This window comes from Stegostoma tigrinum, chromosome 31 (genome assembly GCF_030684315.1).
Source record: "Stegostoma tigrinum isolate sSteTig4 chromosome 31, sSteTig4.hap1, whole genome shotgun sequence".
Taxonomy (NCBI): domain Eukaryota; kingdom Metazoa; phylum Chordata; class Chondrichthyes; order Orectolobiformes; family Stegostomatidae; genus Stegostoma; species Stegostoma tigrinum.
Genome location: NC_081384.1, coordinates 18,091,918 through 18,214,934, shown reverse-complemented (window position 1 = coordinate 18,214,934; position 123,017 = coordinate 18,091,918). Strand labels below are relative to the sequence as shown.

Below are 123,017 nucleotides of genomic sequence, written 5' to 3'. Positions count from 1 at the left end.
CTTAAAAGTATCAACTAAGTTATTTCTCTGTTCAAGGAATAAGAGTGTACAGGTGTCCAGAATCTAGCATGGTTGGGATTGTGCCAGATTTCAGAGTTTCCCAGGTTTTGGATTACCAGTTTAAATCACACATTTTTGAAAGAAACTAATCAGCCAGAAGAAACAACCATTTTGGTCAGTTTATCCTTAAACACTTTTAACACTCGTCCCTAACCCAACTATTAGCAGTCATTTTGATCTTACTGTTTGTACAGGTTTGAGATAAATGCACTTTTACAAGTAAAAATCAATAATAGGAACAAGGAATGAAAGAAATTCATTCCTGAAGGGTCCTGACCCAAAACGTAAGCTTTCCTGCTCCTCTGATGCTGCCTGGCCTGCTATGTTCCTCCAGCTCCACACTGTGTTATCTTAGACTCCAACATCAACAGTTCTTACTATCTCTGGAGTGAGTTGCCCATCCTTAGTTGCCTTTGAGAAGGTGGTGAAAAAGCTGCCTTGAAATGTTAACTCTGTTTCTCATGCTGCAGATGCTGCCAGATCCATTGTGTTTTGCCCACACTTGCTGTTTATTTATTTCAGATTTTCAGGATCTGTACGGTTTTATTTTGTTTTAGGATAAATTGTAAAATACATTTTAAACATTGGGTGGTACACACAAAAAACAAATGGTCAATTTATGGTCATTCCTGTTTCTAAATTGCTGGATTTGGAGTATTGTACATGCAATACCATTTCTTCTTCTGTACTTCTCATGAGGACTTTTGTGCCAAATGCTGAGTAGCCAAACACAATAAAGTGCCCTATTGCAAACCAAAAGTTTACTGCTGAAATGTCAAACAAGACAAAGAAATAATCCAGAGATAGTGGGAACTGCCGATGCTGGAGAATCTGAGATAACAAGGGCCTCCTTCTGAAGAAGGGCCCAGACCCGAAACATCAGCTTTCCTGCTCCTCTGATGCTACTTGGCCCGCTGTGTCCATCCAGCTCTACACCTTGTTATCAAAGAAATAATCCATTCTGTATTTCTGATAATTACCTTATCAAGTGCGAAAGATATGAGTTTAAGAAAACATTGCTTACCATGGATAGGTTTGAAGGGCCATTTTTCCTGCCTGTCATTTTTGTATATTTGTTTCCAGTTTCTCATCAATGCATTTGTAAGACACTGAAGATGGGGTAAAAGAGAAAAAAAAATGCATTTACATAATGTGATGAATGGTATGATTGTGTTTCCAGGCTTAGCCCAGGAAATGAGCATGGAAGAAAGGTTCAAAGTACTTTAAAAAGAACAGTAATAGAGCCACACAGAATACAAGCTCATTTCTAATCCTGTGCCATTGTCAATTTAAGCAAATGTCCACTGATGTTATAGAAATGCTGTCTTTCTTACCCAAATCCCCTGCTGTGTGATGGAAGCAGCAACTGAGCAAGTAATTAGCATGTAATTTGTTATTGCAACCAATTGAGAGCTCTATCCCCACCACCTGAGAGAGTTGTCCTGCTGATTGTTGCTGGGATAGTTGGGGAAGTTGGTAAGAAAAGGAGTCCTTCCCATTCAATGAAATTTATTAGGCCATGTCATTCCTGTAATCAACCCTCAGGGCATGCTGAGGCTTTTAAACATATATAAATGTCTTCTCCACATTGCCTGTCAACTGAGCATTTCTTTTTTCACTTCAGGCTCACTACATTAAGTCTATGAAACAATTTCACAAAATGTATTGAACAATTTCACAAAATGACTGCAGATGTTTCTTGACAAATTTTCTGACCCAAGACTTTCACTGTGCGGAGGGGCAAGCTCCCGGAGGTCCCTGGGTTTGTTATTGGAGTCATTGGTTTTCTTGTTGCATGTAAATTGGATTTTGGAAACCATTTCAAAATCTGTGAATGGTACAAAACTTGGTAAAAATAAATAGTGAGTAGGATAAAGGAGGACTTACGTAGGCTTGGGCTGGTGATGTTCAATGATGTCACATTTCAGTACGAGGCCATTCAGCCCATCATATGTGTGTGAGCTCTTCATTTTAATGCTGCATCCCGGATTTATTCTCCTGATCTTTTCGAAGTACACATTGTTTTGAAAGTCCACTAGAATTTGCTTCCACCAACTGTGAATAAGTGTACAGTGAGACACTCTGGGAGGAATGATGTGGCAGAAGCCACAGAATCTAAATGGTTCAGTCTTGAAGTGGTGTCGGAGCAGAAGGACCCAGGGATTAATATTCACAAACCTTCAAAGGTGCTATGGCAATGTGATAAGACATTGAAGGAAATGCACTGGCTTTGTAAATAGAGACATTAATTTCAAAAATAATGAATTCATGCCAAATATTAATAAAAACTGAGTCCCAGATGAATTTTTAAATGGAGTGCTGGCTATTGTACTTTAAGAAGGAAGTCAAGGGCTTGAAATTGCACAAGAGAAACTCCACCAGGATTATATCAGACATATGGGTCTTCAGATTTTGGAAACAATGGAGAAACTGTGATTGATCTTCTCAAAGAAGGTGAGGAGACATATTTAAAATTGCAGGGTTTTTATGAAGATAAGGAAAAACTAATTTCCTGGCAAATGTTTTGACAACACAAAGTCAGAGGTAATTAAAAGGTATTTAGCCACAGTCTGTATCTCTATCCATTAGAGAGAGATGATTGGTTTTATGTAGCTTGAGAAGTACCAATCTGAAAGGTAGGGGAGGCAAGACAAGGAGACCGATCTTTCATGATGCACCACAGCCAGTTGAACCCACAGCATTGGCATTCTTCTGCATTACGCTGTAGACATCTAGCCAAACAAGCCAAAATTTAAAACAATCAGCAAAAGAACTGGAAGGGAAATGCTTTCACACAGGCTGCTAAAATCTGGAACATATCTGAATGGTTGGTGAAAGCAAATTCCAATGGACTTTCAAAACAACGTGTACTTCAAAAGAATAAATCTGGGATGCAGCATCAAAATGAATAGGTCTTACAGACATGATGGTTGAATGGCCTCCTACTGAACGGTGATTCTCTTAAGCTGAGATACACTACATATTTAAACCCAGGCAGCCAGGAGGACAAGCCATTTTAAAGTAATCAGGTTCACATGGCCTGAAAGTAAGATAAATACCTTTCTTGTGCTGACAATTGATTTTTCAGTTACGTGGCTAATTGGTCAGTGAAGACTTGAGCAAAGTAAAGACAGGCCTTTAGGAAAATACAGAATGCACAGTGAATCTGATCAAATGGAATACCAGATACCTCCTGCAAATTGCTGTTTTCATTTTAACTGGAAACAATCACATCAGAACTTACTCAATAATTCATGAGCAATCAGAAAGACACAGAGAGACTTAGTCTAGGATCATATGAACATTGAATTGATGCAGCCTGATCAGCATTAAGTCACTGTAACCTTTTAGTCCCTTAGGCCTCGTATCAGAAAGCAAAATCAGTTATGAATAGATCTTCATATATACCAACTATAATATTCCCAGGCTGAATGGTTTCTAATATTCTTGTCTGCTGGACTCACTGGCTTCGTTCTACACAATTTTTATTTCACCCTGACTTCCTCTATCTGTACCACATGCCATATTAAACATTGGAGACTTATTTATTGATCTTTGAATCATACACAACAGTGGTCCATTTATCTTTGCTGGATCTTTGAAACATTATTTGGCGGCACGGTGGCTCAGTGGTTAGCACTGCAGCCTCACAGCGCCAGGGACCCGGGCTCGATTCCAGCCTCGGGTAACTGTCTGTGTGCAGTTTGTACATTCTCCCCGTGTCTGTGTGGGTTTCCTCCGGGTGCTCCGGTTTCCTTCCACAGTCCAAAGATGTGTATGCTAGTTGGATCGGCCAAGCTAAATTGCCCATAGTGTTCGGGGTTGTGTGGGTTATAGGGGGATGGGTCTGGGTGGGAAGCTTCAAGGGGAAGTGTGGACTTGTTGGGCCAAAGGGCCTGTTTCCACATTGTAGGTACTCTAATTATTCATTATCAAGGGCTAACAGAAACAATGTGGTTAGATGGAATCAAAATACATTTATTACTAAAATAAAAGAAAGAATTGCAGATGCTGGAAATCAGAGACCATAATAGAAATTGCTGGAGAAACTCAACAGGTCTGGCAGCATCTGAGGGGAGAAAACAGATTTAACGCTTCAAGTCCATCACTGGATGTCTTCCCTTTCAATTTTAGAAAATGCAGCAAGACAACAACAATATTCACTATTTACTAGAATGATAACCAGGAATGAAGACTTCTAAATTGAAGAAAAGATTAGAGAGGTTGGGCTTATACTCCTAGGAGCAGAGAAAAACAAGAGTTGACATTATTGAGATGTTCAAAATTATGACATTCTGTTTCCACTAATTGACATGTCGGCAACTCAGGAATACAATTTCAAGATTGTCACCCAGTGAGCTAGGAGTGAGATGAAAAGTAACTTCTTTACTTAAGAGTTGTTCGGATTTGGAAAGTGTTGCCTAGAGAATGGTGAAGACAGATTCTGTAGGTGTAGATTCTCTTTCAAAAGAGAGCTGGATATATATGTAAGAGTGATGAACTTAGAAGGCTGTGGAGATAGAGTTGGAGAGTGAGACTAGCTGGGGACCTCCTTCAGGTACTAGTACAGGCATGATGGGTTGAATGGTCTCTGACTAACAGAGGACAGGTTATTATTGAGCAAGTGCTGCTTGATAGCATCTAGATGACACTTTCTATCACCTTGTTAATGACAGAGGGCACAGATAGGTTAGATTTGTCCTGCTTTTCACGGACAGGACCTATCTCTGAAATTGTGCACATTTCTGGGTACATGCCAGTATTGAGATGTACTTGAACAGTTTTGCTAGGAATTCAGCTAGTTCTGCAGCACAAGTTTTCAGTACTCTTGTCAGAATGTGGCCAGGATTTTTAGCCTCTGCAGTATCCAGATCCTTCAGTCACTTCCTGCTATCTGTGCATCCACTGCTCTTGTTGGCAGTGTTTCCATTACATAAAGTGTCCTTCATTAACTCTGTTCCCTACACACCCCCACCCCACTACATTCCCTGTCCAAACCCTGAAAGCTGTGTCCCATCCTATTTGCAGTGTTAATGTTATTTTGTATACCTTACCTAGACTGGCCATAACCTTGCATACTTCTACCACATCTCCCCTCAACCTTCATTTTCATAAGGGGAACAACCCAAGTTTTCCAATCTAACTTTATAGCTAAAATCCCCATTTCTTCCTAGTACCATCTGGTGAATTTCCACTGCATCCTTCATAAAATGTGGGAATAAGATCCTTGCATTATACTCAAGGTTGGGTCCTAAAGAGGGCTTTACAGAGCCTCCTCATGACTGCTTCACTTCTGCAATCCATCCACTTATGGAGCCCAAATAACATCACAACAATGATCACGTCAAATGACTGAGAGGAATTGATGTAGTCCCACCATCTCCCTCCTGGTGGCAGTGATGGACTATTAGAAATCAGATGAATGCAAATCTAATTCCTTTACCAATATTTAGCCCACAGTGTATTTTCAGTTTTTTCTTACTGTAGAGGAAGTGCTCATATACAGGTTAAATTCAAAAAAATTAAACACCTCTTGGATTTTGTCCATCGCCAATGATTAATGGAACGAATTAACTGAAGTACAAAGTATACACAAAGAAGAGTACATGCACTGCTTAGGTCATGGTACGATAATTATTGCTGAAGAATCAACCTAACCACTACCACCCACTGGCCAGAGAGTAGGGTGCCAACACCGCAGATGCATTCACTGGGGACAATTAGAGAGTTTTATAAAAGAATAGCAAAACCCTTAAAGGGGAGGCCAGTGCATAGTGATAGGGTCATTGGACTAGTAATGCTGTGCTCATGGTCTGGGGACATGGTTTCTTTTGTATCCAGAAGTATCCCTATACACAACTCAATGGTTTCTCCCTCATCATCAAATCACCCAGGGTATTTTTTTTCATCTATTCACCATCACCTGTAAATCACCTGTGATTCCAATTGAATAATTTCTGTGCTGAGCCCATTAAAGGCAATGAAAATCATCAAAGGTGAGGAAGTAGGAAGAGGGGTGAGGGAGAGGACCATGGCATCTGATGACATTTGAATTCAACAAAATCTGGAATAAGAGCTTACAATTGTTGTAAAAGCTCCACTAAAATTTTATTTAACCTATTTTTACAATCGACCTTTTCAGAGGTGTTATTACACACCTCTGGAGCAGATGGGACTTGAATCTAGGCCTCCCAGTCCAGAGGCAGGGACATTACCACTGCAACATGAGGATCCTAATGCCCTCATTATCTGGCCTGGCCTACGTGTGTGTCCAGACCCACCACAATATGATTGGTTCTTAACTGCTGATTAATTCAATAGCAACTACGGATGGATATCAATTGTCTTTGTCCCATACAGTTTTCTAATGAAGTACAAAAGACAGCCAGCCAGCCGGCAATTGGGCTGGGGAGTTGTGGGCTGAGGTGGGGAAGGGGGCATGGGGGGTGTTGGGGGGAATGCTACAAAAAAAGGTCACATCATTGCACTGTAACTACCTTTTCATGTCCCTGCAAGAAACAACAATAAGTAAGGTGCTAACTTAAACATTGATTTTGAGGAACCTCACTTCTACATGAACAAATATTTGCAGATAGTAGGTTTTGATTCCTAAAGCACTTCCAGTGTTGAACCACCTAACACCTGGGTTTGGGACATTCGATTTTCAAAGTTAAATACTAGAGGCATGGAATAATAAAGACAATTGATTGTTTAGCAGATAAATTTAAAATCCATCTCTAAAGAAGTTCAGTTGCCAAATCAATCTTATACTAGCTCTCTCATCTGAGTGGGCTATTGGATAGATTGGTTAGTTAGAGAGTTGTTATCTGTATCTTAATTGAATGTTCAATTGGCAGTGCACTGCAGACAAAAACATGTTCTCACCTGGCCCTTTGGTGGCACCATTTGTACAAAACAACACCATTTTCATTCTTCATCTTGAATTATCTGGAGTCAAAAGCTCAAACTTTAAAAAATAACTTTTTAAGACAGAGACTGGTAAGATTTTTTCTTTATTTAAATTTAAACATTTTTAAGTTGTACGATGGTGATCAATAGAAAAACATATCTGTATTATAATACTTGTGATTTTAAACAAAAGTTACTTGAAATTCTCATAATTTTACTCCTATTTGGCATGAAATTCTTTTACATGTTCCACAAAACTACAATGTACAAAATAAAAGATACAAGCAAAACTATCAATCCAAATTGAGAATGCAACTTTGGCCATTTTTATTCCATGCAAGAGCAGCAAATTAAATTCCTTTTGAGCAATGGAAATATTTAAGCTCGAGGAAGTACATTTTCCATTACACATTTACTGAAACGTAACAGAACATAAACACAAGTGACAGCCATGAAGTAGGTTCATTGGGTACATGGAAGTGCCTCCCTTGCATATGTTTTTAAAATTAGTGTAGGAACTACACCATCTCTGAAGGGTTCTTCGTTTAAAGTTTGGTTCTATTTTGTGCAGAGGTGATCTCCAAATTGAAAAGCATGGTACAAAGCTCAAACCAGTCTCCTATCTACAAATATTCAATATTAATCAGAGCCTAAATGGTGTCCTCTCCTTTCCCTCTATGCTTTTCCCCAGAAACTAAATTCAAACAATGCAACCTAACACAGTTGCAAGTCTTTCAATGGGAGTCAAAAGAAATCTATGCAGCATTCCAAACCCATGAACCATAATAACAACATCCATTAAAAAAAATTGTGCTCTAATGTAGCCTTAGTAATTGCTCTACGCCTCAGTTGTTGGCTACTTCCAATTTCCCACTGAATACTCCCACCTCATGAAGCAGTTAGCTCCTATCCTTGGCAAACAATAATATACAAAGTCTGTTTATCTGCAGAAGGTAAAGTACAAAGCAGAATGAGGCTGAGTAGAAAATGGCAAGGAGAGACAAGACAAAACCTAACTTCCACGTAAAGGAAAAACATAAACCCTAACTAAAACTCAAAACAGATTAGATACAACCTGCTCGTGCAGTGAAAGCTGGAGTACATTTCAGTTCAGTAAATTCATTTTCATTTCTGATAGTCATTCTTTGTATTGCAAAAATATATCATTTATATAAGGGGAAAAATAGTCACATCTTTATTTATAGACTGTTCCACTTTGATGTAGAAACAAAAATTTTATACATGCACAAGCTTAAGTATTTCAACAAATATGCTTTGAAGTTTACATTATTCAATTATTTAAGACATTTAAATTGAATATTGTAAGGAAAGAACCATTGTTTTGAGGAAAGCTCTGCAGGAACCTGGTCTACATCCATTCATCAACAATAGGAGATGCCAACATTTGTAGTTGGAATCTAAAGTTCCCAAGGACAAAGCATTGTTTGTGTGCTTTACTCATTTAATCTTTGCAGTTACTTCCTATAGAATGAAAACTGGAAAAAGGTTATTGAGCTTCACTGTTCAATAACACTTTGTCACAACATCTCCTATCATTGAGCAGTCAAGTGCTACTAGTGCTTGTCATTTGTTTAATATCCTTTAACAAAGGTCAGAGCAAAAAGGAATAGAAAAGTGCCCAAAACCCTAAATTCCACCAAACAGCTATTCAGAGATAACATTTTACTCTGGTCTTGAGCTACCAGTTACTGTAACTCAAGCCTTATGCAGTCGGTTGCTATATTAAACTAAATCAACCAAAGAAAGTCTGGCAGCCTGTAAGGTCAATCTTAAAAATCTGCAGTCAGTCTCTGTGGGCTCATAAAGTTGCTGCCCCAGCAATAACTATGCAGCATGAAGTCAGTGTGTGTGCGCGCATCACTATTCTTAGTCATGAGATCATTTAGTTCATACATGCACGCTAGCCAAAATGTCATGGTCAATCTACAAGTGTTTCTATGGTGCGGCCAGTTTATAGGGAAACCACACATTATAAATATTAATCATAGCAAGCAGTAGAGTTAGTCCTGTCAGTCCAAGACCCAGAGTACAAAAATAAAATAGCTTTTAGGACGAGGCAAACTAATTATTACTAGATAATAATTAATGATTGGCAATTCTCAGAACACAAGCTAGTGTTTATAATAATTTTTCAGCATATTAAAAATCAAACTTAACAAAAGTCTTTTTGAGGAAAAAAGAATCAGAAGGACTGTCTAATTTATTTGCAAAACTTAATACCACCACTTTTTGCTTGGCAAAATAATTTATGCTTAGGTGCCAAAAGTGGAAAGTCTTCATTGAAGAACCTAAAAATCAAAAAATACCGAGGAATTCAAAAAAGGTTAAAACCAAAAACAAGACTAAATATACATCTTGGAGTATAGGTATCTCCCCAGTGTATTTACAATTTACATCCACATATTCGATCAGTAAAATGTGCAATGTTTTTAAAAAACATTTTCAAGTGGAAATGTGTCCTCTTCAGTTGGCTGGTAGCTGTCGGCATGCCATTTCAGATTCTCCTCCTTCTGGTATTTCAAGTCACAAATAGTCAATTCCTATAACACACTAACCAACATTTTAATCATAAATTAGAAGATTTGCTTTAATTTTCCTTTACTTTGCTAGGTTTAAAATGATTTTTTTTGTTAAAATTTGACAGGAAAGTCCCACCACATTCCTTTGTGTATTCCAGCCCAAACAAAGACAGCAGCACAATATAAAACAGCCAGTCATTGAATATTCATGAAAACTCAATGAAAATTATACAACTATGCCATTCTAAAGAGGGAACACTTGGTGGTGTGACTGAGCAACCAGTTTAACTACATTCAAATAAAAGTTAAAATGCTGTAATTTTGCAGCCACTAAAAGGGATGCTGAGATGTGAAACGCAAACTTGAAACTTGTTAACTTTATACTAGATTTAGAAAGAACTCTTGGTGCAATGATCAGCTGTAGACTCCTGACCATCAATAAACAACATCCTCCTACTGCAACCACCTATAATATTGTGTTCAGCACAATGTAACAGTTAGCTGATGAAGGAGGGGCCTTTACATTTGGTATTATGGTTTGGAGATAATGTACTGAAACAGTTGGCAAAACCAGAAGAAAAATTCTACAATTTATTTTCAACACCTCATTACAAAAGAAAAACCTCTGGGCGCTAACCAGTCAACTACTACTACACACCCGAACCCACTAGCTCCAATGCTACCCTGCCATTCCCACCCTCCCCATTAAGTCTCTGTGCCCTCCTTGGCTTTGAATGGTTATATTTGGAAGAATAATCTGTTTTGTTATGGTGTTAGAGAGAGAGAGGCAAAAATGATATTCCAATAGATTAATGCTGGAAATTGTAAGTCCCTCATCCGACATTTTAATGGCCAGGAAAATTTGATTCTTGATTTGGAGATACTAAATTGAAGATTTTTGTTTCATAGTTGCCTCACTACAGATATATGTCCCAAGAATGTTGTTTAAAAAATTTACAAAATTCCACCTTTATCTTCCCCTTCCCCACCCTTTAAACTTGCTGTGCAACATGCACATTATCAATAGTTGAAAGAATATCTGCTTCACCCTCTAAAAATCAATTCCACTCCATTTACAAATATTCAGGCTTTTTCTCATCACTGACATAGTATGGATTCTCTTGACCCTGGCAAAGATAGGTGTACCGGGACTGTTGCTTCCCTTTAAAGGTCTTCAGGTCATCATTTTTATCGGGCTGGAATACAAACAGACAAGATACCAATTTCAATTAGGAGTACTGACTGAATGTGTACTTTACAATAATGTTCAAATATATCTTGATACCTTTTTGCTTTTAATGCAAATGCACAGGCTGCTGAGTGAGGAATGAGTGACATTATTTCTTGTAGTTTAAAGATAGAATCTTCTAAAGGAATGTATTTTAGAAACAGGAGCAGGTCACTGAGTCCCTCAACTGAATCATGGCTGATCTATATCTTAAATTCCATTTAACGCTTGGTTCCATAACCCTCAATGCCCTTAACTAACAGAAGTCTATTAATAGACTTTCTGAGTTCCCACCTACGGAACTGGATCATCCCCAATGGACTACAGTTTACATTGAAGCCTTCCCAATTTGACCCCAACTGTGACGACTGCTACATTCAGAACATTGATATCCTACAGAAGCGTTTCTCCCTGCGACTCCTGAAGTACACACTCGCTGCAATGCGCCGGCATCTCCAGATAATACAATTAAGCCTACCCCAGCTCAGAGCCTCCCCCTCCCAGACCTGCAAAGGACCTCTCCTGTTCTTTATTCTTCGTAGGATCCACAAACTGAACTCTCAATTCCACTCTCCTTTATTGGGCACTAAAAACAGAAAGTACTTTAAACTTGCTGGTGCCTGCCACCCTACTCAGGGTCTTCCCCAACACATGCCCACCGCCATTGGCCATGTGGCCACCTTCGGAGCACCCACAGATAACATCACGTTCGCTGCCACCCGGTACGCCACTTCCGGGCCAGCCAACACCAACGATACCGCTGCTGATGTCGCCGCCTGCATTTCTGAGGTGAACACAGACACCGAGGGTGCCACTGCCACCAACATTCAAGATTTACCAGCCTACGTTGCTCTGCCCTCCACCGACGTTGCTCCACCCACCACCTCCACAGCCCGCAGCTCCAGAGGAGACAGCCACACTGAGCCCTGCCGAGTCTTCACCATCCCCCCAGAACTCCCCCTTACTGAGGACGAATGGTCAGTCCCCAGTAAAGGACTCACCTTTGTCCCTCTCCACCCAAACATCGATGAATACAACTCACGTTTGGACACTGAACAGTTTTTCCGTCACCTCCGCCTCTGCGCTTGCTTCTTTAACCGTGATTCTAACCCTCCCTCTACTGACTCCTTCTCCTGGACACCACCCCAAGGCCTCCGACCCTCCCTCAACCTTTTCATCTCTAACTGCCGTCAAGACATCGATCGCCTCAACCTCTCCACCCCTCTCACCCACTCCAACCTCTCCCCCATGGAACGTGCAGCCCTCCGCTCCCATCCCAACCTCGCCATAAAACCCGCAGACAAGGGAGGCGCAGTTGTAGTATGACGCACTGACCTCTACATCACCAAGACCAGATGCCAGGTCTCCGACACCTCCTCCTGCCACCTCCTTGATTATGATTCCACCCCCGAACACCAAACCAACATCTCTCAAACAATAGACAATAGGTGCTGGAGTAGGCCACTCGGCCCCTGGAGCCAGCACCACCATTCATTATGATCATGGCTGATCATCCACAATCAGTATCCTGTTCCTGCCTTATACCCATAACCCTTGATTCCACTATCTTTAAGAGCTCTATCTTTCTCTTTCTTGAAAGTATCCAGAGAGTTGGTCTCCACTGCCTTCTGGGGCAGAGCATTCCATACATCCACCATTCTGTGGGTGAAGAAGTTTTTCCTCAACTCTGTTCTAAATGGCCTACCCTTTATTTTTAAACTGCGTTCTCTGGTTCTGGACTTACCCATCAGCGGAAATATGCTTCCTGCCTCCAGAGAGTCCAATCCCTTAATAATCTTATACGCCTCAATCATATCCCCTCTCATCCTTCTAAACTCAAGTGTATACAAGTCCAGTCACTCCAATCTTTCAACGTATGATAGTCCCGTCATTCCGGGAATTGACCTCGTCCACAACCATCCACAACCTCATCACTTCAGATGACCTCACACCCACAGCCTCTAACCTCATAAGTCCCCAACCCCGCACTACCCACTTCTGTCTCCTTCCCAAAATCCATAAACATGACTGCTCTGGTCGACCCATTGTCTCCACCTGCTCCTGCCCCACCAAACTTATCTCCACCTATCTCGACTCCATTTTCTCCCCCTTGGTCCAGGAACTCCCTAGCTACGTCCATGGCACCACCCACACCCTCCACCTCCTCCAGAACTTCCAATTCACCGGTCCCCAACACCTCATTGTCACCAAGATGTCCAGTCCCTATACACCTGCATTCCCCATACAGATGGCCTGAAGGCCCTCTGCTTCTTCCTGTCCCACAGGCCCGACCAGTCCCCCTCCTCTGACACCCTCATCTGCTTACCCGAACCCGTCCTCACCTCAACAACTTCTCTTTCAATTCCTTCCACTTCCTACAGACAAAGGGGGTGGCCATGGGTACCCGCATGGGCCCAAGCTATGCCTGCCTCTTTGTAGGATACGTGGAACAATCCCTCTTCCAAAGCTACAATGCCCTAAACCCCACCTCTTCCTCTGTTACATTGATGACTGTATCAGCGCCACCTCGTGCTCCCACGAGGAGCTCAAACAGTTCATCCACTTCACCAACACCTTCCACCCCAACCTTAAGTTCACCTGGGCCATTGCTGATACCTCTCTCTCGTTCGTGGATCTCTCTGTCTCCATCTCTGGTATCCACCTGGAAACCGATATCCATTTTGAGCCCACCCACTCCCACAGCTACCTAGAATACACCTTCTCCCTCCTGCCTTCCTGCAAAAAGGCCATCCCCTTTTCCCAACTCCTTTGTGTCCACTGCATCTCTCCTGAGATGAGGCATTCCACTCCCATACATCCCAGGAGTCCTTGTTTTTCAAGGACCGCAACTTCACCTTCACAGTGGTCGAAAATGCCCTTGACCATGTCTCCTGCATTTCTCGCAACTCATTCCTCACACCGCCTCCCTGCAATAACTGCCAAAACAGAATCCCCATCGTCCTCACGTACCTCCCCACCAAACTCCAAATCCAACGCATCATTCTCCGACACTTATGCCATCTGCAATCTGATCCCAGCACTAAAGACACTTTTCACTCTCCAACCTTATCTGCTTTCTGGAGGGACCACTCTCTCTGTGACTCCCTTGTCCAATCCACACTCCCCTCCAGCCTCACCACCCCGGGCACTTTTCCTGCAATCGCAGGAAGTGTTAGACCTGCCCCTACACCTCCTCCCTCACCCCCATCCCAGGCCCCAAGAAGACCTTCCACATTAGACGGATGTTCACCTGCACATCTGCTAATGTGGTATACTGTATCCGCTGTTCCCATTGTGGCTTGCTCTACATTGGGGAAACCAAGTGGAGGTTTGGGGGCCACTCTGCAGTATACCTATGCTCAGTTCACAACAACTACAGCTCCCAGTCGTGAACCATTTCAACTCCCCCTCCCATTCCTTGGACGACATGTCCATCCTGGGCCTCCTGCTTTGCCACAATGATGTCACCCGAAAGCTGCAGGAACAGCATCTCATATTTCACTTGGGAACCCTGCAGCTCAAGGGCATCAATGAGGACTTCACAAGCTTCAAAAACTCCCTTCCCCCAACCACATCCCAAAACCAGCCCAGCTCGTCCCCCTAAACTGTCCTTCCTCCCACCAATCCCCTCCTCCCACCTCAAGCCCCACCCCCATCTCCTACACACAAACCTCATCCCGCCTCCTTGGCTTGTCCGTCCTCCCTGGACCGACCTATCCCCTCCCTAACTGCCCGCCTATGTTCCCCTTTGCTGGCTCCAACCTCGCCTCTTTGACCTGTCTGTCTCCTCTCCACCAATTTTCTCCTTTATCCATCTTCTATCTGCCTTCACCCCCCTCCCTATTTATTTCAGAATCCCCATCCGCACCCCGCCCCCCCCCCCCCCCCCCCGATTTCTGAAGAAGGGTCTCAACCCAAAAGGTCAGCCTCCCTGCTCCTCTGATACTGCTTGTCCTGCTGTGTTCATCCAGCTCTACACCTCGTTATCGCAGATTCTCCAGCTCCTACTGTCCCCAGAAGTCTATTAGTCCTAGGTTTTGCATTTCCAATTGTTCTGGCTACAGCAGATTTTTTTTCAGGGAGAGGATTTCACACTTCCACTACTCTATGCGTAGAGGAGTGCTTCTTGACATTCCTCCTGGGTGGAAAAGTTCTTACGTTTTAAAGTCATACCCCTTTGCTCTGGGCTCCACCATGTTTCTTCATTGTGTCAAGATTGAAATGTCTAAATAAAACCTGTTCTGATAAAATATTCCTTTCTGTTCCAGAACTAGTGTGATAGAATGGGTGGACAAGAAACCCCTGCAACTAATCAGATTTGACTCCAGCTTTTAATGAGTTACAGTTCATCATTTACGCAAAGAGGTTGGCCAGTTACCATAAGCAATGCATGCATGAAGAGAAATTGAAGAGGTGGGAGCAGGCACTGTACTGACTCCCAAAACTGTCTAGGCACAATACTTTGTGGCGAAGAGGAAATTAACATCTTAAATCTTATTGGTATCATTATGAAGAAACAAGCAAAGTAAAATAAAACATTTTGTACAGTGTTAAACACAGCTGCTGAGCACAAGCCATCCACAGTAAGGTCATTCTAGTCATTAAATGCATCACCTGATGTTCAACAAATTTCCTCATCGTGCAATAATTTTTGACAAATGGTACCTCAGCTGAATTCATGAGTACATTGAAAAGAAGTTTAAAAACAGTTTTAAAGTATTCTGACAGAAAAGATCTTAAGTTGAAGTTAGAAAGTCATTGTAACCCAGTACAAAGTCTGTCATTGTGTGAAACAGCCATTCCACTATTATAATGTACATTTTAATTGCAATAGATTTGAGACTGTGGTTCTGGAAGAGTTAAAAGGATAGCAAAACTTTAGAAAAATTACGACATTTTTGACACTTGAAGTAAATGCTCGAACATTAAGCAGCAACACTCACGTGAAGGGCACTGAGAGAAGTAATTGCTTTCATTGTGAAAGTTTCAAGGAAAGAAAAGACAGCCATTATCCCAAGATGGCTCAATAGTGAACAGATTTCAGATAAACAAATCTCAATAGTAAGACTTTGTGCAATTATTTGTGATTATTCACCTATGCTGTAACACCCATTTATTGTTTCTGACTCCCAAGGCAACTGATTTGAGAAGAGATTTTTTAAAATTCATAGAACATAGAACATAGAACAGTACAGCACAGAACAGGCCCTTCAGCCCACAATGTTGTGCCGACCATTGATCCTCATGTATGCACCCTCAAATTTCTGTGACCATATGCATGTCCAGCAGTCTCTTAAATGACCCCAATGACCTTGCTTCCACAACTGCTGCTGGCAACGCATTCCATGCTCTCACAACTCTCTGCGTAAAGAACCTGCCTCTGACATCCCCTCTATACTTTCCACCAACCAGCTTAAAACTATGACCCCTCGTGGTAGCCATTTCTGCCCTGGGAAATAGTCTCTGGCTATCAACTCTATCTATGCCTCTCATTATCTTGTATACCTCAATTAGGTCCCCTCTCCTCCTCCTTTTCTCCAATGAAAAGAGACCGAGCTCAGTCAACCTCTCTTCATAAGATAAGCCCTCCAGTCCAGGCAGCATGCTGGTAAACCTCCTCTGAACCCTCTCCAAAGCATCCACATCTTTCCTATAATAGGGCGCCCAGAACTGGACGCAGTATTCCAAGTGCGGTCTAACCAAAGTTTTATAGAGCTGCAACAAGATCTCACGACTCTTAAACTCAATCCCCCTGTTAATGAAAGCCAAAACACCATATGCTTTCTTAACAACCCTGTCCACTTGGGTGGCCATTTTAAGGGATCTATGTATCTGCACACCAAGATCCCTCTGTTCCTCCACGCTGCCAAGAATCCTATCCTTAATCCTGTACTCAGCTTTCAAATTCGACCTTCCAAAATGCATCACCTCGCATTTATCCAGGTTGAACTCCATCTGCCACCTCTCAGCCCATCTCTGCATCCTGTCAATGTCCCGCTGCAGTCTACAACAGCCCTCTACACTGTCAACGACACCTCCGACCTTTGTGTCGTCTGCAAACTTGCTGACCCATCCTTCAATTCCCTCGTCCAAGTCATTAATAAAAATTACAAACAGTAGAGGCCCAAGGACAGAGCCCTGTGGAACTCCACTCACCACTGACTTCCAGGCAGAATATTTTCCTTCTACTACCACTCGCTGTCTTCTGTTGGCCAGCCAATTCTGTATCCAAGCAGCTAAGTTCCCCTGTATCCCATTCCTCCTGACCTTCTGAATGAGCCTACCATGGGGAACCTTATCAAATGCCTTACTGAAGTCCATATACACCACATCCACAGCTCGACCCTCATCAATTCAGCACTTAGTCTCTAGTATTTTCCTTGCAGTGGAGTTCCCAGCAGCAGCACAGGTCAAAACAACTTGTGGTGACTCTCAGCTGCTCATCTGCAAAAAGCCCTTCATTATTGAAATGGCTTCTCTGGAACTAAATATGACAAATTTCCCAATGAAGCTAAGACTTTCAGTCTTTTCATTAAGCAGTTTTGAGGCAGACTTGTCTCCATTCCATCGTTAATAAAATGTGAGGCTGGATGAACACAGCAGGCCCAGCAGCATCTCAGGAGCACAAAAGCTGGCGTTTCGGGCCTAGAAGCTCTGATGAAGGGTCTAGGCCCGAAACGTCAGCTTTTGTGCTCCTGAGATGCTGCTGGGCCTGCTGTGTTCATCCAGCCTCACATTTTATTATCTTGGATTCTCCAGATCTGCAGTTCCCATTATCACTGATTCATTCCATCGTTCATGTGTTTGAGAAGTAACTTTCAGTTTTAGGAATTAAAGTGTTAAATGCAAGATGAATGGAGACGTGGAATTAAAAACTAATAACCATTCCAAAAGAAATACAATTGAAACAAGCCTGAGTTAATAACAACTAAAAGGTCAGCTGTGTTAATCTTGCATTGTCAGAGTTGGTTTAAGAACTTGGATAAAAGTACAGGCTAGCAATGGAGTCAGAATGTCAACCTTTGTCTTAATAAGATATTTAAATTGTTTGTGCAGTCCCCAGATGAGAAACTGCTAGAGGCAGTTGGTCAATGGGGAATTTCTTGTTGGGACCAGTACTTCTCAGAAAGCGGATCATAAATTCCATTAAAGATAGAAATTATTCACATTGGTCACACAGGGTTGTCCTGAAGTTAAGATAATTAGCTTATATTTCTGTCATGAACTTCCTAAAGCCTGCCACATTGCCGTGGAGATGGTATTTGAGGGTAACAGGTCCTTTTTCCAAATGTTATCCAACTAAAAAGTAAAAAGGTTGGTTAGCTCAATTGGGTGAAAGGCTGGCTTTTGATGCCAATGGCACAGGTTCAATTCCTGCACTGGCAGAAGGACTCTTGTGAAACTTATCCCTTGCCCAAGGTGTGAGGACCCTCAGATTAAACACACCAGTTGTCTCTCTCTCTCTCTAAAGAGAGAGCAGTCAGTGGTCTGGTAAGGATACAGTGACTTTATCTTCACCTTTTATCCAGGTTTCCTCAGAAAGAAGCTGCAGATCTGCGCAGATTGCTAATCACTTGGAGTTGATGACTGGGGAAAATAAAGCCAGAGGATTTGTCTAATTTGGAGCTAAGTAAGAAATCTCCAGTGAAAGGTCTTGTTAAAGCCGAAAGCAGACAGTGCTTTAAAGAAATTGTGGGAGGGCAGGCTTAGAAGGAACAGGGTTTCCAAAGTCTGGGTGAAAAGCAGTGGAATCCTTGCAGAATAAGAGCTCTAGAAGTCTCCAAGTGCCTAAGTACGAAACTAAGGAAAAATCAAATGTGAATTCCAGTTGAAAAAAACCCCAAAGAATAGCAGATTCTAGAAATCAGAAAGTTCACAGTCCACTGATAGTCAGGTTTCAATAAATTAGGAGTCTCTAATGGATCTTGATGTGATGCTTGGTTTCAGTTTCATAATTGCAAAATGTCCTCTACTAATACCCTGTGAAGTTGACTTACAGCAAAAAAAAGGTGAGAGAAAAGCCGAAAGAAAAAGCACAAGGGCAGGCCGTGAAATTGAATGAGTAAATCTGGTCATTTATGGAATTGCCTCTAGGTCAAAGTCACCATGAGAGCTACTATTTTCAGCACACATGAATGGGATAGTTAAAATGACATTTGGGACACTTGCTTTCAACACTGGAAGAGCACAGTATATAAGAACAAAGAGATATGCTAGACTTGTACACAGCATTGCTTTTCCACAGCTGGACTACTGAGTGCCGTTCTGGTCACCTCACTACAGAAAGGATATGATAGCAGTAAGAGGGGGTATGGAGGAGGTTCACCAGAATGTTGCTTGAGATGGAGAGATTTTGCAATAAGGAGTGACTAGATAAACTAGATTATTTTCTTGAGATCAGAGAAGGCTGTGTGGACCAAGATTGAGGTGTATAAGATAATTAGGGATCTGGGGACAGGATGACTAGGGGGCAGTGTTCCCTTCAGTTGAGGGGTCAATCACATGGGGACATAGTTTTAGGGTAAGGGGCAGGAGCATCAGAGGGGATTTGAGGAAAGAAAATCTTTTTTGTAGCGTGGAGCGAATCTGGAATGCACTAACTGCGAAGGTAGTGGAGTCCAAAAACGTTACAACGTTAAAAGAAAATTTGGCTGGGCAATTGAAATATCATAACATTGAAGGATATTGGACAAGTGCAGGAAATTGGGGTTAATGCACTTTTAGACTAGATTAGATCCCATACAGTGTGGAAACAGGCCCTTCAGCCCAACAAGTCCACACCTCCCCTTGAAGCATCCCACCCAGACCCATACCCACACACCCCTGAACACTATGGGCAATTTAGCATGGCCAATCCACCTAGCCTGTACATCTTTGGACTGTGGGAGGAAACCGGAGCACCCGGAGGAAACCCACGCAGACACAGGGAGAATGTGCAAACTCCACACAGACAGTCGCCTGAGGCTAGAATTGAACTCGGGTCCCTGGTGCTGTGAGGCTGCAGTGCTAGCCACTGAGCCACCCAATAAAGTGGTAGTTACTGTTGGTGCAGACTCGATGGACTGAAGGGTCTTTACTGTGCTGTATGACTCCATGACTTGTCATAAAAAAATAAAAATTGCTGTAACAACTCAGCAGTTCGAGGGGAACAGCTGCTCCCTAGTCATCCTGTCCCCAGATCCCTCATTATCTGATTCACCTCAATCATGATCCACGCAGCCTTCTCTGATCTAAAGAAAGTAATCTAGCTTATCTAGTCACTCCTTATTACAGCATCTGAGGAGAGAACTCAAGAGTCAATGCTTCGGGTCTAGTGACCCGTCTACAGGATTGTGATTGGCTGTGGCATACAGAGTTGGTTCCTCAAGAAGTGAATGAGCCTTCTCGATTTTGAAAGATAGGGGAATTCTTAGGGGAAAGTAAAAGTGGATTCATAGTATACTTATTATAAGTTAGTGTTAAGTTTGTTGTATCTGCTTTTTTAAAGTATTTACTTAAACAGTAAATTTATTCAGTGAAACTACGGAATCTTGTAGCATCATTCTTTCAGTTAATGACAAATTTATTTTAAACATTAACAGTCCCTTACAGGATCTGAACAATATGTACTAATAGCCCTAAAAAGGAGCAGATGGACATTCTAAGTTCATTCCCAGGGTTAGAGAATTAGAGCCATTCAGTTGTTACTGAAGTGGTTGCCATTAATATACCTTCAGAATTGGGCCAGTGTGAAATGCAAGTGACATCATTAATCAGACAGGATATCTACCCATTTCAAAGTCTTTTAAAGGGGAAATACCATTTAGAATAACTGAACATTATTTGGTAACAAGTCTTTGCAGCTTTACAGATCCATTTATATCTGACGCTTGCCAATAGGATGGCCATGCACCAAACCAAATGACCTTTCACCCTTTACAATGGCTAGTTTGCTGCTAAATAGTAACAGTATAAAATACATTTCACAGGCAATTTGACAGTCGTTCAGGAAATGGAACACCAAGTTCTGATCATGTACTGGTTCTACAATTTTATGAAGCAGTTTTGTTCCATGAAAAAGCACAGAGGTTTAGACTAGGACCAGTTAAATTTATGATGTCCAGAGATTCTTTTGCATTCAGTGTGCTTTACTTATGAAATGGACTTTCAGGTAGACCACTGTGGAGACAAAAAGTCTAGAAGCTTGATAGGGGGTACATTAAAAACTCTCTAGCTGCGTGTGGTTACATGGGCTAATTGGCCTTCTGTACCTATAATTATAATCAGTAAAAACATTCCCACACTGAAGTTACTATTCCAGTTCCAAAGTACAAGAGCGTTTGTGAAAAATTGGGCAGCATTTTTTGAGATAAATATAACATTCAGAAGACTATTTTGAATGAAGAACTTTAGATACTGTTGTGTTTTTGTGTCAGACTAATTACGTCAATTTGGCCAGTAAGCTTCACAAAATTTCAGGATGAACCAGAAGTGTTTCCAATTCTAAAACAAAAGTTTGAAACCACTTCATTGAATGACACATATATCTGGAGAAGGATGTAGACCATCAAAGACAGAGTGTGCAGAGGAAAATCAGAGACAAAACCAGATATCATCATTTGCCAAAAATATCCACTTTCCAGTTCTCAGCTGAGTGGACCTTTGTTAATTGTATTAACGCTGGACAGCAATGGCTTTACGAAACCAGCAAGGATAAAACTGAATCAAAATAAAGGCCCAACGTGTATCCATTTTTTATTTCCCCACCCTCCACTGTCTAGTTTTAAGTGCACTTACTGCTCTCCCAGCATCCCGATGGATATCGTTTAAACTGCTGGTGCTTCCATTCTCTTGCATTTCAAGCTGATTGCCATCCCAGTGCATAGTAGCACGAGGAATCTTTGGCATCTCAGATTTGGGCCACATGACGTAGTCGTGAGAACCAGATGAGGAACTGCACGAACCACTCTTTGACCTGTAGATAAAAGTCAACATTGCTTTAGCTACACTTCCAATCTTAACATTTGACAATATAATTTTTGTAACTCTATAACGGGATTACATTCTGCACTTAGAGGTATGCAAATCTTACACTACTCAAATCATACTTTAAACCCACGCATCTATCCACTGATGTGAACTTTGTGTGTGTGTGTGTGTGTGTGTGTGTGTGTGTGTGTGTGTGTGTGTGTGTGTGTGTATGCATGCGTGTGCATGTGTATGTATGTGTGCATATATATAGTTTATGTGTGTGTGTATGTGTGTATGTGTGAATGTGTGTGTGTGTCTGTGTGTGCATGTGTTTGCGTATGTGTGTATAAGTGTGTGTGTATGTGTCTGGATGGGTGTGAGTGTGCACGCATGCACGTGCATGCGTGTGTCTAGGTGTGTGTGTGTGCACGCACTCATGTGTATTCTCTTCCTTCCTAGCTACCTTCAGTGAGCCCAAATTGAACCGAAGCTTTAGAGATAGTATAAATTGCTGCACGGTGTTTATTTTCCTCCTTGCAGTAAAGTTGGTTAATAACTGATTGAGGATGTTGCTTCAAAATGATCTTTGAGTAGTTTTGATTAACCAAGGAGTATTTGTACTGAGATATGACTAGCCAAAATATCACACTTCCTTAGTGCAGAGAAGAAAGCAGCAGTATTTCAAAAATTTTTAGCACCACTTATCAGAAAATGGTGTGCACCAGATTGACGCCTTCACTGTCTTGACTAAGAAGAGTATAAGAAACTAGCTGTGAAGACTCATTCCTCAGAGACAAATTGCTAGAGCCACTAGTAGAGAAACTTAAATCATTCTGTGTCATTAAGCCACCAATTTGTAAAACAAGGAATCACTCTGCTCTTTGATTCACAGTTGAACCTGGATCTCAGTTCTACTTTTCCACCTGATCTGCACATCTCTAAGTTCCTGTACAGTCAAAGAGTGGCACAGAAAATAAGTATTTTAGTTGTGCATAAGGTTAAGAGAATTGCAAGTTACTGACAATGGAGAGGGTTTATACATGATGCAAACGATAGGAAAATGACAATGTGCATTCAATGTAAAGCAAATTCACGTCTCAGGGCTTTGTCGGTGAAGGACAAGTGAAAGTTTTAATTTTCTAACCTGGAAGTCAGGGAAATTCTTTGTTTGCTAACATTTATCAACATACTGATGCTGCTGAAAGAACCATGGAAATCCAGCCATGGAGGCACTGCACTGTTTCTCCAACATTTATTCCTACCAGGGCATTTTGGCTAAAGTATAGGCTATTAAACATAAAATTATGTACAACTGTATGATAGGCAACCCAGTCACAGAAAATAGCACTGTAACTGCTGGGTATTATTAAAGGAGGGCGGGTACTGTTATGCGCAGTTTCCAGGGAAGGTTCTTTCATTTGTTACGGTCCTAGACAGGATACCCTAAACCATCAAACTCGCAAAGAGAAGGTTTATTCTTCCATAAGCCACCCTCACCCAGCAACTTGATGGATGCAATAGGTTAATTTGAAAATAGATCCCTTCCTTTGTGGACTGCCTTTGGATGAAAGTTATTGGTAGTATTGACATTGGTAATTGAACAAGTAATTTGAAGATTTTCAGGTTTGCAGCCTGGTTGAGATTCTGATGTTCTCATTCCTTTTGACTGAGACTGAAGTCCAGCATTCAGCATTAGGGAGAGTTTTTCTGTTGTCCTGCTTTCTTTCATCTGGCTTGCTGGCACATTGGCTTCTGGCACCCAGAGTAGACAGTCCCTTCTCCTGCAACAAAGGGGTAACTAGGGGCTTGTTCTTCGGCAGTGATTTTCACAGCACAATGACAGTAGGACCCAGGCCGGTGCATAAAGGGTACCATTGCCCACTGGCACATGTGACACATTCAGTCTCAGTAGAACACTGACCTCTTAACTGCTGACTTTGTGTATTCTTTAAAGAGAAAATTAAAAATTGGGACATGGTCCAGAGGAGCTGGCTTGCTGTGGGGCAGGGGCTTCTTAGCCTCTTGTTATTTTTGTAGTCACGGAAGATCACAGTCCAGTCAGTTCTGACCTGGCCCTTCTCCTTTGAAAGGCTGTTGTTTGAAGTTCTTCTCACCTCTTTAGGTGTGACATTCTTTGTATCTCTCTCTTTTCTTTATTCACACAGGCAGTCACTTAATATATGTCTATAGCCATTTTTGACTGTATCTTTTACATTTTAGAAGTACATGTTAAAAAGATCCATAGAACTTTAGGGTTTTGACTAGTTATCATAATAGTATCCAAAAGGCTTTGGGGTGGGTAGTGGGATTTCACAGCTGAAAGGGAGGATGTTTACTAGATCGTCAGCTTGATATTCATTCAAAACTAGCTGTGAAGGTATATTCTTCAAAATGTAATAACACAGTTGACAGATCATTAATGCAACAAAATTCTAAAGCAACATTTCCATCAGCGTCATGAAGTTACCAATTTGGAAGACTGGTCAGTTGTGTTTTTTTCACCATTGGGAATAAGGACCATTATTTTTTCAGAGCCCAACCCTTCATTAAACAGCGCAGGATAGAAATAACTCTGCTTTTCATGTCACATCCTTACCTGAGACAGGTTGCAATTAGGGCCAACAACAAGAGGAGGAGGATACCACCCAGTACACAGGAGATCACCACAACTGCCAGTAAATATGCTGGAGAAACAGAAAACATGCAAAAATATTCAATGCAAAATCTTACTGTTTTGACACATTAAAATGGGATACATGCCCATTATCAGGCGTACCCAGAGAGAATCAGATTTTATAGTGATCAGAAAAACATTAAACTAAACATGTAACTTCAGAGAAAAATGTACATTATTCCATTTCAAATCATGTAGAGATAGACTTATAATTTACAAGATGATTATTTGTAATGGAGTGCTTGTGGAAAATTTTGGCTGTCTTTCCTCTCCCTTAACAGATTCGTTCAAGCTCTCAGCCAGACTGATATTGTAGGTTACGGAGGCGAAGCACATCACTGCAGGTCATGCATATGTTCCCATTTTTGTATATATATCTCCTCTTTATCACTACTATAGACTGGACAGATTAGGCAGCATCTGCTATATGTCCTCAACACTGATTTGCTTGTTTTTCTGCAGTCTCTTGATCCTCAGGGCTCATGTTCCAGAAGTGATTTTATTCGGACTCTGCCAATAGCCAATTTCCATAGTGAAAACCCAAAAAGTAACTAACATCCATTTTCTTCTAGATAATCAGAATAGTCCTTGGACATTAAGACAGAGTCCCCAGACATGGTTCAATAGCTGCGGTAGACACAACAGAGGGTAAGTGTGCGACTGACCAGGAGAGTGAATGCCACAGAGAGTGACAGCACGGTAGAGAGAGACAGCGTGCACGATAGAGAGAGAGAGGGCACATGACAACTTCTGTCCCTGTTATAATCTGGAGGTGAACAAAATCTGAAATTTGTTGTCACGCTGATAACTCCTGACCTCCAAAACTGGTCCTGATTGCACAAACTAATCAGCAGTCTTATCTCTCTGTGAAGCTTGCTCTGCATACACACCCTGTAACTCTGTGAACATAACTCTCAATGAGTTCCAGGAACTTGTTTTTAAGAATGCAGCAATTCTTTCTTAGTGTAAAGCAGAATCCCTTCTCTATTTTGGTCCAAAATCCAAAGTAAAGAGAGAATTTTAATTTAAATTTACAGTGCTAATTAAATTAAAGCATAATTTCACTTTTACACATGACCAGCTAAATACCAGAATCAGGAATTTGCTGTTTAAGTTATGCAGAAGCTTCACTGAGTGACTTTGCAAACACATTCTATGGTGTGCACACTGCTCACAATGTGGTCTCCTCTACAATGCGTACCTGTTTGCCACCAAGTACACAGTCCAGGTAGTTAACATGATATCAAAATATTCTATAGTTTATTAGCAAAATATCTATTCCTTGGATTCCTGCTGCATGAGTTTATGTTCTATACCATGATGCGACTCAAATATAATAGGATAAGCTCTGAAAAGAACTTCAATTGCCCCAGAAATCTGATAGTTGTTATCAACAGACCATTCTAAAATAATGCTTGTTAAGAAAATTTGTCACGGCAGGAATCAAGGTGACAGAGCCCACTCATATTTTATATTTAATGGAATCGGGGGGCACTACTTAGGTCTGAGTATATTACCCATTCACAATTGTCCTCAAGTAGGTGCTGGTGAGCAGCATTCTTGAACCATGACAGTCCATAGAATGTACAGACAATCACAATGCTGTAGGTGACGGAAATCCTGCACCAGTGAGAGGACAGCAATTTAGCACCAAGTCACGATGGGGTATGAATTGGATGAAAATGAGTAGGCAGTGATGTTCCCTATGCATCTGTTGTCCTCTAAGTGGCAGCAGTTTGGATGGTGCTGTCTCTGCAGCTTTGGTGAGTTGCATCAGAGATCTTGTAGCTATCACTTGTCTGAGTGACGGAGAGAGTGAAGGTATTAAGTGGGATTCCAATCAAGAAAGTTTTTTTTTAACTGGACAGTGCTGAGCTTCCCAAGTATTGTTGGAACTGCGCCCATCCAGACAAGTAGAGTGTCGCACTTCCTGACTTGTGCCATGTAGATGGTGGACAGGATTGGAGGAGTCAGCAGGCTAGTTAGTTGGCTCTGAATTTCCAGCCTCAGACCTCTAGCATTTGGGCGACTGGTCCATTTGAGGCAGGCCCAAGTCAAGATGTCCAAGAAATATCTACAGGTTTTCCTTCAAAATCTGGGCCAGTGTTTCTGCTGGACTGAAACTTGATTCGGCTTCGCAAAATATGGTCATAAATCAAAAGGGGCATTACGACTCACAAGCTGGTAACTTTCCTTTCATTACAGCACAGCCCAGCAACTGGTTTCAACTTGTCTGGCTTTGACCCACACATTGACTAATGGTGTTTAGGTCAATATAACAACTTTAACAGTGGACAAAACAGGATGTCACATTACCAAAAACACTGCTGCCCTGCTAACCAACAGTAAGAAAGATACCTGGAGAAATCTAAATGCTCAGGTAATTCCTTTTAAAAGTAGGATATTCAGTGGTTAGTCTTCAGCAATTCTGCTGCCCTTTGTGGGAGGTAATGCTAACCATTCGGAATGCTCATGGTAACAGGACAACGGAAAGGAGGAAGCAGAGAGTTAGGTGGAGTGTAGTCCTCACGGTGGGACCAAGGAAATGGGAAATGCCAACCACAGTTAAGGAAGGCTGCTGGTTTGAAGCATATCTACAACATCATTGGTGGGCTAAATTTCAGAATTATAAGCATGGTATGCCTGTGATAGCTATGCTTGCAGAAAGGTGGGTCATAGGAATGTCAGCGTTAACAACTGCTTTCTGTCAAGCTGTGTGTTTATTTCACTCAATTTGACTGTCTGTAGGGACAGCCTGTGGTCAAAGAGCTAAACTCAAAAAAGTGTTTGACATGAGGGCTCAAACAGTTCTCAGACTTAACCACATCATCCTTCAGTAGTGAAAAAAAGGCACTGGCACCTGTTGATTTTACTTAAAATAGCTACAGTGTTACATGAAACCAGAAAGAGACGTTTACTGAAACCACAGAGTGTGCTTTCTGTCACTGTGCCAGCCCACTTTCAGGTCGTTGTGCTCCAAAGGCAACAGTCCGATTTCACACAGTACAGTACAGGCTAGCAATGAGAGACCTGCCCATCGTGTGAAACCCACAAGCAACAAATCTCACCTCATTAATATGTTCTTGGATCATTTCACCAAACATCTATTTTCAACCAATCACTTTCATTACCTGACTACAAGAATATCTGAATCTCACAGTAATTTATCAATACAATAGTTGGCAAAAATATAAATGAGGGGCACTTACGTTTATCACAGTTAAATCCCCCATAACCAAATGGACACCTAGAAATAACAAAGATTTTGTTGTCTCAGAAATAGACAATAGATCAAAATTGAAAATCACTCCCAGCCCTTCCAATGCTCATTTCACACAGACAAGCAAGAAAAAACATTGATGTTACTGTCCTGATTATTTCTACTGGGAACCTACTGTGAAGTTGGTACATTGAATCCTTGTAGTTAGTAACAATTCAAGTTTAAATTCAAAAGCCAGGGATCTTTGATCAGAAGTACACATGTTATGTAACACCAACTATGCAGTAGCATTTAATTTACAATGGTAACGATTTGAACTATCGACAGCAATGCATAGCATAATAAATTCACAATATGTCTTTCTGGATTTCCAGTCAATGGACCCAAAATTTCCCATTTCAGATTTGTAAAAATCATTAGAAAATAATTATTTTACTATTATTTTAGTATTTATATAATACAAGTCTGTATAAAAAACAATTGCATAGCTGAAATAGCTATTAGTTTGCGTCTCCCTTGTATGTTTTTCAGAGTCTAGATTCACAGCTGGGCTATGCTGCACCTGGAGTCAGATTCCAATCAAACTGATTACTTTGATCCTTTTCAAATACACAGCTCTGGATCTTTACCCACATAAAAGATGCAAAAGAGAATGCATGAGCTGTCTTTAACTTTGACACTATCAGTCCTTTACTGAAGACAACAGCTTCCTGTTGGTACACAGAAGCAAGTTTACACAATACCAAAGCATGGCTAAGAGCTACATTATCTTCCAGGATTGAAAACCTGGTAATTGTAAGGATTCAAATTATTGACAACAATGCATAGTGTAAGAAATTCAAACGGTGGTCTCATTGCACTCCCACTGACCCCAACACCTGACTTCTTACTTTTGCTACCAAAGTGGATATCATCACATTTATCCACATCATACTTGATCTGCCATGCACTTGCCCACTGTCTCAGCTTGTCCAACTCACAGTGAAGCATCTCTGCATTCTCCTGACAGCTCACATTCCCACCCAGCTGCGTGTTATCTGCAAACTTGAAGATACTAGATTTAATTCCCTCATCTAAATCATTCGTACCAGCATCGGTAAAAGGGTTTTGATTTACTTATGTAAATGTGGGAAGCTGATGTCATCACTTGCTCTTTGGGTATACACTTTAAAAGACCGCAGTGCACAGACAGAGGCTGGTTCCTGACTGAAAAATGGAAAAGCCATCAAGTAGCACAAAGAAAGTTCTTAACAAAACTGGCAGTTAATAACAAAGTAAAAATGTCAATCCATCGCAGATCTTTCAAGTCCACAAAACTGTCCTGAACTAGCATCAATTGGATTACCTCAGCTGTGTGATTTAGGAGCATCTAAGGTGTACTTAACGAAGAGGAGGACTGAGGCAAGGGTATAATATTTCTTGAAATCAGAACAAAGGTCGAAAGGGAAATAATGTAACAGACACAGGCAGAGGTGGCTGCTGGAGCACTTACTTCACACATGTTCCATTTTCAAGCTTAAATCCACTGAGACATGCTGTTTTGAAAAGAAAAGTAAATAAATCGACTGTTGTTATACATTTCAATTGGTGCCATGTTTACACCAGCAGTATTATATTTATGAACAAAAACAGTGCAAACCATATATACCTTTTAAAACCTGGTTATAGACTTCCCCAGTCATCAGGCATATCCTTCCTGCATTTATCCTGTCTAGTCTTGTTAGAATTTTCTGAGATACCCCCTTCATTCTTCTAAACCCCAGAGAATACAGTCATAACTGATCCAATCTGTCTCCTCATAAGTAGGTCCTACCATACAAGACTGATTCCTGGAAGACTTTTGTTACACTCCTTCCATAGCCAGAAGATTCTCCCCCAGATCAAAACTGCGTGCAATATTCTAGATGTGGTCTCACCAAGGCTCTGTAAAATTGCAGCAAAGCATTACTGCTCCTGTACTCAAATCCTCTCACAATAAAGGCCAACATACCTTTTCCCTTCTTCAACACCTGCTTACTTTCAGTGACTGCTGTATTGCACTCCATCTTCCTCTTTATCCCAATCCAGCGTCATTCAGATAATAATCCACCTCCTTGCTTTTGCTACTAAAGTGGATAACACCATATTTAATCTGCTATGGACTTGCCCATTTACTTAACTTGTCCAAATCACAGTAAAGCATCTGTGCGTTTTCCTCATTGTTCACATTCCCACTCTGAATAGCTGAGATCCAAGCATTGACCCTACTAGTACTGCCTACCACTTGGCTCAGTGGTCAGCGCTACTGTTCACAGCGCCAGGGACTCAGGCTTGATTCCAGTCTCGGGCGACTATCTGTGTGGAGTTTGCACATCCTCCCCATGTCTGTGTGGGTTGCTCCAGGTGCTCTAGTTTTCTTCCACAGTCCAAAGATATGCAGGTTAGGTGGACTGGCCATGCTAAATTTCTCATTGTGTCCAGGGATGTGCAAGCTAGGTGGGTTAGCCAAGGAAAGTGTAAGATTATAGGGATATGATAGGGCGTGTGGGTCTGGGTGGGATGCACTTCAGAACTTAGGTGTGGACTCAATGGGCTGAATGGCCTGCTTCCACATTGCAGGGAGTCTATGACCTGTTTGCTCCTACCCTTAGTTTCCTGTCTGTCAACCAGTTCTCTATGTCAGTACTCCCCCAATGCCACACGCTTTAGTTTTATATGCTAATGTCTTACGTGAGACTTTATCAAAACTCTTTTGAAAGTCCAATTAAAACACATCCACTAGTTGCCCTTTATCAACACGACCAGCTACATTGATTTGTCAAGCATGGTTTCCTTTTTGTAAATCCATGCTGACTCTATCCAATCATATCACTGCTTTTTAGCTACTCTGCTCTTAATTCCTTGATAATGGATCTCATAGCATTTTCCCACTACTGATGTCAGAACAACTGATCTATAATTCCCTATTTATCTCTACCTCCTTGTTTTTATAATAATGAGTTTACATTAGCTACCTTCCAATCTGTCGGAAAGATTATGACTAAAGCATCCAGTATTTCTTGGGCCATTTCAAGTACTCTGGGATGTAGATTAATCAGTAGGTTGGTGAAATTTGGACTCTATGCTTGTATGAAGGACAAATTCAGCTTGTGCTACAACGTCTTATGTCTTATCCTAATGTACATTATGTGAATTTTTTTTGGAAATGAAGAGTTCAATGGTAGTTTTAGTGGAAAAGTATGCAGATGCCTCATGTGATACAGAGATTAGGGCTGGTTTCAGAATGACATTGGCAGGTATAACATTAACCAACAGATGGCCACAGATGTGTGAAAGTGAAGAGCAACAAACTGGTTGGTTTGAGGCAACAAATCCTGCAGCAGAACATAATTCTACTCTTTGAAGTTCACAATGAATGACAATCAAATCACTGGATTCATACAACATGGAAGTTAGGGAATTTTTCACATGGACAGAGATGAGTTACTTTGCCTTTCAGATCTTAATCCATTTCAAGCGCCCAGTTGGGGTTGACTGTTCTGCAAGACCAGGCGTGCGAATGTGTAAAGCCTTACTTAGAAGGGTCCTCGCCACTGAATGACTGAACTTGAAATTTTTGATTGCATTTTCACCAGCAACTTTAAAAACAGATCACTTGGCCTCACAAACAGAACAGCCAACTCTGAAACGACAGATTTGGCCTCAAAATTCGAAAGAATTTGTTGTACAGAAAGTGTTACAAACAATTAGGAAACTGACCAGTACCATTTTAAATTTTGGCTGCACTCATCATTTGTCATGATGGCATAACCTCAACCCGTTCTGTATCGTCCTTCAGTAATGGAACTGATGGATATCTTTGTACCCATCCAATTCAGCCTTTGTACACATCAGTGATTTCAGCTGCCTACACCCCAAATGCCAGATCTGCCCTAAACATCTTGGCCCTTTTCTGCTTTGTAAAGTGAGCCAACCTCTTCAATCCTGCATTTGACATTTCATTCCAGTGTGTGCTCACGCGCTGCAGTCTCAAATTAGGTTTGCCATTGCTCTTGTGTCTGGGTTATTTTACAGTGTTAACTGCATTATACAAATGCAAGTTGTTGTAAATGTATTGAAAAGCACATTCTCTGGACAGTTGTTACCTACCTTTGCAGCTTCGATCAGAAGCATCAAACTTGAAGTAGCCTGGCAGACATTTGCAGATAGCAATCCCATTGTTTGCATTGCATTGTGAGGTGGTGTTATCGCAAGGGTTCAGGCTGCATATGCTTTGGCCTTTTTACAACAAACAGTCGGGGTTTGGGGAGAAAAAGAGAAAAACAAGAAAAGGAAACATCATTTACAAGAAATTTGCTCCTGTTATTTTCAATATCATTTAGAATTTGGTAAAGGTCTGCTTTTGCTGCAGCTCAACTTCTGCCTTTGTTCCTAACATTCCCTCTAGCAAACAAAAACCTTAAGAGGATTTGCCCCTCAACAGCCATGACATTAGTTCAACAGATTCCAATGGAACACATATTACCACATTCGATTTATTTCCAATCCTTTAAAATAAGTAAAAGCATTGGTCAACGTGACAATTCATCACATCAGCAAAGGCAAACATCTCTCTATAACTAAAACAGAAGTTAATTTTAAAAAAGAGACATTTCCCCCTCTAAAGCAGTCTGATGGCTAATCAAGCTGCCAACAGGCATTCCTCTTAGCTTAGCCTGTTCAGCCACAGAATTGAAGTGGAAAACATTAGCTTGCAAGTTCTGACAATTGCTTTGGTGCCAATAGCACTGTGGTGGTTTTGTACAGAGGCGACACTGAGGGAGACATTAGATATTTAGTGGTAATGGATGACCTTTTAAAGTTACTTTATTGAGAGGTGAGATCATTCAATACCCCCAACTCGTATTTTGAACCCTAGACAACAATACAACTGCATATACTGTATCAAGCAAATGTAAAACATGTGTTACAAATAACTTCAGAATAAAAAGGTCTTAAATATAAAACAAAGAACTACAAATACTGGAGATCTAAAACAAACAGAAAGAGTTTGCTGGAGCAACTCAGCAGAGAAAGCAGAGTTAACAGTCTTAAATATGTCCCTGCCTCCCGTACAAACTCCAAAATATTTTAGACTTTGAATTAAGAAAGAAAATTCCATTTCTTCATTACAAAAGTTTCATATTTTAAAAAATGCTTCAGTTCATTGTTTAAAAATGGACCCACTACCTTTCCTATCACATAATTGGTAAAGTTCATTTCATACCACGACCTAATGAAAAAGCTGATATAAAGTTATGGACCATCTCACTTCCTGTGCGAGTAATTGCTGAGGATTACTTCCCATTACAAAGCCTTTGCACTATGCAGGCTATGAATGGCAAGTGAAGTAACCTGAGTGCAGTGATTATTAAATACATGACTGAAGGCCAAACTTTGCTCAAAGACTATAGACAGCAACTACCTGCTGAGTCTTAAAATAACAAAATTTATCAAATGGGGCTGTGAAGGGTTGTGGATACAGTATTTTCAGAAGTTACTGCAACTTCCACAATCTTTCGCAGGCTCCAAGGAAGCATATGAGATTAAATGTTTCTGAGTCATTTTACCCTCCTGAAATAAGAGCATGATGGACAACAGAACAGTGCGGCAAACACCATCAAAATGATAGCTTTGGAACTGCAAGCAGACAGCCACCCCTGAGAAAACATAATACTGTAATATTTATGGCTGGTGTTCCTGATCTCTTGCTCTGTAATTTGACACCTCCAACCAGTAGTCTGAGTGGTCTTATCCTTCTTTCTGCACCTGTGCAATCTGTCTGTCTTTGCTTCCAGCATTCTGGCTCACGAGGCTGTTTCTGTAGATTGCAGCCAATTTGTCACTCTCTTTGTCTCACTGCATTGTGTTAGTCAGTTGTCTTTCAACCTCCATTGAAAACCTCCATTGAAAACCAAACACAATGGATTGTAACCCATTCCAAACCTTTTTGCAGTTTACACTTTTTCCTAGATATTTCATTTTTTTTAATGCTCAATGATTTTAAATGCTGAGCACTCCAACGTGCTCAAAAGGAATCCTGTTTCAATGAATGCCACAAAGTTATGTTTATCAAGTTGCAATCTGTTACATTAATTCTCCTCTCAAACAATTTGCATTTTGAGCCACCTGGGCTTTTATTCTGCAGATTAGCGAGTTTGCATATCTGCTGGTAGTTTGTGGCCTGAAATGATTTTGCCTTACCTGTGAATGACTGCTGTCAGACTGTATGTGGCTTTTTGCAAGCTGTTATTTACGCTACTGTACATAAAACAGTTCTGCGTGAGTACATGTCTCATTAGAGCCATTGAGTCATACAATCATACAGCATGGAAACAGACCTTTCGGTCCAACTTGTCTATACCGATCAGATATCCTAAACTGATCCAGCTACATTTGCCAGTATTTGGCCTATATCCCTCTAAGATCTTCTTATTCATACACCCATCCAGGAGCCTTTTAAATTTTGTAACTGTATCAGCCTCCACCACTTTCTCTGGCAGCTCATTGCATACACGTACCACTTGACATGAAAAAGTTGCTCTTTAGGTCCCTTTTAAATCATTCCCTTCTCTCACCTTAAACCTATTCCATTCTGTTTTGGACTCCCGTACCCTGGGAAAATGACCTTGGCTGTTCACCCTATCAGTATCTCTCAGAGCTTATAAACTTCTATAAAGTCACCCCTCAGCCTCTGACAATTCAGGGAAAATAAACCAAGCCTATTCAGCCTCTGTCTATACCACAAGCCCTCCAATCCCAGCTACATCCTTATAAAACTTTTCTGAACCCTTTCGAGTTCAACAACATTTTTTCTATAGCAAGGAGACCAGAATTGAACGCAGTATTCCAAAAGTGGCCTAACAAATGTCCTGTGCAGACTATTTCAGAACTGGATAATAAAATGTGAGGCTGGATGAACACAGCAGGCCAAGCAGCATCTCAGGAGCACAAAAGCTTTTGTGCTCCTGAGATGCTGCTTGGCCTGCTGTGTTCATCCAGCCTCACATTTTATTATCTTGGATTCTCCAGCATCTGCAGTTCCCATTATCTCTGATACCATTTCAGAACTGGAGTTCAGTTCTGAAGAAGGATCATTGGACTTGTACTTTCAATCTGCTTGCTCTGTACAGATGTAGTTAGGCCTGCTAGTTTCTCCAACAGTTTCTGTTTTAGTTTCAGATCTTCAGCATCCATAGTTCTTTGTTTTACTGCCATCTCTCTATCAGTTCCTCATTATCCTACAGAAAAGACCCAACCTTCCACAATAAATTTAACAACTGCAGGTGCTGGAGATCTGTAATGGGCACATATTGCTGGTGAAACTCAGCAGGTCTGACAGCATCTGTGGGAAGAAAACAAGAGCTAATGTTTTGAGTCCCATGACTCTTCATGATATTTTGATGAAGATTCACTGGACAAAATTATTAAATCTGTTTTTGTCCCACGGATGCTGCCAGACCTACTGATTTTCACTCGCAATTTTTGCTTTTGACCCCTTCTTCTCCTTCTTGGCCAAGTTTAACATAAATTCCTATCAATTACAATCAGAAAAAATATCAAAGTGGTAGTTAAATTGTAAGCACAGAACATTGTTGAAGATTTAAGTTTACTCTGATCGCTCCCCTTTCCTCTAAAATTAAAAATCTTGCAATTAGACATATTTTAAGCTATTCAAGCCTGTAAATATATTGTTTAAGTAAAAAGGTGCTACATAAGTATAAGTTGCTTTGTGACTGGATATCAATGACAACTGATCCACGGTTTCTAAGGTTTTGGAGTAGATCTGTAGCTCGGGTTGTAGGTGTTGAGGTTGGTTGACTCGCCGAGCTGGTTTGCTGTTCTGCAGATATTTCATTACCATGCCGGGTAACGTCATCAGTGCAGCCTCTGATAAAGCATCGGTGTGTTTTCCTTCCTGGCTTTTAAACTCTGGGGTCTGTTGCAATGGATTGCCTCACTTCCGGGTTTCCTATGTAGTGGAATGTATATGGGCTCAAGTTCAATGTGTTTATTAATAGCCTGCTTCGTGGAGTCCCATGCTTCTAGGAATTCTTGTGCAATTCTCTGCCTAGCCTGTCCCAGGATCTTGGTATTATCCCAGTCGAAGCAGTGGTTCTCCTTGTCCATGTGGATTGAGATGAGTGAGTAGTGGCCATGACTTTTTGTAGCCAGTTGGCGTTCATGTACTCTTGTTGTTAGTTTCCTTCCTGTCTATCCGATGTAGTGTTTCTCGCAGTCTCTTCAGGGCATCTTGTAGATGACACTGGTCCTGTCCATGGCGGGGAATGGGTCTTTCATTTGGGTGAGCACTTGTCGTAGAGTTAATGTGGGCTTGTGTGCCACTTTGATGCCCAGCGGTTGTAGAAGTACATTCCACTACGGAGGAACCCCGGAAGTGAGGCAATCCATCGCAATGGACCCCAGAGTTTAAAAACCAGGCGGGAAAACACACCAACGCTTCATCAGAGGCTGCACCGAGGATGCTTTCAAGCACGGTAACGAAACGTATGCGGAATAACAAACCAGCTCAGCAAGCCAAACAACCTCAATGATCCACTGTTATTCCCAGTGTTCCACTCAACAAAATAACATTTCCAAATCAGTTGGAACAAAACAAGCAAGGAAGTATAGTATTGATTTGGCTTCCCTCCCATTTTCCACCTTTCATAAATAGTACTTTGTCCAAAATAGAGTTAGGATATAGACAGCAGCTCCCATTCCAGAAACAGTTTATTTTTATAATTCTTGCCCTTCTTTTCAAATCCCTACAAGGCCTTGCCCTCTATAACCTTGGTCTGCTTGGCTGGTTTATAACATTTCTGCACCACTCCAATTCTGGCCTCTTGTGCATCACCGATTTGAATTGCTATATCATTGGCAGCTGTGCTTACAGCTGCCCGAACAGCAGCTTGAATTCCTCCCCAAACATCTCCTTTGAGGCAGCCTTGCAACTTATCTCTTCAACCAAGTTTTTGACCATTTGTCCTACTGTCTGCATGTCATCCAAAGGCTCCTGTAAAGTGACTTGCAACATGTTACTACATTTAAAGGTGCCATTGTTGCACTGGCACTCGGCTCTGTAAATATTTCAAACACCTGTTTCACTGTCACTTACATTGATTTTCTTCCACATTGCAGTTCAGGCAGAAGACAACAGCTGCAACAAAGCTGTTCCAGCTCCTGATATTCCAAGCAGATAAACAAGCATTTGTTTGTCATGGATTGAATTGATGAACATAGCTCAGGTCAAAACAAATTTCAGCTTTTACATGGAGATAGTAAGAACTGCTGATGCTGGAGTCAGAGATGCCACAGCGTGGAGCTGGAGGAGCGCACAGCAGGCTAGGCAGCATCAGCAGAGCAGGAAGGTTCTTCAGAAAAGGGTCCGAACATGAAATGTCAACTTTCCTGCTCCTCTGGTGCTACCTGGCCTGCTGTGTCCCTCCAGCTCCACACTGTGTTTTTTAGCCACAAGAATGCAATTTACCTGAGGAAATGCAGTTTTGGGCAACACAGGCACATACCCATAGGGTCATGGTCAGGACACAAGTTTCCAAACATTGAGAAGTGTAGCTGATAAACTATACAATAGTATAGAAGTAGCTGATGGCAGATATTACAAAAACAACTTGAATACAGAGGGGAGAAAATAAGCAGAATGATGTGTATATTCTCTCCCAAAACTGCCACCACCCAAGGCTTTTAAATATGTTTATGGTGGGGGTAAGGTGGGAGGATGAGGCAAGGGTATGAGAAGAATGAGACCAATCCAACTTGCATTTCAGAATACAAAGCCCACTGCCAAATATACAATCACATTCATTGCTCTCAAGCAGGTAACTCTGGTCATGAAAGCAACCCATATACATCAGCTCCTTCTAAATCCTTCATAATCCTGCTATAAGATCAGGTTGTAATGGTGCAACTGTACTAATCATTTGCTGAGCCACACACAATCTATGTACTGTGTGCAGTTCTGGTCACCTCATTACACAAAGGTGGTAATGGCACTAGACAGGGTTACACAGAGGAGGCTCACCCAGACGTTGTCAGTACCAGAAAAATGCAGTTATAAAGGAAGATTGCACAGGCCAGGACTGTTTTTCTTGGAGCAGAGGAGGCCGAAGGGAGAACCGATTTAAAGGTACAATTGAGCAGGCAGGCTAGAATGATGGGTAGGTCCAAGCTACAATAGTAGAGGTAACATAGTGTGGATCAGGAGGAACGCAGCAGGCCAGGCTGCAACAGAGGGGCAGGAAAGTTGACCCAAAACATCAACTTTCTTACTCCTCTGATGCTGTCTGGCCTGCTGTGCTCCTCCAGCTCCAAACTGTGTTATCTCTGACTCCAGCATCTGCAGTTCTTACTATCTCTACAACAGCAAAGGTATATATTTCAAATACAATTAGAAAGATTAGAGGAGAGATGAGGGTGATAGGGGCCTGTAATTCACTGCTCAAAAGGGTAACAGAGGCAGAAATCTGATCCAGACATCCATTTTTAATTGGGTCACGTTGCCTCAAGTGCCAAAAACGGTAGACCTATGGGTCTATTGCCAAAAAGTGAGATTAGGCTGGATGGCTGACTTTTTGGCTGGCATGACACAATGGGCTAAGTGGCCTCTTTCTATGCTGTAAACATGGCAGCCATTGTCAAGACATTTCATGGAAGCACTATAACAGAATGCATTCTGTTTTATTCAATGGCCGCTCCACATCAACATTCACTTACCAGTAAAAGAGTCTGAAGGTGATATTAGTTTACAGGATGTACAAGTTTTGATACCCTCTTGGATGTGTGTGGTGACAGATTTCTCTGTTGCATTGGAAGAAAGTGCAAAAATATTGTCTAAGAAGGCAATAACACTTCCTTTTCTGAAAAGACAAAGAACAGCAAATAAGAATGAGCATATACACATACAAAAGGCTTCACAGTTAGTCAACTCATTGTTTACAGCATTTACTTGGCCACAGATTAAGGTGACAATCTATATTCCGCATTTATAATTACTTTTAGAAATGCAAATCTGACAAATTAAATGTTCAAATGAAAGGTTGTCAAACCTCTCGTGGTAGGATGGTGCAGGACCACCTAATATATTTCTATCAAAGCCCTTGTCATGTGCACCTTAATGGTCAAAGGTACGAAGGTGAATGTCATAAAAACAGAACATGACCTTCATTTTGCTGGGAAATTATAAAAAAGAAGCTGAGAAATCTTGTCCGAGAGTCATTAGAAATTTAAACGACTTCTGTGGACCTCAGACATTTTGCTTTGAAACGAAGAGTTAATTAATATTAATTTTTGTTTGGAACATTCCAGGAATGCTGAGTTGCCCTGGAAATATGTTGCCTTAATGTCGGGTTTACCTGTGCGTTTTGCTTTGAAACAAGCAGTTCAACTTTGAGAAGTCAGAAGATTTGGTCTTTGAGCTGGAAGCAGCTAACTTCATGTGAAGGCCCAAAGTTCAGAGGCAAAGGGAAAGGATTTGTCAAGAGTCACGCAGCAGTTGTGGGTCAGAAGAATACAGACAGTAGAAATCAGATAGGTTTATAATTATGTGTAAGTTCACATGTCGTGATAATGAAAGAAGTCTAGATTTCAGCTGGAAGATCTGGTGTTATTCCCAATAAAATGGACAATTTTTAAGAACCTGACAAATAGCTAAGGACTTTCTGGGAGATTTATAGTGGAAAAGGAAGGTTCAGCTGAAGCTTTTAGCCCTGAGTCTTTATGGCTGTATTTCATTGTGCTTTCAAAAGGAAAGTACAAGTAAATATCTAATGTGGTGTTTATTTGGGCATTTGACATTAAAACAAATTAGCTTTACTTATATTTTGTAATCTATGGAATATTGTAACTTAATTGTCCAAGTAATGTGTATTTCAAATTTATCTTTTTCAGAAAGTAAGACTGGTCCCTAAAGGGATCACAACTATGGCTTCAGCTTGCTAATTAACTCAATTCTATTTCCAAATTCAACCAGAATTTTCAAAATTTACATTTTATATTTTCAGGGTACACCTACTTCAATCTCTTCCGGAAGTGCATACTTTCATCATGTGAATGCAAAAATCAAGGTTTGCTCTGAAGTTACTACAAGTGTCAGAGATGATGGAAAATACTTCAGAAGTACAGCCACTGGAATGTAACTGCACTTGAGCCTGGTACATGGCGTCACATAGTCATAGAAACAGACCCTTCAGTCCATCCAGACCACACCAAGCATAATCCCAAACTATAGAACATAGAACATAGAAAAGTACAGCACAGTACACGCCCTTTGGCCCATGATGTTGTGCCGTGGAATAATTCTAATCCAAGAATAAAATAACCTACATTCCTCTCAATTCATGCTGTCCATGTGCATGTCCAGCAGTCGCTTAAATGTTACGAATGACTCCGCTTCCACAACTACCACTGGCAAAGCATTCCATGCACTCACAACTCTCTGGGTGAAAAACGTCCCTCTGACATCTCCTCTATACCTTCCTCCTAACGCCTTAAAACTATGACCCCTCGTGGCAGTCAATCCTGCCCTGGGGAAAAGTCTCTGGCTATCAACACTATCCATGCCTCTCATTACCTTGTACACCTCGATCAGGTCACCTCTCTTCCTCCTTCTCTCCAGAGAGAAAAGTCCGAGCTCAGTCAACCTCTCCTTGTTAGACAAGCCCTCCAGTCCAGGCAGCATCCTGGTAAACCTCCTTTGCACCCTCTCCAAAGCCTCCACATCTCTCCTATAATAGGGCGACCAGAACTGGACACAATATTCCAAGTGTGGTCTCACCAGGGTTTTGTAGAGCTGCAGCATAACCTCGCGGCTCTTAAACTCGATCCCCCTGTTAATGAAAGCCAAAACACCATATGCTTTCTTAACAACCTTATCCACCTGGGTGGCAACTTTGAGGGAGCTATGCACTTGAACACCAAGATCCCGCTGTTCCTCCACACTGCCGAGAATCCTGCCTTTAATCCTATATTCAGCATTTAAGTTCGACCTTCCAAAATGCCTCCCCTCGCATTTATCCAGGTTGAACTCCATCTGCCATTTCTCAGCCCAGCTCTGTATACTGTCAATGTCTCACTGAAGCCTGCAATAGCCCTCGATACTATCAACGGCACCTCCAACCGTTGTGTCATCAGCAAACATACTAACCCACCCCTCAACCTCCTCATCCATGTCATTTATAAAAGCTACAAAGAGCAGAGGCCCAAGAACAAAGCCCTGTGGGACACTGACCTCCAGTCAGAATACTTACCATCTACAACCACTCTCTGCCTCCTGATAGCCAACCAATTCTGAATCCAGACAGCCAAATCACCCTGTATCCCATATCTCCTGACTTTATGAATGAGCCTGCCATGGGGAACCTTATCAAATGCCTTGCTGAAGTCCATGTACAACACATCCACTGCTCGACCCTCATCAACCTGTCTCGTGATCTCCTCAAAGAACTCAATAAGATTTGTGAGGCATGGCCCGCCCCTCACAAAGCCATGCTGACTCCCTTTAATCACGCTATGCTTTTTCAAATAGTCATAAATCCTATCCCTCAGAATTCTTTCCAAAACCTTGCTGACCACAGACGTAAGACTGACTGGTCTGTAATTTCCAGGGATTTCCCTATTTCCTTTCTTGAAAAGAGGAACAACATTTGCCTCTCTCCAATCTTCCAGTACGACTCCCATGGAGAGCGAGGAAGCAAAGATCTTCGCCAGCGGCTTAGCAACCTCCTTTCTCGCTTCCCGGAGCAACCTAGGATAAATCTGGTCTGGCCCTGGGGACTTATCAATCTTAATGTTCACTAAAATTTCCAGCACATCAATTTCCTCAATCTCGATCTGTTCAAGCCTGTTTTCCTGGTCCTCAAAGTTCTCATTCACAACAAGGTCCCTTTCCTTAGTGAAAACTGAACAAAAAACTCATTTAGGGCTTCCCCTATCTGCTCAGACTCCATGCACAAGTTCCCTACGCTATCCCTGATCAGCTCTACCTTCTCCCTGATCATTCTGCCTGCCTGCTCCCGGCCATATCCTTCTAAACCTTACCTATTCCTATTCCTTACCTATTCCTTACCTATTTATCCAAAAGTCTTTTAAATGTCATAATTGTGTCCATTTCCTCAGGAAGTTCATGCCGCATGTGAACCATCCTCTGTGTAACTCATGCCTTTTTAAACATCTCTCTCCTTTTACCTTCAAAATGTGCTCCCTAGTCTTGAAAACCCCATCCTAGGGAAAAGACACCCACCATGAATCCCGAGATAGTGGGAACTGCCGACGCTGGAGAATCTGAGATAACAAGATGTACACCTGGAGGAACACAGCAGGCCAAGCAGCATCAGAGGACCGGGAAAGCTGACGTTTCGGGTCTAGACCCTTCTTCACCATTAACCCTATCTGTGCCCCTCATGATTTTATAAACTTCAACATAATCGAATATTTGCCTTGACAGAAAAAATAGAGAATTGCATGAAGGGAAATTACATGAATCACTGCATCAACATGAAATAGTATCTTTTGTTCTGGAGAGAAATGAGATGTAGTCGTAACCAAGAGCATTGGGTGCCATGACAGAAAAGGGGAATTTCAGTTACAGTCCATTCTCTAACTCAGTCCGTGTTTAGATGCAACAGATCCAAACTCAGTAATTCAAGCCGGACCTGGTTGTTCAGATTAGGAAATAACTTCTTAGCTGCTTGTGCAGGACGGTGATTGGAAGGTTTCTTTTCTCAGTTTAAAACGTGCTGGCATTCCTGATTACCATAGCTTGCATTTATATTGCTTGACAGCTTTTATTTGTTCTATGTTTTATTTCATAATATTTATTTGGAAGCCAGGTTTTATATTTATATTGCGGGCTCTCAAGTCTCTCCAAGCTCCAGTGCTAACGATCGAAGGTTGGATAAATTCCCATGTTATATATCTTCCACCAATGAACACACTCCCCAGTTCTAGCCAGTTTTACCTTCATTTGCCCTCAAGTGGCATAAGTCATTAACAATCGTGAAATTTTGAAACAATGTTGTGGTCCAACCTAGGTTTTGTTGCAACTCCACCATAGCAAGTGGAAAAAATTCCACTGAAAATAAAACATTGCTAAATTGTCCACATTAGAACTAAAAAGGCTATTTGAAATAAATAGACCATTCAGCTGAAGATAATGGATATTGACATTTCTGTGTACAAGCAGGCTTGTCTGTAACAAGTAGCTTTGACTTTAAGAATTTATTTTATTTTGCTAGTGTACACAATCTGAAGTAAATGGAAAGGAAAGGCACTGGTTTAACAGCCTGACTTTCTGAAGCCTGAAAAACAGTTTTGACTACCACCTACATATAATGTCAAGTGAACAATTTTTCCATTCACAAATGACATGAGCCTCATTTTAAACTTCAGCACATTCTCAAGAATTTTCCATGGATTTGACTTATGCACCAGCACCAATCTAAGCCACTTGGTAGGCTGCAGGCATATGATGCAGTGTGTGTGCACCAGGGTGGTGGGCTTCACATTGAAACGATACAAAGACATCGCAAACCTTTGCAAATTCACACACTGTCTAAAAGAACCAGGCGAAACTGTGTTGATTTGGAGTCTTTTTGTATCAGCAAGTCAGCAGTATTATGTCATGGGGCGGCACGGTGGCTGAGTAGTTAACACTGCTGCTTCACCACACCAGGGACTCAGTTTTGATTCCAGCCTCAGGCTAGTCAGTGAGGCATTTGCATATGGGTTTCCTCTGGATACTCCATTTTCCTCCCCCAGTCCAAAGATATGTGTAGGTTAGGTGGGTTGGCCATGGTGAATTGTCCCATAGCATGCAGGGGAGGTGGATTAGCCATGGGAAATGTACGGTTACAAGGATAGAGTGGCTGACTGGGTCTGGATGAAATACTCATCAGAAGGTTGATGTGGACTGAATAGCCTGCTTCTACACTGTAGGGATTCTGGAATTCTATGGTTATATCCAAGTCAATAAAATGATTGCAACATTCTTGAGATTGAATGCAACAGCTTATCACAAACTACACATTAGAATGAAGTCTAAGGCTAACACTTCCCCTAGTTCTCTCATGAGCATTAGCACCATTATTATCATCCATGTAAGCATGTAACTTTACAACATGCATCCACTCAACAATTACTGTCTACCAATTCAAAGTCAACAGCAAAATCCTGGAAAACATGATTCATCTTGATATTGAGGCTAAACACAGACAGCCTCCGAACAATTCATCTACCTGACCCATCAAGCACTGATTGCCCAGACCTGGCAGAGTTTGCAAATTCCACTTTATCAACCACCTCAGAACCCAACAAGCCAGAGTGGAAGCAAATCATCTTCAATTCTGGCAGACTGACTAAGAGATGTCCCCAGTTCTTTTCATTGTTCAACTATGCCTGCGTTTTATGGTTTAAAATATTATTCATAACATTTCTTAGAACAATCTAAGGACTACAGATGCACTGAAAATGACTTGAAACGAATAAACTGAACGAAGGGATTAAAGAAACAAAGAAATCAGAAACATATTACTTTGTATGGTCAGAGTCTCAAATCCCAGATTCCACAACTGACGGATTCTGGAGAACATACAACATCTTATAACTGCAGAAGCATTCTGATTTAATTGGCAAGATTCCTCAGCCGTTTGTTGGAATGTTAATTGCTTATGATGACCTTCTTTTCGTTTTATCGTATTGTGTGTTTCTTCCTTACGTTAGCAGTAGTATCAAAGGGCAAATTGTTCAGCTTATTATTTAGTGACTGAGAGATAACTCACACTTACCGGGCCATTACATAGTTAAACAGGCATTTTCAAACTGAAGACAGGATTTAGCACATGACCAGGAGTTACCCGGCAATTAAATACAGATACTTACCCAAGCTTCCGAACAACAGATTTGTAGAAGGAACTGTCGTCTTTAAAAAGACCCTCCATCTAACAACAGTAGCAAGAAGGGAAGAAATCAAAAAGAAGTTTGAGGAATCATGTCAATATGCATGTCTCAGTTTTTAAGCAATGGCACTTTGACACCTTATTGAAATAAGTTTCACAGTAGTTGCTAAAATGTTTTGAGGGTTACAATGTTGATCAATTATTACTACAGTTAGCAGCAGTGGTGGGAGATGAGAAAGTACGTATGCCATTCGAAAATGAGAAGCAAGTACCACTGAACCATATGGTTAAGCATAACTCTGTACAAAATTACTTGAGGAAAGAAAATAAAGTCAACTAGAACACAAAGGATCCCCTTCTGCAGCCAAAGGATACATGGTCATACACTGTGCCGACAGAATTTCTAACAAAAAGGTGCAGATTACAGGCACCAATTCTCCACGTTTTCTCCCATTCAATGCATCATGACAACAAAGGTTTTTTTTAATACGATAAAGACTGTTGTTCAGTGGATCAATGACAAAATCAGCATGATATCAGCCCCCTCCCCTTAATGGAGCTTAACTAAATTAGGACAGGCTAGCTAGCAGCATCATTTAAACACAGTGGCAGATACAATTTACATGCTTTCACAATTGGCACTATTTGCTCAGGACTTCAGGACAAACCTCACAAGTTTTCAATTATTATAAGTTGTCCAGCAAGTCATGCCGAACAGACTGAAAATTTGGAGTTCTTCCACAACTGTAGAAAAAGATCCTAACATGAGATTTAACGTGGAATATTTCCACCCCATTAGGAGAACAATTGCCCAAAACCAGAGGTTTTGTCAGATATTATTTCAGAATTGCTGCGTTGTGCAGGAGATTAGTATGTTAGTTATGACTAAGTAGATTGCTGGATTGTAACTAACCTCTTTCACTATTTCTTTCGCTGTGTCAGAAAATGCCTTTGTGTTTGTTTCTTTCATGGCATCCATAAAAGTGATATTTGTTAAGTGCAAGATTCCTGGGAAGATTCTCGCTAGAAAGAGAGAGAGAGACAGACAAAACATTGCATATTGACCATGGGCAATTAGTATAAGTATTCAATCACACCAAAGAAGCCGTAAGGCAAACAGATGCCTTCCTGTCATCTGGTCTGATTCCATGAGGAAGAAAGAGATTATGGGCTGTGAATTCCTGTTATTGTCATTTTCAGTTTGTCAGCCAACATAATCCAAAAAAAAACTCACTCACAGAATGGAGTAGGAAAATATTTTACAAATAGATACTGGCTATTAAAAGTGTACAACTATAACTAAGAGAAAAGAACTGTCACAATTAACAACAGTGAAAGTTACTACAGAAGTAAAGAAGCATCTAGAGGTCTTAAAGGTTTGATGACAAAATGGGGTATAATGGAAATGCAAATATGTTATTTGCAATACTGTCTGTGAAAAGGGTTTCTCAGTCAATATGGAAAACAGAAGTTATTTTATACAAAAATGTGTGTTCCTATAGCACTTTTGTCTCCTAAGATTAATCTGAATGGCACTGCATCCACTAATGACATCTGCAATGTAGGCAAATGCAGCAAACAAACTGTTTTGGTGGTGTTAGTTGGAGGAAGGTGGTTAGGCAGCAAACCAGGATTTCATTGCTGTTTAAAATAACTGCGACAGAAAGGGACGGTTGCTGTTCAGGTTGGGTAAAGATTGAATCCTAAGGACAGCACCTTTGACAACGTTGCAATCCAATAGTGCATGAGAGTGTCATCCTTCAATCAAGATCGTCATGGACTCTGAACTCTCAAAATGTCAGACTGAAAGTGGGCATTCTTCTACTGAACTAGAGTTATTGAAGATATTACAAAGGTAACTATTTAACTTCCAGTATTAATTACAATAAAATTACTATCAACACAAGGTTGCCTTTCTCCACAAGGTCAACCCAGTTTGACAAGTGGATAAAAGAAAGTATTTAATGCACACAATAAACACTATGCCAGATTATGAAAAAGAGACTTCGCAGACATTTCACTTATTTAATCCACTTTCTCTAGATACTAGGCACTCCTCCATGTCTAGAGGTGGAGAAAGTTGCTGGGGGTGCCATACCTGTACTTTTGTTTACCTACCCCCAACTTTAATCAGTCTCTACTAGTGCAGCAAGGAAAAACATATATACACGCAAACCCAAGGAAACACCAGCAAAGGCAGATTGGCTTAAAGCAGTTACCTCAGTGAAAGACTTTAGCTCATTAGAACATAGAACATAACAGCACATTACAGGCCCTTCGGCCCTTGATGTTGTGCCGACCTGTCATACCAATCTGAAGCCCATAAATCTATTGATCTGTATGTTGAGGATAGCTGGTGGTCCAAAATGAGGGCAAGTGTAATTATTTCTTAGTTAAAACTGTTGACTCTATATCCATCATGCAGGCTATTACAGATGAACTTGGAGCAGTTGCTATCCAATGGTAAGCATGGAAAATATTCTTGTGTGTCTTCAAAATTACCTCCATGTTAATAAAGACGTCAACAATGATTGTGGTAGTAAGTCATGCACAATCATTCAAACTGCTATTCCACAATATAAAAACACATTTAATCTACTCCTAATAAGTGAAATCTTAAGCTGCTTTTAGATTAGAGTGCTGCGGTCACTAGTATTACTATTTTATTAGTATTGAGGAATCTTGGCAAATTTCCTCTTTACTGGAGGAAATGCTAGACCAGCATATCAGGAGTTAAACACCACTATATTGGGTCTTATGTTAATAAAAAGTAGTATATGTGAATCAAGAGTTTGATGTAAATATTATCATCAAACAATAGGATTGACAATTTTCTTTTTACCTGGCACACAGCTATTTTCTTTCTCAATGAGTCCAGGGGAGCATTGACACTTATACGATTGAAATAGATTCACACAAGTACTGCTCGGAGGGCAGACTGCATTTTTGCAATGATCTGGAAATAAAATAGTACATGCTGAAATTGTTAGTTATTTGTTTCATTACAGACCTACCGCAAAGTAACATCACATATGATTTTAAATTTACTGAACACAATGAAACAAAATTTTGGATTAGAAGTAACTTTACTTATTTCTTACAATGTTTAAAAAATGTAATTCTAGCATTAGTCATGATCACCAGTGGAGATTAACAATAGGATTTAGATTTACCGAAGTTTCAAGTCACCCCATTGTCAGCTACACAACCTGAGCATACAATGGATGCACACATTTTGTAAGGAATCGCCCTGTTATGCTTCATCAGTCATTTAAATCAAACTGCGGACTTGGCTAAAAAAACAATCTGTATTGTGACCAATGCATGATGATATGACAGTCTGACAACTGTTACACCAACTCCAGCTCAGACCCCTTCACTGCTGATCACATGAATAATTCTGATTCCTATGAAATTTTGAAAAGACACTTCATCTTCGTTATTCTATCAAAATTAAAAATTCATCTTCTGTATCCTTGACCAGCTGAAGTCTGAGTTGAATACAGCGTGAACATTGCTCTTTATCCAAGACCTGGGACAACACAGAAAATTGGACATAAACTTGCACAAGAGCATGGCTCTTCTGTGTAATATTTTGTAGGAAAACATTTGACCTGGTCAACATCTTGATAAGCTAGAAGCTACAATTAAGGAAACTTCCATTTGTACATTAAATACAGGTCAAATGATAAGGTGTATGGAATAACTGTGAATGCAGAAAATTTTAAAATTGCAAAATAATTATGGGTGTGGTAGACTATTCAGTTATTCTTCAAATATAGAGGGTCTTCCAAAGGTTCCTCTTTCTTTTCTTAAATGGTTCCAGAGTTTTGCACCATTACTTTAGCCATTTATTCCACATTCTTATCATCTAAAAAATTTACTGATAACAGCTGTTGTTCACTAAGTGTTCACACAAACTGCCTTGGAGCACAAAGTTAAATTACTTTACTGAGCAAGGTGGAAAACTGAGGTGTTCAAATCTGTAAATAAATGAGGTGCTTATTTAGACAACAGACACTCTTTCACAACAGTGACAACACAAGCACTAATGGAAAATTCCACTTTCCATCAGACTCCAAGATGGGTTTATAAAACCAAAATGCCAATACCTCCTTCATTGGCATCGACCTCAGATTTTCTTCATATTTAGAAAGGCAATTCACAGAGTTAAGCAAACATTGATCTTAAAAACAAGAAACGCTTTTCCTTCTGGATTTAATGCCAGTCGTGCTCTTCCCATCAAGTTCATTTTTCCCAAACTTGAAATTGGATGAGAATACTTTGGAAGGTTTCTCATCCAAAAAGGTTTAACATTCGGGTTTCATTGGGCAAAAATGCTGCTGTTGATTGCTCACTCCTGTTGCCAGTGAAGTTTTTATTACAACATAAGATATTTACTATACACTCAGGAGGAATGTAGGTCATTCCAGCTGACAAGGTTCAAGGTTAACTTTGAGAGCGCCAGCTCCTGGCAGTAGGAACTTATATCAACAATCAACTTTTCCCATTAAAAAATTAGTCCATCTTGCCTAGATTTACTTGACAGGTCCTTGACAATGCTGTTCTCACCGTTGTGACAGAGTGTGCAATCCCAATAGCCATCTATTGCTAACATTGATGAGGTTTAGTTAAATTCTAACCCCAAACTGATTAGCCATCTTTTCAGCAAAAGGGAACAAAGCAGTTTATTACACTGACAGCAGCAGCCAATGCAAAAAAGTTTACACTTTACCTGCAGGCTGTGGAGTCATGGTCTTTGGAGGCTGTGTTGTGGACCAAGTAGAATTGGAAAGTTCTGTACTCTGAGTCATTGTCACACTTGTGGTATTCATTGGCATTGTAGCATTTATTGACACGGTAGCAGTTGCTGGCACTGTAGCATTTGTGCTGGCTTCACTGTTTGCAGATGTGTTGGCTGACGTAATATTCATTGGAACCCAAGTAGATCTTTCAGTTGTGGAAAAGACTGATGGCGTAGTAACATTAATTTTCCCACTTGTGGTTGGTATGCTGGTTGATGCATTATGAGGTATGGTAGCATTGGTTATGTGTTCTGGGGTTGAAGTTTGGGTGGTATTTACTGTTGTGTTTGTTGGCATCTCAGTTGTGGCTACCGTTTGAAGAGTGGAAACCCCTGATGTTGGAACTGTCATGTTAACTGGGGAATGCGTGATATCAAGTGTTGCATTTGAGGAAGAGGTTTGCACTTCAGTTGGTTTTGTTTCTTCGTCAGTTGAAGATGATTTTGCACTGGTCACTGAAATATGTGGGGCACTTGCTGAAAGACTTGTATTAGAAACTGCAGAAATGGCTGTCACGACAGTTACTTCAGAGGCAGAAATAGGTGCTGAGGTAGTGCTCTTGTCAACTGTACTTGGTTTTGAAGTGAATATGTGTTCAGTTGTCTGCGGTTCCGCTGCTGTATTCGAACTAGACGATGAGCTGGACATAACAGGAGTCAATTCTGTGGGACTTGTCTCTCCTGAAAGAAATCATATCTTAAATTATAATTAGATATTTTACCATTTTGAATTTGGACATCTCCGTCATGAGGAAAAACAGTTATGTTGGAGAGAATTAGAAAAGAAAGACTTGGAGACAGGAAGAGCTGCCGATGCTGGAGTCAGAGTCAATACAGTGAGGAGATGGAGGAACACAGTAGGTTGGTGAGGGGTCCCAATCCGAAACTTTGACTTTGATGCTCCTCTGATGCTACTAGACTTGCTGTGTTCCTCCAGCTCCACATTGAAAAGAAAGACTTGTACTGATATAGTATTTTTCATGACCACCATTCATCTCAAGATGCTTCAGAGCCAATGAAAAGCTTTTTGAAATAAGTCACTGTTAAGTGCAGTTAACGTTGGTACAGCAAAGTGTTTTATTTTGAGGGATGCATACGTGCCTTTAAGATCATCAGTGCCCAATGGATTTGTAACACGGTTGGCACTGCAATAGTCTGAAGCAAGTCAGTAGGAACAGTACAGTACTGGGGCCTCTACAGCAGCGTGGTTCACTGGTTACCACTGCTGCCTCATAACACCAGGGACTGGGGTTCAATTCCACCCTCGGACAACTGTTTTTGTAAAGTTTGCACATTCTCCTTGTGTCTGAGTGAGTTTCCTCTAGTTTCCCCTCACAGTCCAAAGATGTGCAGGGTGGGTGGATTGGCTATGGAAAAATGCAGGATTACATTGAAGGGGTGGGCTGCTCTTCAGAGGGTTGGTGTGGACTCAACAGGCTGAATGGCTTATTTCCACACTGTAGGAATTATATGCTAGTGAGTTTTGAGAAGATTTGTAGCTCAGGTTGAGGCTCTGGATGTAAATTTGCTCGCTGAGCTGGAACGTTCTGGGTAACATCATCAGTGAGCCTCCGGTGAATTATTGATGGTCTTGGAGGTTAAACAAAACAATAAACAAAACAAATTAGAGGAAACCCTCAAGACCATCAATAATACCCTTTTACTGGCATAACATTCACAAAAGAGGAGGAAAACAACAACAAACTGCCATTCCTAGATGTCACAGTAGAGCGAACAGTCAATGGGGAACTTCAAACCAGCGTCTACAGGAAAACAACACATACGGACCAAATACTGAACTACAGGAGCAACCATCCCAACACCCACAAACGAAGCTGCACTAGAACATTATTCCAACGAGCCACCACACACTGCAGCACAGAGGAACTACGCAGAGCAGAGGAAAATCACCTATACAGTGTATTCAAAAAGAATGGGTACCCAATGAACACAGTCCGCCGATTTCTCAGCAACAAACCCAAACAAACAAACAAAACGGGCTCAGAAACCATAACCACTCTCCCCTACATCAAAGACATTTCCGAAATGACTGCCAGATGACTCGGACCTCTTGGCATCAGGGTAGTCCACAAACCCACTAACACACTAAAACAGCAGCTAATGAACTTAAAAGACCCTATACAGACAACAAATAAAACGAACGTCATCTACAAAATACCTTGCAAGAACTGTGACAAACACTACATTGGACAAACAGACAGAAAGCTAGCCACCAGGATACATGAACATCAACTAGCCTCAAAACGACATGACCCACTATCACTCGTATCCTTACACACAGATGAGGAAGGACACCACTTTGATTGGGACAACACATCCATCCTAAGACAAGCCAAATAGAGACACGTGTGAGAATTCCTAAAAGCATGGCATTCCAACCAGAACTCCATCAACAAACACATTGATTTGGAGCCCATCTACCACCCGATGAGAAAAAGAGCAGGAAATGACATCACCAACACCGGAAATGACATCACCAACCCAAGGAAACTGAAACAGATAAATAGAAAGCGGAACATAACACCAGCGCTTCACCGGAGGCTCACTGATGATGTTACCTAGAATGGTGACGAAACGTCTGAAAATGAACCTTCCAGCTCAGCGAGCAAACTCACATACAGGGATTATATGGTTTGTGCCGCACATTTAGTTGTTACTTTGTGTTAAGAAACATTTGCCTAGATTTTGCCCAGCAAACAACCAGCGTACTACAATATCTGTATCTTGAGAAACCAACACATACAATGTGCAAGATAATAAAATGTGAGGCTGGATGAACACAGCAGGCCAAGCAGCATCTCAGGAGCACAAAAGCTGACGTTTCGGGCCTAGACCCTTCATCAGAGTGCCTCTCTGATGAAGGGTCTAGGCCCGAAACGTCAGCTTTTGTGCTCCTGAGATGCTGCTTGGCCTGCTGTGTTCATCCAGCCTCACATTTTATTAACATACAATGTGCATGTGTGTATTTTAATCATGGAAATTCAAATGTTGTTGTCAGTGATTTCTTGTTCCACCCTACCACTGGTACACTTTTGAAAAGCTGTAAAGTCTTTAAATATTCTACTGCTACTGTTAAAAGCCTCTGAAAAAGTCATACCCTGTTCAGAAGATCTAATTGGGGTGTTCTTTTGGTACAATGATAGTGTCCTTATCTCTGAGTCAGGAGACCTGTGCTCAAGTCCCACCTGCTTCAGAAATGAGTTGCAACAAAACAGCAAATATATTAAAATAAGTTAACTGAGTTTTTATTCATTATATCCTAACAATGATGAACATCATCCCTGACACTGAAATATCAGTTTTATTTTGGTTTGGTGTTGATTTTTACTCCATGAGAAAATGTAAATGGTTAAAATAAGATGAAATATCAATCTTAAAATGTTTATGAGCCATCTCCGGATTGTTACCTGTAGAATTTAAAAGAGGGTCAGATGATCAAACCATCTTTCTTCCTGTTCACGGAGAATTCATGCTCGTTGGTATTTAACCCTACTTGATGAATCCATTGGTGCTGGGTTTCCCAGGAATCCCCTTGACTTGGCACCAAATTCAAATTAACATCAGGACATCTCTGCTGCTGTAATAATTAGATTGTTCGGGGCAGCTTTCTTTGAAATTAGCACTTAAGTATTGTTGCTTTGCTATTGACCCCAAGTACTACCATACTTAAGTTTAATGATCTACAAAATTTGACTTGAAAAGAAACAGAAGCTATAAGAATATTTTTGTTCACCATACCCTTGATGCATCTTAAATGTAATTTGTACCTTACTTCTTCAACTAACAAGAATTATATTGAAACAACATATTCCAAGACGTGTGGTTAAAAAGACACACTTCAATATTAAGGCATTTAGCTTCATTTTAATAAAGTCATAACTGGTAAAATTTCAAATCTTTTGAAGGTATCAATTTATTTATTTGTCTCTTCATAAGTGTTCCCTACCCAGTTACTCAGTTTTTTTCTGCAATATATGCATTAATTTTTACACAAATCTCATTATTGTGCAATCCTAGAAGAATTTATTCTTGGCTGCCACCTCTTAACCAGCAGAGAGTTTGGCATCAACCTCCACAGACAAGGGACAGTGTCTACATAAATTGATGACACCCTAAGACATACCTCTACCAGCTTGTCCAGCAGTCTGTTTTGAGAAACTGATCACAATGAACCAGAATGTCTTACAAATAAGCATGGGTAAGATTGCAGTATTTGCCTTCAGCTTCTGCCACCAACTTGCAGCAATGTCAATCATTTTGGTTTCCTCATAAGTGACCTTCATGGGATGGACTAGATTATTTGCAACTTTGTTGTTTACACCAGTCCTAAGCTGAGCTTCTAGAGCAATATCTTCTCTGTCTATTATTGCCTGATCAGGTGATGCAGTTTGTTACAGTGGACTCTGCATAATGTTTCATTTGCATTGTAGTTTGCTTGTTCCTGCCATATCTGGACATCTGCTTTACTGAAGACCAAGGTTAAAAACATTTCTAACTTGAGTTCAAAACGAAACAGGTTTATGCGAAGAATCCCTTTTGAAAGTGTTGCTTACACTTAGATGACAATTTAATTGATTAATTCTTATTTTGTTGTGTCAAAGTATTGTTAGTTCTTCTACATTTGTCTTGCTGTAAATTGAATGAACTAACCGATGTACAAGGTGAAGAAATGATTTGAATGACTTTGTTGGTAAATTTGGCAGTACTTGAACATTTAAGAGTGGTAGCGTCAAGAGATTAGATTGCTTTGTTCGCTCCTGGTTATACTTACAGCATTTCTTTTATGCAACAAAACTTTATGACTTTGCCCACGAGGCAATACCTACTGCGTATGGTGCATTTACATCTATCTCTACTAACTGTATTTAAAGCTGAAGTTTTTCTTAAACAGAGAAAAGGTGACAAAACTCAAGCAAGCATAACTTAAGTTCTCAAAAGCAGCCACATTTGTGCTTATAAGAAGAATCTTAATGAAAATACATTAGTGCTGTATTTCACCATTCTAGCTATCACATTACAGTATTCCTATAAAAGCTTGCTGAGCTAGTGTGCAAGAAGCTTAGACAAATACAATGACAAAGGTGATAGTTACACGGAAGTATTTAAGTTTTGCCATTGTTTCAGGAATGTGTCCTTGCTTCAAGATCTGGGTACATGTTTCACAGTGCGTTTGGATTAACCGTTTAGTAATTGCGGATGTGAAGGTTACCTAATGCCTCCATAGATGCTTTCTTCAGTTTTTAAACAAAGAAATGATGCATTATAAACCTGTACAAAATGAATGCAACACATTACACAAATAATGAAGCAAACAGTTAAATATTTACAGCTGAAAGTCTTCTATCCAACAAAGAAGATAAAGATTATAAATAAGGTTAGTTAAAGTTTCACAGAATCTTTTCAATGCACATTTTCCTTCTGCTTTGTTAACTTGCCTTCTGAAGATTTGTAAGCATATTTAATATTATAGGAAGATATTTTCTAACTGCCTAATTGCTATTTATACATGCTCAATTTCTCCCTTCTATTTAGAAAGACATGGCTAGCTGGGCACCTAGATTTTGAATATTCAAATATCTCAGTTCCAAAATCAGGATAGGCCAGTTGGCATTTAACTAAACCAAATCATACAGAATAATTTTAAGCTTGAATTATACCACTCTCAAATTTGCAACTGATTAAACTTGTGCAATGGACAGGCTTAGAAACAAAATTTCGGATCTGAGTCAATTTACTTAAATTCCAAATTCATTATTATCAAATGTTTAAGAGACACAGCAACCATCATACAAACTGTTCGCACAGTGGGGCACTGAATTTAAAAAGCAGTATTATCAAGGATTGTGATCAGAGATAACGGGAACTGCAGATGCTGGAGAATCCAAGATAACAAAGTGTGGAGCTGGATGAACACAGGAGGCCAAGCAGCATTTTAGGAGCACAAAAGCTGATGTTTCGGGCCTAGAAGGGTCTAGGCCCGAAACGTCAGCTTTTGTGCTCCTAAGATGCTGCTTGGCCTGCTGTGTTCATCCAGCCCCACACTTTGTTATCAAGGATTAGCTTCCTTGAAATGTCTATGTAAAGGCTAATACCACAAGGTTTTTTGGGGGGCTTCAGGATGTATAAGAAAGAAAGAGTATTTTCGTGGCAATATTTTTACAAGACAATACAGTAAATAGCCGTACTTTATACAAAAGTAAAAAGATAAAACAAAAAAAAGTGACTGTGTTACAAAAATCCATTTGACGTAATGGTTTCAATTGATGCTGTGCAAACAGTTTCACTGATGCTGAGTAAGTGCAACTTAGAACTCAAACAACTGAAACAATGGCAATACTACATAAAGAAATCCATTTGATTTTTAAAGACAGGGTACAATGGTAACAGAGATTATCTCTCCACTTTGGGAGCCCAACATTCTTCCAGCCAGGATTGACCTGTGTTTACAAACAAATTTGTAAAGGATGATGTTTCAGTGGCTCTTAGTTAACACAAATGGAAGGAACAAGCAAACACATTCAAATACATAGAGCTGTGTCTAAAGAGGTCATAAAAGCTAAGGCATGGAAAATTTTACATTGAAATCACCAGCCACCATCCAAACGAGCAAGACTAGACAGACAAGCATTTTTATCTTCTTCTGGTTTTAAGTTTCTTGAATGCCAAGTTTTGTCATGGATTCTTGCAGTGTGTTGTCAATTGTAGCTCAGTGCTATCACCCTCACTTTGGAGTCAGATGTCTGTGGGTTCCTGCTAGACTGTCAGATGCTGACTTTCAGATGAAATGTTCAAATGAAGTCCTTTCAAGGGGCATCAATGTTGCCACAGCACTATTTCCAAGACAATCTAAGGAGCTATCCCTGGAGATCTGTTAATATTTATTCTTCAATATACACCACACACGGATTATGTGATCATCATTGTTTGTGGGGAGCACATAATGAACTCACAAACATTTAAGTGCCCTCAACTCTTAAAAGGGAGGCATTGGTGTGGTAATGATTTCATTGGATTAGTTACCCAGATACCTTGGGTAAATGATGGAGATTGCAGCAGATCAGGCAGCATCCATGTAGAGAATGCCAGCTAATATTTCAAATCTAGATGACTCTTCAGAGCTCGGGTAAATGTTCTGGGAACACAGGCTCGATTCCCAAAATGGCAAATGGTGAAAGAAAGAAAGAAAGCTTACCTAATGATAACCATGAAACCACTGTCAATTGCCATTTTAAAAAAAACTAGTTCATTAATATCCTTTAGGAAAGAACATCTGCCATCCTATATGTGACGCCAATCCCGGCAGTAATGTAGTTGGCTCTTAACTGCTCTCTGAGTTATTAGGGATAGGCTGTCCCAAAAACAGACCACTCACAATCCATTTATGAATTTTTACAGATCAGTTTTAGCAAACCTGTGGTTGTTCCAGCTGTATTTGATCTCCCTACAACTACGGGATAGGCAAGTACACAGCTTGGTACTTTCTTTATAAACAGCACGCATTAACGGCCTCTTAATGCTGACTGATTTAAATGCTTTAATAAATCAACTTGAAGTTCAAGACCAGTCATGCGGAATTCGTTGACATTTATACCCAGAACCCATTTGCATGTGTTTTAATGCAAACTTGCAATTCCATGATTACATTTTCACTCAGTTCCAACTCAAATGAACTAAATGCCCTTTTGTAAACTTTATTTTCTCAACTTTGCTTCTCTTTTCTGCTCTGTGATGATGACAATAATGTGGTTTTATCTTTGAAGGTGAGGGTATTGGTTGCCTTCTCCCAATGACTGAGCGTGTATTTCACTGCAGATTAATTATTGTTTGCATGTTAACTAAATGTTCCGTGATCACTTGAACACAACATGCAGTACAGCTCACATCCCTCACATTAAACGTTAATCACAAAAAGTAAACAAGATAGTACCCTGCTCTGCTTCTCAGCATTAATCGTGAACAGTTTCAACTGTAAAGGCAGGCACTTTTATACTGTCAGGAAGGAATTTCCCAGAACACAGTGTACACAATTCTCAACCCTAGCAACTGTCATCTGTAAAACAAAACATTAAATTTACCTCACCAATGTTCAAGTTCGGCCAGACACAGTGGACAAATCTTTTGTTGTCATCGGGAAGAAGGGTTGTTTTGTAATGGCATTACAGAAATGCATTAATGTCACAGTTTGTGTGATTAATATCATTGCATTTGGAAAAGAAAAGGCTGCATTTAATTCTTTGAAGTGTGCCCTTTAAAATAAACACAATTCAGAGGCAGGTCTCTGGCATTGCTTTAGTAAATTAACTTGGATGTGGATCAGAGAAACATAATCGGCCAATGAAAATCAGGATTGTAATTCATTTCCATTGCAAATTTATTAATTTATTTTTCCCTAGTTTTTGTATGAGCAAAAACCAATTCCTTTGTTCACTTTTGCTTATGTTACTTCCTTACAGCAAGATAATCTGTTCAGCAAGGTAATCTTCAATCTCTGACTGAAACTACAGCAGTCCTTTCACAGTAATGAATAGGATTTACAAATAGAATATAGTCTCAAAAGTATAGGGGTAGAATTTATTCTTTGTCACCTATTTGTCAGGTTGGAAATTTGGGCAGATGTGTTAATTTTAAAGGGCTTTGTTGTACATGCTCTTGGATTCCTGAAATACTTGGGATTGTTCAGAGGACAATGGCAGTTTGTGCAGTAATCTCTACATCAAAAAAAAGCTGTGTATCTCAACAGTGAGAGGAACAAAAAGGCCATAACACAACAAAGATAATAAAATGTGAGGCTGGATGAACACAGCAGGCCAAGCAGCATCTCAGGAGCACAAAAGCTGACGTTTCGGGCCTAGACCCTTCATCAGAGAGGGGGATGGGGTGAGGCTTCTGGAATAAATAGGGAGAGAGGGGGAGGTGGACCGAAGATGGAGAAAAAAGAAGATAGGTGGAGAGCAGAGTATAGGTGGGGAGGTAGGGAGGGGATAGGTCAGTCCAGGGAAGACGGACAGGTCAAGGAGGTGGGATGAGGTTAGTAGGTAGGAGATGGAGGTGCGGCTTGGGGTGGGAGGAAGGGATGGGTGAGAGGAAGAACAGGTTAGGGAGGCAGAGACAGGCTGGACTGGTTTTGGGATGCAGTGGGTGGAGGGTAAGAGCTGGGCTGGTTGTGTGGTGCAGTGGGGGGAGGGGACGAACTGGGCTGGTTTTGGGATGCGTTGGGGGAAGGGGAGATTTTGAAGCTGGTGAAGTCCACATTGATGCCATTGGGCTGCAGGGTTCCCAAGCGGAATATGAGTTGCTGTTCCTGCAACCTTCGGGTGGCATCATTGTGGCACTGCAGGAGGCCCAAGATGACATGTCATCGAAAGAATGGGAGGGGCAGTGGAAATGGTTCGCGACTGGGAGGTGCAGTTGTTTATTGCGAGCCGAGCGGAGGTGTTCTGCAACGCGGTCCCCAAGCCTCCGCTTGGTTTCCCCAATGTAGAGGAAGCCACACCGGGTACAATGGATACAGCGTACCACATTGGCAATGTGCAGCATCCCTAACCTGTTCTTCCTCTCACCCATCCCTTTCTCCCACCCCAAGCCGCACCTCCATCTCCTACCTACTAACCTCATCCTACCTCCTTGACCTGTCTGTCTTCCCTGGGCTGACCTATCCCCTCGCTACCTCCCCACCTATACTCTCCTCTCCACCTATCTTCTTTTCTCTCCATCTTCGGTCTGCCTCCCCCTCTCTCCCTATTTATTCCAGAACCCTCACCCCATCCCCCTCTCTGATGAAGGGTCTAGGCCCGAAACATCAGCTTTTGTGCTCCTGAGATGCTGCTTGGCCTGCTGTGTTCATCCGGCTTCACACTTTGTTATCTTGGATTCTCCAGCATCTGCAGTTCCCATTATCACATAACACAACAAGCTGCAATGTTCTTACAAGAAAGATAAACTTCCTTTTAAGTACAACATAACAAAGTGTGGGGCTGGATGAACACAGCAGGCCAAGCAGCATCTCAGGAGCACAAAAGCTGACATTTTGGGCCTAGACCCTTAGGCCCGAAATGTCAGCTTTTGTGCTCTGAAGATGCTGCTTGGCCTGCTGTGTTCATCCAGCCCCACACTTTGTTATCTTGGATTCTCCAGCATCTGCAGTTCCCATTATCTATTCCTTTTAAGTACGGTGACTTTCACATCTCTATATTGTCACAAAGCATTTCACCAGCAGTAAGGTGTTGTCACTGTTGTAATGTACGAAAGTCAGGATATTAAAACCATCTCCACAGTTAGAGCACAAACACATGCATGAGGAGTAGTGTCTTGAAGCAAGATACTGGTGTTTCTGTTAACTTTGGAACTGTATCTCAAGTCAAGCAGCTTCAGGACAAAAAGAACAGGAATTAAATTACTTCAAAAATGTCTTACTATGGTGATCAAATTGTGCTGCACTCTTATGGTATTTGATCCACACTTTGCAAATCAACCTTTTAGCCCCAACTGAGCGAACTAGAATCTGAAGGGCATCTTATTATATGGAAGCCAACTGGGCAATACTATGAAAGGGTTTGTTTGAGTAAATATTAATTTTGTTTCTACTTTGGCAGAGGGGGGGCCAAAATTATGAATCATAAGTATAACATAATTGCTCACCACTTCAATAGAGACCGCAGAAGGAACTGGAAACAGACAGGTTGTAAGTTTGGAGAAAACAAGCAATCATTGGATGGGAGTGTCGCTGTCTTCACTCTAATGGTCCTTGAGAAGGTGAGCTGCCTTCCTGACGAACTAAAATCTGGGATGTAGGTATAACCACAGAGATTCTGGGCATGGAGTTCCAGAATTTTATCCCAATTACGGAACAGGAAATCATTCTAAGTGAAGCTTTAGGAGGATGTGCAGGTGGCAGTATTCCCTTATGTCTGCTGACCTTATCGTTCCAGATAGCAGAGGTTATGGGTTTGAGTGGTGCCACCAAAAGAAGCTTGTGGAATCTACTATCAGTAATACAAATAGTTTGAATAAGAAGAGAAAGATGGGATATCTGGATAGGGCTGGATGGAGATAGATGGGAGTGTAGACTTAAATGAAGCACAAGAATAGATATTGACCAGTTGGCTTGAATAGTTTTTTTTCTAACCTGTACGTTTCTCATAATTCCACGGTCAAAACAAGCATTTAAAGAGAAATCTGCAGTTCCATGTTAAAAATCTCATTTGCAAATAATGCTCTGTAAAATTGGCTATGTTTGGCATCAATCAACTATCAAGAGTCGCCAGAGGGAACATAAAGTCTTGATTTATTTAATCAACAATATTATTATATTTCAGCAATTGGCAGGTAGCACGTGGCAACTTTGACCTTCCCAATGTATTTTTGTAATTTTACAAGCCAATGAATCAGCTCAGAATGTGATGTCTTCTTTTATATTGTATTGGCAGTCCATCAGCAGATTTATGCTGTTTTAGCTTGGAGTCATTTCAAAATTCACTGACAACGAGCCTCTGTTTTTAGATAAAGGCATAAAACCCTAAACAACAAGATTAGGAATTGATGATTAAAAGACTGCCATAAAATCCATTACTTCCAATTGAATAATCTTGTTTTGCAAAGTATAACATCTGGAGATTGACCAGACAAATGGATGGTTTCAGATTAATGTCTCAGCACAAATTCCACGCACCTTTGATGGTACATCTACAAAAGTACAGTAAGTTGTTTAGGTAGTGGAAAATTATGTAAAATCACCTTTTCACCCTCCCGAGTTACCTTTACCCCCACAACAATTCAAGGGATTCATTATTGTTCAGCCACTTAAAACAATTAAATACAACTGTAACCAAGCTGGACTCATTTTCTCTTAATGTCAAATAGAGGTGATGACCTAGTGATCCTATTGATACTATTAATTGAGAGGCCTAGGTATTGTTCTGGGCACCTGGGTTCTAATCTCGCCACGCGATGGTGGGATTTGAATTCAAATTAAAAAATCTGGAATTAAGTGTCTAATGATGACCGTGAATCCTTTGCCGATTGTTGGGAAAAACCCATCTGCTTCACTAATGTCCTTTAGGGAAGGAAACTGCCATCCTTACCTGATCTGGCCTACATGTGCCTCCAGACTCAAAGCAATGTAGTTGACTCTTAACTGCCCTAAGGAGAGTCGGGGATGGCTAATAAATGCTCAGCTAGCCAATGATGTCCTCATCCTGGAAATAAATACTATAAGAAAGGCCCAAGGATTACTGGCAATATCTCACACGTAAGTTACAGCACAGGGATAGTCTCCATCTCTCAAACAGTACTGATGTCGGAAATCTAAAACCACAAAAATTAAAAAAAAATAAGCTGAATTCATGATGTTTGAACATACGTGGGATTTGAGTAGGGTTGCCCCTGGAATCCTGGCCCATTTGTGTAAATTAGACAGAAATTTATATCAAAGCAATATCCAATGTTTCAGAAAAATAGTTTTAGAACAAAAGGCTGGTATGTAAAACACATATAATGCACTCATCTTCCCTAATCATTGCAGTAACAGTTAAAAAAATGGCAAATTCAGTTCTTTTCTTCACAACAATGATCTTATCAGTAAACATTCAGGAAAACAGACAGCTCAATTATTCATTATTATTGCAGCATAAGCAAAAGGGAAAAGAAATTCCCAAACTTTGCTTGAAGGCCATGTTTATGCCCAGCCTTTTTTTGCAGTAGAAATTATAATTATGGCTCTTGCACAAAACACCTATATTTAGTATGCTATCTTTCCTCCTTGATATCACAGGCCAAGCTAAATGAGTACAATGATCACAACATGTGCCTGCAATCAGCCCTAGAGTGCACACACAGTCTAACCTCTCAAACATTCAGGGATTATCCTGCATTCTTGAAATATTTTGTAGCTGGTATCCTGCAGCATATCACACTGCTTCAACCACCTCCTCCTCCAAAGTGGAAATGTTTCCTGATTGCTTTTCGAACGTTTATTAGCTCAACGACAGTTATCAGTGCAGCAAGAGCTATGTTGTAATGGAGAACATGTCCTAAATCTTCCAACATCCGAAGGAGTGAAAGGATTTCAGTCTGTGCTGGAACCATGTAGAGGTTCAGCTGTGACCATGTGTCCTGTCATTGCCTGGAAAGTTTAAACTCACTTGAGGTGAAGTCCACTGGTTCTGGACTCTCTACAAATGTTCTTGATACGGAGTCCTTGGTAACAAACTGAGGTCAGATATTTTCCCAGGAAAGGTTAGGCTGGGCTGAATCGGTTAGGCATTAGTCAAGGATGACTAATGACTGCACCCAGTTGCAATTACAAACAAATCACTTGACCTGAACTGACTTAACACACTCTCCCACCACCATTTATACAGTTACTCACCCATGCACTCATTGAAAGACTCAGGACCTTTAGAAAAAAAAAACTTGACAGGAATGTAACAGCGTGCACAATCAAAAGCAACAAAAGGGACAGGTCCTCTTTTGAGACTTGTGTTTGCTGGTCTTGCCCTAGAGAGTCTGTGCTGCACATTCCTGCTTCAGCCAGGATTCAAAAATCCTAGTCGAAAATGTACTGTCCCACCAGAGCACAGAAAACCCAGTGAGCTGTGATAATGTACCCAGCACACCTGCTGACTGGTAGACCTGTGTCAATGGCATCACCAGCAATTCTGAAAGTGTCTGGCTGCCATTCTACTTTCAGTGATCAAACTAGCTCCTCTATGTCACTTTAGCAATTCCAAAATCAATCCGAGCAATTAACTCCAATTGAAGTTTCCCCATTTGTACTGGCCAAGTGGTCAAATAAAATTAAATGGGCACTCCTATTGAGTTGTGTGCTTTAAGAGACACAACAGCTGCGATCTGGACGGTTCAAACTGGGTCCTTCGCTCATCGGCAGAGCAACTTAAGATGCTGAAATGCTATTAATATTGCTATTAGAAAGAAAGAGGTGTTGGGCATGTTAAAAAGTATTAAGGTAGATAAGTCCCTGGGTCCTGATGGGATCTATCCCAGAATATTGAGGGAGGCAGGAGAACAGATTGCTGGAGCACTGACAGACATCTTTGTATCCTCTTCGGCCACACGTGAGGTTCCAGAGACTGAAAAATAGCCAATGTTGTCCCATTGTTTAAGAAGGGTAGCAGGGACAATCCAGGAAATTATAGGTCTGCGAGCCTCATGTCAATTGTAGGGAAATTATTGGAAAAAGTTCTCAGGGACAAGACCTATATACATTTAGAGGCAAATGAACTGATTAGCAAGACAGCATGGTTTTGAGTGGGTTGTGCCTCATTAACTTCATTGAGTTTTTTGAGGAGGTGACAAAGATGATTGATGAGGGAAAAGCAGTTGATATTGTCTACATGGACTTCAGTAAAGCCTTTGATAACGTACCTCTTGCAGCCTGGTATAAAAGGTGCAGTCACATGGTGTTAGGCATGAGCTGGCAAGATAGATACAGAGCTGTCACAGCGCTAGGAGACAGAGTAACAGTGGAAGGATGCTTTTCAAAATGGAGGGTTGTGACTAGTGGCGTTCCACAGAGATCAGTGCTGGGATGTCTACTTTTCAACAACTATATAAATTATTTGGAAGAAAACGTAGCTGGTCTAATTAGTAAGTTTGCAGATGATACTAAGACTGACGGAGTTGCGGATAGTGAGGAGGGTTGTCAAAAGATACAACAGGATATAGTTGCAGAAAAATGGCAGATGGAGTTGAATCCCGACAAATATGAGGTGAAGCAATTTGGAAGGTCAAGTACTGGTGTAAATTATACAGTGAAAGGCAGGTCCTTTTAAGAGTATTGATAATACAGAGAGTGCTGTGTGTGCAGGTCCATAGATTACTGCAAGTGGCAGCACAGGTAGATAATGTTGTAAAAAGGCCTATGACATGCTTGGCTTCATTGGAAGAGCATTGAGTATAAGGATAGACAAGTTTTGCTGCAGCTTTACAGATCTTCAGTTAGGCCACACTTGGAATGTTGCATACCGTTCTGGTCACTACATTATCAAGAGGATGTGGATGCTTTGGACAGGGTACAGAAAAGGTTTAGCAAAATGTTGCCTGGTATGGGGGATTTTAGTTATGAACAAAGTCTGGACAGACTGCGTTTGTTTTCATTTGAATCCAGGAGGTTGAAGGGTCAACCTGATAGAAGTTTATAAGATTGTGAATAGCATGGATAGAGTGAAAAGTATGATGCTTTTTCCCAGAGTGGAGGGGTCGATTACTGGGAGACACAGGTTCGAGGGGAGGGGGAAGTTTAAAAGAGATGTGCGGGACAAGTTTTTCAGATAAAGAAGTGGTGGAAGCAGATCCAATAGCAGCATTCAAGAAGCACCTGGGCAAATACATGAAAAGGAAAGGAATAGAGAGATACAGATCCTGTAAGTGAAGACAGTTTTGGTATGGAAGGGCTATATGTGTCGGCACAGGCTTGATGGGCCGAAGGGCCTGTGTTTGTGCTGTCCTGTACTTTGTTCTTCGAGGAGTTTCCCATTTACAATAGTGTTGAGGAGATTTTGATTTCCTCTCGGTGTCCTTGGATCGTTGGAATCCTCTTCCTCACAAACCAGCTGAGACAGTCATTCAAGACTTTTAGGGCAGAATTAGACCTTGATTGAGAAGGGAGTCAAAGGGTATAATGGATAGATAGGAAAGTGGAGTTGAGATCACAAGTAGATCAATCTTGATCTTATCAAAATGCAGAGCAGGCTAGATGTGCTGCATGGCCTCTTCTCATGTTCATATGTTCATTTGTTTCAATCTCGAGGATTTTGAAGGGAAACATTTATGATACAGCTGAGCACAGCAGATCCAGCCTTCCAACTGCTCCTCTTCAGAGATGAAGGAGTATGTAGCTGTCAAATGACTACAGAACAATTAAAGAAGTGGTCTGTCACAATCTACAGGCTTAATTGTCTTTCTAAATCAATGCAGTGAAGGAAGTCTTATGATCCAAAGGATGAGCTGCTAATCTATGTGGGCTGACACTTTTGATCACCTGTAGAGGCCTGTTATTTGGCTTGTCAATACTCTACTCACACTATCTGTACTAGCTTTTGATCTCTCTGCCCATAAATTCTGTGCCTGTGTGCTTTTCTTCACTTCACCTGAGGAAGGAACAGTGCTTCAAAAGCTTATGAATTCAACTAAACCCGTTGGACTATACCCTGGTGTCACTTGACTTCTGACCTCATCACCTTAACCTCATAGAGACCATGATGGTCAGAGCCACTTATGCACAGTCTCAGGAGGACAGCTGCTTTCTGTGTAACCATTTGAATCACCAAGTCAACACAAGTTGGTGAAAAATTGGTAGAAATGAAAGAAAACGCAGCATTTATAAGTGATTGTTTTCTGATGAACAAAGTGTCACCAATTAAAGTAAATTTGTAAATATGAAAAAAAGCCTTGCTTTTAGATAACAGCTTTTCAACTATATCTTAAACAGTTTAATAGTCAAGGAAGTAATTTTTTTTCAGCATAATGTAGGGAACTTGGCAGTTCAGTTGACCAAAGCAAACTCCCACAAACATTGGACGATTATAACCAGTAAATCATTTTTTTGAGATTTTGATTAGAGCAAAGATACTGGCCAGGACACTGGGTAAACTCCCCTGCGTGACTTCAAAACAATGTCTTGGATTCTTTGCATCCTCCTGAACAAGGATATAGCTTTATTATCTCATTTGAAAGATGGCACCTCTGACAGTCTAGATCTCCATTTTAAATAACTGAAAGATAAAACAAAACACAGATTTTATGGAGGATTTTTCATTTGGCTTAGGACGCTAGACCATTTAAAAAAACTTTCCATAATGATAGATTGCAATGTTCTAGATAGTTATGGAAATTGTACTGTTTGATTACAGCAATTAAAAAGATAAATATAGACATGTTGGTGTGCATGGAAACTGTGATATCTCATAGGCAGTTACAGGAAGGTCAGAAAATAATGGACAGGATCAATTTGGCTTGGTCACGGATGAATGTGTGGGCATACAATGCATTTGTACATTATACTTTTACATGAGCTAAACAGGAACAAACACTCCCCTCCTGTAAGAGTGAGACAGCTCCCACCAATTAAAATGATGCTGTGTTTGTGTTTAGCTCCATCAGGCTGAGCCAGCAGACTGAAGATGGTGGTACAATATTGCAAAAGCAAAGCCACCCGATAAAATAGTTCCTGGACTACAGAATCTACAGATTGCAAACACCAGACTGTATCAACATCATATTTCTTCAACTGAAGCAACAAACAACTGTAGAATTTGGATTTTCAAACAGTCTTCCTTTTAAAGACTAAACAAGATAATGGCAATTAAGAATGAATCTAATTAGATTTACGCAAGCATAATCATAGATCATAGAATCCCTAGAGTGTGGAAACAAGCCCTTTGGCCCAACAAGTCCATGCTGACCCTTGAAGCATCCCACCCAGATCCATCCCTCTAACCTATGTGCCCCTGAGCACTGTGGGCAATTTAGCAAGGCCAATCTGTCTAACCTGCAATCTGTGGGATGAAACCCATGCAGATGCAGGGAGAGTGTGCAAACTCCACACAGATAGTCACTTGAGGGTAGAATCAACCCACATCCCTGGCACAGTGAGGCAGCAGTGCTAACCATTGAGCCACCATGCCACCCCATAATGTTTAAAGAAGTTTCACATAGCCTGTTGCTGGGAATAAGTGAAACAAAAATGCAAATTCAATAAGAGTCATGTCTACCAGTAATCAGAAGTCGGAAGTTTAAAAAAAAGAGTTTGAAAAAAGAGTTTAAAAAAAAAAGCCTGAGGTGATACATTACAGAAATACAGGAGTGTATTGCACAAGAGGAGGCCATTTGGATCCATTGTATCTGCACCGGTTCTTCAAATGAGCATCAACTGGGGCCAGTCTCCTGCTTTTATCCACAAACCTTGTGCATTAAATGTATCCAATATTCCCCAAAATCCTTCAAATGCCTCAATTGACCCTACTTCCACCAGTGCATCTGTTACACTAACTACTCACCATGATAAAATTTTCACTCACAGTATCCTTGCTTCTTTTGAAAAATCACTGTGTCCTTTTCGAGTGGGAATAGTTTCTGTCTGTCTGCACTATTCAACACACTCATGATCTTGAAAACTTCCGCTGTATCTCCTCTTGGCTTTCGTCTCTCCAAGGACAGCAGTCCCAACTTCTTCAATCTATCCTCATACTGAAGTTCCTCATCCCTGGAACCATTCTTGCAAATTGCTTCTGCTCTCTCTCCAACTGTTTACAATACTCCACTTGTGGGTTCAGAAGTGTCTTATACATGTTCAACATGGTTTGGTTCTTGTACTGAATGCCCTTATTAATCGAGCCAAGGATACTATGTGCTTTATTTACTGCTCTCCAGCTTTTCTTTCACCTTCAGTGATTATTGCTCATGAACACTACATCTTTGTTATCCACAGAGAATGGCACATGGACTTCCAGCAAACACCAAAATCGTGGATTCTGCTTCTATATAACTCTATTTCTTATGAAGGACTGTGCAGTCAGACTGGGCAAGTCAAAAAAAAGATTGCATCTGGAGCCGACCCTTGTGTAATGAATCAATGAATGACGACTGAGCATACACCCAGTTCTCACTGCTCCCACAGCCCTCCAGAATTGTGGCTCCAACTTTATATTGTCTTTCAATGTCTTATCTACCAAAATGCAGCACTGCACACTTCTCTGCACTAAAAAGTACCTGCCAGCTTTCGCCGACTCCAGTAACCTCAACACCAACTCCATCAGATGTCTGCTCGCCTCTGATACACAAACTCCCTAAATGCACATACACAGCTTCATCTTTAGTGAAGCATTTATAGTGTCTCGCTGGGGTTGACAACCCTCCAGGATAACTGAGGAATTAAATCTCAATTTGGCAGTGCTTGACTCGGGAGGAAACAGCTACCAATATTTGTATTCTTTTGTTTTCACTTGTGTTAAGGTGATAAAAATATTGCAGATGAGGAGAAAAGTGTTCAACTGAGAAAGTCAGCTGAACGCAGAACGAGCAGGTGAAGCAGCTTTGAGAAACTCATCCAACTGGAGAGTTGGCAACTGTACCTTTGGAAATTGCCAGATGAGTTGAAATGATCTTAAAGGCTGGTGCATGATCATCTGATCCTGAAGCCATTTGCTTGACCATTAACACACACTTTGAACAAAATATGTATTGTCATTGGCTAAATATCAATCATTGGCCAAAAATTAATCATTTACAATGACTCAAATTCACAATGTCCGAAACTCTGCAGAGAAAGATTAATCACCTAACTGTTTCCAAATTTAATTAGTTAACAATCAAATTTTCCTTCCAAACATAGTAAAAACATTCAGTAAGATCCTTCCACTAAATATTAAAAAGGAAGCCACTTTGCTGCCTGACCACCACATCATCCTTTTCCCAAATGTCAAATACAAATATTTCGCTCACAGAAAAGTTAGAGGCCTGCCCTTGAAAATGTTAACCTAGAATTGTATTGAAAATAAAATCCATTCACTGTGATGAGTTTCAAAGAAAAACAGTCACCTTAACTGAAATGTAAACTCTTAATTTAGCAAGTAGAAAATCATTCCCTTTCCTGAAATCAATGAGATGGATGGCCAATCGTATTACTGTCACCGGAGTTCTTGTTCCTAGCTGTTATTGGGCAACCTCAACGCCTAATGAAAAAAAAACAAAGAATTGAAGATTCTGGAAAAACTCAGCAGGTCTGGCAGCATCTGCAGAGAGTAAGCACAGGAGAATGTTCTGAAGGAGGATCATTGGGCCTGAAATGTTAACTCTGCTTTTTCTCTACTGATGCTGCCAGACCTGCTGAGTTTCTTAAAGCCTAATGTACTCCTCCTTTCTGCTCCACAGATAGTTTTAATCATCTTTAAAAGAGGAGCTGAATGTGGGAATTCAAGGGCAGCTTATTTCCCTGGAGTGTCAGATGCTGGGGGGTGACCTTATAGAGGTTTATAAAATTATGAGGTGCATAGATATGGTGAATAGTGAAGGTCTTTTGCCCAAGGCGGGTAAGTCCAAAATTAGAAAGCATTGGTTTAATGTGAAAGGGGAAAGATATAAAAGGGACCTGAGGGGTAACATTTTCATTCAGAGGGTGGTGCATATATGGAATGAGCTGCCAGAGAAGGTGGTAGAGGTGTGTACAGTTACAATATTTAAAAGACATTTGGACAAGGAAAGGATAGGAATAGGAGAAGTTTAGAGGGGAAAATGCAGGCAAATGGAACTAGTTCAGCTAAGGAAAGCTGCTCAACAAGGATGAGCTGGGCCGAAGGGTCTGTTTCCATACCATGTGACTCTGACTTTATAACTGAACTGGTCCAGGTTCACATGTACAACTGGCACAGCACATTAGTGGCTGCCAATTGAAGATGAAGGCACAAAGAAAAGGGAATTATCTGAAGCCAGAGATGAATGCGAACAAATTCGTTTTGGGTGAAAACTATATATTCAATCACTATAATTTTCTTTTACAGTATTAAACTGGACATAATGAATGGACATATTTATCTGGCTGGGTTGAAATGCCCAAGCTGCATATCAGCAGGAAAATGCCAGTGTTATTGTGTCCATCTTTGTAGAACATGAAAGTACACCAAGTACTGAACCTATCTTGGAGCTAACATAAGCTTTTCAGTGACTAAATCTTTTCAGCAAGCTAGTACTATTACAGTATGTAACAGTTCACAATGATTAGAGATTATGGCTGTAACACTGACTCAAAATATTTGTACAGACATTGCCACTCAGATGATGCTCTGTATCCTTTCCTGCAACAGTCATTCAACTGCCATCAGGTTGAAATGGTGAAAGCACAGCAGGAGGCCTTTTGGCCTATCAGTATTGTGCCAGTTATCTGCAGAAATAAATTAGCTTCTTCTACTCTTTTTCTTTGAAGTCCAGCAAAATTCACTTTTAAAAGTCACGATTCAAATGCCTCTGAACTCCCAAAGCAATGTATTCCAGATCCTAACTTCATGCTGTGTGGAACATTTTCTCGCTGCCACCTTTGGCTCTTTTGCATTTGTCGAAAACCTTTGAGAATAGTGTCCCCCTCTATCCACTCTGTCCAGGTCTCTTATGGTTGAGAGAGGTATTTTGATAGGGGTGCTCAGCTTTCTCTATAAGGAGAAGTGCCCCAGTTTCTCTAATCCATTCACACAATTCCCTCATTCCTGAAAGCATCCTCAAAACCTTCAGCATCCTCTCAAATACCTAAAGTGTAGTTTGTGCAGAGATGTGCACAATAATCCAGTTGTGGCTAAACTTTTTTTCAAAATTCTTCATAAATGTCTAGGTTGTGTAGTGTATGGCTTTATTTATCAGGATCCCACTAATTAAGGTCTCAGTCTGCCCTGCTGCATTCAGCAATTCTCACACGGGCCCCTCCACTTGAACACGCTGTTTCCAATTATATCCTTTATTTCAGATTGTTACTCCTCGTTTTTCCTACCAAAATGTGTACGTTGCAGGCCTCTTAACATGCAAGGCTAAATCGTCCAAATATAAATCAGGAAAACCAATGATCCTGGTATCAACTTCTCGGGAATCGCAGAGTTAAAAGAAAAAGTCTTGTCTAATCAACCTGCTCAGATATATAAGTACACACTCTGGACTAAGTGAGACTTGAACCTGAGTTCTTTGGATCAGGGAAGCGATAGTACCACTGTGCCACAAGAGCACATATTCCTCTAATACAGGAAAATGACTCTGCATTGCTACTCTCCACTTTGTGTCTACGACATTGACTGAGGAATAAATCTTGACTCCATAGGCTTCAATTTTCTGACAAGCTATTTGTGTGGCATGTTATCAAACATGAAAGCCCATGTGCACCAATACAAATTGCATTACTGACATCAAAAACTCCAAAGTTGATTCAACGTGATCTATCTTTGATTAAAGAACTTTGCTTCGAAAGGGTCTCGTAGAGCAGTACTAGTGTCCCTACTTCTAGAGCAGAATGTCCAGATTCAACTCCCATGTGCCCTGAAGATGTGCCATAACATTTCTAAAAAAAAATCAACCTGCTTTGATATAACTGTACAGATTTGCTGTTCAGTGGTTGGGCAAGTGACTGTTTATTTTGCCCTAGACCAATAACTCCTAAAGTTTTTCCTGCTGCCTGGGTTAAGCATCTAGTTGGATTTGCCTTTGCAAAGTTTCTTTGAATGAAAGTATTCACGTTTTCTGAAAATGCTGATTATGGGCATTGCCTTCACATTTCCAACCTTACTTCCTAAGGTGTGCTTGGTCACATCTGACCTGGTTCAAATGACTTGTGAACATTCAGGTTTTGTCGTCCTTTCTAACACCTCCTTCATCAATTCTATCCCATCCAAGCTCTCAACACCTGTTCCTTCACTAGGAACTTAGCAGCATCAATTTCCTTTGCAGAAGCAATATTAATTAAGTAATTCAGCCACTGCTTGCATGTTTAAATTCCCTTTTTGGTCCAATCCTTCCTGATGCTCTGGATGTGAGTTTGCTGGCTGAGCTGGAAGGTTCGTTTTCAGACGTTTTGTCACCATCCTAGGTAACATCATCAGTGAGCCTCCGACGAAGCGCTGGTGTTATGTCCCGCTTTCTATTTATCTGGTTAGGTTTCCTTGGGTTGCTGATGTCAATTCCTGCATTGGTGATGTCATTTCCTGTTCTTTTTCTCAGGGGATGGTAGATTGATTTGGAGCCAATATGTTTGTTGATGGAGTTCTGGTTGGAATGCCATGCTTCTCAGAATTCTTGTGCATGTCTCTGTTTGGCTTGTCCTAGGATGGATGTGTTGTCCCAATCAAAGTGGTGTCCTTCCTCATCTGTATGTAAGGATACGAGTGATAGTGGGTCATGTCATTTTGTGGCTAGTTGATGTTCATGTATCCTGGTGGCTAGCTTTCTGCCAGTTTGTCCAATGTAGTGTTTGTCACAGTTCTTGCAAGGTATTTTGTAGATGACGTTTGTTTTGTTTGTTGTCTGTATAGGGTCTTTTAAGTTCATTAGCTGCTGTTTTAGTGTGTTGGTGGGTTTGTGGGCTACCCTGATGGTCCGAGTAGTCTGGCAGTCATTTCGGAAATGTCTTTGATGTAGGGGAGAGTGGTTATGGTTTCTGAGCCCGTTTTGTCTGTTTGTTTGGGTTTGTTGCTGAGAAATCGGCGGACTGTGTTCATTGGGTACCCATTCTTTTTGAATACGCTGTATAGGTGATTTTCCTCTGCTCTGCGTAGTTCCTCTGTGCTGCAGTGTGTGGTGGCTCGTTGGAATAATGTTCTCATGCATCTCCGTTTGTGGGTGTTGGGATGGTTGCTCCTGTAGTTCAGTATTTGGTCCGTATGTGTTGTTTTCCTGTAGACGCTGGTTTGAAGTTCCCCATTGACTGTTCGCTCTACTGTGACATCTAGGAATGGCAGTTTGTTGTTGTTTTCCTCCTCTTTTGTGAATGTTATGCCAGTAAGGGTATTATTGATGGTCTTGAGGGTTTCCTCTAATTTGTTTTGTTTAGTGATGACAAAGGTGTCATCCACATAGCGGACCCAAAGTTTGGGTTGGATGATTGGCAGAGCTGTTTGTTCGAGTGCCTCTGCTAAGAACCCTGATAACGGAAATCCCATGGGTGATCCAACACACCACGCTTCTACGGACTACCAAAAATTCACAAACCAGGAGCCCCCCTCAGATCCATAGTGTCGCTACCTGGAACACCAACCTACAGATTAGCCAAGGAACTACACCAAAGACCAAAACACCTAGTAGAAGACTCCCACCACTCCATTCGCTCCACCCAAGAATTTCTGAACACCAAAGACACCAAGATAGAAGAGGATGCAGTAATAGTCTCCTTTGACGTAACAGCCCTGTTCACAACATCAACCTGGCCAAAGAAACACTGACTACACTATTAGAAGAACCGAAGACACATACACCAGACACCACCAACCTCATCAGCAAGGACAACATCATCAAGCTAGTGGACCTATGCCTCACCACCCACTTCACTTTCAATAACAAAACCTACAGACAAACCAACAGTACACCCATGGGATCTCCGATATCAGGGTTCTTAGTAGAGGCAGTAATGCGGAGACTCGAACAAACAGCTCTGCCAATCATCCAACCCAAACTTTGGGTCCGCTATGTGGATGCCACCTTTGTCATCACTAAACAAAACAATTTAGAGGAAACCCTCAAGACCATCAATAATACCCTTTACTGGCATAACATTCACAAAAGAGGAGGAAAACAACAACAAACTGCCATTCCTAGATGTCACAGTAGAGCGAACAGCCAATGGGGAACTTCAAACCAGCGTCTACAGGAAAACAACACATACGGACCAAATACTGAACTACAGGAGCAACCATCCCAACACCCACAAACGAAGCTGCATTAGAACATTATTCCAACGAGCCACCACACACTGCAGCACAGAGGAACTACGCAGAGCAGAGGAAAATCACCTACACAGCGTATTCAAAAAGAATGGGTACCCAATGAACACAGTCCGCTGATTCCTCAGCAACAAACCCAAACAAACAGACAAAACAGGCTCAGAAACCGTAACCACTCTCCCCTACATCAAAGACATTTCCGAAATGACTGCCAGACTACTCGGACCTCTTGGTATCAGGGTAGCCCACAAACCCACCAACACACTAAAACAGCAGCTAATGAACTTAGAAGACCCTATACAGACAACAAATAAAACAAACGTCATCTACAAAATACCTTGCAAGAACTGTGACAAACACTACATTGGACAAACTGGCAGAAAGCTAGCCACCAGGATACATGAACATCAACTAGCCACAAAACGACATGACCCACTATCACTCGTATCCTTACATACAGATGAGGAAGGACACCACTTTGATTGGGACAACACACCATCCTAGGACAAGCCAAACAGAGACACGCACGAGAATTCCTAGAAGCATGGCATTCCAACCGGAACTCCATCAACAAGCACATTGGCTCCAAATCAATCTACCATCCCCTGAGAAAAAGAACAGGAAATGACATCACCAATGCAGGAAATGACATCAGCAACCCAAGGAAACCTAACCAGATAAATAGAAAGCAGGACATAACACCAGCGCTTTGTCGGAGGCTCACTGATGATGTTACCTAGAATGGTGATGAAACGTCTGAAAACTAACCTTCCAGCTCAGCGAGCAAACTCACATCCAGAACCTCAACCTGAGCTACAAATCCTCTCAAAACTTGCTACCTTCCTGACGCTATTTGTATGCCAACAAAAACACTTGGATGCACTGTGTTAGCTGCCAGTGTCTTCTCACACTCTGTACTTTCCATTATACTCTTTCACTTCACCATCAAACCTCCAGTTTAAGGTTGGTTCTCACATATTATCAACGCAACCAATCCACCAAGTGCATCATTTTTCTGCTTTAGCTTACTTTCTAATTCTTTTGTGATCATAGGAGGTCTCTTTGTTGATTGTATCTTTCACCTTGGAGGGGGGATGTACCTCAACGGCACCTGAACTATTTCTTCTCTTGTGACACCCCATAATAACGCTGCACTTTTGTCAGTCAATCCTCGATTCTAATTTACCTGAGCCAAATCATCAAAACTGCTCCTTTATCCAGTTTCACTCTGGGCTGCTTCTTTATCGTTAACTCTCCCATAGGTAGATGAATAATATCTGCCTATTCACTTCTGAGGTACATCACCTGCTGGAGAAGGACGTTTTGTTCAAGAAGCCTGAGAGGCAATAAAGCGCGCTGACTTCTGATTTTACAGACTGGTTTCAGGGAGTAAATGGAATCTCCCAATACCTCACCCAAAAGAATCCTTAGGGATCTTAAGGATGCCATTTTCACCTCTACATTTCCTTTCCCAACACATTGTGCAGTCAGAAACTCCTAATTAGCTTTACAGTGCCTTGGAGACAGTAAGGACTGCAGATGCTGGAAACTAGAGTCAATAAATGTGGATCTGGAAAAGCACAGCCGGTCAGACAGCATCTGAGGAGCAGGGAAGTCAAGTCCTCACAAAGGGTTTTGGCCCAAAACATTGACTTCCCTCCTCCTGGATGCTGTCTGGCCTGCTGTGCTTTTCCAGCTCCACATCCGATGACTCTACCTTTACAGTGTGTTGCATTTCAATTTATTCTGGCTTCACATAATGCCATGCTATTTCTTACTCCAGTGCTACCCATCTCTTTCACTCCTTTCTGCAAAAACGTGACGCAAAAAGGAATGTTCAAGAGAAAAAGGAATGTGTTTCAGCAAACAGCATTCTTGGCCTCCCACATTAACAAGACTTCCTTGGGTCAGTCTCGTTGGCGTTCTGTAGAAACAGATAACTAAACAAGTGTAATGACATTGCCAAGCATCAAAGCAGGAGGTAAAACACATACCATGCAAGATGTCCCAAAGCAGCAATGTCAATTGAGTATTTATGAACTCTCAAACTGTTCAGGATGTTGCATGAAGTCAAAGGGTGGTCTGAGGTACCGTTCTGTACTCTGTGCAAATTTTTCGTGGTAGTTCTTCCTGGTAAGTACTGAGCTAAAGACAGGAAGCTGTGCAGGGTCTGACACAATTCAATTCTGATTTCAATCTGTCACTTTTATTTTGGAAACTAAAGAAAAGACTACATGTAGTGATTTTCACAACTTCAGGAAAGCCCTGAAGCTTTGGAGTCAATTAATTTTTGAAGTGTCATCATTGGAGTAACATAGAAAATTCAGCAGCCAAATACATAGCATGATCCCACCAGCAGCCTGTTTTGATGATTCTGGTTGAGAGACAACTTTGGCAGGGGACCAGAAGAATTTTGCTGCTTTTCTAAAAATGTGTCTTCAGACTTTTAAAAAATATATTTCCATCCAATGGCTGCGGGCCTTACGTTAATATAGCATTCAAAAACAATTGCTTTCAACACAGTGTGCTGTCACTCAGCACCACACATAATCAGTCCAGATAATGTACTCGAGCCTCTACCAGAGGACCTGAACCTACAGCCTGTTGACTCCAAGGTTAAAGAACTACCAGTGAGCACAAGATCAAGACTGATTTAATCGCTACTATATATTACAGGTTTTTCTATTCAGAACAAAATCTGGGCCTGTAGAGTTCAATTTCACCTATGTAATACAAAGATGAAGTGCCAGTGACAGTGTTTATAATGTGAAGGAATTATTTACTTTACAAGGGTACTGGCATGACATTCAAAGGTGAAATATTTTACAATGCAAATACTTAAAGCAACTCTAGGTGACAGTTGTGGAAGCAGAGACCTTAAATATTTTTAAGGCAGAGGTAGCAATTTCATTGTTAAACAAGGGGGTGAAAGGTTATCAGGGTTAGAGTCATAGAGCCATAGAATGAGAGTCATACAGCGTGGGAACAGACCCTTTGGTCCAACATGTCCATGCCAACCAGAACTAATCCCAATTGCATGTGTTTCCTCTAAACTTTTCTTCTTCATATACCCTGTCCAAATATCTTTTAAAATGTTGTAATTGTAACCTTCTCTGGCAGTTCATTCCATATACACACCACCCTCTGTGTGAAAACGTTGCCCCTCAGATCCCTTTTAAATCCTTCCCCTCTCAACTTAAACCAATGCCCTCTAGCTTTGAACTCCCCTACCCTGGGGAAAAGACCTTTGCTATTCACCTTATCCATACCACTCATGATTTTATAAACATCAATAAGATCACCCCTCAAACTTCTGTGCTCCAGCGAAAAAGTCCCAACCTATCTGCCCTCTCCTTATAACTCAAACCCTCCAGTCCCAGTAACATCTTCGTAAATCTTTTCTGCACTGTTTCCATTTTAGTAATATCCTTCCTATGGAAGACCAGCTAGAGATGTACGCGGTACTCTAAAGTGTCATCACTAATGTCCTGTTCTACATGATATCTCAACTCCTATACTCAATGCTTTGACTAATGAAGGCAAGCATGCCAAACACCTTCTTTACCACCCTGTGATTCTACTTTCAAGGAACTATGTGCCAGAATGCCTCAGTCTCTCTGTTTGACAACACTACCCTAGGCCCTACCATTAACTGTATAAGTGCTGTCTAGTGATCTAAATTAAACTCCATCTGCCGATCCTCAGCCCAGTGACCCATCTGAACAAGGTCCTGTTGTGCTCTGAGATAATCTGCTTCACTGTCCACGACACCATCAATTTTGGTGTCATTCACAAACTTATGAACCATGTCTCCTAAATTCACACCCAAATGTTTACATAAATGATGAAAGGCAGTGGATCCAGCACCAAACTCTGTGGAACACCACTGATCACAGGCCTCCAGTCTGAAAAACAACTCTCTACCACCACTCTCTGTCTCCTACCATCAAGCCAATCTTGTATCCGATTGGGCAGCTCTCCTAGGGTCCCATGTGATCTAACTTTACTAATCAGCCTACTATGGGGTACCTTGCCCAAGGCGTTACTTAAGTCCAGGTAGACAACATCTACTGCTCTGCCCTCGTCTATTTTCTTGGTCACATCCTGAAGTTTGAGAAACATAATTTTCCACACGGAAAGCCACCCTGATTATCCCTAATTGATCTTTGCTTCTCCAAAATCATATAAATCCTGTCTGCTGACTTTACACTACAACTAGATTAGCTATAATCTTACTGAATGGCAGTGCAGGCTTGAGGGGCTGAATGTGTACTCCTGCTCCTGATTCATATTTTCATTATGTCCAGTTAGTCCCGTGTGCAGCAATAGCTCTGAAAGGTCATAAGGGCTTGAATAAAGAAACAGTGGAACACCTTGGGATCTTCTTTATTCGTTCATGGGATGTGGGCATCACGGATAGACTGGCATTTGTTGCCCATCCCTAATTGCCCAGAGGGCAGTTAAGAGTCAACCACATTGTTGTGGATCTGGGGTCACATCAGGTAAGGGTGGCAGTTTCCTTCCCTGAAGGAGATTAGTGAACCAAAGGGGTTTTTCCCTGACAATCAACAATGGAATCATTGTCATCATTAGATTCTTAATTCCAGATATTTATTGAATTCCAAATTCCACCAGCTGCCATAGCAGGATTCAAACCCAGGTCCCCAGAACATTGTCTGAGTCTCTGGATTAACCATCCAGCGATAATACCTCCCCATATAGAAGCCCTTGTAGGATGCTAACCTATATCCACAGGTGACCTCAGTCCTTTTGACAATGCCTGACTGAGTAAAGTAACTGGGACCAGACTTCCATCATGCCATAAACCATGTATTAAGATAAGATCCTCTTCTTGTGAAGTTTCACTAATGGTCTTCCTCTCCCACTGTAAAACAAGTAGACCCTTAGTGCCAGTCACAAAAATGGTGGCAGTAAACTACCCCAACAAGTTGGCAGTGGGCAGTGTGGCAACACATAGAACACAGTCATCCTTTGGACCTACAAGAGTTAGTTTCTGTGATCTGCAGGAGCTGCAAGAACTCCACATGAAGAATAAATGTTTCATATTTTGCGAGAGCTCCCTTTCAGGATGGACATTAGAAAGCATGCTAGTGATTGGGTATCAAGGTGCTGGCTTGTGCAGGTGAAAAATTACAACTTGTTTTATCATTTTAACCCAGAGCAATAAAGCCAAGAATTCAGGGGAAGAGGAGATTAACAATGAATAAAGATTTAGCCAAACTCTCATCCATGGATATATTTTTCATCATGTCTGTTCATTATCAGAGGACTGCTTACCTCAATAAAACTGAGTCAAGTCTTTGCCCATTACACTAACAGTAAAATACGAAAATAAAATACTGGCCCTAGATTAAGTCAGTGAGACAAAATCTATCATCTCACATATTGTTAAACGTGACAAGCTACAACGCACTTAGGTTGTCAGAATGCATAAATCTAAGGTCACTACAGACTTACACCATGCATAATTTCCTTCCAACATTACAAGGTGGATTCAGTTTCTAAACACTTCAAATGCTTTAGTGTTTCCAGGGCTACCTGTACACACAAATCTACTATCAACTTTATACCTTAAATGATTGCTGCCATTCTTCCTGCCAGCTTGGATATAGTAGGTCAGGTATTTATTTAGGAAAAACTAGATTACTGCCAAAAGCATTTGTAAACAAATAGCAATGGAGTCTCATGGTTCAATGATTGAGCTAGCTAGAATTCAACTGGTGCCCAGTGCTGTTTCAGGTTCACTCACTAGATGCAAAACAAGCCCTAAAAAAAGCTTTACCTGCTTAATCCATGATCTTCTGCTAATTTATTGACCCCATTTATCATTTAAAAAGCAACATGCCTCAAAAGAAGAGATAACAAAGTGTGGAGCTAGAGGAACACATCAGGCCAGGCAGCATCAGAGGAGTAGGAGAGTGGGAAATTTCTGAAGAAGGATCCTGACCTGAAACAGCAATCCTCCTGCTCCTCTGATGCTGCCTGGCCTGCTGTGTTCCTCCAGCTACAAACTTTCATAGATTCCCTACAGGGTGGAAACAGGCCATTCAGCCCAGCAAGTCTGTACCGCCCCTCCAAACAGCATCCCATCTAGACCCATTCCCCTACCCCTCCATTTCCCTCATCTAACCCAAACATCCCTGGAAAATTTAGCATGGCCAATCCATCCACCCTGCACATCGTTGGACTGCGGGAGGAAGCCAGAGCACCCGGAGGGAAACCGTACAGACATGGGGAGAACGTGCAAACTCCAGGCAGACAGGCACCCAAGGCTGGAATTGAACCGGTGTCCCTGGCACTGTGAGGCAGCAGTGCTAACCACTGAGCCACCGTGCCACCCTTTGTTACCTCTGAATTCAACACCTGCAGTTCTTGCTATCCCCAAGCCTCAAAATATCTTCTGCGTCCATTCCTGACTATTACAAGTATGTGTTTCCTCCAATGCTGCCTTTATGGGTGGAAAGCTAGTAGATTACTCAAGTTTACAGGGCCTCCCCAAAGATTCCTGCCTAGTCAGTTATACTTGTACTCATGCTGGCACATTGTAACTCTCTGCCACTTTTGGGATTCACATTGTGCATTCAGAATACAGTATACGTACCTGATGAAATAAATATATTTGTGGGTACATTCCAGTGCTTCTGAGATCTGGCACAAGGACAAGCCCAACTTCAGTTACTATATTGTCCAAATAAATTAATTTGGCCAATAACATTTAACTAAATTGATGCCTTCTACGGAAGGCTTTTTGGAGGCAATGTCCTTGTTTAGGCTCTAAGTAAAAGACTCTAGTGCTTTCAAATGAGCACTTTATTAGTGTGGCATCCGGCCAGCATCAAATGCTTCCATCTCATGTTTTTCAGTATTACAGCATAGCGAGCTATCCAACCTTTGGAGGTTCTTTTTCCATCATTCAGGCAAATGCACTTATGGAGAGTCCCAAACACACCACAAACAAGACAGATTCCCATCAACAATAAATCCAGTGCAAATTGGAATTCAGAGTTCATTGCATGACATTCGGAGATATCAGTTAAGATGGTCAAGTGATTATGCAAATTGTTTATAGTAACAAAGCCGAAAACATGAATCATCTCCATTTGCTTCTCTAAACATCAAGGAAAGCAAGTCTGAAGGGTAAAAGAGATAGATTCAGATTGTTAGCCTAAGGCAAAGGAGTGCAAACTGCAGTAAAAATAACCATTGTCAGGTTTACTGTAATTAGTGTCTTTTTTGATTGCAATTTTAAAATAAATGAAGTGATTTGATACGTAGTAGGTGAGAGGATTTTCAAACAAAAACCCAGACAGTTTAAAAGAAACTGAGATGCTTTCCATAACACAGTATCGTCACTGAATGGGATAATGGGGACTGCAGATGCTGGAGAATCCAAGATAATGAAGTGTGAAGCTGGATGAACACAGCAGGCCCAGCAGCAAGGGTCTAGGCCCGAAACGTCAGCTTTTGTGCTCCTGAGATGCTGCTTGGCCTGCTGTGTTCATCCAGCTTCACACTTCATTATCGTCACTGAATGTCTGGGTTTGTAACGGTTAATTCACAACACTTCAGACATAAGCTGCTAACCATTCCTTCCTATTCTAAAGTGGCTGCTTGGAGATAATTTGTCCAGGTTACTTCTAACGGGCCTAAATGGTAACATCTGCTTCCCCGTCCATTGTTCATTGTTGGGATTCAGACTGGCAGCATAGGCAACTGTGTTCTTTTGAAAATAGCATCAAGTGGTTGCTGTTGGTAGGTAAGGGTTATAATCAGCCCTCAGGACTTCAAATGGTGGCTTTCCTTATTTAGAGGGGCAGAAAGTAAGAAGTACCAATATTAAACAAACAGCAGTAACAGTGAGTAAGCTTTGGTGATTTTACTGTGCATCAACATCATATGATATTAGCTTCAAAATGCATGACCTTGTATCCAAAAATAACCCATGGGGCTCAAGTCCAAAGAACGAAACTTGAGATGTCAAGTGCTGTTTATTTAGCAAGTCAGGAGGCATCTCTGGAGAGAGAGAAACATGAGTTTCATTGCTGGATAAAAGGTCATCACAAGGTGAAATGTTAATTAATTTTCTCTCTGTGGATGCTGCCTGACCTGCTGAGTATTTCCAGCATCTACAGCATTTTGCTGCTGCTTTGCTATATACTTAGTTATTTTCAGGGAGAGAAGTGAAACCTTTGGAGAAGTACTTATAAAAATCAGAATATAACTACACATTTGTTGCAGTATGAATTGTAATTGAGTCAGTGTAATAATAGAGATTCACACAAGAATCTAAAGTAAACCTGGTGAACTAAATGTGTTAAATTTCAGAAATAAATGTGCGATCTATGCTGAGGTTTAGGCAGTGCTCTCCCAGAATATGAGTTGAAAAAGGGCCAATACACATGCCAGATACATTTTGCTTTTTCCAACTCAAGTTTTGTAAGGGTAATCATTCCTGCTTTGAACCCTCAGGGTTGTTAGCTCAGTGTGGACCTAGGGTATAGAAGGAAAATGTAACAATTCCTGTGCAATGTGAAGAAAACACACAGAGAAGTCGGACATTGTAATCAGTCTTCAAGCAGTTAATAGTAATGACAACCATCAGTTTAATTAACTTGTTTGTGTCGCATATTGGATTCCAGAATGGAATGCTTATTTGCAAGCTGAATGTTGCTGCGGTGACTCAAATGATAATAATAATGTATTTTCATTCATCATCCTCCACTTAATGGTTGAACAGCCCCATGATGTGCTCAACTGTCAACGGCCACCTTCGTTCTGTACAGTGCACAGAGACCACTAAATAGGAATATTGCACATACCAGAAAGTTACGCTTGTTGGGATTTCAGCTTTTCTGATTAAAATTATGTTTAATGAAGGACCAGAGTAAGTTTCCAGTCTCCCTTGCAAATTTGCTTCTCTCAAGCCTTCACTGGCATCTTCAGCTTCCTGATCACTCAAGTTCTTTACAAGAGAGATACAGCAAACATTAGCAAGCTTTCAACCTGAGACGATGTGGCTTACCAATATCATCAACAGATCCTCACTCAACACCTAGATATACCGGCAATTGCCTAGATTGAGATAATATCTGATTAGGATGACCATATTAAAGCTATGGATTGAATTTGGGAGATTTCATGATCGATATGGCTCAGGATTACATCACAACTGGACACATAAATTGGGACTGGGTGTGGGAACAGAGAAAGAGATGAGAAAGTTTTTATAAAAATGAACAAACGTTAAGGAGAACCGCCACATCCCTCCCAAGGGAGAGAAATTCTGTCCAGTGTGGGGCCCAGCTTATAATGCAGTGTAAACATGTATCCCTGCCAAGTACTGTTTATGTAAGTAGATAAAAAGTTAATACTTATAATTGATTATCTACCAAGGTCACCACCCAAATGGGAAGCCATGAAAGGAAAGATAAGCGAATGATCAAGTTAAATATTCAAGGCCTAGAAGAAAAGCTGAGATGTAGAGATAGTAGCTTTTTTCAAAAACGTTTACTTCATGCATCGTCAGAGTTTCCAACTCAGCAATCACTTAGTTAAATTATTACTCTGGATGGAAAATGTAAGGTGAAGCCCTATATTGCACTTTTACATTGGCTTATTTTTATATTTAGCTGTGCCTAATTTTCAAGACTAACTCAAAAGAAAAGTAAATCTAAATTACAAAGAACGAGCAAATGTGATTTATATAGCATCCTTCAAGGTCCTCTTTTTAATTCATTTACAGGATGCAGGAGTTGCCAAGTAGGCCAGCCCTAACTGCCTATCCCCAACTGGCCATGGAGAAGGTGGTGAGCTGCCTTCTAGAATTAAAGCAGCCTACATGGTGCAGTTAAACCCAGAGTGTTTGGGGAGCTAGTTCCAAAATTTTAACCACTCTAAAGGAACAATGATACAGTTCTAAGGAAATATGGTGTGTTTTGGAGAGGAGCTTAAAAACAGTGGTGTTCCATTTATCAACTGCTTTGCCTTCAAGGTGGAAGAAATCACGGGTTTGGAAGATGCTGTCTATGCAGCCTTACTGTTGTACTGCATCTTAGAGATGGGTCACACTGCTGCTGTTGAGCATCAGCAGGGGAATGGAGTGGATGTTGAAGGTGATGAATGGTGTACTAATGAAGTGGACTGCTTTGCCCTGGGTAGTGTTGAGCTTCTTTCATGCTGGTGGAGTTGCAGCCATCCAGTCAAATGGAGAATATTTCCTCACATTCCTGACTTGAGCTGTGTTGATGGTGGACAGAGAGTTGGGTTACTTCCACAGAATTCCCAGTTTCTAACCATTCTAGCAGCCAATGTATTGATTTGGTTGTTCCAATTCATTTTCTGGTCAATGCTAGTGCCCAGGGCGTTGATAGCAGGGGATCCTGTGATGGTAATAATATTAAATGTCAAGGCGACCATTGGATTCGCCCTTAATGGAGACAGCTATTGCTTGGCACTTGTGTGGAGTAATGTTACTTGCCTTTTATCACCGAGTAGAAATTTTGCCCAGGTCTTGCTGCATTTGGACATGGATTGTTTCAGTGTCTGAGGATTGATGCTGAATATTTTGCAATCAACAGCAAACATCTCACCTCTGACTTTATGATTGAGCAAAGGTCATTGATGAAGCAGCTGAAGGTGGTCAGGCCTAAGACACTAACCTGTGGAACACCTGTTGAAATGCCTTCAAGCAGAAATGGTTGTTTGCCAACAAGGCAAACTCCCCTGTCATCCATATTCTCTCTAATTATTCCTGCTGACGCATGGGTATGCCCATGAGCAACAGCAGCTTTGGAGCCAGAAGACAAAGCATATGCACAGACCCTCCAAACAGCTGCATGGCCACACATTGCCCTCCATCCTCAATGCCCATTGAATTTGGTTTTGCTTGGGCTCCTTAGTGTCACATTTGCTTAAGTGCTGCCTGAGTATTAGGAGCAATTACCTTCACTTCCCCTGTTGAGTTCAGCTCCTTTGTCAATGTTTGCACCAAAGTTGTACTGAGGTCAGGAGCTGAGCAGACCTACAGACACCAAACTGCTGCTCGACCACAAGTCCATAAGACAGAGGAGCAGAAGTTTGCATTTGGCCCATTGAGTCTGCTCGGCCATTCGATGAGATCATATATGATCTGATAATCCTCAACTCTACTTTTTCTCATAACCATTTATTCCCTTATAGATTAAGAATCTGTCTATCTCAGCCTTGAATCTACTAGTGACTCAATCTCTACAGCCCACCATGGTCAAAAATTTTACAAATTCACTAATTTTCAACAGAGGATGTTCGTTCTAATCCCTGTCCTAACTAGGTGACACTTTACTCTGAGATTATAATCTCTGGTTCTAGTCTTTCCCACAAGGGAAAATAACCTTTCAATATCTACCTTGTCAAACCACAAAGAATCTTGTATGTTTCAATAAGGCCACTTCTCATCCTTCTAAACTCCGACAAGCATAAGTCCAACCTACTTGAATTCCCCTCAGAAGAGAATCCCTCCATATGTGGAATCAACGTAATGAAGCCTCTCTATACTGCTTCCATTGCCAGTATATCTCTCCTTCAACATGGAAAGCAAAACTGCTTACATGATTCTGGTTATGGTCTGACCAGCATTTTGTATATTTTTGGCAAGACTCATCTACTTTATACTCCATTCCCTTTGAAATGAAGGACAACATTCCATTAACCTTTCCTATTATCCACTGAATTTGGATACTAGCTATTTGTGACTTATGTAATGGAAGCCCTAAATCTACTGTGTTGCAGCGTTTCACCATCTTTCTCTGTTTAATTGGAGTATTCTTGAATCTATGACGGATAGGGGGAATAGATAGATGGAGTCTATGATTCCATGATTCTATGAAATATTATTCAGCTCCTCTATTCTTTCAGCCAGGGTGCATAACCTCAGAATTTTCCATATTATGTTCTATCTGTCAAGTTTTTGCCCACTTGTCTTAAACCGTACACATGCCTTTCTGTACAATCATCCCTATCACTTGCCTTCCCACCTATTTTTGGATTATCACCAATTTGGCATTAATGCATTCACTTCCCTCTTCCTCAGCATTAAAATATATTGTAAATATACATTTATACGTATTCCATCACCGGCATCAATTGCTGTGGTATTCTACTTGTTACAATTTACCATCCTTGAAATGCCACCAACTCTGTCTATTACTTAGCCAATTCTCTATCCATACTAATATACAACACCCAAAACATTGGGCTTAGCTCTCATTAAGTACCTTTATACATCCAAATATATTATAGCTATTGTTCCCTTTATCTATTCTGTTAGTTACCTCCTCAAAAGGACTATAATAAACATGTCAGGCATGGGTTCCCCTTCATGAAGCCATGCTGAGTTTGCTTCTTTATGTTAAGTAGTTATGAATGCTCTGCAATTTACTTGTTTTATAATGGAGTCTAATATTTTCCCAATGGAAGACATTAAGCTAATTGACTTAGAATTACTTTTAATTTTGTCTCTATCCCTTCTTGAATAAGGATGTTACACTGACAGTTTCCAATCCTCTGAGACTTTTGCAGAATCTATGGATTCTTGGAAGATTCCTAGCTTTGCCTGGAATGCTGTCAATTACATCGTCCATCATTTTGCTGATGGAACATTGACTGATAGAGCAGTATTTGGCTGGGTTGGATTCAACTTGCTTTCTGTGACATACTTGGTCAATTAACTGGATATTGTAACTGTCCTCAAAACAGCTTGTCTAGGAACACAGTGAGTTCTGGAGCAAGAATCCCCTAAGCAGCCCTGTCTGAAGATGCTTGCAATGCTGCAGCCTTGTCTTTTGCATTGGCATACTGGGCTGCCCCATCATTGAATATGGGGATATTAGTGGAGTTTCCTCGTCCGATAAGTGCTTAATTGTTCAACATTCATGACTGGATGTGGAAGGAGTACAGAGAGTAGACCTGAGATTGTAGGATCGCTAAGTTCAGTCATTCAACTATTCCTTAAATTGCTTGGCATGCAATTAGCCTTATGTTGTAACTTTACCATACTGATGCCTCATGAACCTCCTTGGTTCATTGATCGCTTGACTTGGTGGCACGGGAAATGCTGGGCCATGAGGTTACAGATAGTGCTTAAGTACAATTCTGCTGACACTGGTTGTCCACTGTGCCTAATGAATGCAGCGTTCATTGCTGCTAGATTTTTTCTAAATCTAATCCATTCAGTAAAGTTACAATGCCTTAGCACACAGTTGAGGCTGTTCTTAATGTTAAAGTTGGTCTTAGTCTGTAAAAGTATGGAGGTCACTCAAACAATCATGGACAGATGCATTTGCTACAGGGAGATTACTGAGAATGATGATCAGGTATATCTTTCCTTCTTTGGTTTCTTCACCATCTGCTACAGGTCCAGTAAAGGTAAAGTCATCACAGTCCCACTGGACCATAGGACTGCTCTCTCATTAGACTGAAAGTGAGTGTGTGAGATGACTGGAGTGGTTTAACCTGATTGTCACCATACCTCAGGCAAGGGGAACAGTTGAGAAGGAGAGTCCTTCATGGTAACATCAGCATGAATCCATGCTATTGGCATCTCTCAGCATTGCAAACAAGCTATCCAGCCAACTGAGCTAACTCTGCAGCCATGCCCTCAAGTACTGAGTCAGTAGTGGCTGTATGATACCAGCCTTGGCAACATTGAAGATCTCCACTCAGGCAACATTTTATGCCAGTCCTACCCTCAATGTGTTTCCAAGTGGCGTTTATCAGTGATTATCAGCCAAGGGAGAGGAGTAGGTGGTAATCAGTGAGATTACCTTGTCTTTGTGCTGATGGCATGAGTATTTGTGGGATCTGAAATCAATGCTGAGAACTCTCACCGCAACACCTTCCTGACTGTTTAACATGATGTCAGCAACTTTGGTGAGCATGCCCTAGTCAGAACATAACCAAATGGTGTCTGCAACATGATTTGCACAGTATGATCCTGTGAGCATGGTTACATCAGGCTGGGTGGGGCTGAACCAGGCTGTTGGACAGCTGTCCCAATTCTGCCACAAACCTCCAAGAGTTAGTAAGAAGGACTTTTCAAGGTTGACAAGGCTTTGTGTACCACTGTTGTTTTATGCCTTGGCAAATGCCAGAGGGTCTGTCTGGTTTCATTCCTTTTGTCACACTTTGCGATGGTTAGATACAACTGAGTGTTTTGGTGTGCCCTTTCAGAAAGCATTTAAACCATCAACAATATTGTTGTCGATCAGCAGTCACAAATAGGTCAGACAACATAGGGATGGCAGATTTTCCTCCTTGAAACAAGGGCATTAGTGAACCAGAAGGGTTCTTACAACAATTGGTCACCATTAACTTTTAATCTTAGGTCTAATCATTGAATTAAAACTCTCACCAACTGCTGTGGAGGAGTTTGAATCCCATGTCTCTGTTGTTGCAAACTACTGATCCATCAAACACCTACTTCACTTGGGGCAAAAATAAAACATGTGACTAAACATATTTTTTTTTTAGCCAGAAGTATTGCTTGATCCTGTGCCAATTCATGAATTAAAACCATAATTGTGATTCATTTTATTTGATAATTATTTCTGTGACAGCACCTTGGGCCATTTTCCTATGCTAAAGACAGTATGAAATGCAAGTCATTAACTCAATTTCAAAGCAGTATGAGATGTTTTAAGAAGTTCAGTTCACAGCACCACAAAATAATAGGATAATTATCTGTGAGTATAGCAGAAGTGTTTATGACTATTGTCAGCAGAGCATTTGTCATATCAACAGTAATCTTCATGGATGATACATTTAAACATCTTTTACAATTTCTATAAAGTGTTTCCATATCATTGGTTTACTTCATGCAGTTGTAATCTGAAATTTGTAAATGTAACGTAAGATTTTCCATGGGAGTTCTCAGCACTGATTCCAGATCCCACGAATACTCATGCCATCAGCACAAAGACAAGGTAATCTCACTGATTACCACCTACTCCTCTCCCTTGGCTGATAATCACTGATAAACGCCACTTGGAAACACATTGAGGGTAGGACTGGCATAAAATGTTGCCTGAGTGGAGATCTTCAATGTTGCCAAGGCTGGTATCATACAGCCACTACTGACTCAGTACTTGAGGGCATGGCTGCAGAGTTAGCTCAGTTGGCTGGATAGCTTGTTTGCAATGCTGAGAGATGCCAACAGCGTGGATTCATTCCACACTGGCTGACGTTGCCATGAAGGACTCTGCTTTTCAACTTTTCCCCTTGCCTGAGGTATGGTGAGAATCAGGTTAAATCACAACCAGTCGTCTCTCTCTCTCTCTCACTCTCACTCTCCCTCTAATGACAGAGCAGTCCTATGGTCCAGTAGGACTGTGGTGACTTATAATTTAAAATTGTATGAAAGTCTTGATGGTTTGAATGTAATCTGACAAAAATGCAACAAACAAAATTCAAGATACAGGAGTAATATGACTATTGTTAAAAGGACTAGCTTTACTTTTTAAAGCGTTTTTTTAAAATCTGAAATTTGTACAATATTCACTGATTACAACTTCTCAAATTGATTGGTCTCAGTTCTTTAAAAAAATTCTGGATTCCCCAAAGTTTAAATTAATTCCAATGGTAAAGGGAATTTCAATTCATGTCAATGATGCATGTGGTGGGGCTGGGCAGGGCAGGGGACATTATATTTTATTAACATCTTCAGGATTTGGAAAAGCATTTCACAGCCAAAGGATTATCTTTGGAAGTGTGGTGCTAAGAGAGGGCAATCAATTTATGTACAGCAAGATAAAGCATAACATTTATACAGTGCCATTCACACCCTCAAGAGGTGTCAAAGCAGTTTATAACTAATGAGGGGAGGGTCACTTAGCTTGGTTGACTGGATGAATGCTTTGTCATGTCAGGTGATGCTAACAGCATGGATTAACTTCCTGTACCAGCTAAGGTTACCATGAAGGACTCAGTGTTGTGACCCTCAGGTTAAATCATCATCACCAAAAGTCATGTCTCTCTAATGAGACATCAGCTTTTGGAAATTGTAGTGACTCTACCCTACCTTTTACCAACTGATGAAGCATCTTTAAAGCGCAATCATTGTTGCAAAACAGTCAAGAGACTCATGGAATGCTGGCCTTCTTGTCTAAAGGGCTGGTGTATAAGGATGCAGAGAAATACCGCAGTAATAGCAAACCCTAGTTAGGCCCTCACGTTGTGTAATGTGAGCAGATGTAAGCACCACATGTTAGGAAGGATGTTTTGGCCCTGGGCCAAATTCAATGCAGGTTTACAAGAGTGGTGACTGAACTTCAGAGGTTATGAGGAGAAATTAGACAAATTAGACCTTTATTGTCTAGAATTTAGAAGGTTAAGGCATGACCTAATCGAGGTTTTCAGGTTATTAACAGGGAAAGACACGTGAGACAAAGATAAGCTATTTCCATTGGTTGAAAATGCTAGAACCAGCAGGGACAAGATAAAAATTAGGGCCAGGCCATTCAGGGCAGATGTTAGAAAACACTCCTATGCACAAAAGGTTGCAGAGATTTGGAACTCTTAAAAGCCAGTCGATGCTAACTCAATTATGAAACTTGTATCTTTGATCGACAATTTTTTTATTAAGCAAGGGTATTAGGGCTTATGTGCCCAAGGTAGGCTTATGAGTTAGGCTACAGATCGACCATGATTTTATTGAAAGGTGGAGTAGGATCGAGAGGCAGAATGGCCTACTCTTGTTCCTATGAAACATGATAGCCCATTCTATTCTGACACAAATGATTATCGGGATAGCCGGCTCCAAATTTATTTTGCCAATGTTGGTTGACGAATCAGAGTCAACCAGGCTGAGAGAGAGAACTCACTGTACTCTCTGTAGAGTAATGGGGGACCCTGTACATTCAGCTTTATGAATAAAAATCAGACTTCAGCTCAACAATACATCTACTTAGTAGCACCTCTGATAATGCAACACTTTTAACATTTGTAAGAAAGTGACCACCTAAAAGCTACAGTGGAGCTCAAATTCATAATCATCTGCCTCAGAGATGAAAGTGACATTATTGAGCCAAACTGATGCTGGCAAGTTAATATATTGTGCTTACTAGTAAAACAAAACAGCAGTCGTAGAACCAATTTGTCCCTCGGCACTAATTCTACACTAACAAGTATGAACTTGTCGTATGAGGTGTGATTCTCAGATATTCCCATGGATATGTTGGCAAAGGAAGCTGTAAATTTTGGGAGTGTGGGGCCAAGCATCATATAAGCAGCATAAATAGAGCTAGAACCACCCAAAGGCATGGTTAAAATTATTTGGTTGTCTTCTATCACAAAATGTAGTGCAACTTTAAAAGTTTTCAAAACAGCAAGAGAAAGAATATTGGCTCAAGCTCAAACAGGTGGAGCATTCTTTGCTCTGTTTCCCTTAATACTTTGGGATAACCAACATCCACTGGTCTAAAATTTAAAATTTTGACCATTGATTGCCATTTGTAGAGGAGTTCCAAACTTCTATCACATTTCTTGGGAAGCATTTCATTAACTAATTCCTGACTTTATTTTTTAGCTTTATTTTCCATAGCTTTAGGCTTCGCAACTACTAAATGTAGTTTCTCTATCTATTTCACCTAATGCTTTGGCACTTTAATCAAATCAACTGTTAATCCAAATTGCAGACAATGTAATGCTAAGTTTTACAGTCTTTCCTCAAAATTTAACCTTCAGAGCCCAGGTATCATTTTAGTAAATCTAACCTACAGTCTCTCAAATGCTAATAGCCCGTCTTGAGGTTGAAGTCCAGAACTGCTTACAGTACTCAGCTGTGCTTTAACCAGAACCTTGTATAGCTGCAGCATTAAGACACACAAATTAAACAGGAAGTCTTCAATCTTAGATAATGGGAACTGCAGATGCTGGAGAATTCCAAGATAATAAAATGTGAGGCTGGATGAACACAGCAGGCCAAGCAGCATCTCAGGAGCACAAAAGCTGACGTTTCGGGCCTAGACCCTTCATCAGAGAGGTCTTCAATCTTAAACATGTTCAGTGCTATCGTGGGCCTTTCCCCATTAACCCCTATATTAATAAATCATGTGCACTTCCTTTATTCATAGTTGGTTAGCAAGGCTGGCCCCCTCCTCTCTCTATTTATTTCTGAGCTCCCTTCCCTCTCCCCATTTCTGAAGGAGGCATCTGACCCTAAATGTCAACTTTCCTGCTCCTCTGACACTGCCTGACCTGCTGTGCTCCTCCGGCTCCACACTGTGTTATGTAAAATTTTATTCAGTCAGACACACCCATGGCTCTTTAGCACCAACAAACATGACAATTCAAGCAACAATTGGAACATGATCAGTGTGATTCTCTTTTTGTCAATAAAATGGAAGTTGTTAGAGGAACTTGTCAATAATTATGTGTTTAATCAAAATTTTTGTATTGATTTAATGCCTTAGTAACTGCATCTCAAAACACACAACTGAATTAATAGAAATTGAAAGGGAAAAGTTCCTTTTTTTAAAAATAAAACTTCCCCAATTGTTGTTTCATAATTATTTCATAACTGGCAATAAAATCTGGGCATGACACTTTTTTTTGCTAGTCTGTCCTCCCCACCATGTTAAAAATGCACTGAATCTTCAGGGTCCGCTCAACAGACACAACCAATGTTAATCCATTCTTTCTTTCCAGGAAATTTTCCCTCATCTCCAACCAGAACTTTGGTTAATTTTGTTTCAAGCCTCTTCAGTTTATGATGACAGAGACCAATTGCAACAATGAGCATGTGCTTTGATTCACAGGAAACCATTAGAAAACACAATGCTTTGAGTACTAAACAGTGTATTTGATCTCTAGGCCAAAACTGCATTCAAGCTTTTGAGTACTTATAGGCTGCACAAGTGTATACAGCAAAGATCTTGGGGTTGGGAAAGGAATAAAGGGAAAAAAAAACCAAGTTTATCTGTCTTCCCATTGTTTTACAAGTATCTTAAATGACAAACGTTAATAAACTTGAGTAAACATCAAAAACATCAACGACAAATCACATTAACAGCTTATGCCAAGTTAGTTGCTCTCCGTAGTTCAGCAGCACAGTAGCCAAAACCCGCCTAATTATTTCGTGATAATAAAATGTGAGGCTGGATGAACACTGCAGGCCAAGCAGCATCTCAGGAGCACAAAAGCTGACGTTTCGGGCCTAGACCCTTCATTATCTTGGAATTCTCCAGCATCTGCAGTTCCCATTATCTCTAATTATTTCGTGTCTGGCTTTACTATCAGTGTTGTGTGGGGGGTTCCCAAAGAGCAAGACTCAAGTGGCAACCCTCATGAAACAAAGACACACCCTGAAACTCCCAAAATGCAAGAATGAAATAAAATCAAATATGATTATGGGATAGCCGACTCCAAATTGTAACCCCAAATTGAAAAAAAGCATGCTTTATGACACTGGGGACACTATTTTAAACTATATTATCTCTTCTTACAAATGAGTTCTTTAATAAACCATTATGAGGAAAATGTTCAAAGGCTATTCCACATTTACCACCCACCTTCCCACGATCTATAAGTACTGCCTAGTGATCCACAAAGCTTCAGTGATTAGTGAGTGGACTTTTTTTACATCCATGTTTATGCATATTCGCTGGGTATTACTAAGTTGGTTGATTTCAGCTAAGAAACATGTATGAACAGGCATCTCTGCAAAATCCTAGCATCTCAGCATTTCCAGGAGAAAAGGGAAGAATGATTTAATAATACTGTCCAATGACAGGACATAAAGATGCTTCAAGCCTATTATTCCCCCTCTACCCATACTGGCATTGTGGCATGTTTTGTTCCTTAACTTCTGGTCACCCTGTCAAATTTTCAGCCTGATAACACCTTAAGTTAGTTTAAAATTACACCTTATTTGAACTGTAGGAGCTGGATATGCAACTAAACAATTATTCAAATTGAGGCAAGCCTGTTCCAACTTTCAGTGAGTTGAAGGTGTGTTTGGGAATGAGAAGGGCAAAAATTAAAGAGAACCTCAAAAGAAATCAGATCACAAGAAACACATTTTTAATTTTAGCAAATACCAAATTCAAAAGTATTCTCTTGGTTTTATATTGCCCAGTGCTCCCTTTACTTTTAATACCATAAGACCATAAGACATAGGTGTAGAAGTAAGGTCATTTGGCCCATCAGGTCCAGTCCGTCATTTAATCATGGCTGATAGGCATTTCAACTCCACTTACCCGCACTCTCCCCGTAGCCCTTAATTCCTTGCGAGATCAAGAAATGATCGATCTCTGCCTTGAAGACATTTAACGTCCCAGCCTCCACTGCACTCTGTGGCAATGAATTCCACAGGGCCACCACTCTCTGGTTGAAGAAATGTCTCCTCATTTCCATTCTAAATTGACCCCCTCTAACTCTAAGGCTGTGCCCATGGGTCCTAGTCTCCCCGCCTAACAGAAACAACCTCCCAGCATCCACCCTTTCTAAGCCATGCATTATCTTGTCAGTTTCTATTAGATCTCCCCTCAACCTTCTAAACTCTAATGAATACAAAGAAAGAAAGAAACCTACAGCACAGGAACGGGCCCTTCGGTCCTCCAAGCCTGCGCTGATCAAGATCCTCTCTCTAACCTGTCATCTATTTTCTAACGGTCTGTGTCCATTTGCTCCCTGCCCATCCATGTACCTGTCCAAATATATCTGAAAAGACGCTAACGTATCTGCGTCTACCACCTCTGCTGGCAACGCGTTCCAGGCGCCCACCACCCTCTGTGTAAAGAACTTTCCACACATATCTCCCTTAAACTTTCCTCCTCTCACTTTGAACTCATGACCCCTAGTAATTGAGTCCCCCACTCTGGGAAAAAGCTTTTTGCTATCCACCCTGTCTATACCCCTCATGATTTTGTAGACCTCAATCAGGTCCCCCCTCAATCTCCGTCTTTCTAATGAAAATAATCCTAATCTACTCAACCTCTCTTCATAGCTAGCACCCTCCATACCAGGCAACATCCTGGTGAACCTCCTCTGCACCCTCTCCAAAGCATCCACATCCTTTTGGTAATGTGGCGACCAGAACTGTACACAGTACTCCAAATGTGGTCGAACCAAAGTCCTATACAACTGCAGCATGACCTGCCAACTCTTGTACTCAATACCCTGCCCAATGAAGGAAAGCATGCCATATGCCTTCTTGGCTACCCTATTGACCTGCGTTGTCACCTTCAGGGAACAATGGACCTGAACACCCAGATCTCTCTGTTCATCAATATTCCCTAGGACTTTTCCATTTACTGTACAGTTCACCCTTGAATTTGATCGTCCAAAATGCATCACCTCGCATTTGCCCGGATTGAACTCCATCTGCCATTTATCTGCCCAACTCTCCAGTCTATCTATAGTCTGCTGTAATCTCTGACAGTCCCCTTCACTATCAGCTACTCCACCAATCTTAGTGTCATCTGCAAACTTGCTGATCAGACCACCTACACCTTCCTCCAGATCATTTACATATATCACAAACAACAGTGGTCCCAGCACAGATCCCTGTGGAACACCACTGGTTACAGGTCTCCAATTTGAGAAACTCCCTTATACTACTACCCTCTGTCTCCTGTTGCCCAGCCAGTTTTTTTATTCATCTAGCTAGCACACCCTGGACCCCATGTGACTTCACTTTCTCCATCAGCCTGCCATGGGGAACCTTATCAAACGCCTTACTGAAGTCCATGTATATGACATCTACAGCCTTTCCCTCATCAGTCAACTTTGTCACATCCTTAAAGAATTCTATTAAGTTAGTAAGACATGACCTTCCCTGTACAAAACCATGTTGCCTATCACTGATAAGCCCATTTTCTTCCAAATGGGAATAGATCCTATCCCTCAGTATCTTCTCCAGCAGCTTCCCTACCACTGACGTCAGGCTCACTGGTTGATAATTACCTGGATTATCTTTGCAGCCCTTTTTAAACAAGGGGACAACATTAGCAAGTCTCCAGTCCTCTGGGACCTCACCCGTGTCTAAGGACACCGCAAAGATATCTGTTAGGGCCCCGGCTATTTCTTCTCCCGCTTCCCTCAGAAACCTGGGATAGATCGCATCCGGACCTGGGGACTTGTCCACCTTAATGTCTTTTAGGATACCTACCACTTCCTCCTTCCTTATGTCAACTTGACTGAGAGTAAGCAAACATCTATCCCTAACCTCAACATCCGTCATGTCCCTCTCCTTGGTGAATACCGATGCAAAGTACTCATTAAGAATGTCACCCATTTTCTCTGACTCAGCGCATAACTTTCCTTCTTTGTCCTTAAGTGGGCCAATCCTTTCTCTAGTTACCCTCTCGCTCTTTATATATGAATAAAAGGCTTTGGGATTTTCCTTAGCCATGTTTGCCAGCAATATCTCATGTCTTCTCTTAGCCCTCTTAATCCCTTTTTCCAGATTCGCTCTACATTCCTGATATTCTAGCAAAGCTTCGTCTGTCTTCAGTCACCTAGACCTCATGTATGCTTCCTTTTTTCTCTTGGCTCGTCTCACAATTTCACCTGTCATCCATGGCTCCCTAATCTTGCCTTTTCTATTCCTCATTTTCACAGGAACATGTCTCTCCTGCATGCTAATCAACCTCTCCTTAAAAACCACCCACATATCAAATGTGGATTTACCTTCAAACAGTTTCTCCCAATCTACATTCCTCAGATCCTGCCGAATCTTGGTATAGTCGGCCTTCCCCCAGTTTAGTACTCTTCCTTTAAGACCACTCCCATCCTTGTCCGTGAGTATTGTAAAACTTGCGGAATTGTGGTCGCTATTTCCAAAGTAGTCCCCTACTGTAATATCAACCACCTGGCCGGGTTCATTCCCCAGCACCAGGTCCAGTATGGCCCTTTCCCGAGTTGGACTACATACATACTGCTCTAGAAAACCCTCCTGGACACACCTTACAAATTCTGCTCCATCTTGACCCCTAACACTGAGTGAATCCCAGTCAATGTTGGGAAAATTAAAATCTCCCATCACCACCACCCTGTTTCTCCTACACCTTTCCATTACCTGTTTACATATTTGTACCTCTGTCTCACGCTCGCTGTTGGGAGGCCTGTAGTACAGCCCCAGCATTGTTACTGCATCCTTCCTATTTCTGAGTTCTACCCATATTGCCTCACTGCTTCAGTCCTCCATGAGGCCCTCCTTCAGTGCGACTGTGATATCGTCTTTGACCATTACTGCAACTCCTCCACCCCTTTTACCTCCCTCTCTATCCCGCCTGAAGCAGCGATATCCTGGGACAACTAGTTGCCAGTCATGCCCTTCCCTCAACCAAGTCTCAGTAATAGCAATAACATCATACCTCCAGGTACCGATCCAAGCCCTAAGCTCATCTGCGTTGTCTACTACACTTCTCGCATTAAAACAAATGCCCCTCAGACCACCTGTCCCTTTGTGTTCATCATCTGCTCCCCAACTACTATTCCCTTTAGTCACACTGACTCCATTATCTAGTTCCCTAAAGGCTTTCGTTTCTACCTCTTTTCTGTCCAATATTTGGTTCCCATCCCCCTGCCACATTAGTTTAAACCCTCCCCCACAGCATTAGCAAAAGCACCCCCAAGGACATTGGTTCCAGTCCGGTTCAGGTGTAGACCGTCCAATTTGTAATAGTCCCACCTTCCCCAGAACCAGTTCCAATGTCCCAAAAATATGAACCCCTCCCTCCTACACCATCTCTCAAGCCACGCATTCATCCTGGCTATTCTTTCATTTCTGCACTGACTAGCATGTGGCACTGGTAGCAATCCTGAGATTACTACCTTTGAGGTCCTACTTTTTAACTTGGCTCCTAACTCCCTAAATTCTGCTTGTAGGACCTCATCCCGTTTTCTGCCTATATCATTGGTGCCTATATGCACCACGACAACTGGCTGTTCACCCTCCCCCTTCAAAATGTTCTGCAGCCGATCGGAGACATCCCTGACCCGTGCACCTGGGAGGCAACATACCATTCGGGAGTCCCGTTTTCGACCGCAGAACTGCCTATCTATGCCCCTTACAATTGAACCCCCAATGACTATTGCCCTTCCACTCTTTCTCCCGCCCTTCCGTACAGCAGAGCCAGCCATGGTGCCGTGAACGTGGCTACTGCTGCCTTCCTCTGGTGAGCCATCTCCCCCAACAGTATTCAAAATGGAATACCTGTTTTGGAGGGAGATGACCGCAGGGGACTCCTGCACTGCCTTCCTGCTCTTCCTCTGCCTTTTGGTCACCCATTCGCTATCTCCCTCAGCAATCCTAATCTTCGGTGTGACCAAATTGCTAAACGTGCTATCCACGACCCCCTCAGCAATCCCAGGATCCTCAGCCGTTCATCGTATGTTAGACCTACCATTCCAGGGATCATCCATGTGAATCTCTGCTGGACACGCTCCAGCACCAGTATGTCCTTCCTGAGGTGTTTTTACCATTATTAACTTTCAGTTCTCCTTGAACTCAGAGGCAAAATTGCTGTCAATTGACTTCTCCAATTTCTGTGTCATTTCAACTTTTTATATGGGTTCTCCATCAGACACTGGTACATTAATATATTTCCAGAATTTTAAAGTTTTCTTTCAGGACTGTACTGTTGCCTCTTCTTTTAATTTGTCCATACTACATACAGATGTAAAAGGGTGGGAAACACATTACAGGAAGCAAGATGTTTAGCAAAGTTTGCATATATATTACATTAATTCATCGCAGATAACAGGGATCCCAACATTGTTTCAGACTGGTGCCCTCTACACAAAATGAAGTTACTTTCTGAAATCACACTTACTGAGTATCACAGATTCCTCGTATGGCCTTCATACATAGGAACACAGGGTTTAGGAGTAGGAATAGGCCAATTGGCCCTTTGAGTCTGTTCTGCCATTCAATATGATCACAGATGATCTGGTCGTAATGTAAGCTCCAGTTTCTTGTCAGTACCTCATAAACTCAAACTCCCACGTTTTGTCAAAAATGTCTCTAACTCAGCTTTAAATAAATTTAAAGATCGAGACCCCACTACTTTCTGGAGAAATAATTCTGCACTAGAGAAAAATAATTCTCATCTGTCTTAAAAGGGCGACCCACAACAGGAAACATCCTCCAGGCAGCCACCTATCCAATCCCTCAAGATCACCACTCATTCTTCTAAACTTTAAAGGGTATAGTTTTGAACAGCATAGCATTCTTCATCAAATAAACTTTTTATCCCAAGAATAATAAATTAATATTATAATCAAAATAAACTGACTTCATACAAAGCTAGAGCATTGTTAGACAGAATCTACTGAGCCACTGAAGTGAGGGAACACCATAAGGCACAGCAACAGAAGTAGCCCATTCAGCTTATCGAGTTGCTCTACCGTTGAAAGAGATCATAGTTGATCCAATAATCTCCAACTCCATTTTTCTGCCATGTCCCCATAACCCTTACTGATTGAAAATCTCTCTCAGCATTGAATATATTAATGTCCCAGATTCAGCAGCTCTCTGCAGAAAAGAATGCCACAGATTTATTATCCTCAGACAGCAGAAATTGCTCAGATCTGTCTTAAGTGTGTGATTCTGGTCTTAGACTATCTCTTTCAGCATTTACCCTGTCAGGTCCTCATCCAATGATCCTTCAATTCAATGCCTTGGCTGTTGAGATTACAATCATTCACTTTTATCTCCTCTAGCTTTCTTTTCTGCCCCATGGTAAAAGTCGTTGATGTTTGCACAGTGCTATTAACTGAAAGCAAGTACCTGGTACCTGTAGCTCATATTTAGGGAACAAACAGTGAGTGTAAGCATAGCTTGAATACAAACAGTTATTCAAGTTGACTGATGTTATCATTATAGATTTCATGATGGTACATTTTAATTTTACAGAGTAATGGGTTGAAGGGTTATGGACACCAGACAGAAAAGTGGGGTTGAGGCCAAGAGGAGATCGGCCCTGATGGTAGTCATTAGCAGAGGAAGTGAGGGAGTGAATTAACTGCTCCTAGTCCTTATGTTTTTAAAGCATTCCATTAAAGATAAGCTCCAGGTTCCAAGTAGTTTGCTCCGTCAATTGGATTAAACGTACTTATTCAGTAAAAATGAAGATGCTCTCCCACTGAAGGGGAGGCACTGAATACTAATTTGAAGAAGTGAATGGATTTAATTGCCTGTTAGTTGTTCACACCATATGGAATGACTCCTACGACCATTAAGCAAATTTACTGAAATTAACAGCTGAACAACGAGTATGAGAAAAACATCATGGTTTCAGTCTTGACCCATTCTGAATTTTCTAATTTCTAATGTACATTTTAGCCAGCCTGAGCATGCAGAGACTTAAATACAATTGCAAAATCTGCTAACCAAACATTACATAGAAAACTGTCATAATGAGACTTGATTTTCCTGTTTAGGCTACAATAACAAATAATAGTTCAAAAAAAAAATCTGTGCTGGAGACGTACAAATGATTTGTCATATAAACAACATTCACATGAGCACCAAAATTGACATGGACTGCATTGATTCCAACACAAATCTGAATATACACTTTTTCCCCTATCAAAAGCAGATCTGACGGTCTCAATCCATCTCATAGATTAAGAGAAAAAAAAATCTCCTTGGGAGATAGAAGCTTCTCAGTGACTTTAGCAAGGGAGAAAGCAGGGCTCAATGGCCTATTTGTGCAATGTTAGCTGCATTTAGAAGCTCAGTGACAGTGTTGCTAAGACTGACCAATTTCCTCAATCTACTGTTTTATTGATTATCAGTAGAATCCATCACAAGAAGCAATCGACATAGGTCTCCCGGAGATGTACAGCAAGACAAACATCGATTGGCCTGGGGGGGCCATCAACTTGGTGAATCATGTCAGGATCGGTGAGAATGACCATTGCACAGTCTTTGTGGAGACAAAGCCCTGCAGCCATATTGAGAATAACCTCCATTGCATGTATGGCACTATCACCATGCCAAATGGGACAGACTTCGAACAGATCTAGCAGCTCAAGACTGGGCAACTATGAGATGCTGTGGGCCATCAAAATCAGCAGAATTGTACTCCAGCACAATCTGTAACCTCCTGGCCCTTCATATCCTCCACTCAACCATTACCATCAAACCAGGGAATCAACCCTGGTTCAACAGAGAGTGCAAGAGGGCATATCAGAAGCAGCACCAGGCATACCTGACAATGAGGTGTCACCCGGTGGAGTTACCAAACAGGGTGATTTGCATACCAAAGCAATGTGTGATAAACAGGCTAAGTGATCCCACAACTAACGGATCAGATCTAAGCTCTGCAGACCTGCCACATCCAGTCGTGAATGGTGGTGGACAATTAAACAACTCACTGAAGGAGGAGGCTCCCACAAATATCCCCATCATCGATGAAGGAAGAGCCCAGCACATCTGTGCAAAAGATAAGGCTGAAGAATTCGCAGCAATCTTCAGCCAGAGTTGCTGAGTGGGTGCTGCATCTTGGACCCCTCCAGTGGACCTCAGCATTACAGCTCCCAGTCTTCAGCCAATTTGAATCACGCCATGTGATATTAAGAAATGTTTGGTTACTACAAAGGCTATAGGCCCTGACAACATCTGGCAACAGTACTGAAAACTGGTGCTCCAGAACTTGCCGCTCCCCAAGCCATATTATTCCCATACAGTTACAACACTGGCATCTAACCAACATCGTGGAAAATTGTCCAGCTACGTTCTGTGCATAAAAAGCAGGACAAATCCAAACCGGCCAATTACTGCTCTATCAGTCTACTCTCAATCATCATTAAAGTGATGGGAGGTGTCATCAACAGTACTATCAAGCAGCACCTGCTCAGCAATAATTTGCTCAGTGAAGCTCAGTTTGGGTTCCACCAACTCAACACCTGACGTTATTACAACCTTGGTTCAAACATGGGCAAAAGATCTGAATGGCAGAAATGAAGGGAGTGTGATAGCCCTTGACACCAATATTTGATGGAATGAGGCTTCAAGGAGCTCTAACAAAACTGGAATCAATAGGTATCTGGGGGCAAACACTCCATTGGTTGGAGTCATACCTGGCAGACAGGAAGATGGTTGTGGTTGTTAGGGGTCAGTCATCTCAGCTCCAGGACATCACTGTAGAAGTTCCTCAGGGTAGTGTCTTCGGCCCTACCATCTTCAGCTGCTTCATCATGACCTTCCCTCCATCACAAGGTCAGAAGTCGCACAATATTCAGCATGATTTGCACGTCCTCAGATACTGATGCAATCCATATTCAAATGCAACAAGATCCGGACAATATCCCGGCTTGGGCTGACAAATGGCAAGTGACATTCGCGGCACACAAATGCCATGCTATGACCATCACCAATAAGAGACAATCTACCCACCGCCCCTTGACATTCAATGGTGTTACCATCACTGAATCCCTGACTATCAATATCTTGGGGGTTTCAATTGACGAGAAACTCAACCGGACTCACCACATAAGCTAAGTGGCTACACAAGCAGGTCAGAGGCTGGGAATGCTGTGGCGTGCAACTCACCTCCTGAACACCCCAAAGCCTGTTTACCATCTACAAGGCACAAATCAAGAGTGTGATAGAATACTCCCCACTTCCGTGGATGGATGAAGCCCCAGCAACACTCAAGAAGCTTGACACTATCCGGGACAAAGCAGCCCGCTTGATTAGCACCACATTCACAAGCATCCACTCCCTCTACCACTGATGCTCAGTAGCAGCAGTGCGTACTATCTATAGGATGCATTGCAGAAATTCACCAAAGATCCTTAGACACCACCCATGACCACTTCCATAAGGTGGACAAGGGCAGCAGATACCGGGGAACTCCACCATCTTCAAATGTTCCCCTCCAAGCCACTCACCGTCCTGACTGGGTAATTATATACATTATATATATATACACATATACATATATTCCTCAATGTCACTGGGTCAAAGTCCTGGAATTCCCTCCACAGGAGGTGGACTGCATCTGCTCAGGAAGGCAGCTCACCACTGCTCTCTCAAAAGGGCAACTAGGGATGAACAATAAACCAGCCAGTGACACCTACCTCCCATAAAAATTAATAAAATACAAAGAAAGATGCTCTTTGGTCTACCCAAAACTTGTTGGTCTTCCAGTGTAAAGAGTTAACCTTGACCAATTGTTGCAGTATGGTAGGTTTGAGGTCCAGGACTATATGCCGAAGGACACACTAATGCTTGGGGAAGGTGCCACCAAGGTGCACTGGGGAAAACCAACCATCAGTGGTCCTTATTCAAATTACAACAAGGGCGCGTTCAGATGTCAGACCCACCCGGTGCCTCAAAATGAACATAAATAGTTTCCTACATAAGGAGAAAGTGCCTTTTTTATTTGCAGGCTCTGAGAAATGTCTAAGTTTCAATGTTTTGTTTGTTTTCTTTCACACTACAAAAACTGTTCGGACATGATTTAGAATATATAGATGACTTTTATGGAAAAAGTATTTTTGAAATTTAAAAAAAGTTGGTGTAGGTTTCAAACAGTGAATATGAATCTTACTACAACTCTGTGGCATTGATAAATTTTAAAAGTCCAGGGCGCCCCAGTTTAAGAATAAAATTTTCTACACATTAGCTTGAGAAAATTGACTAATTTACAATTGCATGAGGTCCACACAATGGTAATTTGTGGCAAATCAGCTGGCTGATAAATCGGGAAACAGCTTCTGTTTGGAAAGTTGGCCAGCATTTGCATTCCTGATCGCCTCGCAATGACCACAGTTATGAAGAATGCAGTTGGGAACAGGATTAGACATGTCCTTTGTCCCCACTGTAATCTGATATCTGGCTAACACACAACTTCAAAGCTCACATCAGTTAGGTATAATTCCCCAAATCCATCCTCAGCATGAAATGAAAAGCAGAAACAACGTTAGAAATTGCTGGAAAAGCTCAGCATGCTTGGCAGTTTCTGTGGAGAGAAAGCAAAATTAACATTTCAGGTCCAGTGACTCTTCTTCAGAGCTGATTAATGCTAGGCACAGGTTGGTTTATATGTTGGAGAAGGAGTCTGGGGAGGGAGAAAGAGTAAACGATAAGTGGAGATCGAGACCAGAGAGACACAAAAACAAGCAGACAAACGAATGGGTAAAGGTCAGCATGGGATAATGAATAGTTGCTAATCGGGACTGTTAATAGCTGACAATGAGTTGGTTGTGTGTGGTATCATTCCATGTGATTTCAAGGCCAGGTGTGTGGGGTTAGGGTACGGAGATGGGAGAAGGTGCTCAAGCCCTAAAACTGTTGAAATTGACATTGAGTCCAGAAGGTTGGAGGGCTGCCAAGTGGAAAATGAGGTGTTGTTTTTCCAGCTTGCATTGAGCGTTACTAGAGCACTGTAGCAAGCCTGAGACAGAGATTTTGGTCGGGGAACATGGTGGTGTGTTAAAATGGCAGGCAACTGGAAGCTCGGTGTCTTTTTTGCAGACAGAATGTAGATGTTCCGCATGGGGTTCGCTCAGTCTATGCTTTGCGCAGATACATGCATTTCACGCAATCTAGTTGACCATATTTGCTGCTTACAATGCTCCTCTATACTGGAGAAACAGTCTGAGCAATCATTCCCTCCACTACTTCTCTAACATATATACCACCGTTTTCCTAGCTGCAATCAGTCCTGAATAAGGATCACTGGACCCAAAATGATAACTCTGTTTTCTCTCCACAGATGCTGCCAGACTTGCTGAGTTTTTTTCAGCAATTTCTAATGCTGTTTCTGATTTCCATCAGCCACAGCTTTTTGGTTTTATGAAAAGCAGAAAGTTGGCCAGAGGCAATTTCTAAATGCCAATATCAACTGGCAGATGCACTTATTGGCATCCTGGTGAAAGGCTGTTTGAAAAGAAAGTATCCTCACAATTCCCTCTCACTAGCCCAATAACTCATTTAGGTACTGCAGTGTCATAATTACATTACTAAGGTAAGAAATGGAGTTGAAATGGCAGTTTGAGAATTTGGATTCAGTTTTAAAGATTCAGGAAATATAAAGCTGGTAGGCAGCAAAAATAATCAAAAAGCTGTTGGTAGGCTGTAAGAAACCTAATTGATTCACTGATATTTCTTAGGAAAGGACAACCATTTCCTGTATCCTGTCAGGCCTATACATGGTTTCACGCTCACTGCAATACGCAATCTAGTCATGGTGTCATACATTTGTAGAGTCATAGATTGCTAGATTCATAAACAGAGTCATCAAGTCATACAGCATAGAAAAAGATTCATTAAACTTCAAGTAAGCATCCAATTGGACTGCAACCTTTGTTCAAGGATGCAACCCCTATTATATAAGTATAACAAAGCAAACAAAGCAAAGTATGGCAGATTTTGGAGACCTGAAATAGAAACAAAATGCTGGAGAAACTCAGCAGATTTGATGGAAATTGTAGAAACAGAAACAGAGTTAACATTTGGAGTCCAGTTCCAAAGAAGACCCACGCTGGACTCAAAACATTAACTCTGTTTCTCTTCCCAAAGATGCTGCCAGACCTGCTGAGATTCACCAGCACTTTGTTTCTATCTTCAGTTATCTAGAGAAAGACAATTAATGCCAGCATTGCCAGCAACACTTCAAAACAAAGCCTTACGGATGGTCAAGACTAGCCAGCAAAGCACTAATCACTGAAGTTAGGGGCTGTTGCGGTGCAGTGTTGACGTCCCTATATCTGAGCCAGGAGGCTTGGGTTCAAGTCCCAACAGCTCCGAAGGTGTGTCATGTCATTGCTTAACTGGTTGAAAAAATATGCCAACCAATGAATCACAGAACTAATCCACAAAAGCAAACAATAACGTTAAAAAAAACTGATATATGTTGTAAGGAAGGCAATAACAGTGGAACGAGTATGATATAAAATTGATTCATACCTTTAGGGTAGAAATCTGAGGCAAAAGGTTGTAAGATCAAGTCCCAGTCCAGAGGTCAGGAGTGTGACATTTAACCTAACAAATTAAATGCAGTGCTACGGGATTAGTACACTTTCAGAGGTGTCAGATAAGAGGTTAAACTGAGAGCTAACCACTGCTGTTCAGGATGTCCAATAGATTCCATGATTTTGGCAGACTTGGCGGGGATTCCTCCCAGACATCAGACACTTATCCCTTTTCCAAAACATTAAAAATAAATCAGTTCCTTATCATTTTGCTGTTTGTGAGACCATGTTGTGCACTAAATTGACTGTTGCATGCCCTATGTAACAACAGTGATTACACTTCAAAACACATTTGCTGCTATGAGCTTTGGGGCAGTCAGAAGTCAGGGAAAATCCTGCACAGATGTGATTTATTTTTCTTTTGTCATATGTTGCAATACCTGCTGTTATTTTGGAGGGACACCTGTCCAAAGTGAGCTCAATCTGTCCTTCATTTGTCAAGACCTTGAAGTACAAGCAAGTAAGAGTCTCATAGTGTAAACACAGACAAGCAGGGCACTAGGGGTGAGTCATTCAGTTGCAACATTAAGACTTGCAAGTGAATCCAGGAGCTTAATTACTCAGTTCAGAAAAAGTGAGGCTGTTAAGCGGCATTCTTTAACCAAAATCATCTCCCGGGAGGAGATAGTTACTCTGTTCCCAGCAAGCTCATAACTTCTTCTTAGATAGTTTTTCCCAGCGGAGGTGCCCTGAAACCTAATCTTCTGTCAACAATTTATGATTTGGAGGCTGACCCCTCTTTTATGAGAACTTTAATTGCATCTTTCCTGTACAAAAAAATTGTTCAGTCTTTGAAAACATTATAAATCAAAACTGAAGTAATTTTAGGTGGATTAGAAGTTTCTGTTTTAAATGCCCTTTAGTTGTTATTGCTGTAGTAAGCATACAATTCTGTTAACAGTCACCGTAAAAATAGTTTACTCTTTTTCCTCATGTATTTCCTGTTCAGGAGCCCAATCAGCCCTTAATGCATACATTCAAACTGATCATTACCAATACTCTTCTCAGATTCCAACAGATCGTTTCAGAGTTAGCATGGCACCAATATTCTTACGAAGCAGAAAAGAGAAAAAAAAAGAAAAAAAGCTAAAGCGAGTAGAAAAGGACAGAATCCATACTGGAAGCTAGTGAGTAGCCAATGTTCCCTACAACATCTCTTTATGTCTCAGCGTAACTCAAAAACTTCCTGAAGGTAATATTTGGTGTGCTGTTACTAGTTTGTAATCTCTCTGTATCAGTAAAAGCTTTAGTTCTGGCAGGTCCCCACTGTTTAAACACTCGTTATTTATGGCATTTACCATCCAGCTGTCTTGTAGCAATGAATCTGATATTTTTTTAAAAATCATAAAATTACTAAGTTGATAAACCCCTGTAGTTACTTTAATTTTCAATAAATTTTGAAATTTTCCTGGAAAAATTTACAGTAGACAAATGGATTTTGACGTTGTGTAAATATACCACTTGGCTGCTTTTTTAAAAGACTGAACCTAAACCGTGAGCTATTCAAGCACAGAGAAGAATTGTTTTGACAGGGAAACCACCAGCTAAGGATGATGGTTCTTCTTTTCCTTACTGACAACAATAAATTACTGAAGGCAGTTCGCTCTGTTGGCCAGTTGTTTAAATTGGGCGATTTGGAATTCCAAATGAAATCTGTATTTACATGAAATCATTCCATTTAATTCCCAATTCTACAAAACACAGATGGGCTTCATGGTGCGCCTCAATATTGTGCTGAGCTAGAGGAACACAGCAAGTCAGGCAGCATCAGAGGAGCAGCAAAGTCAACGTTTACTCAGTTCTTCACACAGTGTTATTAGGAAAGTGTAAGGAATGTTGGCATTGCCAATGATAACCACATTCCATGAATGATTAAAAATTCACAAGCTTCACACTATTATATAGTACCACTATCTGAAGTAGAATTAAAATTCAGCTTTTCCATTTTATCAAGGCATGAACCTTGATATCCCAAGGAACAGAACTGACATAGCCAATTGTTATAGTTCATTCATAACTGTAACCTAAAGCACATGGACTGCAGTGGTTCAAGAAAGCAGCTCACCACCAACTTCTTAAGGGCAACCAGGGACAAGTAATAATGCTAACCAGGCAGTGACATGTCCGGCAAGTGAATAAAAAAAGTAAGGCTACCATTGGTAATGAAAGCAAGTAAAACATCATCAATTAGTTATTTGTGGGTTATCTCGAATCTTGGCTAAATGGATGCCCTAGAACTTGCAAATATTGTCCTATAATGGCACTATAAAGTTTGATTGTCATTTAGACAAATGATGGCTGCAGTTAAACTCAGTTTCATTAATGTTGAAATGTAAACCAGATCCAGGACCCAATCTCAACTGGATGATGGAAAGAGATGGTGAAAGACGATGCTAAGCTTTTCCATCAACTTTATTTTTGTTCTTGATTTACAGTGTCCGCAGTTGTTTCAGTTTTTACTCTTGAACAGACAACTGCAATGACAAACTTGATTTAAACAAAGTGCTCTACGAGTCTTTTGTCATTTCACCTTGAAGATCATACAAATGCTGAATAGACTAGCATCAAGAAAATGCCAGTTTCTGAATCTGAAACTTTGTTCTGTGGATTTATGAATATATTGTGTGTGTCAGCAGTTTATTATGTACCATTCTCACTGACTGTTCAATTTTCCCCATTGGGATCATTTAACAACAACTAGGTACAGCATGAGCAGATTGTTCTCAAACCAGAAAGGTAGAGACCAGCTGTACTGGCCAAGAATAGGAGTTGCAATTGGAACAATAATAGGCATAGTGCACAGTCATACAGGTAAGTGGTTACAAACACTACTCCTTTAAAAGAAATTCCTTTAAGACTTATGGAGTAGACAGGAATATGGTTTTGAAGTCACAAATCAGATCAGCCACAATCTTACAAGTGGCAGAGGTGATCTGAGGCACCAAACGGCCTACTGCTGAACCTTATTTGTACGTCCACATGTAAAAATGGGATTGAAAAAGGACTAAGATTCAAAGCACAACCCTGGAATTGGATCCTGTGTCTTGCAATTATAAAAACAAGTTACTAGGGGAAGTTACTCCAAATAAAAAGCTAAACGCCAATTCATCACCTTGCTTCCTGACTCACTATAAAACCTCTTGACTGATTGCTGCCAACAACCTCTAACCGAAAACTGCCTGAACATCAGCTAACATTGTCAGCTTCACCAGGCAGCAGTGAACCACACGCAAAAAGCAACAATGCCAGCAGGACACCATCTTAGATTAGGTAACACTGCGGTCAATTAATTTTCCACACCGTCAAAGCCTTGTTTTAATCGACAAACTTTAGAAAAACAGAAGCTACATATCTTTCAAACTGCTTTGTAGGAGTTACTCCTACAATGCACTACAGTTGTGCGATTACGGTCCAATCGAAATGAGTCAAATGCAAGTCAACTGTGGTATTTGTACGTTATGATGCAATCTCCATAGTTTCCAACCAACCTTGACGTGCTCGAAGTTCCATCAGTGACCAACCAGAGCTAGTCAACAGTGAATCATTACAGCAATGCACTCCTCCCACATAGACTCTTAAAGACAATTCATAATGAGAATCAAATTTAAAACAGCCCGTACATGTGTTACACAGATTTTCATGTTTCTGAAAACCTCCATGTGGAGGGTGAAGTTTGCACTTTTGATCTGATGAGCCCAGTGCTTGCACTGTGAATGCCGAGACCAGCTGCGATCGCACTGAGCGGCAGAGCAAGGGGCACGGATTAGTCCTGCTTTTCATGACAAGGGAACATGGGTTGTACATACCTGACACCGACTCAAGGAAAGAGACGCTTAACGCTTCTGAAAAAGAAACTCAAGTATTGCCTTCACAAAAGAAGCTGGAATAAGCAAAACAATGGACTCAAGCCAGCAGTGACAACTGCTGGGCACAGCTTGTTAGCATTTAGTAGCTCGTTATTTTTACACAAGTGTCCATTTAATAGGAAAGATCTAGAAGGAACCCGGGAAGGATTCTAGGCAGACGGATCTAGAAGGTGGTTTTGTTGACAAAACAGCTCAAACTAGATGCCCAATACCAATCGATGTGGAGCTGGGAAAGAACAGCCGGTCAGGCAGCATCCGAGGAGCGGGGAGGTCAACGTTTCGGGGAGAAACCCTTCCTGAAGGGTTAGTGAAAATGAAAAACGAGTGGGGGTTGAGAAGAGAGAAACAGAACTGTCCGGGTTCCACTGTGGTAACAGCAAGGGGCGGGGGACTGAAAGCTACAGCCAGCGATATATTTTTGATTCAGGCGTCACTCCCACTTCAATTGTAACGCAAACGGAAAAAAATGCGCAATGTTGCTGAGACAATATCTCACAAAAAAAGGGGGGGGGGGAAGAGAAGCTGCACACAGGCCGCATTGGCAGAGATTTAAAGATGTTAGATCTGGAGTTGGGACTAAGAGAGGGAGGATACCTCGGTGGAGTGCTCCAGGTTATTTGAGTCACTGCACAGTTGCTATGCGAACCGCAAGCGAATCATTGTAAGAAGATTAACGAAACTTTACGCCTGACGGATTCTTGCTTTAAAACAAAAATACAGATTTTCTTCGGAAGGAATTGAACAAAGGCATATATTTTTCTTGTTTTTTAAAAAATAATAAAGTTTCTTAAACAAAGTTGGTTATCATTCTTGGTATTCTCTACACCCCCGCCCCCGCCCCCGCGCCCCCCCCCCCCCCCCAGTAAACCCCTCAGGAGGATGTATGACAATTTCACAGGGACCTACCCGTGGCTGCGGTACTGCTGGTATCGTTTTGAGCTGCAATGTAGCAGATAAGCGAAAGGAGGCAAGTCAGTGTTACGCTGTGTATCAACGCCATCCTGGCTGCTGGCTACAAATTCGACCTTGAGTGCAGGGGAGGGGGTGCGGGTTGCCGGTGGCTTGATGTGAGAATGGAATAGATGTCGCGGGCTCCTTATCTGAGCTGCTGTTCTCCGGCGCTCTTCTCCCTTAAAGAACCCCACGAAAAGCCGAACGGGCCTCGCTCCCAGTCAGTCAGTCAGTCATCCGCACTCCCTGTGTGTACTGTACCGCACAGGTGTTGAGTAAAACTCCCAGATCTGGTCACTTTCAACACATGTAGCGGTTTCACAGCAGCAACAGCGCCTCAGACTCCACCCTCTCGCCGGCCTTAAAGGCGTACCGTCTGCAAAAACCCACTCAGCTCCTGCCCGTGGGGCGAGATGACTCAAATCGACAAGAATAAATTACAACACACAGCCAGCATTTCCGTGGGTGTATGTGTCACTATCCCAAAGCTGACCTTATTTGCAAACTTCGCCTCGCACGCACAGAGGTAATTACAACTAGCAACTCAGAAGGTAGAGGATTTCTAACATTTCAGCCCGTGAACGAGAAACTTTGCACTCAAATGCCACCTTTGCAGCCAACCAGCGTGCATCACAACGCGTGGACTGTTTTAAAACATACAGAAAGTGCTGGAGAAACTCAGCAGGTACGCTGGCATCTGTTGGAGGGAGAAACGGGGTTAACAATTGCGCTTGATGCACCGTCAATTTGGTCAAACACCCCTCTTTGATCTGCCTGAAACTTGTGGCTCTTCCAGTGCAAAGTTGTCCCCAACCCTGTGGCACGTTCCAAGGTCCAGGATTAGTGCTAAGGGACACGCTAAAGTCTGGGGAAACCCTAAGGTACAGCGGGAGAAGCTGCCTTTCTGCCATGAGGTACCAAGGGGCTGTCAAGGAATAGGAGCAAATTACTACAGTTGCGGGAATCTGTGCTGAAAATAGAAGAACCGGTGGAGATCACAGTGGGTCAGGCAGTATCTGTGGAGCGAGAGCAAGCTAACGTTTCGGTCCATATGACTCTTCGTCATGACTGTTAAGTAATAGAACCCCTTGTAATTTCTGCTCAAATTTGGCAAATGTTCCAATTCTGCATTTGGATGGAGGAACTGAAAAAAATGCTCAAGTTAAAAATGTAACTTTCAAACTGCAATTCTTCTAATGCCTGACTTGAGCAGCTTTGTTATCTACTTTTTATAAATAAAGCATATTTTTTGCAAATTGGAAAGAACAGAGTTAATGTTTCAAGTCCCATATGACTTTTCTTCATTTGAAAATGCTGACAGATCTGCTGAGTTCTCCTGCATTTTCTGGTTATATTCCAGGTCTCCAGCATCCTCTGTACTTTGCCTTTTCATGGACCATATGTTTGTGTCCAGCTGTATTATATGAAATTACGTCTAGCTGCTTCAAACTGTTTGTCTGACATTGTGAATTTAGGTGGTGTGTTGATTCAAAAATGTAGGTTTCTGCAAGTTTCAGTTTACATTTGGCAAGACTGATTTAGAAATAACTGGACCCGACTTGGAATTGGTGAAGATGGAAAATTCGTGCTTTCAGATCATGATCTAGTTTCCTGCTGGAAGAAGCACGTGGATAGTCATTATATTAAAAGAAAGAAGGACTTTCAAAGGCTGAAAAGTACTTTAGGAAACACAGCAGCAAATTTACATGCAACTAGCTCCCACAAACAGCAACATAATGATGGCTAGGTAATCTGCTTGAAGATCGAATACTGGTCAGGCTACCGGGGATAACTAATAGGTCATCTTCAAACAGTGCCTATTCACTTGAGAGTGTTCTTTTTAACTAGGGGAGTTGGTAGGGGTAAGGGAATGGGATACTCAGTTTAATGACAACATCCAAGTAGCAGGTCCCTCTGGCAGTACAGAACTCCCTCTTTCAGTCTAGATTTTCAAGTCTATGGAGGGGCCTTTGAACCTACAATCTCACAGGCACCTAGTCAAGAATACTACTCACTGGGCTGTGAATGAGACTGAGAAAGAACTAAGCTCATCTGTGATGTGCACATGATTAAAACAAAAGCCGACTCATAGTCAGTCTTGAATGAAGTATTAGAGAGGATGAGTGACCCTTGTGGAACCACTTCCTCTGGTCTGAGGGGAAAAGCTGAGCATGGTTTGAGGGAAATACTTATACATTTATTCACAACTGGTTTCTGTTGAAAATTTTTGAAATTCGTACAATATGGAATATTATTTTCTATTTACAAGACAAAGTATGTATTTAGAATTACCTGAAGCACCTTACTCTATCAAGTAGAATAAGCCCCCGTGAAGCTTAAGACATGTACACATTTGCACACAAAATAGTCAGGTCTATTAAAGTGATACTATATATGGTGAATTGTTCCAATTTTCCAGTTAGCCAAGGAGTTTCACAGTAAGGGAGAATTAATAAACTCTCACAGCAAATTAATAACTAACAGGGTCATTATTCTTTGTGCAGGTTCTTTTCTACCTGCTGTCAGTCTGAGCATTTTTGTTTTACACAATCCTACTTCAAGGCTAAATCTATCAATATCTATAGACAGTATGAGAATTTAATGATAAAATATCACCCACTTCATGCTATCAGCAATTAATTATTTATGGTTATTTAATATTTTACATTAAATATGCTTAGTAGTTATAACAGGACTCCAAAAGATCTAATGAAAACTTTGCACTTGTCAAAACCATACATACATCTAAGGATATCCCTTGGTTTATGCTAAGTCTATTCTAATCCAATTTAAACAGTACCCATGTCATACATATCCCATTTTCCCAAGCAAGGTTTTATAGCTTGTGCTGAGCTCAGGTGGGTGCATTTGAATGTATGAGTATGGCTGGGAAGGTGAGTGCATGATTGTAGAACATAGAACAATACAGCGCAGAACAGGCCCTTCGGCCCTCAATGTTGCACTGACTTGTGAACTAATCTAAGCCCATCCCCCTACACTATCCCATCATCATCCATATGCTTATCCAAGGACTGTTTAAACACCCCTAATGTGGCTGAGTTAACTACATCGGCAGGCAGGGCGTTCCATGCCCTTACCACTCTCTGAGTAAAGTATCTGCCTCTGACATCTGTCTTATATCCATCACCCCTCAGTTTGTAGCTATGCCCCCTCGTACAAGCTGACATCATCTTCCTCGGAAAAAGACTCTCACTGTCCACCCTATCTAATCCTCTGATCATCTTGTATGTCTCTATTAAATCTCCTCTTAGCTTTCTTCTCTCCAATGAGAACAGACCCAAGTCCCTCAGCCTTTCTTCACAAGGCCTTCGCTCCAGACCAGGCAACATCCTGGTAAATCTCCTCTGCACCTTTTCCAATGCTTCGGCATCCCTCTTGTAATGGGGCGACCAAAACTGCATGCAATATTCCAGGTGAGGCCACACTAGCATTTTGTACAGTTGCAGCATGACATCACGGCTCCGGAACTCAATCCCTCTACCAATAAAACCTAACACACCGTAAGCCTTCTTAACAGCACCATCAACCTGGGTGGCAACTTTCAGGGATCTATGTACATGGACACCAAGATCCCTCTGCACATCCACACTACCAAGAACCTTTCCATTGACCCAGTATTCTGCCTTCCTATTATTCTTCCCAAAGTGAATCACCTCACGTTTATCCGCATTGAACTCCATTTGCCACCTTTCAGCCCAATTCTGCAGTTTGCCCAAGTCTCCCTGCAACCTGCAACATTCTTCCACACTGTCCACCACTCCACCAACTTTAGTGTCATCTGCAAACTTACTAACCCATATACCTATGCCTGCATCCAAGTCATTTATAAAAATGACAAAAGCAGTGGTCCCAAAACAGATCCTTGAGGCACACCAATGGTGACCGGACTCCAGAGTGAATATTTTCCATCAACCACCACTCGTTGCCTTCTTACAGAAAGCCAGTTTCTAATCCAAACTGCTAAATCTCCCTCAATCCCATGCCTCCGTATTTTCTCCAATAGCCTACCATGTGGAACCTTATCAAAGGCTTTACTGAAGTCCATGTACACCACATCAACTGCCCTACCTTCATCCACATGCTAGGTCACCGTCTCAAAAAACTCAGTGAGGTTTGTGAGACACAACCTGCCCTTCATGAATCCATGCTGACTATCACCAATGAAGTTGTTGCTTGCTAGATGATTATAAATCCTATCTCTTATAATCCTTTCCAAAACTTTTCCTACAACAGATGTGAGGCTCACAGGTCTATAATTACCTGTGTCATCCCTACTGCCCTTCTTGAACAAGGGCACAACATTTGCAATCCTCCAGTCCTCTGGTACTAAACCTGTAGACAATGAGGACTCAAAGATCAAGGCCGAGGGCTCCGCCACCTCCCCCCTAGCTTCCCAGAGAATCCTCGGAAAAATTCTATCGGGCCCAGTGGATTTATCTACCTTCACGCCTTCTAGAATTGATAACACCTCCTCCTTACTAACCTTATTGCTTTCAATTCTAGTAGCCCGTAACTCAGTCATCTCCTCTACAATATTCTCCTTTTCCTGAGTGAAAACAGATGAGAAATATTCATTTAGCACCTCTCCGATCTCCACAGGGTCCACACACAACTTCCCACTTCTGTCTTTGACTGGCCCTAATCCTACCCTAGTCATCCTCTTATTCCTCACATACCTATAGAAAGCTTTACGGTTCTCCTTTATTCTACCTGCTAATGTCTGCTCATGTCCCCTCCTTGCTCTTCTTAACTCTCTCTTTAATTGACAGAGTGCAGTCCATATCTATGTATTTGTAAGGGGTGGGTGGAACATAATGGCAAGAGCCTAGTGAAGTTGTTGGGGAATTTCAGGATCAAAACATTTAAAAGATGATAGAATGGTCTCCTTTTAGTTTAAATTAAATTATATCATCTTTGTTCAGTGCTAGCATGCTTACCTCTGAATCAAAAGGTTTTTGGCGCAGGACTTGAGATAGACTGAGACTCCAGTGTAGTACAGAGGGGATGCTCTGCGCTAATATAAACAGTTTCAAATGACGCGAATGGTCTAAAGTACATCTACGTGGCCTCCAAGGTTTTGGATCTCAACTTCAGCCTGTGCCTCAAGCGGAATGGACATGTGCTAAACTTTTAGGAGGGCTTGACCAAAAGGCTTGAAGTAGTATCTCCAGACACTAAATTACTGCCCTTGTCTTACCTACTTAATTCAGCCCCACTCAACCATATGAAATTCTGCCTTAAGGTCAAGGTTTAGCATAACCTTGTTCTTTTTACAACAGACATACACTGAACATCCTACAGGAGTGCAGCCTTAATCCCAAACCCCTTCACTATAAGGATTACAACCAGACAACATGAGAGGATGCAGTTATGCACACTCACTTGAATGGAAATGATGCCAGGATCAGGTTAAGCTGTAGTATTAGTCTGGCAGACTGGGCTGATGCCTCCCCATGACCAGGAAAAGATAGACACCTCTAAAGTCTGGAGGTTTATTTCCTTATTTTATTTTCAGCCAGCAAAACTCCGACACTCCAGCTGTGCTCAGGGAAATCTTCACCAAGAACTATTATGTACAAAAACCACTGTAGGACAAACTACTCATTCATCCTAGTGGTGACCATACAGTTTGTTAATGGTTTTGATTAATCTAGTTATCACAACGACTATCAGATCAATTTCTAAATAATGGTGTAAGATTATATTACTAAGTATCTTTGCTAAAGAATTGTAAATTTATAACAGCTTTATTTATTAATAATAACCTCATGTAGATTTGAAACTCTTTCATTCCTAATATGGGCTCTTTGAAGATACTTTGAGAATTATGCCTTTCTCCATCTCACTTCTGATGACTCGGAATCTTGCTAATACAGGGTTCCACAGAGTAATTTAAGTTTTCATGATATTGGGTGGGAATTTCAACTAATATTCCTTGGCATTATCCCCTATTAGAGATGAAATTTGCATGAGGTATTTAACAATTGAGTATCACCCACGTTATTCTATTGGCAAAAGTTGAAATGTTGTCCACATCGCTTCTAGTTTCTGTCTAGTATTTTGTCAAAGTGGATATTCTTTACCTACAAATCAATACTGAACGTTCACAAGCTAGTCAGGATGATGCAACCTCACCAGCCAATCTTTTTTATTGTTGTCATACACACAGTGGAGACCTTGCTGGCGAGGTCCCCATTTGTTGGCCATCCCAAATCGACTTTGAGAAGATGATAGTGAGACATCCTTTTGAACCATTACAGTGCATGCGATACAGGTACATCCAGAGGGCTACAAATCCTGCTTCATCATGTTAAATACACAGTGAGTTTAGTGTGCAATGATTAAGTATAGAACCTTGGACTGATGTTTCCCCTTCCTATGTAGAACTCCAAAAAATTTCCTGCCTCCACATTCAATCTCAGGTTTCTAATTTAATAAAAAGCATTATGTATTTTATAATAACACAAAAACCAGAACATGGAACAGAGAAGAAGGCACGTTGTTTGTGTGCTGTAAAAGGATTTCTACATTTCATTATAAAGCTGGTTTATGAACTTGAATTGCTTTATTCAAATAAAGTTCCACATATTCAAATGATTGTCAAATTTTTGATCTTACGTCGGTAAGACAGCATACCTGCTACTTGTAAGCCTCACTCCATTTCAGTATTGTGAAACAGCAAGACATAAGTGAACTGTGTGTAAAGGTTTCTGACGTAGTTTGAAGGTCATTTCATTTTTTTAAATCAAAAATGCACTAATCCTTGATTAACTGTCACTGTATTTTTTTGATTGAAAATGTAAACATTACAACACACATTCATTGGTTACAGGTAAGAAAAAAGACTGGAATGGGAAAGTAAGGGACAGAACAAGGAGTGTTCAGAAGACAAGGAAGAAAAGAGAGAGGAGAGGAGTTGTAGATGTATCTTCACAAACAAAAGGTGAAATTTTCCTAAATTCCAATTGTCAAGAACCAGAGTGAGAAATTTGGGAAAATCAGGGAGATGTCCAGCGAAAACCTTCCTGATGTTGAGATTAAAATGTTCCATTTTCCAACCAAGTTTTAGAAAGTGAGATGAGATTCTGGCTAGTGAGCACCAAGAGGCCTATTCGTTTGGATTATCACTCATTAACACCATCATTACTGTTTAATCTCACCTTATTAATATGCAATTTCCCCATACATCCACCTGCCAGATATAAACTGTGCAGGGGCATGGATCTGATGTCGTTCAGTTTGATATATGATTGTGTTGCAGTGCTGTATAACCCGAGATGATGTGTTCTGCACAACTGGAGTAGGCACAGAGGAGATTTGATGGAGGCTGGCAGAGTGGCGTCAGTATTTTGAGGAGGAAAATGAAGACATTGAACAGGAGAAATATCACCTTCAGTACAACCGATTGCAAGCACGATATGCTAGATAAGACTTAGCTGAAACAAAACAAAAAGTGCTGGAGCAACTCAGCAGATTTGGGAGCATCTATGAATAGAGAAATAGAGTTAACATTGAATCCATTAGACTCTACTTCAAAACTCAAAGGAGAATGGTAGTTTTTGTGCCGTAATTGGGGAGGTGCTGATGCTGGACTGGAGTGGACAAGGTCAAAAATCACACAACACCAGGTTATAAGCCAGCAGGTTTATTGAAACCACTGGCTTTCTGAGCATTGCTCCTTCCTCAGTTGTAGTGAGAGAGGAGGTATCAAGATATGGAATTTGTAAGTACGAGATCAAACGATCATACAATTGATGCAAATGTACTGGATAAATCTAAAATGGCTGGTTGACTCCATCCTGTTAAATGTTTAATCAGTTAGAAAGGAAATGCAAGTTTTGATAGATTAAAATGCGAACCCAAGAATTTCTTTCAAGTCACTGCCCCAAGCTAACTGAAGGTTTTATCAGTGTACACTGGAGGTGACATCTCAGGTCAGACAATGCATTTTAGATGTGAGGCCTTGTTTAGAATCTGTCTGTGTTTTAACCTGGAATCAAACAGGTTTTATTTCCAAAGCAGGAATTTACTCTCTCCCTCCCTCTCTATCTCTTTCTCTCTCTTGCTCTCTCTCTCTCTCCCCCCACCTCTCTCTCTCTCACACACACACACACACACACACACACACACACATATAAACCTCTGGGGTGAATTTGCATTTGCAGATTTGTATTTTCAGATGCATTTTATTTTGTTCAAAAGGCACACAATTTGTAATGAGGCACAATCAGTCAATGAGGCATTTTATAAATTCCTGCTTTGGAAATAAAACCAGTCTGACACCAGGTTAAAACACAGGCTGATTCTAAACACACCTAAATTGTCTGACCTGAGATGTCACCTCTTGTATACACTATTAAAACCTTTAGTTATCTCAGCACAGTGACTTTACCAAAATTCTGGGCCTTGCATTTTAATGAATCAAACCTGCATCTCCTTTGTAACTGATCCAAGATTGAACAGGAGGTTGTCAGGCAGTCCTTTTACTTATATTCAATATATTCGCAACAGTTGTGTGATCGTTTGATCTTGTACTTATAAATTCTGTGTCTTGATATCTCCTCTCTCACTACACCTGAGGAAGGAGCAGCACTACAATAGCTAGTATTTTCAAATAAATCTGTTGGACTATAACGTGGTGTCATTGTTTATGCTGTAGATAGAGGGAAGGAGATGCAAATGGATCAGGTTGTCAGAGTGACTGGAGCAAAAGACAAAGTTGGTAAAGGAAGAATAGAAATGTAAAATAGATGTAAACGTTAGTTGTGAAAAAGTGAACATGTTGAGTATCTCAACTAGGCACAAACAAGACACAGCTGAGGAAGGGTGGGGTATACCCGAAGAATAGAGTGCAGAGGTCCTACTCTGAATTTGTGAAACTGAATATTTAGTCCTGGAGGCTGTAAAGTGCCTCAGGTGAAGATGTGGTGTTATTTGTCTAGTTAGTGTTGAGCCCCACTGGAGCACTGTGCTGCAAGCTAAAGAAGGGAATATTGGTGTGACAGCAAGATAGTTTATTGAGAACTTAATTGGAATTTAATTGAAACCAGGTACCAGAGTTCTCATTCAGATGAGAGCTGAGTACAATGATCAGTTATTGATGTAAAAGCGAAGCAGTCCCTTTTTTTTGCTGAGAGAGAACTATACCTTCTGTTTATTTACTTGTTGTTAGTCTTTGCTGCAATTGAATAAAAATAACTAGTTTGTAGGCTCTCCTGCATGTGATGCACCCACAATACCGGCATACAGTAGGCACCAGGGAATGAGAAGCACTGACTTAGAGAGGCTAATGAGAAATGAATGGTGTGGCTTGGTGCTTCACGAGCATCCTATTTTGGAACACACACTTTTATATGCAGTGACGTGTTGGCCATGCCACGTACATGTTCCGAGAAGTGTTGCTGAGTGGATGCTGTCCCACTACCTGCTTGGTGAAAGGCAATGCCTGACTATCAACACTTGGCTGGATTTCAAAGATGTTGCCAGTACCAGGGATCCTGCAACATCCTAACAATGCGAGTACTTCTGCCTATAGCAAGTGGGACAATCAAGCTAACATAGGTGTCCCCTGTACTTGAGATAATGGGAACTGCAGATGCTGGAGAATCCAAGATAATAAAGTGTGAAGCTGGATGAACACAGCAGGCCCAGCAGCTTCTCAGGAGCACAAAAGCTGACGTTTCGGGCCTAGACCCTTCATCAGAGAGGGGGATGGGGAGAGGGTTCTGGAATAAATAGGGAGAGAGGGGGAGGCGGACCGAAGATGGAGAGAAAAGAAGATAGGTGGAGAGGAGAGTATAGGTGGGGAGGTAGGGAGGGGATAGGTCAGTCCAGGGAGGACGGACAGGTCAAGGAGGCGGGATGAGGTTAGTAGGTAGGAAATGGAGGTGCAGCTTGAGGTGGGAGGAAGGGATGTGTGAGAGGAAGAACAGATTAGGGAAGCAGAGACAGGCTAGGCTGGTTTTGGGATGCAGTGGGGGGAGGGGAAGGACTAGGCTGGTTTTGGGATGCACTAGGGGAAGGGGAGATTTTGAAGCTTGTGAAGTCCACATTGATACCATTGGGCTGCGGGGTCCCCAAGCGGAATATGAGTTGCTGTTCCTGCAACCTTCTGGTGGCATCATTGTGGCACTGCAGGAGGCCCATGATGGACATGTTGTCCGAGGAATGGGAGAGGGAGTTGAAATGGTTCGCGACTGGGAGGTGCAGTTGTTTGTTGCGAACTGAGCGGAGGTGTTCTGCAAAGCGGTCCCCAAGCCTCTGCTTGGTTTCCCCAATGTAGAGGAGGCCACACCGGGTGCAATGGATACAATATACCACATTGGCAGATGTGCAGGTGAACATCTGGTGAACATAAGGAAGGTCATCCTGGGGCCTGGGATGGGGGTGAGGGAGGAGATGTGGGGGCAAGTGTAGCACTTCCTGCGGTTGCAGGGGAAGGTGCCGGGTGTGGTGGGGTTGGAGGGGAATGTGGAGTGGACAACAGGGTGTGTTGGCACTGATCAGATTACTTGATACCTGTGGAGATAAAACCTCCATAAAACTTGATGTAATGACATTTAGTCAATTGTTCATAAGATTAAGCCATGAGTGTCTTTCTCTCCAACAACACACCAAATGCATCAGAACCATAGAACAGAAAGACAGTAGGAACTGCTGATGCTGGAGAATCTGAGATGACAAGGTGTAGAGCTGGATGAACACAGCAGGCCAAGCAGCATCAGAGGAGCAGGGAAGCTGACATTTCAGGTCTGAACCCTTGTAGAAGATCCTCTTTACCATGTTTTCCAACTCTGCATGGGTAATATCATGCGATACAAACGACACCCTTGAATGTCCTTATTTTCTATCAAGCTTCTCTGTTACTCTTCAAATGGAACCAGTGGGTGAAGGCAAATTTCTGCATTGCATTTGCCAAGTATAATTTGTTCCCATTAAATTTCTTAAACCTGGTTGTCTGACATGCACAATTTCACATTTGATTCATTAAATAGAAAATAAAAGCATTTAATGGAAAAGAAGAGTTGAACTAATTCTGAACAATTTTAAAATAGTTTATATTTCGTTATTCCCCTCAATTATCTGCCAGTTATTCACAATTAAGAATATACTGTAGGGGTGAGTGGAAGTATTTTAACTTAGCTGTACAATTTCCCAGATCATGTCAAAAGTATGTCTACTAACTATTATTACCTGAAGCTTCACCTTTGTCTGAACCCTAGTGCTTGAGCTTCTTGTCCATTTCAGTCTGCTTTATGCGCCCACAACCTGTCACATTCCAGGCCTCTGTTGATACAGTGCATTTGATCCCAATACACTAGTAGGCCTAACCCAGTGTGGTGGCTCTGTAACTGCTACTCCTTCGAACATTCTCCCAGCTGTTCAGCCTACTGACCCTTTAAATGTGTTACCGTGTGAGATGAGCTAACACCATATTTACTAGATAAATGAAGCCTGGGAAGCTGTTCTTTCAGACACCAAACAACTCACTCAACAAATTCTGCCACTTTTTCCTTAATTAATGCTTTATCCTCAATAGCCGGGGGGTTTCAAAAGACCTCTTTAGTGGATAAATTCTAAATTACAATGTCAAGATGGTAACATGTGTGCTCCCCAGAGCTTCATCTGAGCCTTTTACAAAGGAAAACAATTAAATGATGTATGCAGTAAATGCAAGCAGTGCTGAAAGGTGACTTCAAGCTGAGAATGGGCCCTGAAGGCAAATATATATGTTTGGAATGAATAGGGATCTGCTTTCCCCAATTCTTGCCATTTCCGTATACTCCTACAACCAAACATTGTATTTATGCAGCACTTTGAACTCAGCAAAATGTCCCAAGCAATTTCACAGAAATATTATCAAACAAGATTTGACACTCAACCACACAAGAAGAACGAGCTATTGCACCAAAACATTTGTCAAAAGACTTTTGAAGGAGGAAAAGAAGAGACACAGAGAGGGATCGAGAGTTTGGGAACCTTGGCAGCTGATGGCATAACTGTGAATCGGGAGTGATTCCAATTGGAATGATAAATATACTAGGACTTTACCTCCACCCCATGGCAACCACCACCCATCCAATCAAACTTCACCAATGGTAAAACGCCTGGACCCTGACACTTGCCATCTCCACTTCTGCGAGCCATGTGCAAGGATCTTTACTGTTGTATTCAAATTTTGTTGCCTAACCCATCTTTTAAAATTCATTTGTGGTGTTTGGGCATTGCTCACTGGCTTTATTGCCCGTCTCTAGAGAAGGTGATGGTGCCTTTGAGAAGGTGGTGGTGAGCTGCCTTCTTGGACCACTTATCCACCTGCTGTGGGTTGACCCACGCTGCCGTTAGGGAGGGAATGTGCGGAGTGCTACCTGGCTTATTGTTCACTAGCTCTGGCACTGGACTTATGTTGTGGAAGGTTATGTGGTGGAAAACACACCAGGTAG

General features: G+C 41.3%; 1 protein-coding gene across 2 annotated transcripts; it reads right to left on the bottom strand.

Moving 5' to 3' along the window:
- Positions 1-7,103: 7,103 nt before the first annotated feature.
- Positions 7,104-110,915, bottom strand: LOC125466383 (protein HEG homolog 1). Of its 2 annotated transcripts, XM_048560814.2 has the most exons (13): positions 110,509-110,915; positions 49,245-49,994; positions 47,352-47,465; positions 45,423-45,532; positions 44,493-44,551; positions 38,334-38,476; positions 31,710-31,838; positions 29,074-29,116; positions 27,571-27,608; positions 24,284-24,371; positions 21,514-21,691; positions 10,558-10,705; positions 7,104-9,540 (listed from the first exon to the last, which is right to left on the bottom strand). In XM_048560814.2, the coding sequence occupies exons 1-12, from the start codon at positions 110,600-110,602 to the stop codon at positions 10,583-10,585; spliced, it is 1,869 nt and encodes a 622-aa protein (XP_048416771.1). In that variant the 5' UTR covers positions 110,603-110,915; the 3' UTR covers positions 7,104-9,540; positions 10,558-10,582. The 2 variants fall into 2 exon arrangements, with proteins under 2 accessions (XP_048416771.1, XP_048416770.1); XM_048560813.2 differs by having other exon boundaries at positions 7,104-10,705.
- Positions 110,916-123,017: the final 12,102 nt, after the last annotated feature.

What these genes read in the sequence shown, in the direction of transcription:
- LOC125466383 (XM_048560813.2), bottom strand. Translation starts at nt 110,602, where the DNA reads ATGGCGTTGATACACAGCGTAACACTGACTTGCCTCCTTTCGCTTATC. An exon ending in AGAAAATAGCTGTGTGCCAG is followed by an intron (nt 45,533 to 47,351) that starts GTAAAAAGAAAA and finishes CTCTCTTTCTAG; the next exon opens with CGAGAATCTTCCCAGGAATC. An exon ending in CGAAAGAAATAGTGAAAGAG is followed by an intron (nt 44,552 to 45,422) that starts GTTAGTTACAAT and finishes TACTGTTGTTAG; the next exon opens with ATGGAGGGTCTTTTTAAAGA.